Genomic DNA, 140,703 nt, shown 5'->3' with positions numbered 1-140,703 from the left:
AGAGAGAGAGAGATGGAGATGCCACAGCTACTCAGGTGCAGGAGAACACCCCCCGCCCCTTGCAAGCAGGAGTCTGTTCCCCCAGGGCCTCGTGCCCTGTAAATAAAGCCCAAGGGTTGTAAAGCCGGAGAGTCTGGCAAAGGCCCACGCTGCCTTCTTCAGCCCTCAGGGCCTCAGACAGGCAGGCAAACAAACAAGACGCCTGGGGGAGGCCCAAACACCCAGGAGCGAGGGGAAGGCCTCTGGGGGCAGAAACCAAGTGCCGGGTCCCCACAGGGCCGAAATAACTTGCGATTGAGTCAATAAGGCCAACGCGTTGGTCAAGCCAGTGGGGGAGAAACCGAAACCCCAGCCAGATCTATTATTTAGCAGTTTGTCACCAGGCAAAAAATATAAATTACCCCCTCCCCCTAGCCCCAACTGCGGAGTTGTTTGGTGGCAGGAGTCACCTTGGGTCACAGGAGGGCAGCTGGAAGGTGGACTCCTGATGTTGGGGAAAGGGGCAGCCTCTTCCCCACGCCCCCAAAGCCCTACGTCCTTGCAAACAGGGGCTGCAAACACCCCTTCCCTAAATGGGGGTAATGGGATGCCAAGGGTGCCCTTGAAAAATGTTTACGACACAGTCCACACACAAATATTTGCTGAATGCCCACCGTGTACCTCTAAGCCCAGGGCAATGGTGGATTTTTCTCCAGAGGCCGTGAGCTTGCAGATCAGGGCCTCTTCTTGGTGCTGGGGTGCGCCCCATTGCCCTCCAGGTCCCTGGCAGCGCTAGCTACGGAAAGTCGGCTGTTCAGGGTTCAAAAACTAATTGGTAACAGCTCGTGGAGGCCAGGGGACGAGGCAGGGGGGCACGGTATAAATCACAAGCAGCGTAGAGAATTATAAATCTAGTTTCATAGTCCCTCTGGCTTGGCACAGATTAAGTGTGTAAATCAGGCTTCTGTAGTTTTGCTTTCTAGTTCACCCTTCCCCTCACTCCAGACTTGAACCAGAACTTAAAAAAGAAGTTTTGTTGAAGTAAACACAAACAGAAAAGGGCATATGTGATAAGTAGGAAGGAACTTGGAGAATCTTCCCAAAGTGAACACGCCCAGGTAAACAGCACTGAGGTCGGGGAGCAGAAAGCCGCCAGCCCCCAAAAGGCCCCTCGTGCCCCCTTCTCGTAATCACTCCCCAAGGGCATCCCTACCCTGACCTCTTGCACCACAGATAGTTTCTGCTTGGTTTTGAATGCTGCATAAATGAAATCATACAGGACGTCTTCTTCTGCGTCTGGCCTTTTTCACTCAACATCACATCTGCGAGATTCCCCCTGATCGCTGTGTGTGGTTGTCATTTATGGTCCCCACTGCCTAGCATTCCATTGTGTGAACAGACACAGTCCACTCTAGACGGAATTTTGGGCTGTTCCCAGTTAAGAGCTATCACAAAAGCACTGCTACCAAAAACAGGGCTTCTTTTCACAATCGGGCCCCATGGCCTTCTCCCCCCTCCCCCGCCAATGTTTTATTGTAGGATCAGGTCAATGTTTTATTGTAGGAAAATATGTATCATATAAATGTTGCCATTTTAACCATTTTTAAGCGTCTAATTCCTTGGGATTCATTCCAGTCACACTATTGTGCAATCATCACCACTATCTATTTCCAAAACGTTTTTCACCATCCCAAACAGAAATCTGTACCCATTAAACAGTTAATGCTTCATTTCCCTTCCCTCAGGCCCTGGTAACGTCTATTCTACTTTCCATGTGTATGGATTTGCCTATTCTAGGTAACTCACATACGTGGAATGGCATAATATTTGTCCCTTTGTCACTGGCTTCTTTTCACTCTGCAGAATGTTTTTGAGATTCACCCATGTTGTGGCATAAATCAGAATTTCACCTCTTTTGAATGGCCAAACAAGATTCCATTGTATGGAGAGAACATATTTTGTTTATCCATTCATCTGGTGATGGGCACCGGGGTGGCTTCTGCCTTTTCGCTCTAATGAATAACGCTGCAATGAACATTGGCCTACAATGTTGTGTTGGACTCACAGCCTTATGTAGAGAAGGAGACAGGCGCTCACACGTCCTTGGGTAGACTCTCAGGTGAAATGAAGTAGGATTATTATCCCCGGGCTACAGATAAGGAAACTGAGGTTCAGAGAAGTCAAGGATCTTTCCCTTGACTCCAGTCAAGAGGCTGAAATAAGTTGCTGAGGCCTTGACTCAGATCCTGAAATCAGACCTGTGACCCCAAGACCAGGGTTGTTACACACAGAAACACGCACAGCTACACACGTTTCTCTCCTGCCAACTCACTGGTCATAGAAGTTAGTTTTCATTGGTAGCCCAGTTCTTGCTGTAGATCCAAGTAGAAAATCTTTCCCCTGAAGCCACTAAACCCCTAAGAGGGCTTTCTTTTTTTCTTTTTCTTTCTTATTTTTTTTTCCTCCTTCTTTTCTGGCAAACAGCCCAGGGCAAGCGAACAAGAGAATCTTCTTGGCCACCTCCATTCAACCCTTAAACTTTGCACTCCTTTGTTTTTGTTTTTGTTTTTCAGCTACAAGTTTTGTCACACCTCTGCCCTCCTGTCTCCAGGCCCCCTGAATGGCCCAAGGCTACATTTCTAAGTTCCCCTCTTGGTACAAACAACAGAATATCTAAGACCTAATTAGATTTTTATTCAAGGGACATGCAGAGAATCACTTCACTCAAAGTGTAGGCTTCCTCTGCTGAGCCACAGTAAATTTGGTAAAAGATACCTACTACCACAGTAGTGTGTGGGGCTGTCGTTTTGTTCAGGGAAGTGATCAAACAAGTCTGATACAGTCCCTATGCTCAGGGCAGTTCCCTTCCCTTCCTGTCCTCCCCCACCCCCCAACGACTGGCTGGAGGGGGGGGCGGGCAGGACGCAGGTCTACACGTCGAGAGTGGGATTCTGACGGTATAGGATTGCTGCCCAGGGTTCTGGAGAGAGGATGGAGACACCAGAGGGGGCATCCCAGACATGACCTGTCAAAGACCCTTGTCATTTCACCGTGCAGTTGTTGAATGCCTCAGTGCGGGCAGGCACCGAGCTAGGCCTACGCCGCAGGGAGAAGGGAGCCACAGATACCGACAACCCCCAGGGCCTGCCCAAGCCACCCTCGGGCTCTAAAATGAGGCCGACCTGCGCACCAACCCTGTGGCCCGCGAGGCCCGAGTTCCCAGCCCCCTCTGCATGCGGGTAATACTCGCCTCTGCGCTGAACTGGGGCCTCGGGCCTCTCGCAGAGCTTCAGGAGGATCGCGCGATGCGGCCGGCGGGAGGGAGGGGAGGGGGGATCCGAGGCGCGGCCCTGGGGTGCCCGGCCGGGGTCCACCCCCGCTCCTGGCCCCAGGCCTCTCGGACCCCGCGGTCCCTGCGCCGCGCCGGCCTCCCCCTGGCCCACAATGCGCCTTTCAGGAGCCTCCGCCCCCACTGGAAAATCCCGGCGCGGTCTCCGGGCGGCTGCTTCCCTCGAGGTGAGGGATTCCGCGCCCCCGACGAGGTGCAGCGCATCGCGCCCGCAGGCGCCGGGATGAGCCCGGCCTGCCCGCCGCCCAGCCTGCCCGCCGCCCGCCGCCCGGGAGCGCGCAGCCTCTGCCCGCCGGCCCCAGGGGAGCCAGAGCCGAGCGCCTGGGGAAACGCGCTGCCTGCTCCCCAGCCCTGGCCCGTTTGAGAATTACAGTTCTTACAATTTAATCAGACACCTACACATTTATAGGTGTTGCATAAGTGCACGCATTTGGCTCTACCATACATAATACTAAATCCGTTTTGTTTCTGTTCCTTTCTTCTTGAGTCTTGCTTGGGTCCCACACCCCTATCATCTCCACTCCCGAGAAACCCTTATTAAGAACCTAGGATGAACTCCTTTGTATTTTTCTCCATGTTCTTATAAGCATATGCAAATATTTCCTCTGTATTTACATGTATGCAACTGCACATAAGTGGGATCTTGCTAGACATGTTTTGCTAAATCATAGGAACTGTTGTGGTTGTATACCGGTATTATTATTATTATTATTATTACTTATGATAAAGTCCACCCTTATTAATTTAGTAGCCCACCCTCTTGTGACAGGCATCCACTGTGTTTCCAGTTTTTTGCTACCATAAGCAAGGGTGTGATAAATGCCTTGTTACTGGGGGCCTGGGGAGCTCAGTCAGTTAAGCGTCTGACTTCAGCTCACGTCATGATCTCACGGTTCAGGAGTTCCAGCCCGAGTTCGAGCCCCCATTCGGGCTTTGTGCTGACAGCTCAGAGCCTGGAGCCTGCTTCTGGGTTCTGTGTCTCGCTCTCTCTCTGCCCCTCCCCTGCTAGCGTTTTTTCTCTCTCTCTCTCTCTCAAAAATAAATAAACATAAAAAAATTTAAATTAGAAGCCTTGTTACAATGTCTGTTATCTGCCCAGAAGTGGGATTGCTGGGTTAAGGTGTCCCTGGGTTTTATTTTAGAAGGTAGTGCGGATTGCTTTTGCGAAAGGTCTAACACCTTCCCTCCCTGCCAACGGTGATTGAGGATGCCCTTTCCCCGCACCCAGCAGCACACAGCACCAGTGCTTGGTCCCACAGGTGGGACCCCCTGAGGTATCTCCCTGTTACTTTAATTTGTACTTCCCCAACCCCTCATGAACTTGCGCATATTTTCATCTGCTGTGTGGCTACTTGGCTTTGCTCTTCAAGGAACTGCAACCTCCTGACACATCTTTATACGCTTTAAGCACAGAGATCCCTGTTCACCCGGAACGTCTGGAGAAGGAGGTGCTAGGGTGAATGGAATGATCTGGTTCGTAGAGTGCTCCTTCATTTGTCATGCCCAATTATGAGCTTTCAAGCTGAGACCATAAGCAGATCTATGTAGTAATGGGACTGTAACAAATATGAGAAGCATGTGGGGAATGAAAAGCGAGTGGTCACTGGGGTCACTTCCTCGCTGTGCGCTATTGGGTAATCACCTAACTTCTTTGAGTCTCAGTTTGCTCATCCGTGAAACAGGGATAATGATAATAGCGCTGCCTACGTCTTCATGGTTGTTGAAAGCGTGGCAGTAATTTATGTAAAGAACCCAGGCGTAGTTGATGGTCAGTAAGTGGTGGTCAATTATGACAAGCATGGTTTAGGCTTTCCTCTGGTGTGAAGTATGTTTGTGAGAAGCCTAGGGTTAGCCTAAATGTCAATCGGCATTGTATGGGCCTGGGTGAAACACATTATTTAAGTTTCCTGCGGGCCCAGGGATCAGACTCACATAAACTAGGGTTTCGCAACCTCGGCACTATTCATTTTTTGGGCAGGATATTTCTTTGTTGTGGGAGACTGTCCTGTGCTTTGTAGGATGTTTAGCAACATCTCTGGCCTCTACCCACTGGATGTCAATAGCACATCCTGCTTCCCCAGTCATAACAATCAAAAATGTTCCCAGACCTGGCCAAATGTGCCCTGCAGGGTAAAATTGTGTGTGGTGGACAACCACTGATCTAAATCCCCTGGGAGAAATTTCTTGAGGCTTTCCATAGCAAGAGGAGAAGCGCTTCCCTTACCCTTACTCCCTCTCCATGGGGCAGCCCCCCACTTTTCAGCCCCCAGAATTCCCCAAGCAGGGTCTAAGCAGGGTGCATCTGGATGGCGAGAAGCAGATGGTGGGTATCTGTGGATGTCCTTAAAATTCTCAGGCTGGGCACAGGAGAGAATAGGGCACACTGTACTTAACAGGTACCCCAAAGCTGTCTTGTGGGTAGGAGCTACAGTGTCCTACAGACTGACTGGAAGGCTGACTGAGCCCAGATGAAGGCACAGAGTGATGACAAACAAGGTCTGTTTTTTCTTTCACAAGGGGTGCTTCCTTCTCTTCTTCCCCTCCCCTCCCCACCATGATATACACTTGACCCAAAGCTAAGCCAGGGGTTTTCACCAGCCGTGGTTTTCTGGGAACCTCCCTGTGGCTGACCTGAGAATCTATATATTCAGCCCCCTTCACATACGTGCCACTTCTGTTTCAAATAGGATGTTTCATCCTCGCTGCAAACTTTTCATGCCCCCAAACACAATTCCTTATCTTTCCTGCTGATTCGATGCAAGCCCACACATACTTATTGAGTACCATAGCCAAAAGTGCTAGTTCCTTCCTGATGTCAGTCCTTCCCTTCTTCACTAGTAACAGAGTCCTGGGCAACACGCTCAGCTGAAAAAAAAAAAAAAAAAAAAAAAAAAAGCTACTTCCAGGCCTCCCCAGCAGCTTGGTGTAGCCATGTGACTAAGTTTTGGTCAATAAGGCACAAGCAGAGGGTGACAGAGGACTTCCAGGTGGGTGTCTTAAAAGAGTGGGGGTACATATGCCCTTTTTGTCCTCCTCTCCTTTCTCCCTCTCTCTTCCTGGCATTCAGATGAAATGAATGGAACTCCAGTAGCCATTTTGGGCCATGAGGAGAATTTGAGGATGACCAGAGCAGGAAGATAAGAGGAGCCCCTAGCTCCACCGACCGTGAACCTGTGGATGTTTACGTGAGAGAAGAAATCCTTGTGTATTTAAGCCACTATGATTGGCCTTGGTTATCAGGAAACTAAAGTGAGTGGCCTACTGCCCCTCCAAAGCCTATGCATCTGTCTTGTCCATTCTCCAATTTTCTCTGTCATCAGGTCAAATATCTTGGCACCATCACTGGTTCATCATTGATGTCTCTTTCTCCAACCAGTCAGCCACCATGACCTGTCCATTTCCTGCACTTCTCCCTTTTCCTCTTCTTCATTCTCAGCTTGGTGAGGATAGGCAAGATTCAGAGATGTGTGGGTCTAGTGGCTGGGATGTCCAACCAGGCCGGAGATACCACGAGCGGCAGGCATGCCGATGATAATGGTTGTTTGATCACTTAGGACTCTTGTTACCCTGTGTGCCCAGGGCTAGTATAGTGCCTGACACTTAGTAAGCACTAGAAAAATAAGATAAAATAAAATAAAAAATCTGGGGGATTAAGCGATTAGTTAACTTGAGGTACAAACACATACCTGCATAGATATGGCCTCTATTTCTGCCTTTCGTACACATACACATTACCTTTCTTTTACGGACACACCAGGTTACAAAGAAAAGCCTCAAGAGTTTGCTGTTGACTTGAGCCGTGTGTCACTTGTAAGAAGGACAAAATATGTATGCGGTCAGCTGGAAACCCAGGCCTGCTACTAGAAATAAACTAACCCCTTGTTGAAATCACACAGGAAAACTGAAGGGAGGTGGGGAGGCGGGTGGCAAGAAAAATGCCTGAGATCTTACACAGCTTGTGCAAACAGAATGACGGGGCTGGGCAGCCCCAGGAGTCTAGGAATTAATAGCCCCGCCGAGGCTCCGGGGCTCCGGAGATGGAGCTATTTAAAGCCAAGAAATGTCATTTCCACCCACAGAGGCTACCCCAGTTGCATTATCTGGACCCTCTTCAGCCCCGGTGTTCTGGCAGCCTCCGTGGCCTGACCTCCCAGTTGGCGGGACCATGGGGCTTACAGCCAACCTGTCGTCACTGCTCTGTGGGAGTGGGGGCTGACCTTAGCCTCTCCCAGATTCTCCTCCTCCTCGCTGCTCAGGCCCCAGGACAGTTGAGCAGAGACTCAGGGGCCGGGCCACCCCTCTGCAAGGGCAACTAAGAGCACAGGAGCGGCTGCCCACAAAGAGAGGCCAGCCAGCCCAGCAGAGTGGGTCTACGCCTAGTGTAAGGGGTCTGGGGTCTGGAGACAAAGACTTTTGCCCACCAGAATTATATCTTTGTCTTGTTCGGTGACCACGGGCCATTTGCTTACCTACTCTGGGCCCCCATTTCCTCACCCGGACTGAGAAATGAAAGAATTTCCCTCTCCTTGCCATGTTTCTGGGGGAGGCCACAGGAGATCAGAGTAGGAGAAGTCTTTTGAAGCTTTAAGAAGAAAAGCACCAGAGAAATCCAGGTATTACCTGCAGCTCCTTCTCTCCTCCCCTCCAGTCAAAGTAATCCGGGAACAATGCCTGCGGAGGCAAGAAAGCAGGAAGCTCGCGTTTGAAGTCTCAGTGGGCTCCAGACTGTGTGACAGAGCCATCCAGCCCCAAGCTCCCAAGAGCCCAGGTTCATGTTCTTGCTAGTCACCTAAGATGGGAACCTCACATCCTGTCTTCTCTGATCTCTGGTACCTGCTCTGGGCAATGTTCCTGCAGCTTAGAGGACGAGAGGGACTCAGAAACCTGGAGAATATTCCAAGCTGAATCTGCTCACAGGTGTCTGATGCCCAGCCATGGCTGGGTTTGTTTCCTAAAGCTGAGCCCTGGCTAGGGGAAAGCACAGTGGTGCTCAGTGGATTTCTAAGGAAGGTGTAGTGAAATGCGAGGTACACTCCAGCCTCAAGTCTACCCAAGCTCATTGCTGAGCTTGCCCACTGCCACTCCTCAACCTGCAAGAGGGAGCTAGGGTATTGCCTTTTTTTAAAGTTTATTTACTTATTTTTGAGAGACAGAGGGAGCACATGAGGAGGGGAGGCACAGAGAGAGAGAGGGAGAGAGAGAATCCCAAGCAGGCTCCATGCCATCAGCACAGAGCCTGGTGTGGGGCTTGATCCCACAAACCGAACCTTGAGATCATGACCTGAGCCGAAATCAAGAGTCAGTCGCTTAACTGACTGAGCCCCCCAGGTGCCCTCCTTCTCTCCTATGCCCTCTTCTCTTATCAAATCTTGGCATTTGCCTGAAGGTCATGGATATTTCCCCCCATTTCATTTTTTAATTGAAATGTTCTAGACACACTAAAAGGTATGTATTGGTCAATATTCTAGATTATGCTGCAATATCAAACAACCCTGATATCTTAATGGCTTAACATACTTCTGCTCCTGTGTCCTTCAAGGATGAGTCAGGGGCTCTGCTCACTGAAATCACTCAGGGATCCAAGCTGATAAAACAGCCACCATCTCTCGCCTGGGTGGCTCAGTCGGTTAGGCGTCTGACCTCGGCTCAGGTCATGATCTCACGGTTCGTGGGTTCAAGCCCCGCATTGGGCTCTATGCTGACTGCCAGCTCAGAGCCTGGAGGCTGTTTCAGATTCTGTGTGTGTCTCTCTCTCTCTGACCCACCCCTACTCATGCTGTCTCTCTCTATCTCTCAGAAATAAAATAAAATAAAATAAATAAATAAATAAATAAATAAATATATAAAACAGCCACCATCTCAAACACTGCTAGAAGCCAAAGAGAGATCTGGAAGGTCTCAAAAGACAATTTAATGCTCTAGTTGACAAGTCGTTGGCCAGAACTAGTCACAGCGCTTCTTCCGCCAATCACAGGGAACCAGGAAGGGCAATTCTTCTAGCACTTAGAAGGAGAAGGGGCCACAGATGTCTGGGGAACAGCAGTAATAATGACCACGGAATAAAGAATGACAACACCACGTACCCATACCAGCTGACCTAAGAAACATCACTTGGCCAATACTAGTGAGACCCTCTCTGTACCTGACTCAAGTATCTCTCTGCTCCCTGCTCCACTGAGGGGACCATTCTCCTGAATCTGATGTTTATCATTCTCTATAATTTACCATATATTGTTTATATCAATAGATAGTACATATAGAGTAAAGTATATACATATACATATATACATATTACATATACCTTTTGCAGAGGGGTGAACTGAGGGGTCCTAAGCCCCCCTCAGCCCATCCTGGAGCCTAAATTATTAAACCTAATATATAGTATGTTTTGCATTTATTTAAAGATCATGTAAGTGGTATCACACTGTATATATCCATCAGCAACCTTCTTTCTTTCTTCCTTCCTTCCTTCCTTCCTTTTTCTTCCTTCCCTTCCTTCCTTCCTTCCTTCCTTCCTTCCTTCCTTCCTTCCTTCCTTCCTTCCTTCCTTTCTTCCTTCCTTCTTTCTTTCTACTAGACTCCATGCTGGGTACAGAGCCCAATGCTGGGCTTGAATTCATGAACCTGACACCTAGACCTGAGCTGAGATCAAGTGTCAGACACTTAACTGACTGAGCCACCCAGGTGCCCCAGCAACTTTCTTTTTTGATGTACCCCATGTTTTTGAGAATCATCCACATCGATGAGAGATGCTGTGGTTGATTGTGTGGCTCCCACAATGTCCATTGTGGATGGGCATCCAGGTCTCTTCCAGCTTTTCATGATGACATATAGCAGTGCTATCAACATTCCTGTGCACATACAGAGTGAAGACTAGGGAGAGCATCTTCCATTTGGCAAGAGATTGCCAAACAGCTCTCCCACATGGTTGGACCAAGCCACGCTCTGTCAGCCATACATAAAGTTCTGGTCTTCCTCCATCAGCACTTGATACTGAGAAGGCAGAACATCCCACCCATAGTCTTCATGAAATTGAATTCGTTAATCACTCTATAAGTGTTTATCAAATACCAACTATGTGCTAGGCACACAGCCAGAAGTTGAGAATAATGAAGAGGGATAGGACTCGGCCCCTGCCCTCCATAAGCTTGCAATCTGATAGGGAAGACAGATTCACTTATTCAGGAATCATTAGGATAGACTGGACAGCATAAATAGGCAAGTAAAAATTATCCCACCTTGCTACCTATAGGCAACCACTATCTTCTTTTTTAAAGGACACAGTCATGAGTTCAGGGCAAGTCAAAGAAGTTAGTCATGTAAGCAGAAGAACAGGGCTCAGTACCCAAGGAGCAGACACACCTTGAGCCATAGCTCCAGCAAGATGGTTAGAAACCTTGGCCCAGGGACGGTAGCCCATCAGGCAAGAAGACCACTGCCACATGGCTTCTGGAACACGGTGGCTAGGAAGCTCAGAGCAACAGCCATGGTGTGATAAGTCAACCTTGAGTCATAGTGGCCTCGCATTCAGGGTTTTAGGGAGGAAACATCTACTCTCAAGGTGAGTGATTGGCAGGCAGTACTGGGCAGGGAGCTGGTATATGAGGGAAGTGTAATCACCACAGTACTGGTGATGGTAATGGTCATTTTAAGCAATCCTACAAGAGAGGCTGGGTGAGGAATCAAGCTGGTCTGCTTCATTTGGGCCTGAGTCACTAGGTAGGAGGACCAGGTTGGAGGCAAGGCCAGAGAATGCAGAATCATTTCAGCCATGTTGTTTGAGGAGCTATCACAAGTTGATCATCAGGTTTAGAAATGAAGATGACTCTTGGCTATAGTTCTAGGTACAGGTTAACTCAGTAAATCAATCCACAAATGTATATGAATCCAGGTATGAGCAGGATATGACTCTAGACTCTGTATGGAACATAATAACATTTTTATAAAACCATCTTTATTAGGGGTGCCTGGGTGGCTCAATCAGTTAAGCATCCGACTTGAGCTCAGGTCATGATTTCACAGCCTGTGAGATCAAGCCCCGCGTTGTGCTCTGTGCTGACAGCTCAGAGCCTGGAGCCTGCTTCACATTCTGTGTCTTCCTCTCTCTCTGCCCTTTCCTGCTCATCCTCCCTCCATCTCTCTCTCTCTCTCTCTCTCTCAAAAATAAATAAATGAATATCTAAAAATTAAAAAAAAAACCACCTTCATCATGTGCGTTATAGCACATGCAAATAAATGCACCCTTTTTAAGTATACAGTTTGATGAGTTTCAGTACATGCATGCATTTGTGTTCGGACTACCACAATCAAGATACAGAACATTGGTAAGAAGACTTTAAGATCCCTGTCATTTTCCTCATGGAGTCCTTCACTTGCTACAAGATACAGACACTTGAGAAAGATAGTGAAGTATACAAGGCAGCAAAGCATTAAATTCCAATAACTGGCACAGATTATGGGGTTGGGCACCGGAGGGGGCAACCGCTTGGGAGGTGTCTGGTCCTGATGCAAATATACTTGGGGCTAGGGGTTCTCCATCACCCACAGAAGGTCAGGGGACAGACAGGTCCGGCACCACAAGACTTGCTTTTCCCAACATATCTCACCAGCCTGAAATGCCACCATGAGTCACTCCTTTGGTTTGAAACGTTTGGTATTCCTTCTGGAATACCTATACTAAAATGCACAGAAAAGACCTGACAGCCTTTGAGGTGTGTGGAAAGCCAGACCTCCACTGCCATGTAGGATCAGTTTCAGATTTGCTGGCTACCCCTCAGGAGAGGGTAGGGCTGCTCTGCGATGAAAGGAGGAATAGACAAAGCAGCTGCTCGGTGCCCTCCAGTCCCTCCCTTCCTTCCTTCCTTCCTTCCTTCCTTCCTTCCTTCCTTCCTTCCTTCCTTCCTTCCTTCCTCCCTCCCTCCTGCCCTCCCTCCCTTCCTTTCTTTCTTCTTTCCTTCCTTCCTCCCTCCCTCCCTTCCTTCCTTCCTCCCTTGTTCTTTTCTTTTAACATAGTGAGAGAATGGGTCCTTCCTTTGAGACATCTCAAATAACCACATGGAAGCAATCCCCATCTGAAAACTATGGCATTCGTTTTCATCCAGAAAGAGGGGAAATTTTGTCAGGATAATGAGTTCAACAGAGCTTTGGGGAGATGTTCTTTATGGGGGGAGGGGGGAGAACATTCCAAGTCCATGGTCACTGAGAGACAGGGGCAATGGAAGTTAGGACAATAGGTGTCTCCCTCAAGAAAAGAATAGATTGCAGAAGTAGGAGATTGCTGCCTTCAAATCTCTGAAGGCTGTTTGTGAGGCGAGAAGACTGGAATAGATTTATGCGGTCTAGCTGGGAGGAGGGTGGGGAAAGGGGGCAGGTGTTAGTTCAATATGAGAAAGAACTTTCTTAAGGTCAGAGCTATCAGAAGAGGGAACGGGTTTGCCACAGAAAGTAGTGAGATCTCCATCACTAGAGGCATGTAAGCTGAAGTCAGACCCCTTCTGGCAAGAATTCAAGTTTTGAGTGGGTCATTGGATTAAGTCTCTTCCATCACTGAGATTCTCTAATTTGGTCCATGGCCAACCCTTGAGAAACCCCAGTCAAACAAATATTAATGGAGCAGCTGCTTCATATAAGGCGCGATGGGGGAGGAACCAAAGAACAAAAGTTGTGGCCTCTGTCCTCCATGTCATTGGGCAGCTGTTAGAGGCAGGGTGCATTTGGAATCACCAAAGGGATAGAAAACACACACTTCTTAAGTTCAGATGCTGGGGAGGCCCGCCAAGGGTTGGCAAGGGGGTGCAGGGGGGAGCACCAAGGAGGAGGTCAGGTGGCACCAGGCCCGAGGGACACTCCAGAATTCAGATAGGCAGGAAGAGAGGGGAGGGAAGGTGGGCGCACCGGCCAGGAAGCAGGGATAACAGGAGCCAAGCAGGCTGGAGCTCGGGGATGAAGGAATGAGAGACTGAGCAGCAGGAGCTGGGGAGGCCGAGAGGAGAAAATGGACAAGAAACAGGCCCAGGAAGGACCAGGAGCCGCGTGTGGCCCGCAGAGGAGAGGCATGTGGCCTGGGCCCCAGGTGCCCGTTTGGGGTGCACAGGGTGTACTGGGGGGCAGATTTCTCCCCCACTCCCAATCATGCCGCAGACCACCAGGCATCGTGCCCCAGGAATGCCTCTTACCCCGTTCCCGCAACCCCACCATGGCCTCCAGCCCCCTCAGGGCAGTAAGCGCTGGAGAAAGACGGGAAAACCCACAAAAATCTTCCAAATAAGACAAATATGTGGTGCACACAAAAGCCGTGCTGGGTGGGATGAGGTTTCGGTTGCTCCTCAGTGGGGCGGACCCATCAAAAGTGGCTTGTGGCCGCAGAAAAATGCGTCATCTCCCACTCTCGGCGGGGCGCATTGTCTCAGCTACCCCCCAAAAGAGCCCAACGCTGGAGGTTCCACAGTGAGGGAGAGGAGGGAATAGGAGGTCAGTCACTGGCCCCAGGGTCACCCACATGGCCTTGTCCTCTCCCCAGCAGGGGCTCCAGGGGCTTGGGGGGCTGTTTTAAGCTGTCTCATGATTGCTGTTCCTGGCCTTCCTGCCACTGTGATAAGTGTCCAAGACACTGTTGGGATGGGTGGGAGGGTGGCCCATGCAGCCACCTGGTGCCTCATGAGACTTTGTGGGGGGGGTCAAGTGGTGTTCCAAATGGAAAAGTCAGTGGCCTCTGGCAGTGCCTGGGAGGGGAGCAGGGGGTACATGGGGGTGATGGGAGGTGGTGGGGAGAAGCTCTCCCCAGACCTCTGTCTTCCAAGTCACTCCCCACCCCCACACCCCTCCAGGCTCCCAGGCCCCTGGGGTTCACGTTCCATTTCTGCTCCAATTCCATGGTTGTTAGTGGCCATTGTTCCGTAGAGAAAGACAAAAATGTTTTCAGTTTAGAGGCATTGTTTCAGACTTTCTCTCCAAGGGCCAAGGGCCTGGGATGGGAGGCCTCGCCTTGGCAGAGCGGCCCCAGGCAGGGAGCAGTTGCACTTGATGGGGGAGGGGCAGCCTGGGTGGACTCTTCTGTCCGTCTGTCTATCTGTATTGGGCGTGCACAGGGAAAGCCCTGAGGGGGGCAAGAGGGCTTCACCCTTAACACAGCTTTGGTTTTATCCTGCCCTCTGACCCCTCCTGGCCTCCAGACCCATCCTCGCTACTTTAGCTCCTGCGTACTACTTAGGCTCCCCCACTATGAATGACTGAGAAACTTTCTCTCTCTTTCTGGGCCTCATTTCCTCATCTTTAATATGAGAGGTTTTCAAGACTCTTCCTGGGTTAAGCCTTGGCATCAACAACTCAGTCACCTCAGTAGCCTTTCTTTTTCTTCACTCCAAGACCCCAGTGGTCAGAGCTGGCCTAGGGTTTGACTGAGTTGATCGCCACCTGAGCAGTGGGCTTTGAAAAGGAAAGCACCTGCTCCTGCCACCTTAACTATTTTAAAATTTATTTTGTAGTCCGGAATTCCACCATTAGAAATTCATTCCTTTGGAGTATACTTCAAAAGCCATTTGTGATAAAATGGAGAGGATAACCGCTAACACCTTTGAACACTAAGAATAAATCTTTGCTTATATATTTCTCTTCACAATGTTGAAAATGTTTGTAGATATACCATCTCATTTGGGACCACAACAGCCCAGCAATTAGTTGACCATTGGTAGAGGTTATGATTCAAGATAAGAAACTCATCACACAGGTGATCTCCTCCCAGGAATTACCTGCATTTTAACAGAGAACGGGGTGAGGGTAAGAATAATCACGAAGAGGGGCGCCTGGGTGGCTCAGTCGCTTAAGCTGCTGACTTCAGCTCAGGTCATGATCTCACAGTTAGTGGGTTCAGGCCCCGCGTCGGGCTCTGTGCTGACAACTAGGTCAGAGCCTGGAGCCTGTTTCAGATTCTGTGTCTCCCTCTCTCTCTGACCCTCCCCTGCTCACAAGGTCTCTCTCAGGAATAAATAAAACATTTTAAAAAAATTAAAAAAAAAAAAAGAATAATCACGAAGGAATGCCTATCTGGTGGCAGAAATTTCAAGCCCAGCAATTTCAGGCAGAAGCTGTCTAGTCTGGCTGTGAATGAGGATGCCACCCTCAAGTGACCGGTGGGTACAGGCCCACTCAGCTTGGAGCTGGGCTGGGCCTGCTTGGCAACGCCCCTGCCCACCATCATCAAATCAAGTGGTCAGCCCTCAAGGATTCACTGGACCCCTTGTGAGGGCAGATCTGCTTGGGCAGATGTCTGGATTCATAAGAAACAGCCAGAGAACAATATGCAATAATGACTTGAAAAACAGAGAAAGGGAGAGTACCTTCAGAGATGGGTACAAGGGAGCAGAAATCGGGGAGTGCTGTGGCGGGATGAGACCTAGTGTAGAACCTGGAAGGGTACAGAAGGTAACTGCAAGAAGAAAAGGGTGGATGTAGTGGTGGTCTTCTCTATGAAGGGCTACCTGGGCACAAAAGCTCCTCGAAAACTGGCCAGTAGTAATCAGCAGAGACCAACCTTGCAAAGCATTCGGTATCCACGATGAAAAAGAATGATCGTTTATTGGGGTCCTAGATCTTAGATAGTTTCTGCACATTATCTTGCTTGGTCCTTGAACTACTCTAGATTTTATGACCCACGGTTTTGCAGAGAAGCAAGCTAAGGTTCAGAGAGAGCATGGTACCTGCCCGAAGTCATACAGCTGGTAAAAGGCAGAGCTGGCAGTCAAACCCAAGTCAATCCCAGGCCCCAAAGCCTGCCTTCTAACCACTTCTGCAAGGGTGACATCCGTCTGTAATGCCACCTCCTCTTCCCCGACCAGGGCATTCTCGGGGCACAGAGAATATCCTTGTTATTTCCTGCACAGGCCATTCTTGACCATTTATTTTTCATACAACAAGTAGGGATAGGGATTCCTCTCCAGCCCTGGCTTACTGATGATAGCAAGAGGAAGAAAGTGTCTCTCCACTCTAGGGTTCAGCAAACTTTTCTGTAAATATTTTAGGCTTTGTGGGCCATATGGCCTCTGTTGTAACTACTCAACTCTGGGGAAAGCAGCCATAAACATTACATAAATGAATGGGCATGGCTATGTTCCAATAAAACTTTATTTACATACATATCTAATTCATACACTTATCCATCCATTCATCAATTCATCTGATTGCCTATTCATTCAGAATATTTTTGCTGTGCGCCTTCCATGTGTCAGACACTGTTCTAGGTGATGGGGATGCAGTAACTAAGATAACCCCCCCAGTTCCCGCCCTCTTGGGCCTCATTCTTGTACCCTCCTTGGTGACTGATCCCAATGTGTTGTTGTTTTAATTTAAATTCAAGTTAGTTAACATACAGCGTAGTATTGGTTTTAGGAGTAGAATTCAGTGATTCACCACTTACATACAACATCCACTCAATATGTTTAGTAGAGTAGAAACTCCACTGATCGCAGGCTGGGGAGATTCACCATTATTTGATGTGTTTTTAACCTAGAGAAAAAAGGCAAGTCACACTCGAGGATGAAAGGCAGCATGGGATAGTGGGTAAGTGGGGATTCCAGAGCCAAATTGCCACATACTAGGCATGTGTCCTCACACAAGTTGTTTCACCCCTCTGTGCCTCAGTTTCCCCATCTCTACAAGAGGGATGACAGTAGCATCTAACTCCCAGGACTGTCTTGAGAGTCAACTGAGTGAAAATTTATAAAATGCCTACGAGAATGCCAGACTCATAGGAAACACATTATAAGCTTCTGTTAAATACTGGAGATGTCCAAGAGGAAGAAAAAACAATTAGGAATTAGATCACGAGACGGTGCCTACTAATTCCAATTTCACCAGAGGACTATGTTGGACAAACACTTTAATCTTCCTTTGCTCCTATTCCTTCATTTTATTTTTTTAAGTTTATTTATTTATTTTGAGAGAGAGAGATTGAGAGAGAGCGCACGCAGGGTAGGGGCAGAGAGGGGGAATCCCAAGCAGGCTCCACGTGGTCATGGGGCTTGACTCATGAACAGTGAGATCGTGACCTGAGCTGAAATCCAGAGTTGGATGCTTAACTGACTGAGCCACCCAGGCACCCCCTATTTTGTCATTTTAAAGACAATATATATAACGACATAAACTCTCACTGTTTCTTTTGGTCAGGTAGAGAGAGTCGAAATGACTCCCTGATCCCAGATGAAAGAAAAAAAACCCTTTATTTATAAAACAGGAGCTGGGCCAGATATGGCCCTTGAGCTGTAGTTCATTGGTGTGCATAATCAGGGGGAGGAGGTGAGGTTTACCCATGTGGAAGAGTTAAGTTTCAGGATGAGGGTCATGGACGAAGAAGCACCCACTAGGTGGTGTGCATGCCAGGAGTTTGTTGGAGAAAAGCGGGGTTGGGGGGTGTCGAAAGAAGAAAGGCAGGCTGGGGCCCAGTTCTGGAGGGGTTTGAATATCAGGCTGTTTAGACTTTGCTCTCAGGAGCAAAGGTTCACAATGATGTTCCCTGCTCTGGGGTACCATGACAGGTGACATTCATGCACAAGACTTCCTTCCATAAGTATACACCAGAATAGACTATAGCAGAGACACACCAGGTTTTGAGTTCCAAGGAACTCCCTGTGAATGAGTTTACATTTCCAAGTACTGCAGTTACAGAGCCTCACCCCAGCCTTCCCCCCACCCCCATTTCAATGGTTTTTCGAATAGGAAGGGCAGAGAGAGAATCCCAAGTCGCCAGTGTGGAACCCACATGGGGCTCAAACTCACAGAACCATGAGATCATGACCTGAGCCAAAATCAAGTACTGATTCCCCAACCTGCTGAACCACCCAAGCACCCCAACATTTTAATGTTAATTGCTTATTTTCACATACTGTGGACAGAGAAAATGGCTGGTATCTTATGTTGGGGATTTGGGGAATTTGTCGAGGTTTTTTTCTGTGTGAATGCTAAACATGTATTTGGGGGAAAAATGTGTTCTCGGTTTGTATGGTATAACATATATCAGTTACAGCTTGTTAATTGTGTCACTCAAATCCTCCCTTATCCTTATTACGACTTCTGTCTATGTGACCTGTAGATTTCTGAGCTTTATCTAGGGCCAGAGATTTGTCCACTTTTTCCTTGGCTTCTATCAGCGTTTCCTTTATAAATTTTGAAACTGGATTAAGAATCATGGAAGTCATATATCTTTAATAAGATTATATCTTGTATTTGCATATCTCCTTTGTTTCTTTTAGAGTGTTTTGCCTGGGATTCCATATTGTCTGAAGCTAACATACTTGGTTAATTTTTGTTATCATGTGCTTGGTATATTTCCTCCATCTGTTCATATTCAAAATGCTCTTGTTATTTGGTATCACATATATCCGTCAAGAGCATATATCAGGCTTTTGCCTTTAATAGAAGAACTTTTCTCTTTTTTCATGTATTATTTCAATGATTTTTAGACTTAGCCTATCATTTTATTTTATGTCTCCTTTTTAATTTGTTTCTTTATTCTGTCCTTTTGTTAGAGTTTTCTTTGCCACCCCCCGCCCCGCTTTTAGTTCACCCTAAATATCTGGAATTTGATTTTCCAATTACCCATCTTCTGTTGGTCACTCTTATACTTGAATCCATATATCTTTAACTTAGGCTCTTCCATCAACGTCTACTGCTCATCAGGGAACTCTGTCTCCTTTAGCACATTTTAGTGTTTCCCTTCCTCCTTCATTTGTCACCTCCCAAGTTGAGATCATCTGGGTAGATTATGGTTCCATATTGTTGTTTTTATTATTTTTTTTAAGTAACCTATACACCCAAGGTGGGCTTGAACTCAAGACCACGAGATAAAGAGTTACATCCTCCATCAACTGAGCCAGCCAGCCGCCCCCATATTGTTTTAAACATGTTTACATTATGCCTCAGTAATGCCTCAAAACTTTCAGAGTTCACTAAAAGTTTTACTAGTTTCTTCATTCACCATACTTTCAGCAGCCCACGTCTTCCTCTTCCTTGAATTCACTATTTTTTAAATTGAAGCACACCACCTAGGAATTCTATAAAGTATCTGAGGGTGGCAAACTTTCTCCTTGCAAAACAAAAAATGTCTTAATTTTCCCCTTCCTACCTGAATACTTCATTTCCCTTTGGAACTTTGCTGATAGTGTTCCATTGTCTTTTAACATCCAGTCTGATGCCAATTTAATATTATTTTATTGGTGACCTGCTTTTTCTCTCTGTAACTTTCTAGGCCTTTTTTTCTTTATTGTTGTTGTTCTGAAATTTCACTATAACGTCTTGGTGTGGGTCTTTTTTTTCCTGGGAACATTCCATCTAATGGTTAATTTCTTTCTTCAACAACTGGGAACTTTTCTTTGATTAGTTCTTTAATTATTTTCTCTCTTCTATTCTCTAAAGTCCTATCCTTCTGTAATATCTATTTAGACAGATGTCTCTTTCCTTTTTCTCTCAGGCTTTCCATCTTTTTATTATTTTCACTACAGTTAAGACTTCTTCAGCTCAGCTGTCCCTAATAACTAGATCATTAAACTCATCTCAGACCATTTACTGAGTTTGAAAATCTGATAATCAATTTTTAAATTTCTTTTTTTTTTTTAATTTTTCTTAACGTTTTATTTATTTCTAGGAGAGAGAGAGAGAGAGAGAGAGAGAGAGAGACAGCGTGAGCAGGAGAAGGAGTCACAGACTCTGAAACAGGCTCCAGGCTCCGAGCTGGCAGTCAGCACAGAGCCCGACACGGGGCTCGAACCCACAAACCGCGAGATCATGACGTAAGTGAAAGTCGGACGCCCAACCGACTAAGCCACCCAGGCGCCCCTCAATTTTTAAATTTCTAAGAACACTGGTTGAGGGTTTTTTAAAGATTTTATTTTTTTTTTATTTTTTAAAAAATTTTTTTTATGTTTTTTATTTATTTCTAGGAGAGAGAGACAGCGTGAGCAGGGGAGGGTCAGAGAGAGAGGGAGTCACAGACCGAAAGAGGCTCCAGGCTCTGAGCTGGCAGCCAGCACAGAGCCCGACGCGGGGCTCGAACCCACGAACCGTGAGATCATGACCTAAGCGAAAGTCGGACGCTTAACCGACTAAGCCACCCAGGCGCCCCTAAAGATTTTATTTTTAAGTAATCTCTACATCCAATGTGGGGCTCAAACTCACAACCCCAAGATCAAGATCTTGTATGCTCCACTGACTGAGCCAGCCAGGTACCCCTACTGGTTGATTTATTATTATTTGGAATCTCTATAGGATAATGGTTATTCTTCAGTTAAACTGGTTTGTGTTGGGGGTGCCTGGGTGGTTCAGTCACTTGAGCATCTGACTTCAGCAACTTCTGCTCAGGTCATGATCTCACAGTTTGTGGGTTCAAGACCCACACTGAACTCTGCACTGATAGTACAGAGCCTGCCTCAGATTCTCTCTCTCTTCCTCTCTCTCTGCCCCTCCCCCACTTGTGCTGGCACTCTCTCTCTCTCAAAAATAAATAAATAAACTTAAAAAAACTTTTTAAAAATGTTTATTTATTTTTGACAGAGAGAGAGAGAGAGAGAGAGAGAGAGAGAATCTGAAGCAGGCTCCAGACTTCAAGCTATTAGCACAGAGCCTGACGCGGGGCTCGAATCCATGAACCATGACATCATGACCTGAGCTGAAGTCGAACACTTAACCGACTGAGCCACCCAGGTGCCCCAAAATAAACTGTTTTGTGTTATTTGTTCTATTGTCTCCATTTCTTTGGGTGTTTACGCTTCTATATTGTTTAGAGCTACACTATCCAATACAGCAGCTGTTTGCTATTTACATTTAAATTATTAGGGGCATCTGGCTGGCTCAGTTGGAGCATGTGACTCTTAATCTCAGGGTTAGGAGTTCAAGCCCCATATTTGGCATAGAGATTACTTAAAAATAAAATATTTGAAAACACATTTTAACTGATTAAAACAAAATAAAATAAAAAATTCACTTCCTCAGCTGCAACAGCCACATTTCAAGAGCCCAGTAGCCACATGCAGTATATACACATTGGACAACTCAACCATAGTACACTTCCATCATCCCAGAAGGTTCTATTGGGCAGTACTGGCTTAGAGTTTCTCTGAACCATGGTTCTATTTTTCCTTATATCTTCAGTGATTCATGATGTTCGGCTCATCATGGCATTTGAGGATGTCTATTTGCCAGTTTGGGTTCATGGTGGCCCATCCCTGGTTATTGAGGGAGGGTGGGAGATGAGCAGCGGGCTGACAGCTTTTCTCCTAGAAGAGGCTTCTCTGTTTGTGTCTTAGAGTGTCAGAAGCTACTTGCTCTGCCTCCCCAGTGCCAGCACGTTGGAGCAAATCCACTACTGCCAACTGGTCATAAAGCAGCAAGGAACGTGCCTGGGGCCTCCTCTGGTTCTGTTGAGTCTGCTGTCTCAGGCTTAGAGCCCTCAAACCATTCTTCCCTCCACAGCAATCTTCTGCTTCGTAGATTTTAGCCAGTCTGACTGCTTTAGAGCTTTGATGCTATTTGCTCTTCATCTTTCTGGGATCCAGCATTTCTGATTTGCTAATGGTTCTCTCTTGTTTTCTCATGCTGTAATACAGTGAGGATTTTTTTTTTCCTAGAGTTTTTCTGTCAGTTAGTGGATTGGGGCAGGAGAGAAGGTCTTCTGCCAGTTTGACCCAAACTTCAACAACACCTATGTGTAAGCATCGCTCTGCTCCTTGTAGTCATGTTTCATAACTAACATTTCACTACACCTGGTGATTCCCAAGTTTAGACAGGTGCTGGCTGGCTGCACTAGAATCACCTGAGAATCCATGGGCCCTGTTCCTGGGAGCTTTGGATGCACAGCCTGGTTTGGGAATCATCGGCCTACTTAGTGGGATGGGTAGAAAAGAGGCTCAAGGGCTCAAGAAGGACCTCCTCCTTTGCAGGCTAGTTCGTGGCCAATGCCTAAATGCCAAAATCTCTAACAGCCAGATTGCCACTTCCGTGAGTGAATGGGATCCTGGGTGGTGTGGAGATGGAGACACTAAGGGATCTCTTTCTCCTTGGCCTGCAGAACGGAGAGAAGTTGCAAAACCCATTGTGGATAAGTCAAGGACAAGACAGATACAATGAATACAATTGAATGGAAATAGAATGAGTGATTGCTGCAGGCCTCTCTCTCCCTCCCACAGCAATATCAACTCTGCAGACTCCCAAGATCAAAATGGGGCCAGAAAATTCCCCCATCTAGAGGGTTTTTTTTTTTTTTTTAACTTTAATTGCTATCCTGGTGAGGGGCCCACCTCCAGCTTTGAGGAGATATATTCACTGGTTAGATTTACAGTAATGATTATTATTGTTACTGTTAAGAAGAATACACTCATTGTCTCCAGTGAGCTCAGAATGCTGCACAAACATGACCTCATTTCTCCTCTGAACGGGGCAGGTATTGTTAACTTTGTTTTCCAAAAGAAGGACACGGAGGCCCAGCGCAGTCCAATGCCTTGAGCGAGGCCACACATCAAGAAAGGGAGGGAAAATGGAAGCAGGCCCCAGGCCTCTTCCCTTTGCGTCCCTGGGGTCCCTGCACTGGTCTAAGCTCACTCGTCCCATCAGGCCTTTGACTTCTGTTATGGCCACAGAGTTGGTTCCAGGGGTCCGAGGGGATCAGAGCAGTCAGAGTCACCAAGGTTAGAGACCACGAGAGGCATAACCGTTACTTTTTCAAGGCCCAGCCAAGTCCCGACTCCCGGTTCAGCAGTCAAAACCCCGCCTTGTTCGGCTCCCGTTTCACGAGGTTCCGATCTGGCCGGCTTCTCTCCCCACTTCCTCATCAAGGGACTCAAGCTCTTCACCCCCAAATCCACTCAGACCTAAAACCATATTCACACAGCATGTCCTTCTGCCCCATGAGGAGAATCCGCTCTCACATGTCCCCTGGGTCAGTTGTGGCACATTTGGGCCCTTGGGCCTTCTCTGGGCCTTTGTTTCTGTCACCCCCAAGCCCTGCCCCAGAATACATTTTGCCCTTCCTACTCAAGCTTCAGGTCTCAGTGTGCCCAGGAAACCTACTGCCTCCTGAAACTCCTGCCACCCTTATCCATTCATTCCACAGATTGTTATTCAGGACGTATTCTGGAACGTAGGCACCTTGTATGAAGGTGGGAATCCAGTAGTGAACAAGCCAGACAAGGTTTCTGCTCTCACGGAGTTTACATTCTTATGGGAGAGACAGGAAAAACGAAAGTAAGTCATTCAGTAAGTGTCTGGGAACATAGCCCAAATCTATGATGTCTCCCCGTCTTCCACTCTGTCCGAGAAAGAGTCTGGCTTGCCTAGGTATGTCAAAAAAGGTTTCTATGGCCAAAGAGTGATGGCAGACAAGAGCAGAGGGGCTCAAATGAGGCTGGGGAGGGAGGCAAGCCTAGTCTACAAGGGCCTTGAAGCCCACACAAGCAGCCGAATTTCATGCCCAGAGCAATGGGAAGACCTTGCAGGATTTCCACAAGGGAGTGACATGGCTGCGTTTATATTTTATGACGGAGATTCCCCATGGGGCTGGGGTTGGGCAGGTGCCATTTCACCCCCTTCTCTGAAGGGACATTTGGTAATGTCTGGAAACACTTTTGGTTGTCATAACTTGGGAAGGTATGCTACTGGCATCTGGTGAGAAATGGCCAGGGATGCTGCTAAACGTCCTGTGGTGGCCCCCGCACCCCAACACCGATAGTGCTGAGGTGGTGAAACTCTGCTTAAAGATGACTCTGGCTGCCGTGTGAAGGACCAGCTCCTCTACCCGAGCAGCCCCTTTGCCTTTTAACAGGGGTCTTCTGGTGACAATGCCGTCCATAAGCCACAGGGACAACGGGACTGGCTGAGCCGGGGAAGGAGCCCTTCTGAGGCATTACTGTGTGCAGGCCACCTGCTCTGTGGGGGCCGACAAGGGACTGCAGAGACCAGCTCAAACTGTGTCCTCTGCCTCCACGGTCATAGCTGAGATGTCATCACGACAGCCGCTGCGAGCTCAGTGCTCTCCTCCTCTCTGACGTCCCGCATGCCAGGCCTTCACGGGGCTGCCGAGAAGCCAGGCACCGACGGCACGCGATGCCCGGTGCTTACGGGGAGTTGACGGGTATTTGCAGCAGCATGTAAACCTATCATTACGGCCTCACCATGTAAATCAACATAGCCTTGAAGGGCTCTCTTGCCCCAGTCCCCCAACTTGAGGCTGGTTTTAAGATTGAGGACCGACATGATTGAGCTGTGGTGACACTGGGAGGTCTGGAGGAAATGTCTCCAAAGGAGGAGGGGACCAGCTCCTGGGGGTGGGGTGGGGGGGCTGGGGCCGGGGGTGGCCAAACAGATGGTGTGCGTAGGAGAGTTAGTCTTGTGTCTCCGTTACAGACCATTCTTCCACTTCTATGAAGGGTGGGTTTTTTTATTATTAAAAAAAAATGTTTACTTATTTTTTTTGAGAAAGAGGGAGCAAGAGCAGTGGAGAGAGAGGAGAGAGAGAGAGAGAGAGAGAGACAGAGAATCCCAAGCAGGCTTCACACTGACAGTGACATGGGATCAATGAGGGGCTCAATCCCATAAACCGTCAGATCATGACCTGAGCCGAAACCAAGAATCAGACACTTAACCGACTGAGCCACAAAGGCGCCCCTGTGGAGATTTCTTTTTTTACCTTTTTTGGGGGCTGGTGGTGCTGTTTGTGTCATAGAAACTTTGAAGAAAGCTGTAGAAAACCCCTCTCTGGGAAAATGAACCCTGGAGACAAATGTTTATTTATAATTTAGGAGAGTCTCAGATCTCCTTGAAGCCTATCCATGACCTTACAAATGAATTCACACCAACATGTAAATGACTAACAGGGTTCTGTGTTTCTATCTTAATGGGGAATACAGCCCTTACCCCCAAGGAACGGGAGTTCTAACTAGGGGAAACTACTCCATCAGGGGGTTGAGACACATTCTAAAGGGACGGGCAAGCATCTCCTAACTTCTGAAGTCTTCCCACGTCCCCGCTGCACCTACATACAAAACGGGGTTTGGAGGTAGGGAAGCAAAAGAGTGAGGAAAGGCAATAAGGGCTGTGTTTAGGCTAATTTGGAATCAAAAGGCCACCTGAGATTTGACCCAGTGGGGCTTATTGGGACCACAGTACCAGATACTCCTGCTCAGCCCAGAGCATCAGATCTTGTTAATGGGCCAATAAAAATTAGGGGGACAAAGGCCAAGCCCTGGCAGCTCAAATGAATCTCTTCAGCAAGAGGGAGCAATCTCGTAAAGAGTTGTAACTGAGCAAACGGACTCATTGCATTTCATTAACTTTAATAGTGCTTGTTAGGTTGGCTTCCAAGGGCTGTGGGACAGGAGAGAGAAAGCCAGACTCATCATCGGGGACTTGGGAGCGGGCTGGCTCTCGTGGGCGCCCCTGAGGCGCCCAGCGCTGAGCTGGAAGTGGTTGTTCTTGCTACCCCCCCCCCCCCCCCCCCCCCCCCCCCCCCCCCCCCCCCCCCCCCCCCCCCCGCAGGCTCCCCAACCCAGCACGACATCCTGGCTACACAGGCAAGGAGCCCAGGCCTCAAGGACTAATTCTTTCCTGCCAGGGTGGAAAAAGACAGGGACAAAGAGCTTGGGGCACACCATCTCCAGGCTGGGCAGGCCACCTGGCTCTGGGCACCCGCACAGAGGCCCTTTCCAGGGGCAGCAAAAAGCCAGCTCCAGCGTGCACCAAGCCCCCACTACAGGATCCCACCAGCCCAGAGCCTCCTGGGCCCGGGACCATTGTCAATGCCGGCCACGTCCCTGACCTCCTCCTTCTTCTCTAACCCCAGACGTGTACACTGCCAGAAAAATGGAAAACAAACAAACAGGGCCAGCAGAAAACACACCACCAAACAAACCCGCCTCACATTGTCCTCTGTGGTCGGCCAGGGCCTGGAGCCAGAGGCCACTGGCCTGGAAAAGCCCGAACAGCTCACTGCATGCAGCCCCTGAGCAGAGCCTCCTCCCCTCCCCAGTGCAGGTCTGCCTCGCCTCCTCTCCCCCCTCTCTGCTTCCTCCTTTTTCTCTCCTCCTCCATCTTTCTTTCTCTTCTATCCATTCTTCCCCTCCTTTTTACTTCTTTTTGTTCCTTCTCCCCCTTCTCTCTGTTCTCTTTCTGCATCCAGGATGAAATAAACTCACTGAACACTGAAGGAATCCTGCAGTACCTAAAGCCCAGAGTATATAAAACCAAGTCATGATGTGAGCCAGCCATGCGGTTGCCTTGCTTTAAAGCCATCTGGGGTTCCAGACCCACGTACAACCCTTAGCATCAGATGGAAACCGGCTCTTTGTCGTCTGGTCTGCCTTTCAGTTCTTAATACTTGTCCCCTTAAAGACTTGTCTCTAGGGGCGCCTGGGTGGCTCAGTCGGTTGAGTGTCTGACTTTGGCTCAGCTCATGATCTCACAGTTCATGGGTTCGAGTCCTGCATCAGGCTCTGTGCTGACAGCTCAGAGCCTGGAGCCTGCTTCAGATTCTGTGTCTCTCTCTCTCTGCCCCTTCCCCACTCGTGCTCTGTCTCTCTCTATCTCTCAAAAAATAAAAATAAATGTTAAAAAATTAAAAGAAAAGAAAAAAAAAAAGACTTGTCTCTAGTTGAACCACATTATTAATTCCCTGAGACATTCCTGTTCCAAGTCCTTGCTCACCCCATTTCCACCACCTGGAAAGCCCTTACCCTCTTCATGCAACTCCACATAAGGGACTTCTATGTATGCTTTGAGGCCATCTTTAAACCCTCTCTTCTGGGGCAACCCCACGCTTCCAGCTGCAATTCATCTGTCTCCTTTGTGTCCTCATTAGAATTTTATGTTGGCACCTTTGTATTTGGGCATTTACCATGTTCTGCCTTATATTCTAATTATTTAGATGCAAATTTCTCTCTCCCACCTAATTATGAACTTGAAAGGAGAAATTATGTCATCTTCGAATTCCCATATTCTTTAAGTTCCTGGCACATGGTAAGTGCACAAAGAATGTCAGACTCATTAAAAACTGAATCTATGGTTATGAAGAAACACACATACAATTAATTCCACATCTTAACTTGACCATTTGCAAATTTGTTTGAGGCACTGGGTTTCTTGAGTAGGGCTCCCCAGGTCTGATTGCAGGAGTTTGCCGAGGGGTGGAAGGATGGTATGTTAGATGGCTCCACCTACTGGCAAATAGTGGTATTACATCTTGGGTCCGCCAAAGAGAAGCAACACAATTTCTCAATCAATCCCAACAGTATTGGACCAGGGTGTGCAGGGGTGGGTGAGGCAGAAGAGGACTAGAATGAGTTCCTCTCCCTCCTCAGTAGCTTTAGGCTGATCAAGAAAGGAGCATCCCTGAGTCTGGGCCACAGCTTTTTCTCGTCCAGCACACTGCAGCCTCCAGCAGACAAATAATTTTGCAGAGCCAGAGTGAGACACCGGGGAATAACAGCCTGGCTATGATGCCCTTTAGCTTTGCCAACTCAGCTTCGGCAAGATGCCTAGGACAGCCTTCCACCTAAGACAGAGGAAGAGGGGTGGCATGAAGGGAGAGCCTCTTGCCAACCAAGAGAGGCAAACTCCGCATAAGCACACAGGTGGCAAACACTCTGACCCCTTCCTTGCTGCAAGTTTTCAGCTTCTCCTAACAGGATTCTTGGTCCCATAGGAGCCCTTCTCAGAAAATACAATAGAAGCTATTGGGGAACTGAGTTTTTTAAATAGCAGTGTACTTTATGATTTGGTCCATGAATGCCTTGAACTTTGCCCCAATACCTCTACCCATCCTTTCTTTGATCCAGGACACTCAGAGGAATTACACTGTTAGGTGGAGAGGTTCTCCTCTGTTTCTCCATCTTTTCCTCTGGGAGGGAACACAGTGGAGATTTGGGGGAGGAGAGCCACAAGGAAACAGGTCAGGAAAAGCAAAGCTGAGCTGGCCCTCAGCAAAGTTAGGAACTTCATTAGGAGTGACTGACCCTACAGCCCCTCCTCTGCCACACCTTTGTTAAAGTTTCGACTGATAATTAAAGATTTAACATGGCAAAGGCTTAATCTCGTTACTCTGTCTCACAGTGATATTTGTAGTTAGGACCCAAGGGACACAAGGTTTAGCTCAAAGGAGTGATCCTCCTATGATGGGATTTTAAGCACTGGTGGGAAAGATCTTTGATGAGGCAGTGGAAAGACGATGAGGGTTCTGCCTCCTGAGTTGGCTTCCGCAGCGTTCAAATAGAAGTGGCCTGTGGACTGAGCCCCACCCACCTTGGCCCTTGGTCCCCGGCCTTTGGGGAGATCCTGAGCTCTGACTTGGAAAGTTCCAGTTCTGCTTCTTTGTCTTCCAGAATCAGAGTCTCTGGCCAGAGTCACCTCCGGCCCACTGCATCTCTGTGGTTTTTCTTCAGCTTGGAGTGTCCACACTGCCCCTCCATTTAACCCTCTGCCGCCACCAGTCCTGTCAGAACCCAAAGCATCCTCAGGCTGGCGGGAGATAGAGAGACAGGTCAAAGGATGTTCCTTGGATTTCCCTTGAATCTCCTCGGGATTCCCATGAGCTCACCATCCCTTCATTCTTTCATTCACTCAACAGACATTCATTGAGCACAGCTATGTGATCAGGGCTGGGGATAGAGTGGTGACCAATATGGGTCTTGCCCTCAAAGGTTTGGAAGACAAGTGAAAGGAAACAGACCATTACAGTACAGCATGGCCAGGGCCATCCCAGGGGTATTGAGCTCTGAGCCTGCTACAAGGTACATCTAAGCTGGTCTTGAAGGGTCGGGGTGGTTTTCCAGCTGGCAAGAACAAGGTATATGCCAGGCGTGGTGTGGCTTGGGTATAGTAATGGCGAGATCGGAAGCGAAACATAAAATGTCACTGAAGAGAAGGGTCCAGGACTGGCACAGAGGGCCACGTATGCCATACAAAGAGTTTAGAATTTACCCCTGTCAGGCAACCGTCCGCAGGGGACACAGTGAATACTGAGCAGAGGCAGTAGCAATAGGGGTTGACAGGGGGGATGGATTGTAGGAAAGTTTCACAGGATCTGGTGGCCTCTTAGATGCAGAGAGTTTTTTTGGTCTCTGAGAAATCTAGCTGGGATCACTGAGTGAGTTATGGGGTCATTAACCCCAAGGTGGAGGTCACAGGAAAAGGACAGTTCAGGGGAGAGTACTGGGAGGAACTATGAGTTTGGTTGGGTGTCAGCTCAGCTTGAGGTCTTGAGAAATGCCATTGGAAATAGCTATAAGTAGGCAGAAATATAGGACTAGATAGAAAAGAGAAGAACTAGAGATAGAGATCTGAAAATGAGACACTCAGAATGAAAGCTGGAAAAAAGGTGGGGGTTAAGGATGTAGATCTGGGGGTCATCAGCACTTTGGTGGTAGATGGAGTCGTAGTGCCCCACGATTAGACACAGTTGGAGCAAACCACCCACCTGCTTTGTGCTGAGACTTCCAACAACCTGCAAGGTCAGAATTTTATCTTCCTCCTTTGCTGGGTGAGGAAGCCGAAGCTCAGAGATGTGAAGAAACTTGATCAGATTTACCCACTGAGGGGGCTGGGACTTAAACTTAGAACTGTCTGACCACAAAACCAATAATATTCTTTCCACCGCCCTCACTGTCCCTGGGTGAGAGTGCCTAGGGAAGTCATGGAGTGTGAGAAGTGAGAAAATCCAAGCTAGAAACACTTAACAGGCCAGTGGAGGGAGAGCAGCCAGCAGATCTGGGAAAAGAAAGGCTCCAAGAAGGGGGAAGAAAAATGTCCCGAGGCTTCTGATGACGCAGAGAGGTCAGGCTAGATAAGGACTGGCAGGCAGCCCCAGATATAGAGACGTGAACTCACTGGAGACCTAGCGGAGGGGTGTCAGAGGGGCCCTGGGCCAGAGCGCACTAGGGTGAGGGGTGAAGGGAAGCAGTGAAGTGGAGAGCTGGTAAGCTCCTCCTAGAAGTTCAGGAGCCCCGAGGGACAGAGGCAGCAGGGTCTGGGGAAGTTTGTTGTTGCTACTGTAAGATGATGCAGGTTGTGCTCTGTTTACAGGAGAAGGAGCTGAGGTGAGGGATTCAGGAGAAGGAGGCGACAGTTGACAGCTCCAGATCCCTGCAGGGCCAAGACAAGATGAGATCCTTGCACATGTGTGTGGGATTGGCCTTGGCCAAAAGGAGGGACCCCTCTCCCAGCAGTAGAAGGAGAGGGGATTGGGGGACAGGATATTCATGCCAGGTGGCTTCTGGCTTCTCAAAGAAACAGGAGTTGAGGGTACTGATTGGAGAAGTCAGGGGGCTGAGGCTGGCAAAGGGGAAACCGAAGTTTGGAAGAGCAGCTGTGTAGAAAGGGATAGAGCACAAACTCAGGGCAGTTTGGAGACTTGCCTTGTGATGTGGAGGGGTCTGGAACCATGCTTGGTATTGATGCCAATTGGCAGGTTGGATAGTTTTGTTTCCTTCATGGAAGCGGCCAGGGAGCAGGTAGGGAGGAAGCAGGTGGCAAAGTGACTCAGGTGTGGGGGTGGGCAGGGAGGGAGGGCTGGGAGGACACTGGGATGAGGGGCCAAGGAGGCCACCCAAGTGGCCAGAGGAGACACTGGAACAGGTATGGGCAGTTTGGACCAGCTTGGACAAGACTCCCCACCCGAGTCTTGGCAGGGCTGCCAGAAGACCTCCCTTGTAAAGGCAAGACCTTGGAGCCTTGCAGCAAGTTAGTCCTAGAATCCCAGGGCCAGAACACACTTTGAGAGAGCATTACTTCCAATCTTCTGCCTTTATGGCCAAATGGCTCTGGACCCGCCCTGGACGGGTGGGAAACAAGGACTGACCAGGGTCAACGTATCCACTGACATGGCATGATCCCCCCTCCCTCCTTTCTTCCACTTCTTTTGTTGTTGTTCTGAGCACTCTGTATTTTTCTCTGTCAATCATCGATTTTTGTTTATATTTCTATCATATCCATCAATTTCTGTCATCAAGATTCACCTCAAATCTCTCCTCATCCATGAACTCTTCTTGGATGATCAACTTCTGTTTCCTGACTTTAAAAAAAATGTTTATTTATTTATTTTGAGAGAGAGCATGAGCAGGGAAGGGGCAGAGAGACAGAGAAAGAGAGGGAGAGAGAAGCGGGGGAGAGAGAGAGAGAGAGAGAGAAAGAGAGAATCCCAAGCAGGCTATGAGCTGTCAGCACAGAGTCCAATGTGGGGGCTTGATCTCACAAACCATGAGATCATGACCTGAGCCAAAATCAAGAGTCAGGAGCTTAACTGACTGAGCTACCCAGGCGCCCCCACCCTAGAGGGCCTCAGACAGTGTGTACTGGGGGGAGAAGATGAGATAAGGACCATATTCCACTTGATGGAATGACTGATCAAATCATCAGGAAGAGGAAGGGCGAGGATTGGAAGAGGTGGGACTGGCAGGTCTGAGGGTACAGGCTAAGGAGCAGGGATCCAAGAGTCCAAAGTCAGGTGAGACATGGATTCTGCTTCCAGCTTTGCCTCTTACATATGTTGTGTGACCAAGTCATGTGACATCTCATCATCAGACAAATGTAATGGCTAAAGCCTTTTATACTCCTACATGATCCTCCAGAGCAAGATTACTGCCCTATTACCCCTTGTGCGTGAAGGGGCTAGTCTGTGACCCTCAGCTTACCCCAAATGATTAACAGTGGCCAGAATGTGTTAGGTCTCTGTGGATTCAGAGAAGGCAGCACAGAGGAAGGAGGAGGTACACAAGATTCAGAGTCTAGCCTGGGGCCCCAAGTCTTGGCTTTGCCCCTTCTTAGTCATCTGGGCAGGTTGACCTTCTTGAGCCTCAGTTTTCCCATCGACAAAAAGGGCAAAACAATTCTTGCCTGATAAGTGTGTGGTGGAGTGCCTGTTCCAGTGCCTGGCACACATAGAAAGCACTCAGTAAATGGTAGCTATGAGCTCTAATTTGTGTGAGTTCCCGGGCCTTTAACACAGGGTAAGAAGTGCATGGTGGTAGAGAAAGAGATTCTGGAACTACACTATTTGGCAGGTGAGTTTTCTTCTATTCTCCCACTTGAAAGTGCTGCTGACAAGCACAGTGTGTTGGAATGTACGGCATTTCTGGAAACTTCTGCTGGGGGTGGTGAGAATTGAGCCTCATTGGTTGTCCTCACACCCAGCAGCATCAAAGTCAGGCCTGAGACAAAACTGCTTCTTCCCAGGCACTACTATACCTTTACTATCAAACATTGTGGATTTTGTTCCTTCTGAGAAGCAGTAAAATAACAATAGCCACTGCCTACTGAATACCTACTATGTGCGGGCGGGAAAGGGGGGAGCTTCGTTCGTTATTTTATTTAATTTACACCGTAACACTTTGAGGTGGGTGTTTTTATTTCCTTTGTCAGAGGGGAAAACTGAAGCTGATGATGGATAACTTATCTGAGGTCACATAGCTAAAGAGTTAACAGAGCTGAGGGGTGCCTGGGTGGCTTAGTCGGTTAAGCGTCTGACTTTCGCTTAGGTCATGATCTCGTGGTTCGTGGGTTCGAGCCCCGGATTGGGCTCTGTGCTGACTGCCAGCTCAGAGCCTGCAGCCTATTTCAGAGCCTGTGTCTCCCTCTCTCTCTGACCCTCCCCTGCTCGCGCTGTCTCTCTCTCTCTCTCCTAGAAATAAATAAAAATATTTAAAAAAAAAAAAAAAGTTAACAGAGCTGAGATTTGAACCACAGGGTTTCTTTTACTCTTGAGCCCATGTGGTTAGAGGGTGATGCATGCCCCCATTTGAGGTTATGTGTGACCCTACCTGTTTTGTAGATGAGAAAGCTCAAAGAAGTGAAATAACTCAACAAAAATAGATAGATGGCTGGAAAATGGTGGGGCCCAACATTGTCCGTGAGCCATCTAATTCCTACCTGTATGTGTTCTCCATTAGACTACACTGCCTGTCAAGGAGGGTCAGTGGACCCATTTGATAGATTGGGGAAGCTGAGCAGCTGAGAGAGAAAGCAAAGGCTCATGGAAGGAGTCTTGACGGGGCACGGGAAGTCCTTGAGCGTGACGGAGCCCTGGCATAGGTATCCCTAAGTAGGATCAGAACCGAGGTATATATTCTATGGGTTCCCCAGCCCAATCGTCTCCCCAGACATTTGCAGGGGAAATTGGAATGAAATGAAATGTCAGAAGCAATCCTAAAGGACAGTGCAGCCTGGAAGCAAACTGTGGCCTGAGAGAGTATGGGAGGGAACCCAGGGACATTTCACTCCTGCTGGTGAGGGTATGACATATGCTATGGCTTTTGTAATACCTCTTGCAAGAGCCATCTCATTATTCCTTCCTTGTCATCTTCCTGTATCACTAGCCAGTTAGAGGGCAATGGAACCAGCCCCTCAGGTCACAGTGCCCAGTGATATAACCCTTGCTTCTGCTCTTACAGAGTCCTCTGAAAGACTGGGGATGGGCTGCAACCAGCCTGGATGGTGGGAAGCAGAGCACTGCCTCCTCTGCCCAGATGTAGAGGAAGATCATCTGGTCCTAGAGGAGCAAAGGACAAGCTGGCAAAGTGAGAAAAAAAGGAAGCTACAGTAAAAATATTGAAACTCCCAGAGACTTAGCAGCTAAGGTAGGGCAACGTCCACACTCAAGGCACTAGGAAATCATGTTGAATCAGATAGAAGGCCCGAGATAACCTATTAATCTGCCCCTACAGAATCCTTCATGCCCACCTCACCTGCAGTTTAGAGGGTGCGCTGGAGCCCTCCTCCTTAGGGACCCAGAGAAGCTCCCACGAGTGTCCACAGCAAGGCAGAGAGACAAAGCAAGGCACAGTGCAATCTCCCTTCCCTGCCTTGGGGGGCTCCCCAGCTCTCTCCCTGTGCCCCCATGTAGATCAGGCACCATCTGGCAACCTCCAGTTCTTTTTTTTAAACCACTCTCTTGTTTGGGGCAGAGAAGATGGCAAGTTCGCACTTGTCCCCCAGCCCTATACATAATTGGTGGCAGCAGGTAAAGCAGCTTCAAGGGGAGGGGTTTGCCAATGGAATGAAAGAGGGAGGGAGTCTTAGGGTGACAGAGCTGGCAGGGACCGGGGAGATCATTTGACCCAAACTTGTGTGCCCTCCACACCATTCCCATCAGCTGTGTGCTTCCATCCCAAGCATCTTCTCTCATGCTAAGCAGGTATACTCAAGACCTCCTCCCCCAAGCTTCATAATGGCAACTGTCTCCTTTCCACCAAGGAGCTAATCCACCTGCTAGTTTCCCAGAATACACTGAGGCCCATTGAGATATGACTTGCCCAAAAGCAATCTTCATCCCAGGATAGAGTCAGGACAAAAAGCCCAAAGTCTGTGCCCGTTGTCCTACTTTTCTTCTCAATCCCTAGGGAAGGAAGGGTTCAGTTCTTCTCCCTGGGGACTCAGGAGATCTCTGACATATCACACCTGTCACCTAGCTGATGTGGGCTGCCAGTGTCAAGGGTCTAAGAGCTGAGTTATTTTCAGGATGATTCTGGTCATTGTCCCTTCCTCCTGGGTACCCCAAGGGCTTTGTGAGGTTAGTCTGGGTCCCAGGGTCCTCCTCCCTGTAGAAAATAAGTGGGTGGCTTAGTCGGTTGAGAGTCTGACTCTTGATTTCAGCTTAGGTCATGATCCCAGGATCGTGGGATGGGGCCCCACCTTGGGCTCTATGCTGAGCATGAAGCCTGCTTAAGATTCTCTCTCTCTCTCTCTCTCTCTCTCTCCACCTTGGGCTCTATGCTGAGCATGAAGCCTGCTTAAGATTGTCTCCCTCTCCCTCTCTCTCTCTCTTTCTCTCTCTCTCCTTCTGCCCCTCTCCCCTGCTTGCATGCGCTCCCTCTGTCTCTTAAAATAAATGGCTCTGAAGCCTGGATCCTGGCATGGTCTCAGGTTGTCTGAAGCCCCATACTGTAAGAAAGCCTTTACCACCTCTCGAGGGGTTTCCTCTAAGATAAAAGAAAAGAAAATCTATAAATCCATCCAGGAGACAGTGTTCATGGTTTGGAGACACCACTTTTATACACTTTGCCTTTATTTTTTAAAATATCACTTGTTTTTCCTCTGCTACTCCGCAGCTGGAGATATGAAGGGTTAAGAATGGACCAGTTATGGGGCGCCTGGGTGGTTCTGACTCTGGCTTAGGTCATGATAGGATCTCACAGTTGGGGTTGAGTTCAAGCCCCTCTTCCGGCTCTGTGCCTGCAGCTCGGAGCCTGGAGCCTGCTTAGGATTCTGTGTCTCATTCTCTCCCCTCTCTCTGCCCCTCCCCCACTCGTGCTCGGTCTCTCTCTGTGTCTCAAAAATGAATAAGCATTAAAAAAAAAAAAAAAGAATGAACTATTTAGGACCACATCCTGAAGCTGTGAGAGCAGGTTTGGAGAAGTACGTTGAGCAGATCTTTGTGTCTGTAGTTACACACATAGGTATATTCCTGTGGGTCAGCTTTTGCCCCTGTGCTGAGTGTGAGTGTTTTACATGGGAGCCCACTTCTATATGGGTAGGTCTACCTCCAAGGCCTTAACTGCCAGGTAGTCTGCCCTGGAGCTGGCAGTTTTAGCTCAGGAAAAGTCTACTTTCTTCTCCGTCCTCAGTTAAAGTGGACTCAGCACTAAGAATGGGCATTGAGACCGGAGGATGGGGGCTGTGGTGGAGGTAAAGTTGGAAGGGCGTCTTTCGGCCCGAAGTCGGTGCCACTCTCAGTTTTTCGAGGTTTTGTGTGGCTGTGTCTCGCGTGTCGGGCTGCGTCGGCGGGCGTGCCGGAGTGCCAGTGCGATCTCGTCCTCCCCAGCCTCCCCGACACCCCGAGTTCTCTTTGTCTCCTCGTGGAGGTGTGCGTGCAAACCTGCGTTGCACTGCCCTCATCTCGTGCGAGAGCGGGGGCGCACCCTAGCTCCCCCACTCTTTCCGCCGGGGGAGAGGACGAGCGGGAGCCGGGTGCTGTTTGGTCTGGAGCCGAGCGGGGCTTGCATTGATCCATTGATTGTGCGCGGTCTGCGCCTGACCTCCCTGCTCCCGGGGAAGCCGTCTCCATGGAGACCGGGCCCGCTCCCCCAGCGCCGGATTGTAAATTCCTGCAGGCAACGGCCCGGCAGCCTGGGGAGGGGGCCGCCGCGCCCGGGCGCGCAGGGGGAGCGGCCGCTGCGCCGAGGCCCCATTTGAAAGAAAAAAGGGCACGAAAAAGGAGGTGGTGGAGGAGGAGGGGGAGGAGGAAGAAAACGAAAAGGAGCGAGGAGAGGAGGAGAAAGAGGAGGAGGAGGAGAAAGGCGAAGAAAAAGAGACGGAGCCTGAGAGACGGAGAAGGAGCGAGAGAGGAAGAAAGAGAGGCAGAAAGGGCGTGTTTCTGGCGCTGCGTTTCCCCTCCCCTTTCTCAGGTCCCTCGCTCGGGCTCTGCGCGCTCTCCGGCTGCAGCTCTCTCCGGGCGAAGCTGGGAATTGGGTGGGATTATACGGAGCAGCCCCGCCGCCGCCCGTAGCCTAGCCCGGCTTGGAGAGGGCGGGGGTTCCCCTCCGTCATCGGCGCCGGGCGCCCCCAGCCTCTCTCCGCCTCGCTCTCCCCGGCGTCGGGCCGGGGGAAGCCGACAGCATCAGGAGCCTCCCGCCGAGGGCGCCGCGGTCCGCACCCCGCGCCCGCAGCCCCCGGTCCGGCCCCGGCGGGACCCCCCTCCCCTCCCCCCGCCGGCGCGTGGGGGCCCGGCCGGCTTCCGCCCTCCGGGGGCTGCGAGACCGGCCCCGGCCGCCCGGCCCCCGGGAGCTCCAGCCATGGGCTCGGGGCGCGTGCCCGGGCTCTGCCTGCTCGTCCTGCTGGTCCACGCCCGCGCCGCCCAGCACAGCAAAGCCGCGCAAGGTAAGGAAGGAGGGGCGCGCGGCGGCGGGGCTGCCGGGGCTTGCCGGGGCTGCGGGGCCCGAGGGCGGGGGCGCGATTTCCTAGGGGCAGGGCAGGTGCTGGGAAGCGTGCCGCTGTCAGAGCCCAGCACCGTGCCCGCACTCCGTCTGGGGACCTAACCTCTGGGCGCTGCGCCCCGGGCGAAAGGCTGGAGGAGCCAGGAGCGACACGGAGCAGTGAGAAGTTTGGGGGGCCCAGGGCAGAAGTCGCCACGCACCTCAGCATTCTGCCCGACTTCACTGCCACCCCAGCATCTTCGAAAGACTTCCTATCCTCCAAAAGTATGAGAGAGAATCTTCTCTTCCCTCAGACGTTGCCAGAAACTTAAGCTGTGGCCTGGAGAGACGGAAAGAGTGAAACTTTTCAGCCATGCCATGTATTTCTTCCCCTCACCCCCAACCCTCATGCGAAGTCAGACAGAATTTCCAAGTTGTTGTCTTATCAGTAGAAAAATGTTAAAGAAAAATAGGATCTTTTCTGGAAAAAAACAGCTCGTCTCTCACTGGATGGTAGGGGGCTGAAGAAGAGAAGAAAATTTCTGACTGGCTCCCAGCAAGAATGTCGCTTACTGCCTCTTTGGGGGGAAATCTCTTTCGTCTTGCATGGCTTTCATTTCTTATCATAATATTTATTTATTAAGGCCTCGGGTTTCCAATTCCATTTAAATCCAGGTCAGAATTGCATTAAAATAACAAAGTAAAATTCCAGGCCGGGGAGCTCTGACAGATCCCTCTAGGAATTAGAGAGAGAGAGACAGGGAGGCCCTCCGGCCCCCATCCCTGACCCCAGGCTCATTGCCTGGCCAGTCCCAAGGCTTTGCTGGCAGAAACCAGGCTGGTGGGCTACAGTTCTCTTGGGGACAGCCTCCCCTCCCCCTTGACCTCTTGCTGCACCCTTCCCCCATCGTGTCCTCACCCAGGAAGAGATTTATATGGACAAAAAGAAAATTCCTCCTGGCAACGCTTTGCCGAGGAGCATATGATTCTGCCTATTGTCCCAGGGGCTCCTGAAGCCAAGCTGGGGTGTGGAAGTGGCTGAGCCAGAAGGGAAAGTTGAACTTGGGAGTTGAGGAAGCCTAAGTCTCTGGCAGTCAGGTCGCTGTGTCCCGGAGCCTGAGTGCCTGGCTCTTAAGCTGCTCTGTGTACTGGATGGTCTCCCCCTCTATTAAAAGTAAGGTGCCATATGAATGCCACCCTCTTCTCCCAAACACTACCTCTTCAACCACCCCCTTCCTCCTCCAAGCTGTCCTCTAACAGAACCCTGAGTACCAGAGATCCTCAGCTGTCACAGACCAGACCCCACCCCCACCCCTTCCCCCTCAAACTGCCTCTTCTCCCATCCTGCTTCCAGACAGCTCACCACCACTGCCACCCCCAGCCTGGGAGCAGCCCCTCTCCCACTGTGGATTTGCCTGTGTTTTCATAAACAAAGCTGGCTTTTGTAGTGTGTGCTGACTTACTCATAACATGGAATTAGCTAGGGAGTTTAGTCTGAAGGAAGGAACAGATTTCATTCAGTAATCTAGAGACAAGATAAGGGCCTCTTTCAAGTTGGAGCCAGTGTCTGTAGTGGCTGGGGGGTGCTGGGGGTGCTGGGGGCAAAAGGGGGAGCAAAGAGGAGATTTCAGGGGGTTCCCAGGGCTGATGGAGACTCCTAGAAGGGACAGGTGCCAAGGAGAGATCAGCTCATCCTTCAGGGACAGGACTCAGAATCCCTCCAAGGTGCCCTAGGGCTTCCTCTTTCATCAGACACCCTGCTTGGTGCTGTGCAGATATGTGGCCAGGCCAGCGTGGAGGCCCCTGCCCTCAAGGAGCTTACTAAGAGTTTTGTCCACTGCTTATCTCCTCTTCAGGCCACACTCGCTCTGACTGGGCTGCAATTAGCTATGCCTCTTCCTTCTGATCCCTGAGTCTAGCCTGGCATAGAGTCCACGCTTGTCGTTTCAGCTACTTCTGACACTGCTATTCAGGAGATACATCAACCTGGACTGCCAGAGATTGCCTAACAACAGGTCTGTTGGGTTAGAGGGCTGTCTCTGGACCCATATCTGCAGGCCGATGCCACAGGAAGGACAACTACTGACTGGGCAGGGCAGCCTTACCCATAGATGGGAGTGCCGTGGTCATTCCTTGCTCCCAAACATACCACCTAGGTGTCACCGGTGCCAGCAGGTGTGCCCTTAATGCCGCATGGTTTTAAATGAAGCTCTAGTGGGTTTCTTTAGATTACAGAGACTCTTGGCAAATATCTTGTACAGTTATTATACCTCTGGGTGTAGTGTGTGTGTGTGTGTGTGTGTGTGTGTTTATATATATAGTATAGTTATTATACTTCAGTACCTTTTCTCCAGAGATTCCGTCCTCCCAAAGAACCGAAGTGAAAAGGGATGGGGGGAGGAGGGGGAGGGACAAGGAAGGAAGCCCTGAGTATACAGGTGAGTGTGGTGTGGGAGAGAGGGAGGTTCACCACACTCACCCACGGGTGATATAGCTGGGTGTTGGCGTCTACTGTGACCTGGTTTTTAAGCGTGGATACACACACTTTAGTGTCTTTGAGAACCGTGTGTGGATTGAGTGGGTGGGTAAGCTTGTGTGACTAGGAGTGAGTGAGCATGAGGTTACATGGTTTTGAGTGTTTTTCAAGTGCCTGTCTGTGTATTTTAAAGTAGACAGACTGGATAACCAAGATAATTGTTAACTTAAAAGCATTAATTTGCTTTGCTTTTTTTGGGGTGGGGGGACGTATGCAGCAGTGGTAAAAAAGACCTAATCCTTGCTTAGGGCTCAAGTTACAGCTGAATGAAAAGGTCTCCTGGCCTCCCGGGGAAAACTTGTCCCCAGGGCTGGCTCACCAGAGAGCCAGCCTGGCCGTTTAGTTTACCTGGTTGTTTTCTCTTCTCATTAGGGATAAAATTTTGATAAAGTCATGTATTTAGAGTTTCCAAGTAACACCATCCCTGGGACTGAGAGCGTTCATCTGGCAGCAAACAGTGTCTCTCTGTCTCCTTACGTCTCTCCGGGTCTCTGTCTGGGTGTATGTGTGTCTCTCTCTTTCTTTCCCCCACCCCTCTCTTCCTCTTTAATGTGGCTGTTTCCTCTCCTCCCTGCTTCCCTGGGCTCCTGTGGCCAGCTCTTACAGTGAGGGGACTGTTCCTCCTAGCCCCTCCCTCCAAAATATGAAATGAAAACCATAACCGTGTCAGCGGGTGAGGGTGGCCCCGTGGGCAGCGGCTATTGCCCGTGCCCCATCCAGGCCACTCTGGGGAGAGACAGAGAGTCAGTCCCCACTCTTGGAGCCTGATCTTCAATCAGTTGCTTCTAAGCCTGTTGTCCCCCCCCTCCCCACTCCCATTTTTCCAGAAGGGTGGAGAAGGGGGGTGGACCACTTAGAAATTCCTCAGGAATCCCTTTGACCTCTCCTCTCTCAGTGACATGTCTCCCAGGGAGGTGGGGAAAGCCTGGGGCCAGGGAAGAACTTCTCTACTTTTTCCCCTCATCTCTTGGAGTGTCTGCGGGGTGGAATGAGAGAGGGGAGCAGAAGACACGGCGGCCAGAATTACTACAGGCAGAGAAAGAAGAAAGTTATCAGCAACCCCTAAATGAGACTGTTTTCTGAAACTTTCAGGAATCTGAGAGCATGAGAACCGGTTTGGGATGTGAGCGGCTGGGACCTGTTGTAAAAGGAGCCGGGCCTGGGTGTGAGTTTGGGAATGTGAGGTGTGCGTTCACAGGGTTGTGCGAGCGTGCGTGTGCATGACTCAGGGTGTGTGTGTGTGTGTGTGTGTGTGTGTGTGTGTGTGTTTGTGCGTGCGCGCGCAGCACTCCGGTGAGAGGAAAAAGGAAGCGGGGCAGTGTGCGTTTTGTTTTCCTTGGAGAAGTAAAGAAGTGGAATGGCTTGGTCCAGTGCCTTGGATTGAGGGTGGGGGAAGGGAACGGACGGTTTCAGACCCTCTTGAGAAGATGGAGGTGGAGGAGCTCGCTGCCTGAACTCACCCCAGTCCCTGCTGCCGGCTCTGGTCCCCGCGTGTCAGGGTGTGGGCCTCCTTTGACGTCCCATACCCCTAGCACATGACCACTTATAAGAAAGAGTCCCTGTCAGGGCTGGAAACTGCAGAGCTGCTCTGAGCCTGGCAGTGCCCGCAAGAGGCCCAGACCTGGGGACAGCTTCTTCAGGCTCAGTTCTGAGACAGGAGTCTGGAAACAGGGACTGCCGGTCCTTGGTGGGGGGAAAGTGATACAATGGCCAACCCAGGGATGTTTGAGGGGTACAGGAGACAGTCACCTGGGCTAAGAGGGGGTGTAGACCCTCCCCTCTCCCCCATTGGCCCCTCTGTCACCAGACTGGCCACTCTTCTGCCATGCCCACATACTGCCAGCTCCAAATGGCATGTGCTGGGGTGTTTGGTGCCAGCGGGTTTAGGTAGATGCAGAGCCTGAGGGCTGGGTTGAGGAAATTCTCTTCCTTACTTGTAAAATGGACTAGAGTATCAGTAGGGTCCTTTGCAGCTCTGAGATTCTGCACATCTCATTGAGGTCCTTCCTGCTGGAGGCAGAAGACACTAGAGCAAGCCTCGGTCCTGCAGCCAGGCCTCCACGGGCTTCTCACCTGACACTCAGGCCCGCTTTTCCCTGGGCCCTACTCGTCTGCTCCCTGCCCGAGTCTGTCACTTGGCTACTCCTCCCTTCTTACCCCATCCAGATTTCCTGGGGCCACAAGTCCCTGATAGCTCTGTGTCCTTAAGTAGAGTATTTCCCCCTCGAAACAGCCCCTACAAGTGTGTGTGTGTGTGTGTGTGTGTGTGTGAGAGAGAGAGAGAGAGAGAGAGAGAGAGAGAGAGAGAGAGAGAAACAACATTGGGAAGTGGAGCTGAAATGTTTGTATTCTGGGAACTGAATACTATCTGGGCAAGGCCCCCAAGCCCCAGTCCTTGGTCCTACACCATAGATTCTCAGCTCCAACACTAGCCCTCTGTTCTCTGCTCCAGCCTTGAAACTCTCCCCTTTTGAGACCAAGGCACTGTTTTGTAGTTGCCATTGGATGCACGGATTCGGCCCCCTAGGTGAAAAGATGACCCCTAAATAGGGCTTCGTGGCCCTCACTCTTAACCTACGGTTTCCCTGTGGCTGTAACCATAGCCCTAGAGAGCTGTGGGGTTTGGGTTTCGGAGCCCCAGGCTGGGAGCCGTCCACATCTGGTCACTGATGGTGACAAGCTGAGGAAAGACCTGGGCAGGAGCTGCTGGGCTGGAGGGAAGATCCGGAATAAGGAAACAGATCTAAGGAGTCCTTGGGTGAGGGTGGCATGTCGGGATATGTGGACATGGAGGGCCAGGGGGGCTGGAAGAAAGGGGGAGCTTACAGGCTAGACCCTGGGGAGCAAGTTTACAGAGAGGACGTTTTTACAAGTTTCTAATTATATTTATTTGGAGTTTTCCTCTGGCGGTTTGAAGCTGTTAACAGCAGGAACCTGTATCCCTGGTGTTTGTTTTTGTTTCTAACCAGCTGCTTGGCCCAGCATAGTGAATCCAAGGGCAGGAGACACCTGCCCTCTGCCGCACTGCCCACCCCTCCCGTCTGTGCCCACCATGCTGCACTGTCCTCCTTCCCTGCCTACCACTCAGCCCTGCCCTCCCTCCAGCCACCCCCATGGCCAAAGTCTCGGAGCACCCACATTACTGCCGATTTCCTACCAGGAACATCCACATGTCTGTTTCAGGCCATTCCATGGTTATGTATCAGATGCCTGCTTCGTGCTGAACTATGTGCTGAGTTGGGGCCGGGGGAGGGGGAGGGGGAGGACACAATGACTAAGGCATGGATTCCTCCCTTAGGTGTTTACAGATAATAGCGCATAGTGAGCAAGCACTGGACGAGGAGTCAGAAAACCTGCGGTCCGGCTCTGCACAGGCTGTTCGCTCTCTCCCTCTCCAGGCTTGATTCCCTCCCCCCCCACCCACGTAGTATGAGATAGGACCCTTTGAGGACCACGTGAAATAACCTAGGTGAAAGTTCTGCACACCTAATTATGCATCACCTGACATCATCGTTGTTTATGTTATTTTCTCCATCAATTTAGAGAGATCAAACTGATAATCATGAAACTGGAACCTGCCTTTGCCCACCACCTGCCTCCCTGCCCCCCGCCCCCCTCTCTCCACTGTACCATTCCTTCCTCCCTCCCCCTAGGATCCCTACCTACCCAGCCTCTGAAGGCCTCTGACTCAGGGTTGGTTTCATCCGTGGCACTGAAAAGGAGAAAATTATTGTGCATGTGGGGTACATTCAAATGAGCAAGGAGCTAGTTTAGGGATAAGATGGTAGGAACTTCAGAGAGAAACTCATCAAGGCCTCTTGACGGTGATAAGGCTCTCAGGTCAGCCCTGCTCCCCTCCAGTTACCGGGCACCAACTTCTTCTCCTGGCTCTTCAGCTGAGCAGGCTAAGCTTATATAAGAGGAAGAGTACTTTTTTTTTTTTTTTAAATAAAAAGAAGAAAGTGCTCTGTCTTCTCGGGGTCATTTGTGTGGTGTCCTGGACTCTTTCCAGGCCTTTTTTGTCCCTGCCTACACTTTGTCCAGGCTGAGGATGGGCCTGGGCTCCAGTTGAGGTCACAGGGTCTCCACCCAGTTCTGAATCGGGAAGACTGCCTGAGAAGCCATAGCTGGAAGCCAGGCTCCACCGCTTTCCTGAGTCGCCCTTTTGATGTAGAGGTAGGGCATGTGTGCACACATACAGGTACACATGTACAGGCTGCAGGTTAGGGTGTCGTGGACAAAGGTGGTTCTGCTTTGGATGTTACTTAACATGTAGGAAAGTTTAAGAGAACTGACCAAGAGCAGCAACAGTATGCTGCTCTCAAGTGGACCCTGGTGCCCTATCACCAAGAGCTAGTTAGCACTGAGGCTGGAGAACATCTATCAGACAAGGATGCTCTGAAGAGATGCCTGAGCGTCTGAAGACCCCCAGAGCCTATGGATCCCAGATTCATTGGTCCCAGTCTCTTCTGGCCTTTGCATCACCAAATGGATGCCTTTAAGTGGGTATCTTCCTTTCTCTGAGTTTCCTATCCCCTTACCCTTCATTTAAGATAAATTTCCTAGGACTGCCCTCCACCTTGAACAGTTGTGAGGTCACAGAAAAATAAAAAGCTTTTTCCTTGTAGTAACATAGAACAGAGAAGATGCCACCAATATGGACCTCATCCACTCACCCACCAATCCATCCATCTATCCGCCCATACATCCACCCTGCTGTTTTACAAATATTTACTGAATGCCTCCAGTATATTAGTCTGTTTTGTTCACAGCTGGATGCCCAGCTCCGAGCACAGTGTTTGGCGTGTTGCAAATGCTCAATAATTATTTGTTGAATGGCTGAAGGAATATGTTCAACTCTCTTCTAGCAGCCATGTGGCTTTCCAAGATTCAGAAGCCATGGCCTCAGGAAGGCTTCAGGAGGAAGACAGTACATGTGAACTAAATGAAAGTTAAATAATGGTACAAGGCAGCATGGAAGAGGTATCACAAGACAGTGATTGGTCAGGAGATCAGAGAGCCTGCACTAAGTCCAAACACTCTGGGCTAACCTGGCCTGGGCAAGAAGGATGTCACAGTCAGGTGGGCACATTAGGACCCCAGGCAGGCTGCTTTGGACCTTCTCACTGGGCCCAGCCAATCCGCCCATACTGCCGCCAGCTGCTGTGAATGGTGGGGTAACCACTGTGGCCGTGTAAAAATGGGTAGACTCTCCTTGGGAGGGTCTGTTTATCTGCATTCTGCTCATTTCTGTTTGTTGTTATTCTTGAGCTGGACTTGGGCAAAATTTTGAAGTAGGTGAAGTGTTTCCTTGAGGGTCCTCCTGCTTTCCTTTTGGGGTATACTTCCCTATCCTCAGAAGAGAATCTTAGTATGGTCTATGTTCAAATAATCCACCCTTTCTTGTCTGACCTCTCCTTTGTACGCCATCCCCACATCCCACCTGTCCTCCCCATACTGAGCAGAGTTTGCAGAGCACTCTGGTAGGCGCTGAAGCAAATGCAGAAGAAATGTCAGATGGTACCGGGAAAGCTGCTGCGGTTGCGGCCCCGTGCATTCATGCCAGGAGAGGGTGAGGCAGGGAGGTCTTATCTGCAGTATCTCTGCAGTTCAGCTTTTGATCCAGCCCCGTACCTGGGGTGGTGGCAAAGGCACAAATGGATAGCAATCACAAAGGACTGTGGAGGGCAGCTTTTTGGTTACCAAATGGCCTCTTACCTACGTCACCCTCCACCTTGGGCGGCTCCCAGCATGGGTGGGGTAGGCGGCGGAGAAGGTTGCCTTCAGGGCTGTGTCTCCCCAAAGTTTCCTGTACCATCACACGCTCTCTTGGTGCCGCATTTCCCCACACCAGGCCTGAAATGGGGCTTTGATAAGGGGAAGGGAGGAGCAGAGAAGGGTTCAGAAATGATAGGAGAAAGTTGGAGAGAAGGAATAAAAATGGTAGGCCTTTATGGGCACTTACTACATGCCTGCACTGCAGTGCTGAATACTTAGTAAGTATTAACTCATTTGATGTTCACGGCAGCCCCATGAGGAGGCACTATCATTATTGTCGCCATTTACAGAGAAAGGAGCGGGTAAGTTCAGAGGCTGGCCCAGGACCACACAGACAGGGGTGGAGCTGGCATTTGAACTGACACAGCATCACTCCAGAACCCTTTTTCTCAAACATGCTGTTGTCTTGCTTCCCCCAGTGTCTTCCCAGCTTGGGCAAATGATCTAGACACATTATCAGAGTTGGGAAAGGGAGACAGACAGTAGCCCAGCCTCACCCTGGAGATCCTGATGCAGCTGGTCTAGAAGAGTACCTAGTCATCCACATTTTTTTTTTTAAAAGGACCCAGTGTGCAGCCAAGGTCAGGAGTCACCAGTCTAGACCAATCCATGTCCAACTACCATCAACTTGTTTGTCAGGCTAGTAGAAAATACTTGCACCATCAGAGGTGAAATGAGACTATGCCCATGGGTATCGAGGGGATCCCTGCATGGACAAATCATGGGTGGGCAGACATGGTGGAAGGAAGCTCCGAAAGAATGGAGTGGCAAAAGGAGGAGACACTGTATATGATTTGGGGACCTATTTCAGACCTCTATTTTCACCTTGAACTGCTTTGAAAGATTCCATTCAAATGGTTGAAGGGTCCTGTCCTCAATGAGTGACCAGCCAAGTGAGGAAAGCTGAACATGCCTGACGAGAGGGCATTACAGCATTAACAGAGCAACTTAGCAACGGCAGAGAGTGAGCCACAGCAAACAGAGTCTTCTGGGACCTGGAATTCTTTACGAATAGGGCTTACCAGGAAGAGCTTTGGGGAAGGCCATTTTTGAGCCAGATTTGGGAAGCTGGGGGAACAGGGAAGACTGTATCTCCAATGTGAAGAAGGAGATGTGTGTGAATGCTTGGACGGGGGCAGAATGTTTAGATGTTGTAGAGGGAGTAGGTAGGAGATAAAGTCTTCCAGAGCAGAGACTCTTTGCTGGAGAAGGATAAGCACTCTGAGCAGGTAAATGAGGTTGTGGGTAGGATGGTGGGAGAAGCCCAGCTGCTGGAAGGGTCTAAAGGAGCTACTAGAAAGCCTGAGTTTGCTGCCCTCAGCATCAGGGGACTTTGGTACTAGTTAGCACTGAACGGGAGGCAAAGGAAAGAACAGAATGCCCAGAGAGCCTGGTACAGACTCCAGCAAAGCACCCATGGATTTGGAGATAGGCACGTACCTTTGAGATGGCCCCAGAGGGAGAGCTTCCAGATGGGGTTCCAAACTGCCCTGCTGGCTGTGGGGGAAGGGATGGCGAGAGACAGAGAGGGCTCAAAGCAGGACAGACAGGATGATTATTAGCCCCTGGGATTGTCCAGGGCCTCATGCCAGCCTCAAAGACTCACAAGGGTCACCACAAGGAAGGGGCAATCAATCATCCAGCCCCCTCTCCTCCAGGGACCCAACAAGAACATATAAAACCAAGCCTGAGGCCACTCAAACATTGGAATTAGTTAAAAAACAAACAAAAAAAACCTAAACTTTCCCCACCATGGAGGGCATGTATAAATGTGGGGACAGACAGTAAGGACTGGCCCGCCGGATGCCTTGTCTTTCTTTATACGTTTGACCACACTTGAAATTTCCTCTTTCCTCTTCTGTCAGATGCTTATCCAACCTCCAAATCTCTACTTGAATCCCACTTTTCAGCAAGTTTTTTTTGGTCCATTTGGGCCCAGCAATATCCCTTCTTAATTCTGAGAGCAGTGCTTTAACAGGACTTCCTGTGGTGTTGGAAGTGCTGTCCACTGACGGTGGCCACTAGCCACATAATGGCTATTGAGCAGTTGGCCTAAAGCAACTGAGGAACAGAATTTTAAATTAATTTTAATTTAAATAGCCTTATGTGCCTCAGGGCTACTGTCATATGGACAGCACAGTCCTAGAGCATCTCTTGTCAGAACTGGCTTCTCTACATTGGGAACCTGACATTTACAAGCCATGGTATTCAGTACTTTATACAAAATAGCTTTTCAACTATTTGCATACTCTCATGAGGAGTATTATCCCCATTTTGAAGAGAAAGAAATAAGAGACTCACAAAAGCCTCCCTAGAGAGGTAGAGCTGGATTTGAATCTGGGATTGACTGGTTCCAGAGCTTAGGCTCTGTTTATGACAGGACATTTCTTGGTACCATTTATTCTCCATCAGTAGAATCAACTGGTACTCCATGCAGCCTTACTTTCTACAGAGGTCCTTCTTGCCCTCTCTTATGAACTAGTCTTCATGCCCCCCTTCTCTGTTCTTTCATTTTGGGATGAGTTCGCAGGGTGGGCCAGCAGGCAGACACTGTGACTGCAGAGCCTGAGTGAGGTGGAGAGTAAGTGTGAGTTACAGCAGTTAGAATGACCCGGCATGGTAGACAGCAGAGGAGTCAAAGAGTGTTGGAAGGTAGAATGCAGAGCTGAATAGAAGCCCAGAAGACTTGAGGCAGGGTGTTTGGGGGGCACTCTTCCAAATTTCAGTTCTCTTCTTAGCCTCAGGAAGCTTCAGTACTGCCCCTGAAATACTTCTTCAAGTATGAAAACAGAGGAGAGTTAACTGTTTCAAGCTAGGGCTCATGGGTGTCTATAAATTGAGAGTGGTTACTGGTCTGTTCATTCATTCACGTTCAGTAAAAATATATCAGCCACCTTAAGGATTTGGATCCCATAGCTTGGCAGTAAGGCCTGAAAATCTGCATCTTAACAAAAGCCAGGCAAATCTCCACCATCTTGATTTCAACTCCCATTTCTTTATTTGCACATTGCTACTTATACACTTGGGTTTCCCGGTTCACAGCTAGAAGTAATCTCTTCCTCCTCTGATCTTCCTTTTAACCGAGGTGGGTCAGGCCTGGCTGCACATTGGACTCACCTGGGGAGCTTCAGAAAACTACTGAGGGCTAGTTGACCAGAACTTCTGGGGATGTTGCTGGGCATCTCCTAGCGGAGTTAACTCTGATGCTATGTAGCCAGGGTTGAGGACCCTCTCCTCTTATCTCTAATGCCTTTGTGGTACTCAACCCCACCCTGCTTCATGTTACTTGTCTCTCCTTTTGGCTGGGCTGAGTCACTTCTGAGCCTCCACAACCTTCAGTATAGTACCTTTCACAAAAAACACCCTAGAAAACATTTTCAGCTGAATGCAACATTTAGCCATATTTTAGCTCAGCTTTATGCTCACCGTAACATTGCCCCAGAAGTTGAAATCTTTTGCGCAAAGATGATAAATGATTTTCTTTGGCTTCCTTTAACATAGCTCTGTGAGTGGCACCTGGTGTCAGAGTGAGGGCTAGGAGCGATAGGAACACCTCGGGTTAGATGGAGGAGGTCAGGGCGGCAGGCTGATGAGCCTGAGTGAACTGGACAGTCACAGGGCTCCACTTGTCAGGCTTCAGGTCGCTGGTACCGGCCCCTGCCAGGCCCCGGTGGCCCGCTGTTGACAGCACAGGGTCCGAGGGAAATCTTCCACATGGAACTTCTTTCCTCTAAAGATTCTTGGCGCCATGGTGGGCAAGTGGGAGCAGGCCTGGTCTCAAGCAGAACTGTGAGGCAGATGAGGACTTTTCAGGTGGCCTCTTCTCCTTGCTTTCTTCCTCCCTCAATTACCAAGGGCCACTGGACCCTGCCACTTTTCCAGAGGCCCCTGTCCCCAGGCCTCATCTCTTCCCTCTCCCTCTAAGCCTGCTCCAAAGTGAGGTAAACTAATTCACACTAAGTTGAATATTTCTAATCAAGGTAAGTGTGCCACCCAGTCCAAGTGTTTTTTGTTTGTTTTTCAATCAAAGAGGAGTGTTTCAAATGATGGAATTTTAGCTGTCATTGTGGATTAAGTATTTCTGAGGCGAGTGGGGGTTCTTTCTGAATTCCTGAAATTACAGAGTCAGCCCACTCTGAAATCAGAAGGGTGTGGAAGAGCACATGTTTCTGGAGGGGTCCCTGTCTCTGCATTAGAGGAGAAGGGATTTTGCCCTTAGGGAGCCACCTTCAAGACACCACTTGGGATGCACCGATAGAGGGTCTCATGTGCCCCCTCTGACCCTGCCAGATGTGGACGAATGTGTGGAAGGGACCGACAACTGCCACATCGATGCTATCTGCCAGAACACCCCACGGTCGTACAAGTGCATCTGCAAGTCTGGCTACACAGGGGATGGTAAACACTGCAAAGGTGAGGTGGGGAGGGTGCCTGGAGAGGGGCCTGCCTGAGAGGGGAAGTGGGTGCCACTCCCCACAGTTAGCCACACTGTGCAGGATAGCAAGGCCTGCAGTCCCTGCTGGCATGGGGAAGGGGCTTGGGAGGAGCAGCCAGCCACTTTTTCCAGAGAGGGCACCATTTTCTCATTTGCTCTCATTAGCCGAGGCTCTATTGGGAATAGTTCACAGCCTCACAGCTTGGCCAGGTGGGGGATCAGAATCACAGGACTGAGGCCCGAGGCTCCCTGACCTCCATCTTTAGACCCTTACACCCACCATACCCACAAGGATGAGAACAGACTGTTTACCCCAAGGGAAATTCATACTATAAACAAACACCTTCTTCCCCCCTCATAATTAAAGCAATGCAAACTAAAGCAGTTTTGAGATGTTATTTTAAATTTGCAACCTTCAGTGTTGGTAAGACTTCAGTGGACAAGATACACTCATTAATTCTTGGTGACACTATGAATTGAAAAGTGATTTTGTCATACCGAGCAGGAAATTTTAAAAGTATTTATATCCTTTGACCCAGAAATTTTATTCTTAGGAACTTACTCAAAGTTAAGTCAAAGAAAATAATGCACAGGAGATGTCCTTTAATGTATTATTTATGATAGTAAAATAAGTGGAAGATATCTAACAATAGAGAAAGGATTAATAAATTATGATCTAGCAATGCAATGGAATATTCTGCAGTCATGTATGGTGGTACTAGAAAGCCTGGGTGGAGATGTGAAAATGTTTATGACTTAAGTTTAGATGAAAATAGCAAAATGCAAAATGGCTTGCAGGCTATGAAAGTAATTATGTAGACACACAGGGAGAAAGTTATACACACATACATACACACATACACACACACACACACGCACGCACCACAAACCTGAGCACAGGGGTGGACACGCAGGTGGGTCCAGCTGCCTCAGATCCTCTTTGCTCACAGATGTGGATGAGTGTGAACGAGAAGATAATGCAGGTTGCGTGCACGACTGTGTCAACATCCCTGGCAATTACCGGTGCACCTGCTATGATGGATTCCACCTGGCACATGATGGCCACAACTGTCTGGGTGAGCAAGGGAGAGGAGGTGTGGGCAGGGGCTGTCTTGTGGGGGAGGAGGTGTTTTCAGCATTTCACAGTTCCCAGGCAAGAAGAAGGAGGTGATCAGAAGGCTGCATTCTCACAAACTAGAGAACAAGGTCAGTCTCCCCTTTGAGATGGGGCACCGAGGATGAAATAATCCTGCTGCTGGATGAAAATCAGCAAAGGAGATGGTGCTAGCAAGTGCTCCTAGGGCAAGATGACAATAGTGGGTTTAGCCACAGGGGGCAGAGCATGGTGGGAAGGTGATTTGGTTGCACCAGATCCTTGCTCTGCTGCTTACTAGCTGTGGGGCCTTGGGCAAATCAACTCATCTCTGGGAACCTCAGCTTCCTCTTCTCTCAAATGAGGATGGTAATATCCCACTCAAAGGTTCTGGGTGAATCACCATGAGACAACATGTATAAAGAGCCCTGTACAATCCTTAGCACAGGAGGTGTTCAATAAATGGGAGGAATGTTGATGATGATGACGATGACGACGACGATGACGATGACGATGATGCTTCCCTGGCCCTGGGGAGCCTCTGGCCCTTAAAGGCTGGTTTTCTCCCAGCTCATCCTGCAATCTCCAGGCTCACCCTCTCCTCACTTCTTAGGCCTCAATCTGGCCTGATCTTTGTCCCAGTGGCTGGGGTAAAGATAGGAGAATCTCTAGGGCAGTAAACTCAACTTTGGTCTCACATCATTTCGGAAAATTACTGGGACCATGTCAGATTCTTCCCCAAGCAGAAAAACTGAAGCCTGTAGCAGAAAAGGAATTGAGATGTGAAGCCAGGGGTCCTTTTCCAAATTCTTCCTCTCTGCTGTCAAAACAAAAATAGGAGACTGGAAGACTGGAAGACCAGGAAAGGAAGAGAAGTAAGAGGAATGATGCCCAGAAAAGCGGCTAGGCTGCTTCTCCACCTGACCAAGCCAGTGAATTATCTGACGTTCTCTTAGTCTGAGAGCCTCCTTGCTACAGAGCTGCCTCACCCAGTCACATTCCATCTTTGGACCAGGCTTACACGGTTCTACTCCCAAAGCAGACCTCTACATCCTGATCCCTGCCGGGCCCTTCCCCAGCCCTGACCACCTCTTCTACCACTGTAGCTACCAGGAAGGACCTCACTTTTCTGCCCAGTTATTTGTGAGGTCTTCTTTGGGGACTCCTTTGGAAAAAGAAGCTGTGACAATGTGACTAGGACAGTGAGTTTCCTGCAGGACTGGAAACATCAGCTTCTGAGTTCTTTGGTTGCCTTTGACCTTTCTAGGTCCCTGATTCTCACCAAGTCTTATTTCTCTGTGTTTGGGGGGAAACTAGGCAGAGGGATAAGAGAATGAGTAGGCAAGGGAAAGGGTCAGAAGGAGCAGAGGTCTACTCTGCTAACCCTAACGGCAGGGTTGGGGTTCAAAGTCTCAACTCTACCTTTGGCTTTTAGGGGAACCCTAAGTCATCCATGCCCTGGACCTCAGTTTCCGCACTGAGAATTGGAGGAAAGAACTTGGCTAGAGAACAAAAGTCACAAGGTTGGATTAGAAGAGAGCATATGGAAGGATGGAATGTAGGATGGACCACACGGGAAGATGGATGGGGAGAAGTCAGGGGTGTAGTGAGAGAGGGGGAAGGGACAGGAATAAGGCAAAGGAAAGTATACCTCTCAAGCAGGAGCCTGCTGGATCCGTGCCCCTCTGCCCTTGGCCAGAAGGATAAAGGACAGGGTTTTGGGGCTCAGCAGAGAGGATGGGAAGAGAGGAGCAGTTGAGGGCCTCAGGAGCTCAAATTCCAGCTCCTCTGTTTGGAGACCAATCTCTCTGATGCCTCCTGGGCCAAGGAAGACAGAGAAGGGCTATGGACTTGGGAGGGTAGTAGGTAGCACAGAGAGGGAGTCAAGGCATTCAAGTGGGAGCCTCAGAAAAAGCTTGGCTCTCAGACCTGAGGGTGGTGATTTGGGGTGGTGATTAAGGTATGGCCTGGCAGCTCTCCTCCCATCCCTCCCCGCCAAGCTACCAGACTGTTTTGTTAAACCAAAATAGGAGAAAGGCTAGGGACTATGGCAGCAAGCCCAGGCTTGGGGAGGGAGGAGAGGAAGGACGGGGCCGTGGCCTGTCCACAGAAATGGTCCCTGCCCTGGAAGGAGTTGAGGCTTGCTGCCTTTACCCACTGTTGCCCCTCAGACCTCAGTACCATGGCCATAGCTCTCCCTGCACTTGGAGCCAGCTCCCAGGTTCTCATTCCCTGGCTGCCACCAACTGCCCCAGTTCCTCTCCCTGACCAGTCTCCATCCTTATCTTCATCTCTCATGACCCTCATACCCTGGCTCCTTTCCTGATTTCCCCTGGCTTCACACCCAATTCTGACAAGTGAGGGAAAGGGAGGCAAGTCTTCACCTAAGTGAGCCAGGTTCAAATGTCCCCTCTCCACCCGTTTAGCTTCCCAGCTCTGCCCTGTTTAGGTGTCCTTTTCAAGAGTGGAACATTAGCTGATGAGTGGGTGAGAACTTGCTGGCCCAAGACTGGGTGCTGAACTGGAGTGGGGGAGCCTAAGACTGTTTCAGCCCTTGGTGCTGAAGTCTCAGGGCACACTCTGGAGGCTGGCCTGCACCCCATGGCCTCACCAACCACCTATCCTACACAGATGTGGACGAGTGTGCCGAGGGCAATGGTGGCTGTCAGCAGAGCTGTGTCAACATGATGGGCAGCTATGAGTGCCACTGCCGGGAGGGCTTCTTCCTCAGCGACAACCAGCACACCTGCATCCAGCGGCCAGAAGGTCAGCCCGTGACCGTCCCTGTACTCCCAGGCTTCTCTCTCCGCCTGCCGGGGAGCTTTCCCTCCATGCCTCCTGGATCACATCCTCTGTTCTCAACTCCACTAGCTCCATCTTCTCTTGTCCCTCAACCCATCACATCCTAAGGGCTCCATGGATAGATATTGTGCTGGAGCAAAATCTGGGGGAATCCATCTGGGGTTGGGGTTGGTGTGGGACTGAGGTTACTATGGGGCATCCCCTGTGTCCAGACCCAAGGTGGATGTCGTGCCTAACTGTAGATGGCTGGGTTCTAAGCTGCTGTTATCTGATGGTCTCACCAATGCCTTATTCCTTGGACTGGATAGGGAGAGTGAGGCAGGAATAGTGGAATACTGTTGTCTATTTCTGTGATGTTGCCTCCCCTCCAACCCCTGACTATGACATCCCTGAGGGCAAGGACTATGTCTAATTCATCTTTTTATCCCCAGAACCTAATATACTGCTCTGCTTGCAGTGGGAGCTTAATAAATATTTGTTGAATAAAATCTTATAGTAATTAAGGGTACTTGGCTGGCTCAGTTGGTAGAGCATGTGACTCTTGATCACAGGTCATGAGTTGGAGCCCCACATTGAACACAGAGTTTACTTTCAAACAAATCTTATAGTAGTTTCTATAGTAAAAAAAAATCTGTACCAATTTATTCCCACTCACATTGTTACTTCTTCCCAGTTTGACTCAAAGCTGTTTGAGGAAAAAGGTCATGTTTCTTTGTTTTAGAGATTTTATTTTTATTTATTTTTAATTTTTTTAACTTTTTTAAAGTTGTAATGTTTATTTTTGAGAGAGAGAGAGAGAGGGTGAGCAAGCAGGGGAGGGACAAAGAGAGAGGGAGACATAGAATCCAAAGCTGACTCCAGAGGGAGACACAGAATCTGAAGCAGGCTCCAGGCTCTGTGCTGACAGCGCAGAGGCTTGAACCCACGAACTATGAGATCATAACCTGAGACGAAGTCAGTATGCTTAACCGCCTGAGATACCCAGGTGCCCCTTAAGGTTTTTCTTTTTTAAATGGTTTTAAATGTTTATTTCTGAGAGAGAGAGCCAGAGAGAGAGAACATGCACACATAAGAGGGGTAGGGAGAGAGAGAGGGGGGTACAGAGGATCCAAAGCAGACTCTGACAGCAAAGAGCCCAATGTGGGCCTCTAACTCACAACCCCAGGATCAAGAGTCACATGCTCCACTAAGTGGGCCAGCCGGGTACCCCAAGAGATGTTTTTTATTTTTCTGGGTCCTTCCTAAATCCACTAGTATGTAACTATTAGACACTACTTTACGGTTGTCTCAAGGAGAGGGTGCTCATGCAGGGTTTTGGAGGACTGGCTATCACCACCTATACATCACTGAGAACGGCTCCGAGCTCAGCTCATTAGCACCCAGCTCTGGGCAGGACAGGGACCGGTGAGGGCGAGTCTGTCTCCTGTCTGTGTTTGCAGCCCCAGTGGATTCTCTCAATTTCCCAACTACCCCACTAGTTCCTCTTCCACTAGGCATTCGGGGATATAGAGCACTCACCTCCCTCCTCTTCCTTTTTAGAAGGAATGAACTGCATGAACAAGAACCATGGCTGTGCTCACATTTGCCGGGAGACGCCCAAAGGGGGTATTGCCTGTGAATGCCGCCCTGGCTTCGAGCTCACCAAGAACCAACGCGACTGTAAATGTGAGATAACTGGGATGGCAGTGGGGAGAAGGCGCGACGGAGAGGAAGGGTGTAGGGGCTCGGCAGCAAGAGGTGGGAGGAAAAGGGAGCATGGGAGAGGCAACTGGGCATGAAGGCCAGTCTCCAAGTTGTGGGGAACTGTGGTATCCAAGGCGAAGCAAGCTGACAGGCCTCCCGCCCTCTCTGCACAGTGACATGCAACTATGGTAACGGTGGCTGCCAGCACACGTGCGATGACACAGAGCAGGGTCCCCGGTGCGGCTGCCATGTCAAGTTTGTGCTCCATACCGACGGGAAGACATGCATCGGTGGGTGAGGCTGGTGAACTCAAGGCCACCTGTGCTGGGGCTGGGGGCTGGTACCAGGGGAGGGGGAGCGCTTGGGACCCAGGTGCTGGGCACAGAATGACTGGTGAGTGTACTGAAGACCCAGACAAGGCCAGGTCTAGTGGGGAATGATTCTGAAAGATGGCAGGGCTCACCCTCTTCTCCCCGGCCCGTTAGTTGTCCTGCCTCCCTCCCCCTGAAGCCCCGCCATCCTCTGTCTCCAGGAGAAAGTGTTGTCACACTGGGACTAATTAGCAGGGGTGCTTGTTGACCAAGGCTGTGCCTGAGCAGGGGAGGAGAGCTGGGCCAGTGCAGCCGGGCAGCCTGACCAAAGGCCCTGGTTGACTAGTGTGGCAAGATGGGAGCTGTCCCAGCCCACTGTCCCCACTGTGGAACTGAGGGTGGCAGAGAGTGTTCCCTCCTGGAACCAGCCCGGAACTGACAAATGGGGTTTCCTGACTCCAGGTTTCTTTTTCCTGTCTGCGCTGTGTCCCCCTGTCCACTGCCCTCACCCTAGCCCTCGTTTCCTCCCGTCTCCTCCACATTTCAGTGATACTCTCACCTTTGCCTGCAAGCTCTTCACTTCCCCACCAGCTCCAGCCTTCCATTCCTGTCGCCCTGTTCCGGGGCCTTCTTAACACCTGGATCCCTTTGCCTGAATTCCTAACTCTTCCCTCACATACCTTCACGTGCCAGAAAGAAGCTTAATTCCTTAGTTCCTGATGTTTAATTCCTAATGCCTTACACCTTTAGGTGTTTCGTGAAGGGAAATTACTGTGTGCTCAGAGAGTGCTGAGAAAGACGATGGGGACAAGGTGTCCCCTTGGAGAAGGGGGAGGTGAGAGGGAAGAGTTTGGGCAGGGAGAAAGGCTGTGTCTTGAGCCAGGCAGGGGCGAGCCAGGCTGTGGGTGCGGGTATTTACAGATGTTGTTCATCTCATGAGCTACAACATGCTGAGGGTGAGGAGGTGTGAACACAGTCACTCTGTATATTTGTTAGAGATGTGACATTCAGCTTCAGAACCAAACCGTCCCCATCTCACTCCAGAGACCCAACCTGTCTCCGCAGACGGCACTGCCTAAACCCCCAGATATGAGAACAGGGGAGCAGATGCTGCTGCTAAAGGGGTCCTTCAAAGGGGCGCCTGGCTGGTGGCTCAGTCAGTTAAGTGTCCAACTTCAGCTCAGGTCATGATCTCACAGTTCATGGGTTCAAGCCCCACATCGGGGCTAACAGTTACAATGTTAGAACATTTGTGCTAACAGCTCAGAGCCTGGAGCCTGCTTCGGATTCTGTGTCTTGCTCTCTCATTCTGCCCCTCCTCCGCTCATGCTCTCTCTTCTCTCTGTCTCTCTCTCAAAAATAAACAAAAGTAAAAAAAAAAAAAGTTTTCTAGGGGGTCCTTCAAGTTACCTGCTCCAGAGACTTGCACACATGGTTCTAAATTTCTTTAATTAAACTCCCTCCTGCTCCTGAACTAACCCTCTGACGACCCTAGAACATTTTTAGCTCCTCATGTTGCCTTCTCCTGGATGGTTTGTTCCAGCTCCTTTCCATTTTTTTCCTCCTAAACCTAACTCTTCTGCTTCCTAAACCTCTCACCATCCCCTGGACACACTCACACATCCCCCAGAGTCTCCCAAAAGAAACTGCATGCAGTCCCCAAAGAAAAGCTGCATGTGTCAGGACAGAGCTCAGGACCCATGAATGTGGGGCCAGATCCCCGTCTGGGGTCCCCCTGTTCAGATTGTCCTGGGCATGGCTGCTTTTGAAAATACCCCTTGTAAGCTTGAGCTCTTCTCTAATGCAAGATCCATTCTGTCTTCTGGACCATGGACAAATGAAGCAGAAGAGAGCAAAGGAGCAAAGGAAGGCTATGTCCTTCCCAAGTCCCTCTCCCTCTTCTCCAACAGAACTTATTTTGCCTTACCCGAATCTCATATTTCTCCCCAGCCCTGGTAGGAGAAAACATCACTGTTCGGGGCCACCAGAACATTCAGATTTAGTGGGGAGACTGAGAGGACAGTACAGTTTAGCAGAAAGGGTGGGCACCGTTTGGGATTTGGCAGCTTATAAGATTTGAGATTTCATCCCAGCTCTGCCTTTCGCAAAGCTATGTGGTACTGGGCCCATGACTGCCCCTCTCTGAGACTCTGTTTCCCATCAGTCACCTAGTGGGAGCCTGGCTTCTTTGAGCATACCAGGAAGGACGAGGCTGGGGACTGGAGCATAGGAGTTTCAGGGCTCATCATTTGGGGCTAGTGGTTTGGGCCTACAGGGTGGAGGAGGAAGGTGGGGAGGGGGCTGGGGCACAGTGGGCCACAGCGGCTCCTGCCCAGCATCTAAACAGCTTTTTTACAATGTCAAACAGGGGAAAGGCGGCTAGAGCAGCACATCCCCCCTCAGGCCGTTTCTAATGGTAAATATGTCTGCTCTCTCCGCTTGCTCTCACCGGCTTGCTAGGGGAAGGGCTAACCTGCTGGGGCTCCCACTAACCGCATGCCCACTGGGCCCAGCCTGACTGGACTCCAGCCTACCAGTAGGGCTCCCCTGCAGTCTCGGTACTGGGCCTGTTGGGTGACAGGAAACCTGAGTCCCCAAGAGCTGGGCCAGGAGCCTTCGTGTTGTTTTTGTCTTTCTTTGTTCCTGTCACTCTCCTCCTCTCTCCTACCGCCTTCTCCCTCACCCACCTTCTAACACCTCACCCCTTCCCAACCATCTGCCCCTCCCTTCTCTCTGCCTTCTACACAGCAAAAGACCCAGCAGCTCCATCTTACCCATTGTGCCCATAGGTGGCTGAGTTAGGGGTGGGAGAGACTTAGACGCCATCCGTCCTTGAGGCTGCTTCCTTGGGCTCTCCCCGACACCAGCCCACAGCCCAGCATCACTCGCCATGCATCCCACCGCAATGGGTATAGGCATAAAATCTGAATTCAGACTGACTTGAGTTTGAATCTTGCCTCTGCCACTTTCTAACTGTATGACCTCAAGCAAGCCTTCTTCTCTGAGCCTCGGTTTACTCTTCTGTAGACAGGGAGAATAAGAGTTTTCTCCCCTAGGGGCACCTGGGTGGCTCAGTCAGTTATGCTTCCTACTTCAGCTCAGGTCATGATCTCATGGTTCGTGGGTTCGAGCCCCACGTCGGGCTCTGTGCTGACAGCTCAGAGCCTGGAGCCTGTTTCAGATTCTGTGTCTCCCTCTCTCTCTGACCCTCCCCTGCTCATGCTGTCTTTCTCTCTCAGAAATAAATAAAACATAAAAAAAAATTTTAAAAAAAGTTTTTTCCCTCAGGCTTCCTGAGATGATTGAGACAGTGCATGCAGAGCATCTAGTAAATGCCTGGCACAGAGTCAGCACAGATCAAACTGTGGTTTCATACTGCGACATGAAGAGCAAAGGGCTGAGGCTGTGCCATCCTGCCGCCTCAACCCCGCCCTGGCGAATGCTACCCTGCTGGGGGGTGTGGTGGAGGGGCAGCTGTGCCCAGCTTCCAGGCCTGACCTGGGATGGGCGTTGTGCCAGCTCTGCTCCTCCCCTCCTGGGATCTCTCAGAACCTACCTAGTCTTAGCACAGGATCTCTGCTCTCCCCTCCCTGCTCCAGGGCTTGGGGGACCTCTCCTACTAAGAGCACTCTGGGGGGGAATGGCTAGGCCTGGAGCCTGAACTCCACATCCCCTCCCAGGTTTCTCCCAGGGTCTTAGGGCACCTCAGGAGACTAAGGGGAGAATGGCACACAAGAGATCCCACTGTGGCTGCTCCCAGACCTGGGCATTTGAGTAACTGGGGCATGGCCAGGGACCCATAGGCAGGGTTGGGCTTCTTCTAGAACCCTTGCCTTGGCGGTCTCCTTGGTGACAAGGGTTGGACCTGAGTTTTAGGAGTCAAAGATTCAAGAAGATGATAGTACTCTGGTGCTTTTCTCATTCAGTTCCCCAGATTCGGAGAACCACTCTCCTTTCTTCCCTAGGAGAGGACTTGGGATTCTGTCTTTCCCATGGGAGAATTCTAGGCCCCCCAGAAGATGGCCCACACTTCCTCCAGAGTCCCTGGGGGTGAGGAGGCTCAACTCATTCTCCTGAGCTGCAGTTTAAACTTGTTTATGTCCTGCTCTGAATTCAGAAAATAGGGAGAGTGACCTATCATCCATACTCCCTCTATTCTGACCCCCTCAGCAAAGGAGTCTCACCAGTCAAGAGGGGCCAAGCTAGAGACCTAGCTCTGAGGTTTCTAACTCTTTCATCTGCTTTCTTACACCCTGTCTCCTCCTCTGAATTCTTCTTTGGCCCCCTCCCCTACCTACACAATCTCTCCCCGTTAGGAAAGGAAAACAACAACAGAACACCCAGCTTATCTCCATCTGGAACTAAAAGGAGGGTTTGGGAGGAGTTGGAGGTAGCCGGGGAGGGGCTGGGAAATGACCAAATATGTGCCTCTCCTCTGAGGATGAGCAGTCAGGCCTGGAACTGGGATCTTTTTTTTAAGACAGTTGGGCAATCCCTCAGCTGTGTCCACGATCACTAGGTTCACTCTTCCCAAGATTGTCCCACCATGAACCCCCCACCACCAACAACCACCAAAGAGATAGTTGGTGGAAGAAGAGGAAACTTTTATCTGTCCCTTCTTGTTCCCTGGCGGCTGAGAACCACCCTTACTTAGCTCCCATCCCTCCCTGCACCCTCCCCTCTCCACTCCACCCCCTCAGCACATTCCTGCCTGACAGCTCTGGCTTGTACCTGCCTCACTGCTGTCCACCTTGTTTCAATCAAGTAGGGGGCAGGGAAGTGGACTGCTTGGCTGCACTTGTGAGGGGCTGGGGGCTGGGAGCCATGGGAGGAAGGGGGCTGGGAGCCTTCACTGAGTGCTCCTTCTAACGCACAGGGAGGCAGCTGAGGCCTTCCCTTGGGCCTCTGCGCTCTCTACTACCCTCAAGTTTGGGACTCCTCCAAGCCAATAACCCCATCCCCATCCCCCACCTCCCTCCTAAACAGAGACCTGTGCTGTCAACAATGGGGGCTGTGACAGTAAGTGCCACGATGCAGCGACTGGTGTCCACTGCAGCTGCCCTGTGGGCTTCATGCTGCAGCCAGACAGGAAGACGTGCAAAGGTAAGGCTCTGAGAGGACAGAAGCATAGGGGTGAGGGGCGGAGGCTGGGACCAGAGATCCAGTACCATTACAGGACCTCCTCAACCCCTCGGAGGCTATCCTGGTTAGAAAGAACCGGGGCCATGGCTAAGGCTTGTCTCTTGTCCCCCTTTCCCAGCTCAGTTCAAGGGGCACAAAAGTCCCACCGGTCCCTTAGTGCCACCTGCCCGTACCCTACCTTGTTTTCCTTACTCTCACTCCCATCCCCCTCTGGGTCCCTAGCCCTCTTGGTTAATGAACATGTTATTCTCATTTGTCCCTGGGTCTAGAAGGATATTTGAGCCCTGGCTATGTGTGTACAAGGTCACAGATGTGTTCCATAACCTTCGTAACCCACATTCCCCAGACCTTCCCACTGGGAAAGCTATACTGGTCAGAGGGAGAATAGGGTAGCAGTTGGAAGCACTGAGGCTGGAGACTGGCTACCTGGGTTCAGATCCCAGCTCTGCAATCCTGGGCAAGTTACTTAGTGTCTCTGTGCCCCAGTTCCACTACAATAATGCTGCTTGTTATAAGGATTAGATCAGTTATGTAAAGATTATATATTTAGTACTTAGAACAGTACCTGACAAATGGTAAGCATCTGTGTTAACTATCATTATGGTATAATTTCCTATGTTGTCCATCCTATTTCCCCTCCTTTTAATTAGCCAGGTCTGGGAGAAAGGTGGGGTGGGGGAGGAAAAAGGGAGAGCAGCTATACTGAAAATAATGATTCATCAGGTCTGTGTCCCCTGGTCACAAACAAGGAGGACTGGAAAGAGGACAGAGCTCCTTCTTTGTGTCTTCTGGCCCAACAGCTGGCAGAGAGGATGGGGAGCCGGGAGGGCTGGGGCAGCAGGTCAGACAGCCAGAGTTGAGAGGTTTCCTGCTGGGAAGGACTGTTGACAGGTATGCTAAGAGTGAAGTGGAAGACTGCCCTCTCTGCCCCCTCCCCCAAATAGGGGTGGGTAGCCTGGGTCCTGTCTGCCACCAGCTTGGGGAACTTGACCTCAGGAAGGAAGCTGCTCACAGCCCCCCCTCCCTTCCCTTCCTAGTGCTGAAAGCCGCCTCAGGCCTGAGCCTCTCCAGACCTCTCCCAGTCCAGCCCCCTGCCTGGCCCCCTCCCCTCCCCCATCAGCTACCTAGCCTCACTGGCTCTCTCCTAGCTTCTCCTAGCTCCTCGTCTCTGAGGGGCTCCCCTTTGAATCTCCACCTCCCACACCACTGCCCTGTTGCCCACTTCCCAGGGCTCTTATGCTAGGCAGGGGTCGGGGACAGGGAAGGGATAGACCTTATCCACCAGCCTTTTGTGGAACTGCCATCCACAGAGTGAGGGGCAGAAACTAGCCTTGTAGTTCAAATGCCTACCAACTTCCTACTCCAGGCAATCCTCGAAGGCCTGACTCTGCTTCCTATGTGTCCCCTTCTAAGAGGGCTCAGTCCCAGGAAAGAAGGTGTTCCTAATGGCCACAGATCCCATGGCCAGAGAGTGAGAGAGGAGTCAGAAGGGCAGGCCCAGGGCTCTGCTTGATTTTCTATCTCTGGGAGGGAGGGAGGGATGTTGTCTCATTTTTCCCCAGCTTGTGGTATCACCTTTGGTTCTCTCTACTTTATCCTGCTTCCCCAGACATAGATGAGTGCCGCTTGAACAATGGGGGCTGTGACCACATTTGCCGCAACACAGTGGGCAGCTTTGAATGCAGCTGCAAGAAGGGCTATAAGCTTCTCATCAACGAGAGGAACTGCCAGGGTGAGCACTTGGGCCAAGGGGAAAGCCATGGGAGAGGTTCTGGGGCTCGGAGAGCTTCAAGGAGGCCAGAGGGCCAGAGTCTGAGAAAGTCAGTGGACACTGGAGAGCCTCCATGGGCAGGGTCATCCTGCAGATTAGCAAATGTACCCCTTCTTCTTGAATTACCAGCTCAACCTTGCTTTTGGCAAGGAGGGGGGATGGATTTCACCCCCATTCAAATCCTTGGCAGGATCCAACCTGCCTAACCACATGTGGTGGCCCTGATCCATAAGCACCAGATCTCACAGTTCCTGACTCCAAAGACTACAAGTGGAGGGAGCCTGGGGGATGGGCAGGCATTGCGAAATTGCTGGTGCAAATGCTGGACCGTGAGGGAGGGTCAAGGTCCCTCACTTGGGTGTTCACAGGGCTGCAGGCTCAAGTGCCCCAAGACAGATTCAGTGGCTTGAATCCTTATTCTTCCAGATATAGACGAGTGTTCCTTTGATCGAACCTGTGACCACATATGTGTCAACACACCAGGAAGCTTCCAGTGCCTCTGCCATCATGGCTACCTGCTGTATGGTGTCACCCACTGTGGGGGTAAGCCAGCAAATTTAGACCCTCAGCCACCTGGCCCCTCTCACTTCCACACCCTCAGTTGAACGAGTTGCTTGTTGGCTTGTGGTTAGGGGCAGTGTGCCATGTCTGCATCCATCATGATAAATGGGAGAAATTAAGACAGCTAGGAGACTGGGAGATCAGGGAACAGCATCCTGCCTCCAAAATTTCCATCTCGCATCCCATTGCTCCTCTTTGACTCCCACTCCCATCATGAACTGTCAAATTACAGCCCCAGGGGCAGGACGGAATGGAAGGCCTTACAAAGCTTATCAGTTTGGCCCCTTCTCAATAGCTCTGTGACTGGGGACAGAGATAGGGAAGGAGGTCCTAGGCTTGCGCTTTTCCCAAGCCAGTGGTCATCTTGGAGTGCCTGGAACTCTCACCAAAGGTCCTCAGTCACTGCCCACTCCCTGGCTCCTACCCCTGCCCCACCATTGTTGGTGTCTCCCTCCTCCTTCCTCCAGATGTGGACGAGTGCAGCATCAACCAGGGAGGCTGTCGCTTTGGCTGCATCAACACTCCCGGCAGCTACCAGTGTACCTGCCCCGCAGGCCAAGGACGGCTGCACTGGAATGGCAAAGATTGCACAGGTGGGCGGCACCCTCTGCTGGCCAGAGCTGGCATTGCATTTTTGGGGTGTGGGAATTGGGGTCCTTTAAAGTGGGGCGGTCCATGCCGAGGAAGGTGTGAGGTAGTAGGGGAGTAGAATGTGGCCATTTGGGTTAGTGACATGAAGTTTCTCGTGAAGAATCCCTTCATCATTCTCTGTTTACAATTATAGTTCTGTGTGTAGCTAATGCTCTTCCTCCAAATTAGCCAACTGTGGATGAGAGTGGGAGAGGAAGACCCTCTCCTCCTCAGGTCTCTCTCCCCTTCCTAGAGCCGGTCAAATGTCAGAGCAGTCCTGGTGCCTCAAAAGCCATGCTCAGCTGCAACCGGTCTGGCAAGAAGGACACCTGTGCCCTGACCTGCCCCTCCCGGGCCCGGTTTTTGCCAGGTACATAGAGGTGGTTGCTGGAGGGCTGGCAGGGAGGAAACCCGGCTGTTCGGGTAGCTCTTCTGCTTCCCTTGATTACTCCAGCCAGTAGGCGTTGGGGCGGGGGGGCAGGTCAGAGCTGTGACAGCCCCCTTCTCTCAGAGTCTGAGAATGGCTTCACGGTGAGCTGTGGCACCCCCAGCCCCAGGGCCCCTCCAGCCCGAGCTGGCCACACCGGGAACAGCACAAACGCCAACCACTGCCATGGTGAGCACCAGCCCAGAGGCCTTGTCCCCACTTTATTCTCTTGCTAATTAACCCCAATTTCTCTCCATTAATTCTCCTGGTCTTTACTTTTTCCTGGATCCCCTTCCTTGCTCTGTCAATCTCCAGCCCTTTTGCCTTGCTCCCTCTGCCCCCAACATCCAAGTCCCCTGGCTCTCATAATCCTTCTCCAGCCAAGCCCCTGACTTATTGCCCAGCTTCTCAATACCTTCCACAGCAGTTCCCACCCCCACCCCCCCACCCCCCGGGCCCTCAGGCTGTGCTGAGCTTCTGCCATCCCTCTAGAGGCTGCAGTGCTGTCGGTTAAACAGCGGGCCTCCTTCAAGATCAAGGACGCCAAATGTCGTTTGCACCTGCGAAACAAAGGCAAAATGGAGGAGGCCAGCAGAATCCTGGGGCCAGGTCTGGACTGGGGACCCTACTCCAATGGGTTGTCTGGCCACCACACCCCTCCCACCCCTCAGCTCCTCTGCTTAGTGAGATCTCCAAAAACGCAGTGGCATCGTGAACTGTGGACAGAGCAGGGGAAGAAGGACTTGTAGGCATAGGGCTCAAGGAAGAAGTCCCAGGATATCCCTCCACCAAATAATAGGTATCCTACGTTAAAAGTGAACTGAGATAGTTGTGGAGATCTGGTGAGGTCCGCCTGGGCTGGGGTGGGAAAGGGAGAGCTGGGAGCGAGAACCTTCTCTGTTCCCAGGGGGTGCCTCTGGGGTTGACAAGGCCTCTCCCCCAGGTGGTGCCCCCTGCTCTGACTGCCAGGTCACCTTCATCCACCTCAATTGTGACTCCTCTCGGAAGGGCAAGGGCCGGCGGGCCCGGACCCCTCCAGGAAAGGAAGTCACTCGGCTCACCCTGGAACTGGAGGCAGAGGTCAGAGCCGAAGAAACCACAGGTGGGACTGGGAGCACTGCAGGGAGGAGGGGTCAGAGGTGGGGAAGCCACAAGTCTCAGCAGCAAAGGGAAGGGGCAGAGCCTATCCTAAGGGCAGACGGTATCTAACACCAAGCCCAGGAGCCAGTCTCTCTTACCACACGCCTCCTAGCTTCTAGCTTTGCTCCCTGCCCCCTGCTCACAGCCACTTTCTCTTCCTTCCCTGACTCATACCATCATCTACCACCAGCTGCCTGTGGACTGCCCTGCCTCCGACAGCGAATGGAACGGCGGCTGAAAGGATCCCTGAAGATGCTTAGAAAGTCCATCAACCAGGACCGCTTCCTGCTGCGCCTGGCAGGCCTTGATTATGAACTGGCTCACAAGCCGGGCCCAGGAGCTGGGGAGCGAGCTGAGCCAGCGGAGGCCTGTAGGCCTGGGCAGCACCGCGCGGGGGCTAAGTGTGGTAAGGGAGCTTGCTGGGGAGCAGGGGGGCAGGGGAGTGGGGAAGGCCCAACTTGGGCCTGAGCAGGACACTTTACGGCCTCAGTTGTACCTCAAATTGTGAGGCAGCCAAGAGCCTCCTATCATCCTCCTCTCCCTGGTCCCAGGCTGAAATCTAGAGGGATATGATGTCCAGAGCGGCCATCAACCCTCCTTTACGTGGTGGCCCCTGATCTTCCCAAGCAGGATTCTGTCTATTCCCAGACAATGAGATTCTCTTTGAATCTGGGGGAGCGGGAAGGGGAATCCCAGGCCTGGGTGGCGGGAGATGGGGGGGGGTGGCTAGCACGGCCGACTCTCCCTCAGTCAGCTGCCCGCAGGGAACGTATTACCACGGCCAGACGGAGCAGTGTGTGCCATGCCCAGCGGGCACCTTCCAGGAGAGAGAAGGGCAGCTCTCCTGCGACCTTTGCCCTGGGAGTGATGCCCACGGGCCTCTCGGAGCCACCAACGTCTCCACATGTGCAGGTGCCAGGGGAACAAACAATATAGAGTGGGGTAGGGTGGGCACTGGGACGCCCACGGGCATGGGATTTCCCAAGGGCAGGCCCAGGCTCCAGACCACTCTCCTAGTCAACATCCTGTTTATGTGCCTCCCCTGAGACTGGGTGACCCCGTGGGGATGACTAGGACAATCCCCATCAGAGTTGGGCCCTTGATTCATTGCAGGTCAGTGCTCGCCTGGCCAGTACTCTCTTGATGGGTTCAAGCCCTGCCAGCCATGTCCACGTGGCACGTACCAACCTGAAGCTGGACGGACCTTGTGCTTCCCTTGCGGTGGAGGCCTCACCACCAAGCATGAGGGGGCCATCTCCTTCCAAGACTGTGACACCAAAGGTGAATGGGCTATACACTGTGGGGCTCCCTAACTTGAACTGCTTACAAAAAAAATTCTCCAACTCCTCAGAGTGGACCTGAGTATGCTGGCACACCATCGTCACCAAACTAGGAAGGGCCCAGCTGCCTGACCAACCAGACCATCCTGTTGATAGGACGCATGCTGACCCTCCACCAGTCCCGAGTCTAGGAATTAGGGAATAAGTAACAGTCTCACTTAACCCTCTGCTTTGGAGAACTGGTGGCACATTCCCCTCAATACTACCAATGAGTTTCTAGAAGTTTGGCACTACACTCAGTGCCTGAAAGAGAAGGACTGGCATGGTAGCCAACCATCAAGCTGGTTTTTCCCTAGGCCTCAATTCTGGCATGACAAGGAAAGGTTGGGACTCTGGAATGAACTTTGGTGTCTACAGTCTCCTGTGTCCTGCTCATCCCATGCCCCAGAACTCCCACTTGCCTACTGTCTTAACTCCTACCCTTCCCCCTTGCCTGCAGTCCAGTGCTCCCCTGGCCACTACTACAACACCACCAGCCATCGCTGTATCCGCTGTGCTATGGGCTCCTATCAGCCTGACTTCCGTCAGAACTTCTGCACCCGCTGTCCAGGAAACACAAGCACTGACTTTGATGGCTCCACCAGTGTGGCCCAGTGCAAGAGTACGTGGCAGCCAAGCTGTGGAAAAAGGGGTAGAGAGGTCTGGGAACAGCGGGCATGGGAAGAGGTGGGGGTGGGGCAAATAAACCAACAGGGAGCAAGGCTAGGGAGTGGATGGGCAGGAAAGTCCCACCCTACATCTCTCCCAACCCACTCAATCTTAAGACCACTTGCTGGGCTGGGCCTCATGGCACCCTCTCCCTGGAGACAGGTAACGGGGAGACAGAGGGAGGTGAAGTGAGATGAGAAGGTACTAAAAGGACAGGAAGGAAGGTGGACCCAGAACTTGGAGAACAGATGATGAAACAGGAAGGCGGCTGCCTACAGTGTCTGGTTTCCACTTCAAAATGCTTCAAAACCCCTAACTCATTCCCCCACTGACTTCCCTTCTCTTTCTTGCTCTGTCCACCTGGGCTTGGTTACAGATCGCCAGTGTGGTGGGGAGCTGGGTGAGTTCACTGGCTATATCGAGTCCCCCAACTACCCAGGCAACTACCCAGCCGGCGTGGAGTGCGTCTGGAACATCAACCCCCCACCCAAGCGCAAGATCCTTATCGTGGTACCTGAGATCTTCCTGCCATCTGAGGATGAGTGTGGGGACGTCCTCGTCATGAGAAAGAACTGTGGGTGGCTGCAGAGCTGGGCCAGGGAAGGGTAGTTCAAATCTGGTTGGGAGGGAGGGACAGAGAGAGAGAAAACTGGTACAGGAAGAATGAGGGCAGTGAAAAGGGAGGCCTTGGAAGCAGAGAAGCTAACAAAGGAAAACAGCAATGAATGTGCTCTGTGATTGGTGGAGAGCAGAGTTAAGAATGCCAGCATTGGGACTAGAACTCCAAAAGTGTTACATGTGTCACTTTCCTGTTCTAGCATTTTGGCCGTTCCATTCATTATATGTCAAATTTCTTACACTCTGTGAGTGCCTGGATGTGAGAGAGGGGTTGTGGAACAAGTGGAGGGCAGTGGGAGAGGACATGTGTATGTTGGGGGGTGGGGGACGTACATGCATGGGGGAGAGCCTCTGTCAGCATGACTCCTTCCCCGCCTCAGCCCTCCTCCAGGAGAGCTTGGGTAGCCTGCTCTGCTCTTCTCCTGACCTGCTGCTTGCCTTCCCAGCCTCCCCATCCTCCATTACCACCTATGAGACCTGCCAGACCTATGAGCGCCCCATTGCCTTCACGGCCCGCTCTAGGAAGCTCTGGATCAACTTTAAGACCAGTGAGGCCAACAGTGCTCGTGGCTTCCAGATCCCCTATGTTACCTATGATGGTGAGCAAGGGCAGGAATGCCAGGGAGGTGGGTGAGAAAGGGGAGACTCACGAGTCTTGGGAGGGAGCAAGGGGAGCAGGAATTGTTTCTTCCCCTAAACCTCCCCTTGGTTGATTTTGCAGAGGACTATGAGCAGCTAGTAGAAGACATTGTTCGAGATGGCCGGCTCTATGCATCTGAAAACCACCAGGAGATTTTAAAGGCAAGTGAATAATCACAACAAGAACAACAGCCAGCATTTAATGAACATATAAACAATGTGCAGGCGGTATGCTAAGCGCTTACAGGAATATTCTCGTTTGATATACACAAGAGCTCTATGAAATAGGTACTTTCCTCATTCCCACTTTACAGATAAGAAAACTGAGGCACAGAGAGTTACAGAGCTTGCCCAAAGAGTTCAAGCCCATCTGACTGCACTATCTTAAACTGTGGGGGAAGAGAAGGGGAAGATGAGTGAAATGTCCCCTACTTCTTTCGCCAAAAAATATAGGGAAAATGAGGTATAGAAAGATGCTTCTGCTTAAGTCCCTTCCTTCCCTTTCTTCCTCCTCCGTTCCCACAGAAAAGGAGCAGACCTAGAACAGTGTTTCTTAGAGTTCATTCAGTACAACCTGTCACAAAGGAAAAGAAACGAAGAGTGAACTAGACACCTGGGTCTATGGATCCCAGTTTGAGAAAATTGTACTTAGGAAACTACAGTCCTAGCCACAGTATTAACCTTCATAAATGATCAATGCAAGGAAAAGTTTTATCTTTATGACTAATATAATCATTTTTATACTATCATCAAAATAAGAGACACAATGACAAAAATTTCCTAAAACTTACAGGCTACAAAGAAAATAATTTCAGCAATGCTTTTCAAACATTTTTTAAAGCATCTAAACCCTTATTTCACACATGCTGTGGAACTCCAATGCATAAAGTAGTGGAGCTGTTTTGATTGAAGTAGAGATGAGAGGCTGGAAGCCCCACTTCTTATTTTAAAAGTCAGAATACTAACCCAGAAGCCAGATCTGAGTCTCAGTGTACAGTGCCTGGCACCTAGGAGGCTCTCCACACCTCACATTGCTGTTTTAGATGGAATGGTCAGGAAAGGCCTGTGAGAAGAGACCTGCATGAGGTAAAGGGCTACACATTAGAAGATCAGGAAGGAGCATGGAGCAGTGTGGCATGCCCAAGAACCTTGAGAAGGCCAGTGTAGCTCAGCAGAGTAAGAAAGTCAAAGCAGCACTGAGGATGGAGAGCAGGGTACAGATCGTGTTCATCCTACAGACCAGGCAAGGGACTTGGCTTTACTTAGTGAAAACAGAAACCAGAGAAGTGTTTTTGAACAGAGAAAGGAAAAACCAAAACAGATACTCTGGCTGCTGTGGGGGAGAAGAGTCTGTAGAGGGACAAGGGTAGGTAGAAGCATGGAAACCAGTTAGGAGGCTGCTGCTGTAGTCCAAGTGAGAGACATGGCTTGGACAGGGTGGTAGCTATGGAGACTGTGAAAATGGTCAGACCCTGGGTATATTTTGAAGGTAGAATAAACAGGATTTGCTGTGATTGTGGGCAAGAGAGAGGTCCAGGATGACCCCAGGCACTGGGACCTGAGCAATGGAAGGGTGGAGCTGCCAATGACTAGGTTGTAGGATTCTACGGGAGGAACAGATGGTGGGGATGGAAATCCAGAGTTCACCTCTGGGCGTGCCTATTTAGCTTCAAGAGGGGCTGCTTCTGAGTCGAGGCTCGTGTTCCTTTTTCCCACCCCCCAATGCTGAGGCTGACGTTGCCATCTGCCATCCTCTGCAGGACAAGAAGCTCATCAAGGCCTTCTTCGAGGTGCTGGCCCACCCCCAGAACTACTTCAAGTATACAGAAAAACACAAGGAGATGCTGCCAAAGTCCTTCATCAAGCTACTCCGCTCCAAAGTTTCCAGCTTCCTGAGGCCCTACAAATAGTGGCCCTAGGCCCAAGACCCAGGTTTTAAAGCCCCCAGATTCCTTAGCCCTCAGAGCCGGCAGCCCCTACCCTCAGATGAGGAATTCTCTCCTCTCTTTCTTTTTGGAGAAAAAAAAAATCACTATAGACCAAGCAATCTCCCTTTCTGTCTCTCTAGCTTCCTTTCCCTGTCTCTCTCTGCTTCTCTTTCTCCCTCTCTCTCTCTCTTTACTGTGTCCCCTTTTCCTACATGCCCCCTGGAAAAGCCATTAAGTGCTGGCTCTATTCCCCCTGAGGGGTTAAAGGACAGTGTCCCCTTCCCAGCCATACTACCCATTTTACCAGCTCACATCCCTGGCCCCATCAGCTTGGAAGGGTGCTAGAAACCCATGACAGAAGTGGGTCTAGTAGGGAATGAGGAGTGGGAAGAAGAGCTTCTGCCATTATAGGGTTGTGCCTTGCTAGTCAGGAGCCAAATGTCCCCTGGCTGTGCCCCCCAGGGTGATTCTAACAACCCAGGGCTCTGCCAAAGAAGCCTTTGACTTATAGGCTTAATGCCAGCACTGGTCCTCTGGGGCACGTGGTCTGAGCCCTAGACTGCCCACACAGCTGGCTTTTGTGTCTATACAGCTCCTCTCCTTCTTCCCCCATACGTCTGCCTGGGGTTCAGTCCATGAGGGCTTACAAAAGGCCCATACCACTGGGCTAGTGAACACCAGCTGATGGAGGTAAAGCAGCAGGCATAACCATGTTGAATGTGCCGCTGTCACTCCCCAAGAGAAAGACTGTAGCTCTCTGCAGGACAGAAACCAGGTTTTACAGTATCACCAAAAAATGAAGAAAAAAAAAAAAAAAGAAAATGTATCATCTAAAAGACTAGACTACAGAACAATTGGGAAGCCAGCCTCAAACACGAATCCCTTTTCTTTCTTGTCTTCCTGGCCCAGCCATCTCCTCACCCCTACCTAAGTGCTCCCTGGGGGAGCCCTACTCCCATTGCTAAGTGTTGTCCTTAAAGAAATATGGCTGTTGACCAGAAGCCAGCCTGGGCCTTGCCCCAGAGTTATCTTCCCTTGTAGCCCCAAATGGCTTGTGGGCTCCACCAAAGAGGACCCTGCTCTGCAGGCAGCCCAGAGCCACCTACCTCTGGCCCCAGGCTGTGGGCAACAAGAGGAATGTGTGCACACTTGGCGAGCCTTCTGCCCACCCTGTCCACATCTAAGAAGTGCAATCATTTTGAGTCTTCCTATGTTGTCTAGAGGGAGGGGTTTTTGTTTTCTGGTTTTGTTTTTTGTTTTTGTTTCCTTTTCCTTTTAGAACAACCCTATTTATAGCTGCCCAAGAGAGGAGTGTATGTCTGACATGGAAGAAAAAGTTTTGAATCTCATGACACCTTGAGTGCTGGAACGTCTAATCCGTCTCTGCTCCCCGACCAGTGGCCATCCAGACCTCTGGAGCCCTCAGCTGGGGGAACTCAGAGCTGTAGCTCAGAGGCACCTGATGTGTAGGAGAGTAATTCTGGGGACGTGATGGAGCAGGAAGGAGAGGGACCCGTGTTTGCTACACCAATCCCGCCATCCCTATGCTTCTCTATGGATTCACCATGGACCTCATCACTGTAGAGGCCGATGAATTGGTCAGTGTGATTCTCCACCCCCAAGTAGGGAAAGCCTCCATCTTTTCCCTGCCTTCATCCCTGTTTTCCCCTGGTGTGCACATGGAAGAGGATCAGGACAAATCCCCTGGGGATGGGCTGACTCAGGCCCTGAGACAAGAGACCAGCTATGGCTATGGGAACCAAGAATCCAACAGCTATCCAGGCATGAGGTTTGCCTGACCTTGGCCACTCTGTCTACCCTACCTGTTTGCCATTCCCTCTAGGAGTTGACTTCAAGCCTAGCTTTCTCCAATACTGCTTTTCAAAAGGAAGAATCCAGTCCAGGCCCAAGCCCACGTCCTGCACACATTCTCCCCTCATTCCACTGCTGCCTATAAAATTATTTTCCATTTGCTCCTTTTAGTTCCCCCAGAGATATTCAATCAAAGTAGCCCTGTTCAACCAAAGGCTACCAATTAACTCCTAGGGTTCATTTCTAATTGACTGTCCCAGGCTACTGCTCCTCCCAGGAGACGCAACACTAAATAAAGAAGCCTGCACCATCCCCTCACTACCTAATCGGTAGTGTTCACCAGCCAAAGACAGCCTTAGGCAGTAGGTAGCCAATGTCACAGGAGTTCCCCTGACATCCCCTGACGTCCATTAGCCACCGCCATGGCCCTTAGGAGTGGAATATCTAGCTTCCTTTGTCTCTCTGATCAAAGAGTGCTCTGTGAAAGATAAAATGGCTGCTTCCAAGCAAGAAAATGATCATTTAATAGAAGTATCCACACTTCCCAGGAAATACCATGAAAACTGCTTTAATCGGCTCTGACCATCTTAAGTCTCCACCAGGAGCCAGGATAACTTTGTGATTCTCTCCCTACCATTTGGCATCTCTCTTAGAAAGCTAAACAGAGTACTTTCCAATTTATGCATTCAGGGTCTAGCTTCTCCTTGCTCTCTTCCTTTCCTGTCACCCATATGTACTCATAAACTTATTTCCTCCAATAATTTATTCCATGGTTCCTGGGAACTGCAACTGATTTCCACAGTATGGAAAGTATAGACCACTAGGCTTCTTAACTGATGTCAAGACAGATCTTGGCGAGCAGGGAAAGACCTGCTAATGTCCACCATGTTTAATTTAGGTCATCCCAGCTGGGGGTTAACAATCCAGGCAAAGCTGCTGCTGAACCTAGGAAGAAGCCAGTCCTAGGGCATCAAACTAGGGCTTAAGTGGACTGAATGAGGAGTCAACACTCAGGGATTCTCTAGGCCTTTACAGGTCAGACAGAAAAAGAGGTTTTTACTGGTGTGGGGAAGGAAGAAGACGGTGTAAGTGGGAACCCAGCATGAACCAGTCCCGAGGCCTGTCTGCAGGACAGGGTGTTACAGGACCACAGTACTGTGAGGCTACATTTATCTTAGTACAAAACCTGCCCTGCTCTGAGTCTGGGAGTGGGAAGCGATTTCTACAAGGGCTCTGAGCGCCAAGCGATGCACATCAGAAAGGCACTTCAATCCTCAGCAATGCGGCAATCCCTTTTCACTTCTCTGCCTTCCTCTTTCTGTATTATTAGGCCAGGTCCATTCCCTAAACCTGAGGGAACTCTCACAGTCAGGAGAGAACTGACCAGAGCCTGGAGCTGAGCTGAGCTGCCCTGCCCCAGGCCTATAAATCCCCAGAGGCAGACACTGCCCTGACTTCCCTAGGATTGGGTGAGTCTGAGGTAATGGAGGCTCCCATTTGTTGCTGCAAGTTCAGGAATACCGTCCTGGTCTCTGGCCCTAATTAAACTGTTTATATCTGAGTATTCTCCATATGCATGTTTGAGGGGACTCTAGTGGATTGGGTGGTCGTATCTCAAAATGTCAGAAAACAGAGCATTCAAACTTTTGTATTTGCTGCCTAACCTCAATATAACAGGCTCAAACTAGGGGAAGGGAGACAAAGTTTAACTGACCATAAGCAAAGAATAATGTTAATCTGCTTGGCTTCTTTCTAAAGCACAATAAGAAAAGTAGAAGCAAACAGTACAAGAATATCTTTAAATCTGACCTGTCTCAAAGATCACACACCCTGTCCTTGGGCCATTATTTGGACTAGGAACCCTTTAAGAACGTATATGATTAGAGAGAATAGAACCCCCAGTTCTATTATCAGCTTTTCTAGACAACACAAACTGTAGCAGTCTGGACAAACTGAAAACTTTATTCTTCTGTGTGTGTTAAACTGAAGTTTCAGAGAATAATCATTACCATGTGGGAGGCTTCTTTTTAATGCAAAAAAAAATCTCAAAATGTTGTATTTATATCTGCCTTCCATTGCTGCCAATATAGTAAACATCTACACAATCAACAATAAACAGTAAACGATGCAGTTCATAGAGTATTTTGCACTTGGGGAAAAAAATGTATCTGAACTTGTAAAAAGAAATGTTTGGATTTTGTATTGTCTTTTTTTATTATTATTATTATTATTAAAATACTAAATGAAACTCCTCGGCCTGACATCTTTTCCTCTGTCTCCGTAGTTTATCCTAGAGCTGGAAAAAGTTTGAGGAAACAAAGTGACTTCTGGCTTCCAGATAAGACTTTTTAAAAATTTTTCATGGGGCACCTGGGTGGCTCAGTCCGTTGAGCTCCTGTCTCTTGATTTTAACTCAGGTCATGATCTCCTGGTCGTGAGATCAAGCCCCGAGTCAGACTCTGCGCTGAGTGTGGAGCCTGCTTGGTATCCTCTCTCTCCCTTTCTCTCTGCTCCTTCCCATCTTGCATGTACACACACTCTTCCTCTCAAAATAAAAAAATAAACTTAAAAAAATGTTTTTTCATTTATCCATCTTATTCCTAATGATTTTGGAATTTGAAAAGGCTTATCTCTATATTTTTTAAAGGCAGTAGGAGATATTTAGGGTATTGTTTCTTCTCACTATAGTACACTTCTCCAAATCTAGTCAGGCCACAGGCTCCCTAATTAAGATGTCCCACCTGCAGCAAAATGCCGTCACTGAGTCACCCAAGGTTGTTCTTTTTATGCAATACACTCTTGGCCACCAGAGAGAATTTTGAAATATCATTTAGCCGTATCACCATTACCACTACAGACCACAGGAATGCCCAATTTCTTACAAACAGTACCAATTAATAGGCTCAGAGATGATCAATAAAACTTGATTGTTACAATTAATCCCCTGACATGAAATTTTACTGGATGATATAGCAATTTAAGAGAAACAAGGAAAAATCCACCTAATCAAATGTTGGGTTGGACTACTAGAATCCTAAACTTCCCCATGAGCACCTGTAAAGGATAGATGCATTCACTTCACAATTATTGAGCTCCTATTATGTGCCATGCATCAGTTTATCATAGCTTGATAACAATTGCCATGCTCAAAATCTCTACTCCTCAGGGCACCTGGGTGGCTCAGTGGGTTAAGTCTCTGACTTGATTTTGGCTCAGGTCATGATCTCCTGGTTTATGGGTTTGAGCCTCGTGATGGGCTCCATGCCAACAGCGTGGAGCCTGCCTGGAATTCTCTCTGCTTCTCTCTCTCTCTGCCCCTTTTACCTGCTTTGCTCTCTTTAAAAAAAAAAAATCTGTACTCCTCAGGTAAGATTCTGATTACAACTGATCTTTCCACATATATTTCCCAACAGTAGAGAGAATCCAGTCTACCTGGTGGCTAGGAGTGTAAATTAATTCACTGGCATTCTATTTTATACATTAGCTTCCTGTAAGTTTGATTTAGTGTGATAAAACATGAGCACTTTTGTGGGCTGATAAAATCATGTTTCTAGAACTGCAAAGCCAAGGACCAATACTGGGCCATTATGACGATATCAACTTGGGGCCATCCTCTCTGACTTATCTCTTAACCCTCTGTTATTCCAAAAACACCAAGTCTTCCACCTTCTTCCCAGGACATTTATGATGATGTCCCAGATTAATGTATAATCAGGGCCGGTACATATATCAAGCGGTCTTTAAAATGGGCACATGAACATTTTCCAAGGAATGCTTTCCAAGGGTATGTGAAGACCTTCCAAGAGGTACTGGGCAAGAAAATCAATCTGAGGAGCATTTTAAGGAAATAAGTTTCCAGATCCCCAACTTGTATTAGAAATCTCTCCTCCTTCCCCCCAAAATGAATCTGTTTGAGAGCCAGCCCAGCATACTTAATGTACACTCTACATTCCACCTCCTCTTTCAGCACAGTCCTTGTCCTACTTTACAAAAGAAAGGCATATCCCTCACCTACACAGAATCTCCATGCATGGCCCTGGGCAACAGGAGGGAGGGCTTCTTTTTTTTAATCATATAAAAATATTTCTATTATAACCAGTCCTCTTATTTCATCTTATAAAATGTTTACTACTTTCTACCTCCTACTAGCAAAACCAAATTGTTTGTCAGCTGTTCCACCCATTATTTCCTAGCAAATATACTTTTCTTTCTTATTAAATATGTAATAAAAAGTTTATCATGACGTTTAAAAAACTTATTTGGAGTTATTTATGATTTTTAAACATGATTCTTATTTAATTGTTCTCCAAAGCCAAACATCAGAATTCAACACAAGCACTCACCCACATTTGCCACAGGGATAACATGCCTTCTATCCTACTTCTCACTTATTAACTAGTGGATTTAGCTACATATTATATGGCATTATTCCAAATGATATAATGAGAAACAGTACTATCCTGTTTTTACAGTTTTTGTAATGTTAGCATTAGCCCTATATAATTTTAATCATAAATGGTTTTTAGTAATCTATTTTATAAGCTACCATTAATTTATTTCCCAGTGATTTTTATAATATTCTTTAAAGTGAATATTAACATATTTATTTGAACTGAAGAATAGTCAGATTTTTTTCCAAACAGAAAGTCAGTCTGATTTGCCTGATTGGTTTGAAAGACTGGCTTTGCTAATTCCACAAATGGCAGGTGTTTTCCATACCGAAGTGAATCTACACTTCAATATTTTAACAAAAAGATCCTGAAAACATGTTGATGATAAAAGAATTTTATCCAAATTCTGTCAGTAAATAAAAGAGTCTGAAAATCAGTCTCTGATTAACAAGGTACCTCTGAGTGAAGAAGTAACAGACAGCTAATAGTAATTTTTTAAGACTGAAGCTGAGACTAATGACTAGAAAACAATTAATTTTGCAAGTTCAGTGGTTTCCAATTCTTTGCTTTTACTAAAATTAAAGAACTTTTTTTGATAGTACTTGAGAACAGTATTTGGTAATAGGACACTTTGTGATTATTGGCATATAATTTAGAAGTAGTTCAAAGGCTCAATGAATATTACTATAAAAAAATCTCTTCCTTTCACAATTACTACATGCACAAGGTTCCTCAATGCTTAAGTCTAAAAAAAAGGCAGAGAATTGATATTGCACCTTATCTCCTTCTACCATTAGATAATACTCATCCATGAATACCTGAACTAATTGAGAAACACCATATTTTTCATTAAGGGATGCATTCTCTTTTTCTTTTTTTTAAGTTTTTATTTATTCATTTAACTTATCTCTACACCCAGGGCTTGAACTCATGACCCTGAGATCAAGAGTCTCATGCTCTTCCGACTGAGCCAGCCAGGAACCCCAAGGAATGCATTTTCAATAAAAATCGTACTTTTCAGGTTTTATAAGCTATAAATTTATGTAATATATTCATGTTGCTTAATAAATTGTGTACCAGTAATAACTGTAATGACAATTCAATTCAAAAGAAACTTTTTTTTAACAATTAAAGCCTATGGTCACAGGCAATATACTTAAATTTATACTCATTCTTGTTGCAAAGAAGTGTGATAGTGATCAATAATTCTTTAAAACACAAATTGGGGCGCCTGGGTGGCTCAGTCAGTTGAGCATCCGACTTCGGCTCAGGTCATGATCTTACGGTTCGTGGGTTTGAGCCCCGCGTCGGGCTCTGTGCTGACAGCCAGCTCAGAGCCTGGAGCCTGTTTCAGAATCTGTGTCTCCGTCTCTCTCTGACCCTCCCCTGCTCATGCTGTCTCTGTCTCTCTCTCAGAAATAAATAAGACATTAAAAAAATTTTTTTAAGTAAAAAATAAAAAAAATAAATATACTGGGGCACCTGGGTGGATCAGTCAGTTAAACTTCTGACTCTTAATTTTGGCTCAGGTCATGATCTCATGGTTTGTGAGATCAAACCCTGCATCGGGCTCTCTGCATCTGTGCTGACAGCAAGAGCTTACCGGGGGTTCTCTCCCTCTCTCTCTCTCTCTGCTCCTCCCCCATGCTTGTTCTCTCTCTCTCAAAATAAACAAACTTTAAAAAAAACATACAAATATAATTAGGATACAGTTCTGTAATGGGAAGTGAATGGAATTAGGAGTTCAAGAAGAAAGGGAACCATAAAAAATTTTCTGCTAAAGAGCTTGGTTCATATATTTTTAAATAGATGATGGCAGGCAAATACCCAAACATCTAGGGTATTTGGAGTTGCTGGATACAATTAAGAATTGCATAATGGTTTTAGTTTAAAATATCAAAATTTATAATAAGTCAGAAACTATATCCTCTATAGGTACTTATATTTGTGATCGAAAATTTAGATATCAACTTTTTTTAATGTTTTGCATTTATTTTTGAGAGACAGTGCATGAGCAGTGGGGCTGCAGAGTTGGGGGGGACAGAGGATCCAAAGTGGGCTTCCTGCTGACAGCAAAGAGCCCAATGCACAGCTCCCACCTTGCAAGGGTGGGACTCAAAGGCAGAAAACAAGCCGCTAGAAATGACTGTCAAGGTCCACTCCAAAATATATTCCTCGCCAGTTCTCCAAGTATCTGAAATTACCCACCATCAGAATCTGATTCCTTCAAAGTCACACACCAATTTCCCAGTTTTTTGTTCATCGTGTAATAGGAGAGGTGCGTAGCCAATCAAATCAGGATCTGCATGGAGTGTGAGAAAGGACAAACGTATTTTTTCTTACTGAAAAAGGTGGTTGCGGGGGACAAACTAGGACACCCTGAGTTCTATTCCCTACTCAATTTCTAACCAGGAATTTATCCTACAGGACAACGCTCTTTAATCTCTCTGTAGGTATGTAAAAACCTCCACCAGCAAGGAACAGAAAGGGTACCACAGTGGTCAGGCTGTTTGTTTCTATGCCAGGAGGCATAGAAAGGCCAAATTACTAACTATAAGCATGGTCCATCAATTGTCACTCACTGCCCACAGAAACCGACAACCTGTAGAGAACTCTGGCCCCAGTCCCACCCCGGAAGAGGTTGTGTCAAAGCAAGTAAGATAGGGAAGAGGAGATGCCTAAAACTCAAAAGCCTGCTTTCTTGGTTAAGTGCCCCAGGGTAAGAAAGAAACGGTGAGTGCCCCCAAAGGCATCTTTAACGACCAGAGACCCCCCCCAATCCAGTACTTTGTAAATGTTTCTAGTTTATCGGAATGCTTCCTTTCAAAAAACATTTTTCTTAAGTTAAACTTTTTTGGGGTGAGCGGAGGAAGGATACCAAAAAAAAAAAAGCCACACAAGTTAAAGTCTAAAAGCACAGAAAGGGAAAAGTTTCTCACTTCATTCCTCCAGGCACCCAATTCCTCTCCTAAGAAGCAACCTTTGCCGGTTCCTAATATAACTCCTCTCAATTTCTTGTAATGTTTTAGCAAAAGCTCGCTCCCTTTGAATCTTCCCTAGGGTTTCCGCAAGGTCCCGGATCGTAGCCCCTCCCTCGTGGGAGGGGGGATATGGCAAAAAGGGCTTGGCTTAGTTCACCCCGAGGCAAGCCTCCAAGGGGGACTGGCCGGTTTTAAGCCCGAGGGTGGGGCTGACGGGGGAATGAGAGTGAGAGAACCCACGAGGGCCGTCGGGGCGCCCTCCCTGGAGAGGCGCGTACCTCACGGCTCCTCGGTGCCATCCGTTTCCAGAAGGAGCTAGTAATACCTGCAATCGCTTCCTTCAGGGAGCTGGCTCGAAGATCCTAGGCAGTGCCTGCGGACTGCGCACCCTAAAGCGCTTCGGGGCGGTAAGGCGCAGGAGGAAGCCCGGGGGGAGGGGGGCGAGCCCCGAGGAGAAGGGCCGCAGCTTCAGTGCGGGCAGTGGGACCCTCGGGAACTGCGCCCCTCAGAAGTCGACCCTCCCGTCCTCCCCGGCTCCTGAAGCGCCCATATTATGGCCCGCAGGCAGCCGACAAGCCGGCGCGGAGCCTTCGGGGTCGCGGGCGCCTCCCGGCTCCCGCCTCAGGTGCACGAGTCCCTCCGCGGGACAGGTGGCGGCTCCCCATTGCTATAGCGACGACCCGGCTCCCCAGCCGCGCCCAGGCCCTGACCGGGGCGTCGTGACGTCATCACGCCCTCCCCGGGCGCTCGGCCTCGCGGGCCGTGCGTCACCCGGCCGGGGGGCGGGGCGGGGGGTTGAGGGGCACGGTTCCGAGCCCGACCGCCTGGGCTCCAGGGCCCGGGAACCTGGCTAAGTAGGACCGCAGCCGCGGCGACAGGGGGTGCGGGGTGGAGCGTGCCCTGTATTTTTTATACGGGTTCCGGGGCCCGGTAGAGGCGCGCCGAAAGGAGAGGAAAGTGCGGCGGCCCTGGAACCTGGATATCGCGCGAGGCAAGCTGCGCGCGGGCGGGCGGGCTATGGCGCAGGCGGGTTGCGGGGCCGGCGCTGGTGGCAGGGCCCGGTGCATGGCGGTCTGTCGGCGGAGTCGCCCTCGGGGGCTGTCAGGTTGGTGGCTGCGGGAAGAGTGGGTCCACCGTGCCCAGGTGGGAGGCCGGGCGGGCACAGGGCCCCGGGAAGGTCCCGAGCCCGGCGTGCCCACCTTCCTCCGGCCCTAGCCTAGCGTCCGGGCGGCAGGACGGCGACCTGACCCCTCCCCCACCCCGGGTCCCGGCCCCCATCCCTGCCCCTTCTTTTCGCCCTGCGACTCCTCCCCCAAGACTTCTAAACCCCACCCCGTCTCCCAACCCCACGCCCGCTTCCACCTCTGTGACCCTACACCCCACCCACTGACTCTAAAACCTTACCTCCGTTCTTACTCATTGACTCTGCCAACCCAGGAATTTCCCCAGCACTGCCCGGGGACCCACCAACCGAGTGACTCCCTCAGTTCTCATCTAGTGACTCAAGACCCAAGACCCCCAGACCTCTCCTTTGGTGACCCCCCATCCTTCTCAGTGACCCCATTGGTCCGGTAACTCCCACGGTTCTACCATGTGTTCGCCCACAAATTTGGTGACTCTCCTCAAACCTTTCCTTGTAACTCTTGAGCCCTACTCCAATAGTTTCCCACCCAGTCATCTTCTACATAACCTTTGATATCTAATAATCCCATCTTTGCCCTGTAACCTCATGGTCCTCATTCCATACTCCCCCTTCATCTTAAGATCACCCCCACCGACATCTCTCTCTGCACCCTCAGCCCCTCAGTGTCAATCAGCACATGACTTAAAAGTGCCCGAGCACCATGCCAGTGCCCAGGAAGATGTAGGCATGAATATGAAGTACTAATAATAGTTGGAGGCATCAAAGAATTCTGGACTGAGTGTGTGTCCCAGACTCAAGTCCCAAATCTGTCACCTTTGTGTTCTGGAAACCTGGGAGAGGTCCCTTCCTCACTCGGCCTCAGCTTCTCATCTGTATTGTGATAAGGTTGGGTTAAGCGATCTCAGAGTTTCCTTCAACTGTGAAATTCTACAGTTCTCAGTCAAGATAATATTTGTTTGCAATCATTTTTGTACCCTCCCTAGAGGGTACCCTAGAAGTTTACTCTTGGAACCTCACCTCAGGTTCTTTTTGCTTCATGAGCCTTATTCCCTCACTCCCTTGACCCCCTACACTCCTAATAGTCCATACCCATTTCCCTTGCTCAGGCCCCATCAGTTAACATGTTTGTGAAGCCAAGGTCATTGATGTGGTAAGAGGCCTGACTCTAGTCTGACCTGGTTCTTCAGCTGTAGCACCTCAGGCATATCATTTATTTAGCCTCTCAGAACCCTCAGCCTCAACCTCTGCTAAGGGAGGATAATAGTCTTGCCTGAGATGATGCATGCAAAGCACTTGGCACCAGGCCTAGCCCATGGGAGCCCTTAAATCTAAGTGGAGAAGCTCCTATGGGTCTTACTCTGTCCTGGGTGATAGGGATTCAACAGACAACGAAGATGGGGCCTATACCTCACATTACTTTTCTGCCACCAAGCTCTTGGAATCCCCATTCTCTTCTCTCTGCTGTGACCCCCTTCTTCTCTGGTTCTTTACTTTATGTCTCTTTAATTATGATTGGCCAAGCACCTACTGGGTGTCAAGCTTTGTATAAATTAAATTTACCTTTCAACAACCCCAAGAAGTTATTACTATATCCACCACCATTTCCCATTTCTCTTGGTTTGGTTTGGTTGTAAATAAAGAATCAGATAAGTAGCAGAGCCAGTATTTGAGCCCACAGCCTTCAAAATCCACTAGCTTCATTGCCTTTCTTACCCCCAAACCTCCACAGTTTTCCAGGTCACCCTGAGCCTGTTGTTCCTTATTTTCTAATGATTCCTAAGCCCAACATCAGCTCATTCCATGACCTCCCCCCACCCCAAGGTTTCTATTATCCTTTGCTCGTGGCTTAATGACTTCCTCAACCCACTGTTCATGACTTTTCATCCCATGTGCCTGGAGTCCCCTACATCTTAATACCTCTTTTCATCTTTTGTCCAGATATCCTCTCACAGCCCTTACTGCATGAGCTCACTCACCCTAAGGGGTCTGCCACCTCACCTGCTCTCTCCCCCAAACCCTCTCATCCTGTTAGGTCCCTTCCCTCCGGGAATTCATATACTCTAAAACCCGCTGGCCCGGTAGTCCTATAATTTTCTATTTTCAGTCTCTTCTCAGTGTTCTAACTGCCTCCCTTCTGCCATCCTCAGCCACGTCCTGTGACTCAAAGGCTTCATCTAACTAGCCCTTTATCTAGTGAGTTCCTGTACCCAGTTTCAGTGAAATGAGACCCTTCCATCCCAGCATGAACCTATCTTCTTTAACCTATACATCCTCCCATTCTAAGGTCCCCCCTCTTCACGTTCTGTCCAGTATCCCCCTGAGATCCTGCCTCCCATATTCCCACATCCCACGGCATCCTCCTTATTGTTGTCAGTGATCTTTTCAAACCAGAATCTTCCCCGTTTTCCTCTCCCTGCGCCCCTGCCCCTTCTCACAGTGCCTTTTTCCATCCTTCCTCTTCTTTTTCTCCCAGCCATCCTCACCTCCCCTCACCCGTTTTGATAACATTCATTATAAAGCAAACGTCCCTCTCATCCCAACTCCTCCTTTTACACTCTTCTGTGCATCTAATTCCAAGGCCACATAAACGACCCTGCCACTCTCAGCTTTCCTTCCTTCACACACAGCACTGTGCAGCCAAACCTCTCTGGTCCCTTTGGTTTGTCCAAAGAACTACCTTCTTTGGGAACTACTGATCATAGATCACCAAGATCACAGCCCTTTAGGTAGCAAGGAGAGAGCGTGAACTTGGAAATCCTTCTGAATTGATCTAGCTTTGTCTGTACACACTCCCACTATCCTATTTGGTTTCTGAAGCTGCTGGGTGCATATGCCCTCAGGGTAGAATGCTTTGGGTGTTAGCTTCAGCCTGCATTGAATTAGTCCTATTGTTTCCCAAGCTCCCGGAGGACTTTTCAGTGCCCTCCCACCGGAAGACTGGATGGTGAATAGCAAAATGTGACATTAAAGATCACATCCCAAAGTCTGTTCTGTGGGTCACCAAATTCCCAGGTCTCCTACAATATTCTTGTTGGCTATATAACAATAAATAACAGCAGAGGGCAAAACTAGAGTTAAGGAAAGGGTAAACCCTGGGGTCTACAAATGGATTTTTTTTAAGACTTATTTATTTTTGGGAGAGAGAAGGAGAGAGAATGCAAGTGGGGGAGGGGCAGAAAAAGAGGGAGAAGATCCAAAGCAGGCTCTGCACTGACAACAGAGACCTCAGTGCAGAGCTCTAACTCAGGACCCGTAAGATCATGCCCTAAGCCAAAGTCTGAGCCACCCAGGTGCTCCCAAATTGATTTTTAAAAAGAAGCTTTTGCCTTAGGCTTATTTAATGTTTCTTAGGGCACAGGACGTATTCTTCTGCCATGGATCATAGTTATTTGTGTACTTCTCAACCTACTCCCTAGCCCCACTGATTTCCTTGAGAACGGAGGCTGAGTTTTCTTTATCTAATATCATCTTAATCTAGTGCCTGTATTATGAGGTAGTCAGTAATACTGACGGGATTGAATGAACTAGAAATTCTGCATCAGGTACAAACAAGTAAAAACAGTTTGCATCTATGTACATTTTGTAGCCACAACAATCCCCCACCCCAAATCCCTCCAGATGAATATTGGGCAAGTCCCTTGATTTAAACAGTTTGGAATTTAGACACTTCTTTTTTCAGTCATTGGTTGAGAAAGGGAATGGGTGTAAATACTTGTTTCACCGTATGTTTGGTAAGACTAGAGAGATTGGTTGCCACTGTTGATAGAATGCAATGGTTACAAGGCCAAGGTCTGTTATATACAGCCCAGTTTTCAAGAAAACAGCTAGGTGAAATATTTACTGGGGGTTACAAAGACAGTCGGGGCATAGGGGAAACCAGATTGGCAAAATGATGGTAATTGCTGAAGTTGTGGACTTGGGCTCATGGGATACATTACACTATTCTTTCTAGTTTTTTATGTATTTGAAATCCATGATAAAAGTTAAAAAAAAAAAAGCCAGATGGACAAGTGCAAATTTAGCACTGTTCCTTGGAAAACTCCTCAACGCAAATGTTACTGAGTCAGTACTATTATCTAGGTTAAGTAGTATATTTAGTCTAACCTATCCCTGACCTCTTCTGTTTGTAAGATAGCAGGGCATTAAAAAAAACAAAAATTAGCACGCTGCAGAATTTTGTACCTGGTGGTCCAGGAATTGTAACCTGGCAAATGGCACCTATTGCCCCGGACCTGAGAAGGTAAAGGGAGTGAGGGGAGATGAAGGAGAGACCAGAGCTCAACTAGGGTCTTCCTTTTTTGGACTAAGGCCTTCAGATTACTGGGTGATCTTAAAGATAATGGATGTTCATTCATTCACTCACTCATTCATTATTCCACAAATGTTTGGTGCCTAGCTGCCTGAGGCCAGGTACTTTTCTAGTACCTGGAGATAGTGCAGTGAATAAAACAGACATACAATAAACAAATTGCAAGTAAAATTTATGTTGAGATAATTAAGCAGAGAAGGGAGAGAGTTCCTGGAGTCAGTGTGTGAAATTTTAAATAGAGTAGTTAAGGAAGTTCTCACTGAAAAGGTAACATTTGAGCAAAAATCTATAGGAAGTTAAGAGGATGAGTCAAGCATATATCTGGGGGAAACGTGTTCCAGTCAGAGGGAACAGCAAGAGCAAAGGCCCCAGAGCGGGAGTATGCCTTGAATATTGTAAATTCAAGGAACATGAAGACACCAGCCACCATGGCTGCAATAGTGTAAGAGAGGGGAAACAGCAGGAGAGATGTGGGGGTGGGAGTGGATTGGTAGCAGGTCACATTAAGATTGTGCATTGTGAGAGAGGAGCCATTGGAGGGTTCTAAACAGATAGTGATATGATCTGACATCCAGGATCATTCCAGCTGCTTTGTTAAGAATGACCTGTAGAAGGCAAGAGTGGAAGTAGGGAAACCGGTTAGGAGGCTACTGCAAGAGTCCAGGCAAGAGTAGTTGGTGACTTGGACCCAAAGTAAAGCAGTGGAAAAGTGAGAAGTGGTTGGATTCTCACTGGGGGAGGGGGTGGAGAAGCCAACAGGATTTGTTGATGAATTAGATATGGCATGTAAAAGAAATGGAAGTTGAGGATGGCTCTCTCTTTTTTGGCCTGAGCAACTGAAGGATGGAGTTACCATTTACGGAAGTGGGAGAGTAGGAGGAGGGGCAGGTTGTGAGAAGGGATAGATAAGGAATTCACTTTTGAGTGTGTCAAGTTTCAGGTGCTTTTTGGGCATGGAGATGTTGCATAAGCTGCTGGATACATGTTGTTAGACGTGAGTAAATTTCTGCTCTCCTGAGAACTAAAAGAACACTGTTCCTGAGCAAGAGAGAGGTCAGTGCAGTGGAAGAACATTGGCAGTTCAGGAGCGAGGCCTGGCTCTGCCACCTGCTAGCTGCGTGATCCTTTGGAACTTCTCCAGCAGCTCTGGCCTCCGTATCTTCATCTGCAGAATGCCTGCATTAGACAAGAAACAAGCCATCTTCTCAGCCCACACCCATTGTGAGAGTCCACGAATTTGGTAGAGTCAACGAGATAACATATCTGTACATGCTCTAAGGAGCATTTTGAAAACTGCTGAGCCCTATGCCAGCTAGCAGTGTTGGTGGTGAGATTCCAACCTTCCTTCCTTCCATTAAAGGAAGTGCACATGCCAGGCACTCACTAAAGGCCCAGTGAGTGCCTGGCATGTGCTGGGCACAGAGGATACAGTGACAGAGAAGATGCAGCTATGCCCTCGTGAAATGGTAAAGACCAGCTTCCTGGTGCAGCTTCGCTGCTTAGTGCAGAGCAAACAGGCCAGACACCGGTGGTCTGGTGTGACATGAGCCAGGGAAAGCCTGTTCCCGACCTGGGTCTGGGAGAACAGTGAACATGGATGTCAGAGATGAAGCAAGATGATTTTCCAAGTGAGGCAAAGTGGTCATCAGAGCTGGGGCTAGGGCAGGGCTGGGGCAGAGCTGGGGCAGTGGGACTTCCTTCCTTCCCTCCTTCATTCTTTCACTCAATGTTTACTCCTCTGCGGGGATCTTGTCTTAAGGAGCTCATAGTTCTGGAGGAGAGGGTTTCAAATCTGGCCTCGGGAGTTTCAATTAGAATGAATTCCCAGTAAGTGGAGCTGATTTAGGATTCAGATTTGAGTGAAGAGCTCAGTTGTGGACACATTCTTTGTTAGGTGCTGATTACACCAAGTTACAAGCAGTAGAACAGAAAGTAGGAGTGTGTTATTTTCCTCCTAGAAGAGTCAAGTTTAAGGAAAACACATACTGTGGCAGAGTAATCCCTTCACTGCTGTGCCGTGTTTATCCATGTGTCATTTAGATGTCAGTGTTTATATTGTAAGGAGAGTCTCTGACCAGCTAAACAAGAGCACAAGATACAGCCCATCTTCACTGACAGATCACCCACAAAATGTGTTTAGAGTGGATATGTAATCATCATCTTTCATTTAACAGAATGGGGAAATTTTGTCCTGGTGAGTGGAAAAAACCCACTGAGATACAAATCCAAGTACGGCAGAAGCTATTGTCTTTAACCCGTGGCCAAAAATCTACTGACAAAACCTTGGATGCCTCTTGCCCTGGCAGCTCCCGGTCAAGGTAGAGAAATGTATATCAACGTGAGGGTCTCACAGTTGTCTTTGCTCTGCTGGCAGAAGTACAGGGCCTGTTTAGGCTCTTCACAACTTCGAATCAAAAAATATCTGTGATGTCGGACGTGACATTCAGAACCTCATAGCACATTGGATTTTCACCAGCTGTAAGTCAGAGCACTTCTTCTAGTGCCTCTGGGTTAACATTTGCCCCGAACTTGCCCTCAGTAAATGGCTTATCTCCAAGAAGTGCAGATAGAACTTGTTAGCTTGGTGCTGCTTCTCACTGTATTGCTCTTCACTTGTCAGGAGTCCTGCTGCTTTGCGGTAGTTGATAAAGCATGATAAAGTTGATAAAACTGGGTGGGGGGCTCCTTGAGATTGTAGAACTGACCTAAGGCTTAGATGTGGAGGCCAGAATTCTCTCTGAGAAAATCATCCTCTCAACCTAGAAAGTACTGTCTGAAGTCACAGAAGCAGTGAGGGAGAAAGGCAGCCCCTGCCTAGCCACCATGTCAGCTAGACTGACCCTTGTAACCAGGCTGGGGATACAATGTGCTAGAGCCAACCTGTTCTCAGATCCTGTGTAGATTTGCTGTTGCCTCATGCTCAGCTTCCCGTTTCCATATGATCCATGATCTGTGAAGCTAAGTTTTCAGGTTTTTCAGGTTTGGTTTTGCTGCAAAGCTATATAACATAGTCTGTGCTGTCAGTTCTGGACTAGCCATGCCTTGTGAATGGAGAATCGTAGATAATACTGTAGCCAACGAAAGGAATGCAAAGCCTACATCCAGGGGTTTTTGTTGTTGTTTACTTATTTGTATTTGTTTATTTAACATATACTTACATTTGTATATTTAACACTCATGAGGCTTACTTTTTTTTTTTTTTTAATGTTTTATTTATTTCTAGGAGAGAGAGAGGAGACAGCGTGAGCAGGGGAGGGTCAGAGAGAGAGGGAGTCACAGACTGAAACAGGCTCCAGGCTCTGAGCTGGCAGTCAGCACAGAGCCCGACGCTAGGCTCGAACCCACAAACCGCGAGATCATGACCTAAGCAAAAGTTGGACGCTTAACCGACTAAGCCACCCAGGCGCCCCGAGGCTTAGTTTTTTTTTGATATGTAAGTCCAGGAAAAAGTCACCCTTCCGTTGCTGTTCCCTAGTCACTCGGTTATCCTTCCGCAGACAACCCTAGTTAGTAATTTCTGGATTGTCTTCCCACAGATTTTTGTATGCCAGTGGCAGCATACAGAAGGCACTGTTTTATACTTTGCCATTTTTTTTTTAATTTAATATGTCTTGAGGATCTTTGTTGGTTCGTGTGTAAGGACCTTTCTCATTTCTCTGTGTCTACATAGTACAGAAGTCCCATATGGATAGACATGCTGCTTTTAATGTTTTTGTTATTACTGCATATGGGGATGCCATGACGAACCTTAGACCTGTGCCATTTTCCACACATGGTATGTCTATATACATACATGTCATGCATGACCCATCTGCTGGGGCAGATGGTAGGCCCATTTGTACTTTTGAATGATCCTGCCACATTGCCCAACACAGAGCTCGTACCCATATATACTCCACCCCCGTCCCCCAGCCTGTTTCCCCACAGCCTCATGCTCTGAAGAATGTACAGATTCCCCAGATATCACCATAGGGTACTGCATGCAGGCTCCACCAGGACCCTCTTTGCCACAAGACATGCAAAGCACAACACAGCCCAGTGTGAGGAATACTGCATTTAAAAACAACTATTAGACCTCTGGTGGTTAGAAGGAAGGAAAATCCTGAAGGAAGAAGTTCCCTACCTTAGTCCTTAGACTGCATGAATTAAAGGAGGAATAGATGTCTTTTTCTGCAGGACATTGGGAGGGATGAGTTGTAGCTATGATGGGCAGGCTGTGGGAAGAATAACAGGAAACCCCAAGACGGAGGAGCTGGTAACCAGGTAAAGGTGTTTAGTGTCCACCGGAGAAGCACCTCTCTACTCCGTGCTACTATCTTTCCATTCCAGCAGCTTTTTTTTTTGTTTAAGGTTATACCCCATTCATTTCTTTTTGGCCTCTTTTGCTCTCTTCTCACTTGGAGTTAAGGTTTCTTTAGGTTGAAACTGGGTGAATGTTCAACCTATGTCTTGCTTCACTTAGTGTAAGTTTGTTGACTTTCCTCCATTAATCCAGATGGTCTTCATGGTTCTTGTCTAAAAGGCTTGAACAAGCATCTTGTGCAAGTGATGCTGTTTTCTGTGTATTCTTTTTGTGGAATAAATTGTGAAGATGAGGTTCTTAGATCTCAGATCCTGAACCTTTCCTGGTGGGCCTAAGTGTTGATGGTTTACATTATGGTTCACTCTTTGTGCTGTATATTCTATGGGTTTTGACAAATATACAATGTCAGATATTTGTCTACCATTACAGTATCCTACAGAATCATTTCACTGCCTTGTGCTCCATCTGTTCATCCCTCCTCTCTCCCCTTGCATCCCTGACAACCAGTGATACTTTATTGTCTCTATTGTTTTACCTTTTCCAGAAGTTATATAGTTGGAAACATACTGTATGTAGTCTTTTCAGATTGGCTTCTTTCACTTAGCAAAATGCAGTTAAGTTTCCTCCATGTCTTTTCATGACTTAGTAGCTTCTTTCTTTTCTTTTTTTTTTTTTTTTTTTTTTTAAGAGAGAGCAAGTGAGCACAAGTGGGAGAGGGACAGAGAAAGAGGGAGGAAATCTTAAGCAGGCTCCAAGCCCAACACAGAGCCTGACATGGGTCTCCATCTCACAACTGTGAGACCATGACCCGAGCCAAAACCAAGAGTTGGATGCTTAACTGATTGAACTACCTAAGTGCCCCAGTTGTTCATTTCTTTTTATCGCTGAATGATATTCCATTGTCTGGATGTACCACAGTTTGTTTATTGAAGGACATCTTAGTTGCTTCCAGCTTTTGGCAATTATGAATAAAGCTGCTGTAAACATCCATGTGCTAGGTTTCTGTGGATGTTTTCAACTCATTTAGGAGTAGCAATGTTGGATCATTTGGTAAGAAGACTGTTTAATTTTATAAGAAACTGTCTTCCAGAGTACCATTTTGCTGTACCATTTTACATCCCCACCAGCAATGAATAAAAGTTCCCATCCCTCCACATCCTTGCCAGCATTTAGTGTTATTACTGTTTTGGATTCGGGCTATTCTGATAGGTGTGTAGTGGTATCTCACTGTCTGTTGGATATTAATACTTTTACTTTGTTTTATGGTAAGGGAGTAAATATATACAACCATGATTATTCTTTCTTGTATTTAATTACTAATGACAGTGAACCTTTTTTGTATTATTTATTCACTATTAGTGTTTTTGCTTGTGTGAATTCATGTTATAGTCCAATTTGTCCAGTGGGAATTTGATACTATTCTTGGAGGTTTGTATGTGTCTGCATGTGTTTCTTTTCACCCAATTTTTGTGTATTTTGGTAAAATACATGTAATATAAAATTTACCATCTTAATCATTGTTTAGTGTGTATTTAAGTTGCAGGTGTTTTTATATCACGTCTTACGTTTTCTTTCTTCAATATTTTCTCCTAATGTTGATTTTTTTTAACCTAACTCTTCTTTTACCTTGATTTTCTTTTGATTCAGAAGCTAAATGTACCTTCTCTTTCTAGTTGAGATTTGGGTATTGTTCCATTTTGATGAACTGATGGAATAAATTTAACCTTTTTGTCCCAGGGTGATGTTTTTTAAATAACATTATGTACCTAAATAACTATGATGATCCAGTTCCTCCTGATGGCTAATGGCATGTTTCGTTTTCAAATAGCCCTTCTCAAGCCAGCAGTGACCCCAGGCTGCATTCCAGAAACAAGTCAGATGTAACTTGATAATATCTATTAATTTGCATATTGGTATAAAGCACACCCTTAGTATACCCTCTCCAAAATGATTTTATTCTGGACTTTTTTTTTTAATGTTTTATTTATTTCTGAGAGAGAGAGAGACAACGTAAGCAGGGGAGGGTCAGAGAGAAAGGGAGACACAGAGTCTGAAACAGGCTCCAGGCTCTGAGATACCTGTCAGTACAGAGCCCGATGCAGGGCTCGAACCCACGAACTGTGAGATCGTGACCTGAGCCGAAGTCAGTGGCTTAACCACTGAGCCACCCAGGTGCCCCTCTGGACTCTTTTTTTCAGTGGAATAAAATTGGATTTGAAACAGCCACAATTCTGTGTTGGGTGTTTGCAAGCTAAAGTGTTAAAATTCTCCTTAAGCTTATAACTGAAAATTGGGTTTTTAAGTTACCTGTTTTAGTTTAAATGAATTCTGATCTGCAGTAAAGGGGTCTGCATTTTCATTGCCCTTTTAGAATTAAAAAGAATCTATTTTGCTTTATTAGTCTTTTCTGTGACTAATGCCAATCTATAAAATTGTAGTAGCTAAATAGGAACCATCCTAAAAAATGATTTGGGCTTTTAAAGTCGGTGTGCCATTTGCAAAGAGATGTTTAGCTGATGTTTTAAATGTGTGCAAGTTTCTGTTATTAATTTCCTGTTTTCTCTTTAGTCTTTGGAAACCCACAGAACCAAGCCTGTTTCACCAAGGCTTTTGTGTGCGCACTGAACTCTTTTTCTATAATAACAAATACTGAATCATTTTACTACAGCTTTTCCAAATCTGGTTCTAATTTGTTTGCCACTTGACTTGCTGAGCCTCTGTCTCTCCCAACCTAGTGCCACTTTTTCCTCTGAGAACTTTTCTTTATTTCCAAATGCGGAATTTTCTGAGTGAATATTAAGTCTTTTCTTCCCCCCAAAGTTGAACATTGTTCTCTTTCCAAGTAAATATTTTGGTTTTTTTCTTTTTCTTGGCTCTAAATACAGTTGCCCTCTGGGCTGGCTGGAGCAGAGTACAGAAAGCCTTATTTCAGATGTCTGAGGAGTTTGGGTTGCCAGAAAATGATGGAATAGTGAACAGGTGCCTGTAGTCAAGGCGAAGCCTAGCTTGCGTGTGGATCAGATTAGATCTGAACTGTGCCAAAGTAGAGAAACACAAATATGTGGCTACTGTTTAGTTTCCTGTCTTTCATAACCCTTATTTTTCTACTTTGAGTAGATAATTAAAGCACATCTTTTTTCATAGAAAGACCTAAAGATCCAGACGCTTTTCCAAATGTTATCTATTCCAGATAAATTATAATTTATGCTTTTACATTAGGAAACATTTATGTACTATGAAGCCAGAGGGCTATTTCCTACATCAGAGCCAACAATAGGTTAAGTTCTTTTTTTTTTTTTTTTTATGTTTTATTTATTTTTGAGAGAGCACAAGCACCAGGGAGGGGCAGAGAGAGGGCAACAGAGGATCTGAAGCGGGCTCTGCACTGACAGTAGCAAGCCCAACGTGGAGCTGATAGCAGCAAGAACCAATGTGGAGCTTGAACTCACAAACTGTGAGATCATGACCTGAGCTGAAGTCGGACGCTCAACCGACTGAGCCACCCAGGTGCCCCATGTTTATTTTAAAATTCAACAAACAAGCTGGCTGCAAGTTCTGGGAGAGTCCAAAGTACTTCCTTTTCTTTTCTTTAAAAAAATTTTTTTTAAGTTTATTTATTTATTTTGAGAGAGAGAAGTGGGGAGGGGCAAAAGAGATGGAGAGAGAATCCCAAGTGGGCTCTGCACCGTCAGCACAGAGCCCAATGTCAGGCTCGAACTCACAAACCATGAGATCATGATCTGAGCCAAAACCAAGAGTCAGGCACATAACCAAATGAGCCACCCAGGTACCTCAGGAGTACTTCCTTTTCATCCCTACTCTATCATGGCTCTTATCCCCCCGCCCAACCCCCAGTCTGTCTCTCCCTAATACCCATCATAGGTCACTGGGGAGCTGGCAAGCCTTATACCCTACAAGGAGAAAACAGAGCAGCTGCTCCCCCGCCATCCTTTCTCCAAAGGCCACAGGAGTTATGAATCTGAAATGTCAGGTGCAGGCAGGAAATGCCCAGTCACAGCCATCCTGAGACAGTGACAAGCCTTTCTTTGGTTCTGCCAGTATCACTGTTGTTAGTTTAGTACTGGCACAGAAGGATTCAGAGTAGAGCATTGTTTCACAAAGGCAAGGGGAAAAAATGGCAGATGCTTGTACATGCCTGGCAGCCACAAAGCACCTTCTCACCCGCCGTCAGGCTCTGTTGGAAGGCAGCATCAGAGATCAGAAAAAGTTAAAAAGCAAGAGTGGGCTGTTTTAAAGGTTTATATTATGGGCTTAAGGAGGAAAATTGAATATTTAGCCTGCACATGAGAACACGTAAAGGAGTGGAGATTTGTTTTCTTTGAGTACAAGAAGCGTTATTTTGGGAAACGTGGCTACCAGCTATTCCCTTTTTCCATTGTGGTCAGGTCCAGGAGGACTGGGTTCTAGTTATAGTTGGTGAGATGAAAGTTAAACAATCAATAGTCAAGTGTTTTGAGTGTTGACATTGTGTCACACTAGATTAGCAGAAGGAAGAAATGCACCAGATATTGAGAGGTATGGATTCTGGGGCCGGCCAGTCTGGCTTTGAATCCTGGCTTCCGCACTTACTAGCTGTGGGACCTTGGAATAAATTCCTTCTAAGCCTCAGTCACCGCATCCATAAAATGGGGATAATGTACCTATTTCTGTATAAGGATATTTTAAAGATTAAAATAGTTAATATAGGAGCACCTGGGTAGCTCAGTCCAGTTAAGCATCTGACTCCTTATTTCAGCTCAGGTTATGATCTTGTGGTTTATGAGTTCAAACCCCACATTGGGCTCTGTGCTGTAAGCTCAGAGCCTGCTTGGGATTCTCTCTTCTTCTCTGGGCCCTTCCCCTGCTTGTGTGCCCTCGCATTCCCTCCCTCCCTCTCAAAAAACAAAAATTGAGATTAGAAGCCATTTCTGCAGACTTATAGTCCAGAACTTTTTCTTTTTAAAAAAATTTTTTTAATGTTTTATTTATTAGAGAGAGAGAGAGGCAGTGTGAACAGGGGAGGGTCAGAGAGAGAGGGAGACACAGAATGTGAAACAGGCTCCAGGCTCTGAGCTGGCTGTCGGCACAGAGCCCTACACAGGGCTCAAACCCACGAACCGTGAGATCATGACCTGAGCTCGGATGTTTAACCAACTGAGCCACCCAGGTGCCCCACAGTCCAGAGCTTCTCCCACTATTTGGCTACATTTTTAGAAATACCCATTGCTTCAAAAGAATTTCCCTTTGGGTTTCTCTTCCATCCCCTCTGCACAGCCAGTTTTTCTAGGGTACTTCTTATGTGCCAGCACTGTGCTAAATGCTGATATCTGTGACCTTATTTAATCCCTATAGCAACCTGTGAAGAAGGTGCTGTTACTCCCATTTTTTTACAGGTAGCATCTGAAGCTCCTAGAGGTTCAGTTCCTTGCCCAAGGGTACACAGCTTCAAAGAGGCAGAACCTGGGTTAGAGCCCAGGCTAGGCTGTCTGACTCTAGAAGCTGCATTCTTAATCATGCCACGATTTTCCTCAGAAAGTCAATAGAGTACAGATGTGCTAAATTAAACCACCTAGTGCAGCAGCAGCCACAGGAGCCAGCCGAAAAGATTTGAGGCCATTTTGTATTCCCTTCTCAACCTATAATCTGCTTCATTTTCAGACCTAGATCTCGTGTGTCCTTTTTCTGACAGTGCTGTGAACAGAAACAGGGTACCAAAAGAATTTCTCTCCCTGCTTAAGACTCTGAAAGTTGAGGGTCATGGAGCAGACCAAGAGAGGCCAGGACCAGAGCTTGCGATTATCAGGGCCCTGGGCAAGGTTGGGGTCACTGCCAGGATCCTAGTAGACCAGATAAGATGGGTCAGATGTCAGAATTCTCATCAAGACCAGTGGTGCTTTACCTTTAATTCCTCTAAGACTCTCATGACAATCTTAACTCCCCCCCTCTTTTTTATTTTCTCAGAAAAATGGACAAGCTCACATACAAAAAGGGTTTTCAGGTGGCCTGACCTAAAAGCGTCCGGCTACAAATCTCTGTCTTAGGCTACAGAGTTGAGTATTTGGGAGCATACTCTGGAGCCAGATAGCCTGGGTTCAAAGTCCTCTTCTCCCAATTATTACCTGTGCAGCCTTGTGCTGAGTTACTCGGTATCTTAGGCTTCAATTCCCTCAACTATGACGTGAGGATAATAAAACTATTTAAATACAGGATCGTTGTGAGGATTAAATGAGTTACTAGATATAAAATGCCTAGTACACAGTCAGCTCTCCAGCGCTATGTGCTATCACTGCTGGTAGCACCTTGGCCCATTCAGTAAATGTTTATGGATAGTGGGGACACCAAGTCTAAAGAAAAACATCCCAACCAGTGTGTCACAAGTGGGCTATAGTCATATAAAGATATTGACCCGCTCAGCCCTGGAGCCACCAGAGCCCCAGCTGGTTGCTCCTGGCTTCAAGTAGCAGCATCCGCCAAATACAAATATCCTTCTCTTTGGGTGCCCTGACGTGAAAACAGTTTGAGCAGCACCGATTGAGAAGATCAGTTGCCAGGTAGTGAGAACCAAGTAGGCAGTCCAAATCCCAAGTCCAGGGGATTCTGTGGATGGGTGACAATGAGAATCTTCACTGCAAACCCTAGAACAAGGCTGTACAAGTCTGGGCTCTGGCTCAAGTAGGCTGTATGCTCAAGTAGGAAGTCCTGCCAGCAGGACACTCCAACACATCCCTCCCTGCACACAAGGACCCCGTGAATCACTCCACAAGGATTTGTGGAGAGCCCACAGTGAACCAGAAACCAGCCTGGGGCTCACAGTCTTGTGTGGGCAAGCAATGTTAAAGAGGTAGTGATGAGTACCAAAGTAGGCGACTCTATTGGTATGAGTACCAGGAAGAGGCAGCACCCAAGGTTGCAGGGATTTATCATGGCTGGGAGCTGTGCCTACAAGGTGGAGTCCAAGGACCACAGCAGGCTACTCAAGAGCTTGATCAGGGAAGTAGTGCATGTAGACTTGTACTTTTTTTTTTTTTAAGCTTATTTATTTTGAGAGAGGGAGAGAATTCTAAGTAGACTCAGCACTGTCAGCACAGAGGCTGAGGTGGGGCTCGAACTCAAAAACTGTGAGATCATGACCTGAGCTGAAATCAAGAGTAGGATGCTTAATGGACTGAGTCACCCAGGCACCCCTGTACTTTTTTTTAAGGGCACTCTGATATAGTATTACAAAATGAATAGGAAATAGGCAAGAGTTCATTTGAGGACATACATTAGGAGGCTCTTCCAGTGATCAAGATGTGAGCGGTGATACCTGAAATAGGTACATATACTTAAGTTTTGTAAAATTGTTTTTAATTGAGATATAATTGACATAAAACATTAAATTTAAATTTAGGTTGTAAATAATGACTTAATATTTGTATATAGTGTGAAATTATCACCAGAGTTTAGTTAATATCCTTCACCGTACATAATTGCAGACTTTTTTCTTGTGTTGAGAACTTAAGATTTATTCTATTTAATTGTCAAATATGCAATACAATATTATCATTAACTATAGTCAACCATACTGTACATTACATCCCCATTGATTTACTTATTTTATAACTGGAAGTATGTACCTTTTGACTCTCTTTATCCATTTTGCCTACCCCCACCCTTGCCTCTAGCAACCACCAGTCTGTTCACTGTATCTTCTTTGGGTGTTTTGGGTTTGTTTGTTTTATTCCACTTCCTGAGTTAGTTCATATGGTATTTGTCTTTGACTTACTTCACTTAGCATAATACTGTCTAAGCCCGTCCATGTTGTCACAGGTGTCAAGATTTCCTTTTTTATGGCTAAATAATATCCCATTTTATTTTATTGAAAAGTGTTTTAAATGTTTTATTATTTTTTTTTTGAGAGAAACAGCATGAGCAGGGGAGAGCAGAGAGAGAGAGGGAGACACAGAATCCAAAGCCGGCTCCAGGCTCTGAGCTGTCAGCACAGAGCCCGACACGGGGCTCGAACCCACAAACCATGAGATCATGACCTGAGCTGAAGTCGGTTGCTTAACCAACTCAGCCACCCAGGCGCCCCAGTAATATCCCATTTTATATATGCTCCACATTTTTTTTTTTTTATCCATTCATCCACCCATGGACACTTAAGAATTTTCCATGTCTTGGCTATTGTAAAAGGTGCTGAATGGTTTTTATTTGTTTCAAGTTAGTGTTTTTATTTTCTTTGGATAAATAATCCAGAAGTAGAATTGCTGGATCACATGGTAGTTTTATTTTTAATTTTTTGAGGAACCTCCATACAGTTTTCCAATTTACACCAATTCCCACTCCCGCCAACAGTGCACAAGGGCTCTACAAGGATGTTTTCTCCACGTCCTTCCCAGCACTTTTTATTTTGAGTCTTTTTGATAATAGCCATTCTAACAGGAATGAAGTGAGATCTCATTGTGGCTTTAATTTGCATTTCTCTGGTGATTAGGGATGTTGAGCATCTTTTCATGGACTTGTTGGCCATCTGGATGTGTTCTTTGGAAAAATGCCTATTCAGGTCTTCTGCCCTTTCTTAATCAGATTGTTTGGTTTCTTGGTGTTGACTTATGTAAGTTCTTTATTTTGGATATTAACCCCTTATCAGATAATATGATTTGCAAATATTTTCTCCCATTTGGAAGGTTCCCTTTTCATTTTGTTGATCGTTTCCTCTGCTGTGCAGACACTTTTTAGTTTGATACAGTCCCACTTGTTTGTTTTTGCTTTTGTTGCCTTTGCTTTGGGCATCAGACCAAAAAATTAGAACCAAGACCATGTCATGGAGCTTATCATTTGTGTTTTCTTCTAGGAGTTTTATGGTTTCAGGTCTTACATTCAAGTCTTTAATCTATTTTGAGTTAATTTTTGTATATGGTGTCAGATAGTGGTGTGTCGAGACTTTTGAGGGAAAGGGAAGACTGACTCAAGGCTGACCCCACTGATTTTGGGTGGCTGGAGATGGCAGTCCAGGGATAGGTGATCCTCGAAGGGGAACAGTTCTGGGGAGCCCATTGTGAGTTCTGTTGGGGACTTGTTCCGTTAGTGGTGCCTGTGAGATATTCACTGGCGATGGCCAACAAGGCCAGTGGATGCATAGATCTGAGCATGGGAGAGATGTCAGAATATGTAGAGAGAATCAGTAGCCATGGGGTTGGCTACCTGCCTTCAACGGGCCTTCCTCCTAAGGAGAGTGAGTTTAAAGGTGGGTTTTGATTGGGCCCAGGTGGCTCAGTCAGTTAAGTGTCTGACTTTGGCTTAGGTCATGATCTCACAGTTAATTAGTTCAACCAGCCCCACGTTGGGCTCTGCACTGCTGGTGCAGAGCCTACTTGGGATTCTCGCTCTCTCCCCTCTCTCTGCCGCAACCCCACTCACACTTTCCCTCTCTCAAAATAAGTAAACTTCAAAAAAAAAAAAAAAAAGTGGGTTTTACAACCAGTTTGGTGTGCTTCTGTTGTGTGCCCAACTTTAAGAATTCTTAAATAGGAATATTTTGAACCTTCTTCATAAAAAAAACAACACGGTTGTATACTTGGAAGAATTCATCTCTTTTTCTTCTTGGCTGGCCTTATCCCCCCTTTCCTTGTAGATCCTTGTAGCAGGAGGAAGGTATACAACTCATAATGTGACACTCCATTTTCTCAGATTTGTGACCCAGAAGGAAATCTCTGACCTCAGCTCTGGCTCTTGGTGCTGGCCAGAAGCCAACTTCATGTCTGAGTATACGAGTAGCAGTTTGCCATGGAGAGCTTGGGGCTGCAGACGGTGACCCTCAGTGATGGGACGACAGCCTACGTCCAGCAAGCTGTCAAAGGTGAGTATTTCCAGGTACCTCAGAGTCCTGCCCTGTCCCCCAGCTGCTGGAGAGGAGCATCCCCTTCTAAGAGTCTTACCCCCACTCTGTCCTCCCACCTGCATGCCACAACTACTCTACATGAGAGTTTCTTGAGGTGATTGACAAAAAGGAAACTCTTTAAAATAAAGTGCCATCCAGGCAGGCCAGCCTAGGAAATGAGACTAGCCCAGCTGCAGGAACCAGACCTCTGGAAGGCAGAATCCCTTACATGTGGAGAGTGGTTCATAAATACTTCTGGAAATGGATGAACACAGGGCTGGTTAGGACTTCCTGCTCTTCACATAATTTCCTGTCCAGTTTCTCAGTGCTTTCTAGAAGCAGTTTATTTTATTGCAAGCAAGGTTAGACACAGGGGGACACCCAGTCATAGATCTCATGCCTCAGGCCCCTCTCAGGTTGCCAGGAATAAAAATACAGAGTATACCGTTGAATTTGAATTGCAGATAAACAGGGGTGCCTGGATAGCTCAGTCGTTGAGCGTCTGACTTTGGATCAGGTCATTATCTCGTGGGTTACTGAGTTTGAGCACCATGTGGGGCTCTGTGCTGACAGCTCAGAGCCTGGCGCCTGCATCAGATTATGTCTCCCACTCTCTCTGCTCCTCCTCAACTCGCACTCTTTCTTTCCCTCTCTCAAAAATAAATAAAAACATTAAAAAAATAAAATAAAAAATTTGAATTGCAGATAAACTATGAATAATTTGGTAGTACAAGTATGTCCCAAATACTACCTACATGGGATAGATATGTATAAACATGGGACAGAATACTAAAAATAGTAAAATAGGGGCGCCTGGGTGGCTCAATTGGTTAAGCATCCAACTTCAGCTCAGGCCATGATCTCATGGTTAAGGAGTTCAAGCCCCATATCAGGCTCTATGCTATCAGTGCAGAGCCCGCTTTGGATCCTCTGTCCCCCTCCCCTGTTTGTGTGTGTACTCTCTCTCTCTCAAAAATAAATAAATATTTAAAAATAGTAAAATAACACTAAGTACTAAAAAAAGACTTTATTGTTTATCTGAAATTCAGATTCACCTGAAATTTAATTCTCAAGGAACTTAAAATTGAGGTGGACATGGAGTGAGAACTGACTGTCACTGAAGGGCAGGGCCCATGCACACGGTCATGACGGCCTCCTTTCCCACTGGCATTCTCGCGCCCACCAGATGGCCTGCCTGTCCTCCTTGGACAGCACTGGGCAAACATAGCCTCGTTCCTACCCTTTATTTTGCCTCTTCTAGACTTTGTGATTGGGGTGTCTGGGTGGCTCAATCGATTAAGTGTCAGACCCTTGACCTCAACTCAGGTCATGATCTCCTGGTTTGTGAGTTTGAGCCTGACATTGGGCTCTGCTCTAACAGTATGGAGTCTGCTTGGAATTGTCTTGCTCTCTCTCTCCCCCTCCCCCACTTGCCCGCTCTCTCCCTCTTTCTCTATCTCTCTTTCTCTCTGTCCCAAGATAAATTTAGACTCTGTAAGCATCCTCATGAAGGACTGTCATTACAACATCACACTCCTTCATTTCAATACATTGTGAAAGTGTGTTTTAGTTTCCAAGTGTACAGATAAATTGTTAATTTTATTTTAAATTGTCTGCTTCCTGATGACGGCAAAGAGGCCCCTTAATCTCATCAGCAAGCTGTTTCCATATAACAATATGGGGGGAAGGGTTGCCTTCTGGAAAGGTTGTTTGTCAAGAGCTGTCTGTGATGTGTGGGTCTGGTTGGCTTTGTTTTCTGGAAAGTGGAACTTCTCTGTAATACTTTTTTTTTTTTTAAATGTTTATCTATTTTGAAAGAAAGCACAAGCAGAGTAAAGGCAGAGAGACGGTGACAGAGGATCTGAAGTTGCCTCTGTGCTCACAGCAGAGAGTCTGATGCGGGCCTGAAATCACAAACTGTGAAATCGTAACCTGAGCCAAAGGTGGACAGTCAACCAACTGAGCCAACCAGGCACCCCTGGAATACCTTTTTTTTTTAGAGTTTATTTATTTATCTTGAGAGGGAGAGAAAGTGCAAGTGGGGGAGGGGCAGAGAAAGAAGAGAGTGAATCCCAAGCAGGCTCTCTGCTGTCAGTGCAGAGCCCAGTGTGGGGCTCGAACCCACCAACTATGAGATCATGACCTGAGCCAAAGTCGAACGTGCAACAGACTGAGCCACCTAGGTGTGCCTGGAACGCTTTTGAAGCCCAAAACCGTGTGTTTTCAGACTCCCCATCATAGGTGTTGGCCCTCTGCTGCGGTCTCGGTGGGATGGAGGAACTTAGGGAGTTTAGACATGGCCGTGGCTGCTGCACAGACCCAGTTACTCCTCATGCCTTGGTCTTCTGCTGTGAAGTAATGGTCGAGTGAATGAATAAAGAGCAAGTGGCCACACTTGGCCTGAGAAAGCCACCCTCTTTCCTTATGTCCGGGTCTCTCTGCCTCCCCCACGTCCCCATTTATATCTTTCTCCCATCCCTGTTCTCTGGCTCCTGCATGGTGCCGCAGTGTGTGCACACAGACTCACACCCAACAGACTGCACGCTCCTGAGGGCAGAGCTGGCCTTCTGGAGCACACTGTTCTAAAAGGCCTCTCTCTCCCTGGTGAATTCCTCTGAATCTCTCGACCAGGGTGGTTTCATCTTTGTTGGCGGGCAGCTCTTTGTGAGTCCAGCTTAGGCAGCAGGAAGCCCTAAAATTTTATGAGACTCATCTGTAATTAACAGAGGAGTTAAAACGTGATATTCAGGCCCAACACTTTTGATAGTGGAAGAGTTAGCTATGAATAAGAATGCACTGGACCCATTCCAGGCAAACAGGGACATATGGTCACCTCTCCATAATGGGATGTGAGGTGGGATGTGAACTGCTCTTCCCACCTGCCTCTCCCCATTGTTGTCTCTGGTATGACAGGTGATTCCAGGTTGAAACCTTTCCTCAGATAACTCTCCTCAGCCTTTTGTCTCCTGCCTTGAAGCAATAGCCACTGTACTAGCAGAAGTTCTGTGAATGCTCTCAGAACCCCAAGTGCAGTGCCCTTGCCATGACAGATACAGTGTTAAATGCGGGGAAGCCCATGGCTTGCTGGTGGGAGGGAAGTGGGGGATCCCACTCCCTCGCCCTAACTGCCTCTCTGCTACATCTTACCTTTGTGTCTGCCTTACCTTCCTTTGGCTGGCTTGTGGAACTGTCAGTTACTGACCCGAGAAGACCTGGTGTGGAGGCAACTTTGGGGATTCTTCTGAGGGGGGAGGCAGCAGAGAGTTGGGCCAGAAGCAGCTGCCTGGTGCTTTTCCCACATCATAAGAGCTCAAATCCCTAAACCTGAAACTTGGGAAGAAAGGAGTAAACAGACCATTTGGCACAAACTCTTCCCTCTCCCTTCTTCCCTTTCTCACTCCTTTCCCCCTCATCCCCTTGGAAATTCACTGGATGTGAGGAGAGGCCTAATTCTACTCTAAACAGAAGAGTCTGTTGCTCTTAGGGGTTCTCCCCAGTAAGGATCTGAGATAACAAGGGAAGTATCTCAGGAACTCTGGAGTCTTGTTACATTCTATACTGCTTGCTGGTTGCCTTAGGTGAGTCAATTTTTTTTCTTAATTAGAAAATTGAAATGAAAATATCAGAGGTCAGGGCGCCTGGATGACTCAGTCAGTTACCCGTCCAACTCTTGATCTCAGGGTGGTGGGTTCAAGCCCCACATTGGGCTCCACACTGGACGTGAAGCTTACTTGAAAAAAGAAGAAAAAATGTCAGAGGTGAATGAAGGAGACATTCCCCACAGCAGCAGTGGAATAAGACCTAGAGGATATGCAGTAGCATGACAGCTACATTCACATGTAGCTTCCTGTTGCTTGATCTTCTATTCCGTCAAAAATGCAGGTCGGCTTTATGATCATAAAAGTAGGCTTATTGACGGCTGACCACGTTCCAGTCACTTCTGATATTCATTAACTCATTTAACACTTATAGCAACCCAGTAAAGACACAGTTTTTAATCTTCATTTTAAGAGAAGGAAACTAAGGCACAGGGAGGTTAAATAAGCTGTCAGAGAACACACAGCTATTAAGCTATTAAGAGGCAACGCTGAAATTCAAACCTAGGAGGCCTGGACAGTTCCAGAGCTATTTGGTTTTTTTTTTTCTTTATTTTGAGAGAGAGTGTGCACGCACATGTGCATGCCCATGAGCACGCATGAGCGGGGGAGGGGCAGAGAGAGAAAGGGAGAGAGAGCATCCCAAGCAGCCCTCACGTTATCAGTACAGAGTCTCACTCAGGGCTTAAACCCACGAACCACATCATGACCTGAGCCAAAACCAAGAGTCGGATTCTTAACCGACTTAGCCACCCAGGTGGCCCCAGAGCCACTTGCTTTTAACCACTAAGCTATACTGTCTTATTAGAAGGTCTAGTTCTGGGCATGCTGCTACAGTGGGAGACAAGGAATATATTTTGATTTGTTAATCTGAGTGCTGAATTTTTACCTGTTGAGGTCTTTCCAGATTCCAGGGCATTCTTTGTTCTCTAGATCAGCCTCAGCAACTTACTACTAGGTTGGGAGTCCCCACTTCACCAGGCACGGATAGAATAATGAATGAAGTTGCCCCTCCTTGAGTGAGAGGAAAGGATTCTGTTGGGAGCTGTAGGGCTCCTCATGGTGAGATGTCTTCACGTCTAGTACATTTGGGGAGCAGGGCAGGGAGCAGGGGACATGGAACATGTCACCTGTGCTTAGACAGACAGACTGTGCCTCAGACATGCCTCTTCTAGAAGCAGGCAGGTATTCCTCCAGCCTCTTCGGGGCCTGATCTGCTTCTCTCCATTTCCACCTTCACAGGAGAGAAGCTGCTTGAAGGGCAGGTGATCCAGCTCGAGGATGGGACCACCGCATACATTCACCAAGTGACGGTGCAGAAAGGTAAGAGCACCCCAAGGCCCTCCTACCTGATGGAGGGAGGCCAGGCAGCCCCCACTGAAGGACCCGTCCCAGGCACCAAGCTCCAGAGAAAGGCAAGCATTGCTCTCGTTACAGAACCTCTTTCCTTTGAGGATGGACAGCCTGTGCAGCTGGAAGATGGCAGCATGGCCTACATACACCGCACACCCAAAGGTGGGATCACAGTCATCGTGACTGGCAGGAAGGAAGGGAGGCAGAACTTGCAGAGGTCGGGGCATAGACATGGGAACTGTGGTCCCAATCTCACCTGGAATGGCTGGCTCGCCTGCCTTCCCTGGTCCAGACTGTATTAGCGGCTGTTTCTGCCTTTGGGAAACTGAGCCTTGGGGCTCAATAGCATGGGTCTCAATGGCAGCTTTGGCTCTAGCACAGCCACAAAGTGTTAGGGCTTTAAACAGGACCTGAGGACATGATCCAAGACCCAGAATAAAAACTTAACTGACATCTAAGACTAAAGCCTCTTGGGGTGTCTGGGTGGCTCAGCTGGTTAAACAGATAACTTCAGCTCAGGTCATGATCTTGTAGTTTGTGAGATCGAGCCCTGTGTTGGGCTCTGTGCTGACAGCTAGCTCAGAGCCTGGAACCTACTTCCGATTCTGTGTCTCCCTCTTTCTCTGCCCCTCCCCTGCTCACACTCTGTCTCAAAAATAAATAAACATTAAACAATTAAAAAAAAAAAAAAACTGAAGCCTCGAAGGTAATGAGGAATAATGGTTTATTCCTTCCACAAGTAGTTTCTTGAGTAAGTACTACATGCTGGGCATTGTGCTAGGTGTACAGTGTACAAGAGAGGACTAAGGCAGACACAGTCCCTGCTCTTCTAGAGTCTAGTGGAGGAAACAGAAGTGAGACATGCCATCACTGATGACCATGTTGGTCACCCCAAGTGGAGGTCTAGCTCAGGGAGGGCTCCTGTGAGGAAGTAAGGCTTGGGCTGAGGGCTGAAGGGTGGACTTAATTGGGGGAAGAGGGGTGACAGGGAGGGTTCCATACTCCCAAGAGAAGGAAGGAACAGCGTGTGAGGCTCAGAGATGGGAGGAGGAAGAATGTCACGTTTGAAGGAACTGCTAAGGGCCAGAAGGTGGGGTGGGGTGGGATGGGTAAGAGAAGAGGGGCAGGGCCCAGTGCACTGGGGCTTGAGTGTCAAGACAGGGGCTTTGTTGTTGGTCTTTATCCTGAGACCAGTGGGAAGTGGTTGAACCATCAGGTAACATGATCTCATATGTGTCCTGCAGAGATCCCTCTGGATGCTGTGCTGCCTGGAGGGAATTAGGGGAGGTGACGGGCCACCAGTTAGGAGGTTCTCGGGGTCATCTAGGTCAAGATGATGATGGTCCCCTCGGGTCCTCGTGGAGCTTGTGAGTTCCCAGTCAGTGCCCCAAAGGAGATCTTGTCCCCAGGAGAGGTGGCCCCAGAAGGAGAGCCAGCCAGAAGGAATCAGGAAGCTGAGGGACCAGGAGATGCTGAAACCTTCCTTGGTATATGTATCTCTCGTTACTTTAAAGCCAGGGTCCCAGCTGTATCTCTTGCCCTTGTGTGGCATCTAGGCTAACCGCGTGTTCCCTGCAGAGGGCTATGACCCCAGTGCCCTGGAGGCCGTCCAGTTGGAAGACGGCTCCACTGCCTACATTCACCACCCCGTGGCTGTGCCGTCAGACAGCGCCATCCTGGCCGTGCAGACGGAGGTGGGCTTGGAGGACCTGGCCGCAGAGGATGACGAGGGCTTGAGTGCAGACACAGTGGTGGCCCTGGAGCAGTATGCAAGCAAGGTGAGCTCGCAGAGCCCGACACTGCCCGTCCACTCCCTCGGCCCAAACTGCCACCACTCGAGGGGACAAGGGCCATCCTGTGCTTGGGCGTGGCCTGAGCTACTCCCTTTGTCCCTCCGCTCTGCCTCCCCCGACTCCTCTCTCACGGCACTGTCCAGCATATGCATGACGTGGGACCACACAGCTGCTGATGCCCACCCTGGCTTATGATGTCTCTGCAGAGGGAAGGCCTCTGACATCGGTGCCGTCTCTCCGCTGGCAATTTAGATCCTGCTTCACTTTTGCTGTTGTAATAATCCTCTGTGCTAAGAATGCCCTTGCCAGTGACTCTTCTTAGTTTTCCAGGCCACTGAATTCAGATGTTCTTGTGCTTATTTTGTCTCTGCAACTCACTTAGCCACTTGGGAAAATAACCTCAGTAGGCAATGATGAGGCCAGATGGAGCAGAGCACCTGAGCTTCTTGGAACACAAGGCCCACACAGTAGCTTAGTTGCAAGAGAAAAGGATCTTGGCTCTCCTAATGTCACCAGTCTGTGCTCTCTCCGTGGGAGCTAGGGTCCTCCCCATGGGGGAAGAGGGCATAGAGATCTCTGAGCATGCCAAACCGGGGTACAGCCTCTGGTAGAGCCTCAGGGGGGACACAGTGGGGCTCCTTGGAGCACTAGTGTTTCCCAAGGCCCGGGGCGGGTTGTTTTTATGATAAAATTAGGTGGCTGTGTTAGAGGAGAAGAAATTCTCTTGTCTTTTCAAAACGAAACACAAAAGTTTAGAGCAGACCACTTAGGGCTATACCCATTCCTGCCACTGTCCATTGTAGTGTATTTTAGAAGCCATATTTGAGATTTGCTGCTGTTAGAAAGACAGCTGGGCTTTGAGTCATGAGCCCTGAGATCCATGATGGCTCTGCCTCTGCCTAGTCTGACTTGAGCAAGTCATTCCACTCCTAGGCCTCAGCTTGTTCCTCTGAGAGGATGAGACAGAACTAGATGACCTCAGAGGTCACTTCCAACCCTGAATGTCCTTGATTCCCTCAAGAGCAAGTGAGACATGGGAAATCCAAACACTTGAGTGGGTTAGCCCGCCAAGCAGGCCTGGCTGCCTATGACACTCCCCCGCCACTCACCAGCTGTTTAAGTGTCCGTGAAATTTTGTCAGCCGCTTGACCCCCTGATCTGGAGCTGGCTAGACAGACATTGCCATGAATTTGGCCTCACCAATTTGCCCTGTACTCCCCATGACTTCCAGAGTTCTGTTTCAAGAGCTTCTGGGAAGGCCAAAGTGTCCCATAAAGACTAAAGGACACTCCCCACAGGACCTGGCCCAGGAAAGTGGAAGAGCAGTGAGGGTTCCCTGAGGCCCAAGGCTGATGTGAAGCAGTTGGCTTTAGCAATGTTCCCGGCAGACCTGACAGGAAAACACTTGCCCATCAGCCAGGGTTTGTAGTTAGAGCTTAGACTCCTGGTGAGGACCCTCAGGCCCCTGACCTGGGTGCCTCTAGTTTGCTGCTTGTGGTCACCGCACTCTGGTAAGCCCAAGTGGGCTCATCCCCAGAGCAGGCCCCCTTGTGAATGCCCGTTCCGAGCACAGGTTTCCCACCGGGAGGGAGGGGTCTCCTCCCATCAGAGGATAACAGTGTCCAGAGCTGTGACCTCCTAGGTATGTGTGGTCAGAAGTGGGGGCTGCTGGATCTCAGCCTCTCTCAGGGGTGGCCTGAAAGGCCACCTCACCTAGCTATCTAGGGGATGCTCTTTCTTCCATAGCTGTCATGGCCCCTGTGACATTTAGCCCTCCCTCTATTAGAGATGGGTGGTGAATGGCCCTCACCACTTCTCCTCTGGCAGGTTTAACCCTGCTTATAGGGTTGTGAGCCGTCAGCTGGGCCCTGTATCCCACCTCTTCCCTCTCATCATTGAGGAGAGAGAAGACATCTAGGAACCTCAAGATTTTTTTCCCTCAGGTTCTGCATGACAGCCAGGCTCCCCATAACGGCAAAGGACAGCAGGTTGGGGACAGAGCATTCCGCTGTGGCTACAAGGGCTGTGGGCGTCTCTATACTACTGCTCACCACTTAAAGGTAAGGTTGTCACACACAGCTTTCAGCCTTCCTGTGCCAACTAGAACTGTCTCTGCTCTCAAGTTGCTCACTGGCTACTGGAAGGAAGGGATGAGTGTACAGAAATGTCAGCCCAGGGGCCTATGACACACATGTGCAGGAAGGAAGAGAATCAGGGAATGCCCTCTGGAGGAGGTGGCCTCTCAGCTAAAGAGGCAAAGTAAAGGCAGTGGCCAGTACGGATGCTCTGAGCCCTAAAGAAAATTGAAGAGCACCTTCCTACCCTCATCCCTCTGAGTCCCACGGTTGCTTGTCCTCACAGGTGCATGAAAGAGCTCACACTGGTGACCGTCCGTACAGATGTGATTTCCCCAGCTGCGGAAAGGCCTTTGCCACAGGTAACCTACCTGGAAGAAGACTAAAAGTGGACTCCTTCCCATTGAGGACAGAGAGTTCTAGATTCACTTTGGGAATTTCCGGCCTTCCCAGAGAGACTGCTGTCAGAGCACCCTGCCTTGCAGGGCGCTGTCTCTGGAAGAAGCCCGGTTACGGAAGTGAGAGGCGGCATAAGCCAGGCCAGCAAAAGGAGCCTGGGGGCTTGGTAGAGAGACTCCACCTCTTGCTTCAGCTGCGGGGTATTTGGGCCATTGCATCTCTCCGGGCTACATTTCCCCTCTGAAACCTTTAGTCATAGCTCTCAGACCCTTGTTCTAGACTGGTACTCGCTGCCCTGGAGAGGAAAAGTGTGGGCTTTTCCAGCCCCTCTTATGTGCCCAGGCTGGGCTGGGATAGAGGTTGACATAGGCTTCTTGTGCCTGAGAAGGTCTGGAGCAGGCCTTAAGATGGAAAATCCCTGCGGCGCCTGGATGGCTCAGTTGGTTAAGCAGCCAACTTCGACTCAGGTCATGATCTCACAGTTTGTGGGTTTGAGTCCTGCATCGGACTCTGTGCTGACAGCCCAGAGCCTGGAGCCTGCTTCAGATTCTGTCTCCCTCTCTCTCTGTTCCTCCCCCGCTCCTGCTTTGTCTCTCTCTCTCTCAAAATTAACTAAATATTAAAAAAAAAAAAAAAGATGGAGAATCCCTGAATTAGGATAATGAGGGGGTGAGGCCCCACAGAGCACTTTTCTCATCCCTCCCTCCCACATGCGGACAGGATACGGACTGAAGAGCCATGTGCGCACCCACACTGGTGAGAAGCCATATAAGTGCCCAGAGGAGCTGTGCAGCAAAGCCTTCAAGACCTCAGGAGATCTACAGAAGCACGTCCGGACCCACACTGGTAGGCCGGGCCCTGCCCTGTTCATACTTGGACCTGGAGCTCCTCACTCTGGCAGCACCTCCCTTCCTGAGCCAGTCCCCCTCACACACCCCATTTCCACAGGTGAACGCCCGTTCCGGTGCCCCTTCGAGGGCTGTGGCCGCTCCTTTACCACATCAAACATCCGCAAGGTACATGTGCGCACCCACACAGGCGAGCGGCCCTACACCTGCCCCGAGCCCCACTGCGGCCGTGGCTTCACCAGCGCCACCAACTACAAGAATCACGTGCGCATCCACACAGGTGGGCCAGCTGGCATGCGAGAAGCACCCCTTTGGAGGCCCCAGCCCCCTCAGTCGTAGGCTTTCTGACCTGAGCCATGGTCTTGGCTCCTAGCCCAGGGCCCTTCTGCTGGCCCATGGCAGGGAGAGGGGGTTCTGTGGTTCTGGCCATATCTCCAGAGCCACGGTCTCACTGTGAGTGAACGGTTCCTCCCTTTCTGGTTAGGCCCAACCTGCAGCTGGCTCTCAGCTCCCTGCCTGCTCCCCACACCTGAGATCTCGGGAAAGGCCAGGGTCAGGCATGAGGGGGGACAAGCAGAGTGAGATGTCACCCTTAGCGCCTCACCTCCACTGTCCGTATGACTCCTGTGTATCCTCACCCTCCCCAGTGTCACATCCCTCATCCGGCCTTCTGTGTCACCTCTCAGCCACGTCTCCCCTCACTCCCCCATCGCACCTGATAACATCAGTCACCCCCCATCTCCTGCCTCTTCTGTTGACAGCCTTCAACTTTCCAAGCCCCTAGCAGCCCCTGCGAGTCCCTTCACTTGCCCAGCCTTCCCTCATCTCCCCATTTTCTCCCCACCTCATCTCTGGGCTCAGTGGTCCCACACTCCTGTCCCCTCTGTGTTCCACTGGCCATCATCCCCAGCCATGTCTTTTCAGAATCCTGGGTGTCAGTGCCTCTCCCTCCCCCTGGCTCCCGCTCCACCAGCCCTGTCTCCCACCCCCATCCCCTTAGCTTTCCCCTTGCCAGCCCCAGTTCCCACCCCCCTCACAGCTCAGTGTCCCCAGGGGAGAAGCCATACGTTTGCACGGTACCAGGCTGTGGGAAGCGCTTCACCGAGTACTCGAGCCTGTATAAGCACCACGTGGTGCACACACACTGCAAGCCGTACACCTGCAGCACCTGCGGCAAGACCTACCGGCAGACCTCCACCCTGGCCATGCACAAACGCAGCGCCCACGGCGAGCTGGAGGCCACAGAGGAGAGTGAGCAGGCCCTTTATGAGCAACAGCAGCTCGAGGGTGAGGGGCCTGGGCAGGAGGTGAGAGTGGGGACAAGACAGGCCTCCCGTGGCCACCTGGTAGCAGGTGTCAGCCTGGGCTTTCCTCTCCTAGCCGCGTGCGCAGCCGAGGAGAGCCCGCCACCCAAACGACCCCGCATTGCTTACCTTTCGGAGGTGAAAGAAGAGGGTGATGACATCCCAGCCCAAGTGGCCATGGTGACTGAGGAGGACGGGGCCCCCCAGGTGGCTCTGATCACTCAGGACGGTGCCCAGCAGGTACAGGCGTTGGGGTAGGGGTGGGGTGGGCCACTCTGGTTGGTACTCTCTGTCTCTGAGGAGTCTGGAAGTTCTGACAGCCCCACCTCTACCCAGTTTCTCTTTTTAGCCTAGTGATTCTCAGGGAGCTGAGGCTGAGGGTACCCAGTCTTGTAAGGCAGCCCCTTCTCATGCTTTCACCTCAGCCACTGGAACTTCTAGAGCAGTTAGTAGCTTCCCCTTTACCTGAAGGCTGATAGGTCCTGATTGTCTGAGTGAGACACCTGGATGTCCTTCTCAAGAGAGGCATGTTGATGTGGGGGCCAGATCATGGCATGGGGTCTGGAAGCTAGAGTTTCTAGCCAGCAACATAACATGACCCTTGTCAGCACCCTTACCGTCAAGTGCACTCCTGTCTTTGGGAGCTGCACTCCCCACTCATCTTCCTTCCCATCTTCAGGTCAGCCTGTCCCCAGAAGACCTGCAGGCCCTGGGGAGTGCTATCAGCATGGTGACCCAGCACAGCAGCACCACCCTCACCATACCCAGTGAGGACGATGACCTTGCCACCTCTGGCACACACACAGTCACCATGGTCAGCGCTGATGGCACGCAGACGCAGCCCGTATGACCAGGCGGTTTGCTTGGGGTTTCTTGTTCTCTTGTCCTTCCTTCTTGCGGGGTGGTTGTTACAGTGCAGGCTGATCTAGGCTAGCCTTGTTTACTCACCCCACGGCTCCCCTGAACTATCTATCGGCAACTCTTCTTTTGAAAAGCATTTCACTGGGGTCATGAGACAGTTTCTAAACCTTGATCTACCTCTACTTTGCTTTGCTACCATGGGCAAGTCACTTTTCCATGGACCAGTCCATTTTCAAATGACAGGATTAAATTATCTCTGGGCCTTTTACAGCTCTAACCTATGATTCAAAATCCCTAAATTAAGTTGGCTCTAAGTTAGAGAACAATACCATCTCACTAAGCCCTGAGCCCCATGTTAATTAATCTGACCAATAATGGTTGTATCCATCCCCTTCTGGCTTGTTCCTAGCCACCTGGCTCAAAGGGATTTTCATTTGGATTGGGGGAACGGAGAGTAATGTAGGTGGGTTAGGAAAACCTTCTTTTATATTTCAGGTTACAATCATTACCTCTGGGACCGTGGTGGCCGAAGACTCTAGTGTAGCATCCCTTCATCACCAACAGGTGGCACTGCTGGCCACAGCCAATGGAACACACATTGCCGTGCAGGTGGGTGTAGAGGTCCCATACCCTGAGAAAGGAATAGGATGGGATGGAAGTGAATGAGATGGAGATGTTGAAGAGAAGGGCATTCGGCTCAAAGAGAGCTTATTTCAGAAGATAAATCCCTTTCTGCGTACATCTACACACCTGTCTCAGGCTCTTTCTTGACTGAAGCAGAGTGGTGAAGGCCCCTCTGGCCTACAGAATAATTTCAGTGGAAACACGCGTGGTGGTCTAAACCCTTCATCTCTTGGTGTGTCCGTTTCTTCATCAGGAAAATAAGCGGGGCTAAAGTAGATGATGACTAAGGTCCCCTCCATCCTGTCATCCCCTTCTGTGACCAGGGCCAACTCTGACCGTGGACCATTCTGGCCACGCCTGGCCACGCCTAGCCTACTAGGACTCTTTGTCAGTGAACTTCCTGTTAACTGGGGCCCTACTAACTGCTCAGGATGTGGCACTAGATGGATGGAGGGGATTCAGAAAAGTAGACCACGTACTTAATAGCACTAGACTCTAGTGGGAAGTGTCTCACTTTCTCCTTCCTTCTCTACCCCCTTCTCCACAGCTGGAGGAGCAACAGACCTTAGAGGAGGCCATCAGCGTGGCTACCGCTGCCATGCAGCAAGGGGCCGTCACCTTGGAGGCGACAGAGTCCGAGAACGGCTGCTGAGTCCCAGGGGGCTGGGTCCCACACTGTGTTGGAGAAGGTGCCATGCCACACAGGCATCCTTGCTTCCAAGGGCCCAGGCTGTGGCTGACACACAGAAGGTGGCCACACAGGTCTCCAGGGTGAGAAGGAGACAGGAAGACAGCCTCACAGAAGGGTCTGGGGGCCCTGCCCAAGAGGAAGTCCAGACAGCTGGAATCGGGGGAGTGTGTCATCCTCAGGAGCTAAAGAGGACGAGCTGATCACCGGGCTGCACTGGGGCATCCTCCCCTCAGAATCAGCTGGGTGCCACTCTCCTTCCTCCAGAGAGCACCTTTCCTACCCTCAGTCTACTCCCCTTCTCAGGTGGCAATTGGGACTGCTGTGCGGACTGGTCCTATATTCTGACTGGTCACTGCCCACCAGGGGAAGGGGCAGACAGCTCTTCAGCCCAGTAGGGGCAGAGCAGGCCCAGCCCTGCTCCTCCCAGCAATAACCACCTCCCTGAGGCCTGCCAGGATGCCTGGCCACTTGGCAGCAGGGACTTCCTGCCACTGTAGTCAGAATTGCTCAGGGGCCTGTGGCTGGAGAAAAGGTGCCCAGCCCCACCCACCCCCGGCTGCCCCTGTCCTGTCTGTGGCAGAGAGGCAGGGAGTGGCCTTGTACATACTGGGGATTGGGTTTCATTTGTTTGGTTTGGTTTTTTAAAATTCCATTTTGATATTTTTTTTTTCCTGCTCTGGTTGGTGGTGGCAAATGGGTGAATGAGTATTTAATAAAAGTTCCAAGTTTCCACCTGGGTCCCTCCCTCCCTCCTTTCAGCTTTGGGCCCTGGTTCCAGGGCTGGTCAAATCAGGCTCTTAGCCCTGTGTCCCTGGCACAACCCCATTGAGCCTCAGTGCCAGACCGGTGGGCCTGGCCCACCAGGGGCACAGGTGAGAGGAGGCCTGGATGTAGGAAAGAAAAAGCCCTGAGCAGCTGTGAGTGACTTCCTGCCCACAAATGAGCAGGTGGGCTGCTGGCGGCCAAAGAGCACCAGTAGGACCACTGCTGCCAGGCTCTGGTCGGCTCTCCGGCATTAGCATGGCTGACTGGGGGGAGTTCTGGTTTTTTGTACCTTCCCTCGTGTGCTAGAGAGCCCTTCTAGGCCTGACCACCTCCATATCCACACACTGCACGTGGTCAGCTGCTCCAAGTGGGCAAAGCCCCGCATTGGCGTGGGGGTAGGAGGTGCCTTTGCCAAGATGACTCGGCTGCTCTGGTGCTGAAGCCACAGCTCTGGGGATGCCCACCAAGGTGTCTCAGATCGTGCTGTGGAATCCCAAAGCCACTGCTGGCCCCTAGTGAGAAGTGTGTTGATAGACCAGCCCAGCCCTGGTGAGAAGGGAGGGATGCAGGAGAAGAGACCTGATGGAAAGAAGTCTTTGGGTTCACTCCTCCTGCATGGCAGCATCGCAGGGACTGGGGGTGCCTCTTTGCCTCTCTCCACGGTGATGGCTGTGCCCAGGTCCCTTCCTGCCACCTGGGAATGAAACATTCTCCCCCAGCCTAGGAATCCATCCTCTCCTGGGATGCCTAGCAAGCTTGTTTTGACTCTTGCTACTGGCTTTTTGGAAGCAGAGGCACGCCTTCAGGAAGGAGGGGTGGCACTGTTATCTGAGCAGGCTTCTTCAACATCCATGATTGCTTTTCTCGCAGGGAGTGTGTCCCAGCCCCCCCTCCCCCCAACACATACACACATGCAAGGCTCACCCATGTGTGCTTCAGAAATGCTGCAGTCTTCAAGGCCAGTGGGCCCCAGAGTGGGCAGTGCTCTGAGCTGAGGCCTTTGAGAGCCAAAGCACAGAGGATGGGGAGGCAACAAAGTCATGTGCCAAGTCCGCCAAACCTGGAGAGGTGCCCTGGCCCAGTTCCTCCGCCAACTTTGTGTTGTTGCCTTCGTTTTCTTCCTCCTGGGAGGAGCCCCACCACCACAGTGATGTTAGGTGGCCCTAAAAAACATGCTTTATCCAGGACCTGCTCTGCCTCGCATCCATCCCCAGACCTGACAACTCTGTGAGGTTGGGTACTTTTTCTGTTTTACTTTGACGAAGTTGCTCAAGGAGGTTAACTAACTCATCTAAGGCCTCCTGCCTGGTAAGTGTGGAATTGAGACAGGATACCCCCTAACACCACCCTTCTACAGTCAGGGGGACTTGCTTTTGCCCCCTCAGCAAGCTGCCTCTGGGAGCGCAGGAAGCCCCAGAAGGTTCTGGAGCTGAGGAGGCTTCTGAACGGCCTCATGCCCAGGGAGCTGCACTGAACAGAACCAGAGCTCTGGTCTTCCAGGGTCTGGTGCCGAGGTCCCTTGCAGAGAGTGGGGCCCCTGAGCACTGCTAGAGCAGCAGTCTGGGTCCTGCCAGCACGGGAGCCCCATGCGAGCAGGCAGGTGGAGCTCTTGCTCCGCGCCATGGCCCCTCTGCGGTCTCTGCAGCCGTTTGCATTTCCTGAAACCGGATCTCGGTGTCGGAGCCGCCCCCGGGCCGGGCGGGCACCTCAGCCATGGCCCTGCGCAAGGAGCTGCTTAAGTCCATCTGGTACGCTTTCACCGCACTGGACGTGGAGAAGAGCGGCAAGGTCTCCAAGTCCCAGCTCAAGGTGAGGAGCACCCAGGGCCCAGGGGAGGCCGGCAGATATGCCTCATCAGCCCCTGCAGCCCAGGAGCCAGGCATGAAGGCTGTGCTGCTCCCCGGGCACTCAGCCATCCAGAGGCCCAGGCCTGGGAAGGGGGGGCAGTACTGGGTAAGCTGGACAATGGAGCCTGGTAGATGCTGCTGCCCACATTCTGAGGCCCCAGGGAGGTTATATGCAGAGCTTTTGCCCAGAGCCCTGCCCCCCAACTCTCGGGAGGGTGGAGGTGGCATCATTCGGTTTTGAAGGCCAACAGGCCAGGCGATATCCCATACTCCGTGTGTTGAGCACACGTCTCCCCAGAGTGAGGCTTGGGCATGCACCCTACTCCTTCCTGCTGCTTCCTCCTGGCTTTGAAGAGAGACAGTTAACTAGTAGTTGTCAGTCACTTCCTCCCGGAGCAGAGAGAGAGGCTTAAAGAGCCTCTCCCTGTTCCAAACCAGGCCGACTTGGTCACCTTTGGCAGAGAACAGCTCCTCTGAACCCCGTCTCCCAGGTTCAACAGCACTGGCAAGGGGCAAGGACAGAAACGCTGTTCCGCTGCTGCCCAGCTCACCCCCCTCCTCCCACACACCAGGTTGAGAAACTGTTCCCTTGGCGGTGGGACCTTGGGACCTCAGGTAGGGAGGGGGTGGAATCTGAGCCCAGGAAGAGCTCCATCAGTGGTTGTCCTACGTATGGCTCAGTACTTGGTCCTAGACAATTCCTGGGAGACCAAAAAGTTTCTCTCCTTCCTTCCTCTAGTCCTAGCTTAGTGAGGCCTTCTCCACTCTAGGTAGTGGGAAAAGCAAGGCTCTAGACCACTGGAACCAGGGAACACTGGGAGATCTGGGAGATAGGAACAGGGTAAGCCTCAGCTCTCTGTGACCTGTCTTAAGGGATCGTTCATTCAGTTCACATGTTTACTGAGCAACTATGTGCCTGGCATGAAGCTAGGCCCCAAATTTCTGGTGTCCCTCTGGATGCCCCCAAAGGTGAAATGTAGCCTCGAGGAAACCACCATTCTTAATGATTAAGGTCAGAGGTGCCTGAAAACCTGGGAGAGATGAATGGGGCAGGATAGGCACTATGCCCTACCCCCATTCCAACCCCCTACTTTGCTGAACTTTAATGCAATAAACTTGGGTGTCCCAAACGGGTCCTATCCCACAATCTACCCTTTAGCCAGACTTATGAGCATCCAAAAAAATGATTCTTGATTCCCCCAGGAAAGATAGTCCATTACTACCTTTGATCATCCGGGAGGATTCCTCAACAGGCAGGTTCTTCCTTACATTCTATTTAAATCCTTTTATTGCAGATCATGTCACCTTGGGGGGTGGGGGGGGGGAAGCTTCAGTATAGACAGGAGAAAAGTAGATCATCCAAAATCCATTCCTGGATTTTGCCCTACATCCACCTCCCACTCTCTGTAATATTTTATAGAAACAATCTCAACCTCCATAGTTTGTTGTCTCCAAGATACCATTTTCTGCCTCTCCATTACCTATATAGCTCCTATAACCTCTCCAGGCTATCTATGGAAGGTACAGCCTCAGGTGGGTCCCCTTTTCCTGGCCATTAGCCAATAAGGCTTCCTACCTTGACCTTTTCTTGGCCCCTGGCTGGACCAATGCCCACACCCCATCCCCACAGGTTGGGTGTTTGCAGGGAAAGTTATATTAGGAGCTTACACTGTCTGTATCCCATCACAGCTCAGATTGAGCCCACTGCCAGCAGCCTTTGGCCACACAGAATCAAAGGTAGATTTCTCCCACATGCAACAGAAACCGTGTCCACTCGGGGAACCTGTGCTAGTGGTGAGAGCCTTGGGCCGGGTGGTGGGTGGATCACAAGTGGTAAGGCCCACCTCACACAAGAGAAAGATAGGAAAGGCAGGTTTTTTTCCAAGACCGTAGTGGTGGATACTGGAATAGGAGGAAGTAGTGATAGTGTTGGGGGTGGGGATGCCGGAAAGGCAAAGGAGCAATAGGGAAGTGGTCAGAAGCCGGAGGAAGGAGCAGATGAGAGATATACCAGTGGGGCCAACCCCACCCCTGAAAAGACTTGGGAAAGAAGGGAAAAGGTCTTGGAATTAATCTGTCCTCGCTGACACTGTCCCTGACCTTGGGGTCCTCAGTTGGGACCAGGCCAGAGAACTGAACCAGCCCAGCAAGCTGTGCCTGTCTGTGACAGTCACCACTCCCCTGATGTGTGGGAGAAGGGCTGCCACTGGCTGTCAGCAAGCCCTCTGAGAATCACCCAAGGAGTCAGGATTGTTTTCTCTGGAGAAGAGAAGGCTTGGAGGACAGCAGATGAGCCTTCCTCTCTCTGAATTCTTGTAGAAAGTACAATGGCCTTTGTCCAGTTGAGATGATGAAAGAACAATTAGCCGATATGAATGGCACCGCTGCCCAGGATGGACTTAGATTGAGCACAAAATTTCCCAGGAGTTGAGGCCTCCTCTTCCCCAGGGGAGCAGCCTTGGTTCTTAGCCGAGCAGGGGATTAGCTGAGAACTGGGGGCGAGGGCCTGAGACTGGGGATGTGGATGGAGCAGCAAGTCTCTGGCTCGATGAGATCTTAGGAGGCAGCAGGCCTACTCCTTCCTCTTGACCATCAAGAGCTGCAGTCTTCCCCATTTGGCTCTTTTAGGTCTTCCAGGCTTAAGGCTCCGCCTCAGGAGAGGGACAGCAGCCTTCTTCTCTGTGGAGGGGAGGTTAAGCACAACTCCAGGCCAGGAATCTTTTGGCTGGGATCTTCAGCAGTTTTGTCCTGACCCCTACCCGCTGCTGGTCTCCCCAGCCTAGGATGGCAGCCAGCGGGAGGGTGATTTCGTGGTGTGCAGAGCACTTGACCTAGAGCCACATAGGCCTGGACTTCTGCTCCCCAGCTAGGCGGCCTTGGGCAAGTGACCGCCCCATCTCTGAACTTCTAGTTTCCATCTATAACGCCAGTGGGATGAACTGGAAATCTCCAAGCTATCCAGCTAGATTACTAAAATAAAAAGGGTTTTTTTTCCTACTAAAATAAATTTTAGCAATGTGCATCAAGTAGGTGAAATTGATCCTTGATCCAGCCTCCCTTTCCCCTTTGGTGAGCCTGTCTTCCCTTTGCTGCCTGCCCTCAGCCTAGCCTTTTCTTGCTCTCAGCAGGCGCACAACTCATTCAGAGATTCTCACCTTTCTGAAATCCCCAGCGCTCCTCCCTCCTGATAGTAGTTAGACTTTAGTACCTGCTGGTTGAGAAAAATACATTCGGTGACTCTTAAAAGGATCTGTATACTTTAAAAGTATCGCCTAGCACCGAGACACATTTCAAAAACTATAGGCCATCTAGGAAAGAGATTATTATGGATTCCCAAAGCCCTCATATCTGAGTTCCTGAGTGAAGTATGGGAACTGCAAGACCGTGGGCCCTGGCACCTGCCCCATCCCCACACTTGAGATTTTAGGGAACTCACAAGCCCCTAGAGGGGAACCCATTTCCCCACATGCCTTCACAGGAAACAGTGAGTAAATGAAGCCTCTCAAAGGTCAGTGGCTGCCAACTCAGAGGTCAGAGGTTGCCTGGATTGGGGGGACGAGGCTATGAGAGTCCTCAATGAGGGAGCCTGAGTAGCAGTTTGTGAAAACTACAGACGCCTGGACCCCACCCCTGGAAACTCTGAGTCAGTAAGACTGGGCGGGCCCCAGCATATTTCAGTTTCACCAGCTCCCCAGGTGATTCTGGTGCTCAGCCAGAGCTACTGAGAGATGAAGAGTGGGGTTTTAGGGTCAGGCTTCCAGCAAGATGCTTAACCTCTCTGAGCCTTGATTCCCTCATCTGTAAAAGGAGAATAATGAGAGTCCCTGCCTCCAGGGCCGAGGATTGATTGAAATCAGCCCAGTGAGCTCCTGCGCATTCTGGCCTCCGCCCCTGCTGCCCTGCCGCCGTTTCCTTTCCAGCCTGACCCTCCCCTGGTCACACCCTCTCACCACTTCTAGCCCCAACCAGCCCCCAGGCACAGGAAGCCTGGCAGTCTGAGGTCTACCGAGCTCTCTGGGGGAGAGGCTCCGAGTCCTGAGTGTCTGGAGCCTTAATTGCTTCTGGTCCTGACACCTGACAGCTCACAGGGATCGGAGCCTCTGTCCTGGACCCCTCAGATTCTCCTGGCAAAAGATACAGGTGAGGAAGGTATGTCTCAGAGGACAGTGTGGACGAATGACCCGAAGCGAGAAACAGCTCAAAACAACGGTGTTGCTGTGTGGCAGGTTCTATCCTGGGGTGGGAGGGGTTTCGCACGGCATCTCTTTGAACCCTGTTTTTAGACATATGAAAACTGAGGCCCGGTGAGGTTAATTTGCTCAGAGAGATTCAGTCTGTGTCTGACTGACTTTTGTATTTCTCCCACGTCTTCCCATGAAGCATTTAATTTCATTCAACAGATGTTTGCTCTGTGTCTTATGTGCCCAGTCCGGTGATACAGCAGTGAATGAAACACAAATATCCCCCCGTGGTGGTGCTGCCATCCTAGTTAGAGAATACAGATGATAAAATAAGTAAAAATGTATCATGTGATGGACAATGACACATGACATTAAAGAAAGCAGAAATGGGGATGGGGGGGTTGGGGTAGAGGGCATGGGGTTATAGATTTAAATAAAGTGGTCTGGAGAAGGCCCCCTTGAGAGAGTGACATCTCCGCTAAAGACCGGAAGGAGAAGAGAGTATGTGCCATGTCTGGACCTGGAAGAAGGATGTTCTGGGCTGAAGGGATGGCAAGTGCAAAGGCCCTGAGGCAAGTGTGTGCCTGGCCTGAGGATGTCAAGGGGCCAGAGTGGCTGCAAAAAAGTGAGGAAAGCGATGAAGTCAGAGAAGGTGCAACAGGCCAGGTCATGTGGGGCCTGCGGCCTCTGGGAGGTCTTGCAGTTTTACTCTGAGAACAATGGGAAAGCATCAGAGCGTGTAAGTTAGACTTGAGGATTCAGACAAAAACATTTATCGTGTGGGAGACATGGTACTGAGCTCTGGAATTAGGCCTGAGCTTAGAGCCTTGCTGCCCTCAAGGAATGTAGAACACCCAGAAATGCTCACACAAAAAGGGAATAGCAAATGAATGTCATTATAGACCATCTTAATAACAGGGTACACAAATAACAGTGGTTAATGGCACTCTTTGTTTTTTATCTCTATGGTTTTAAACTTTTGTCATAAAAACATATGCTCTTGGTTAAAAAAAAGAACTCAGAGTGTAGAAGAATATAATTTTAAAGGAGATGAAATTTATGCAAGTAAAACATGTTACTGGTTAAAAAAAATTCAAAAGACAAATGTCAAAGATGATGAAAGTTCCTCCCCTCCCCTGGGGAAGGATGGTGAGGTGATAGCTGTTAACAGTCTGCTGAGTCTTCTAGATTTTTCCTATGTACAAATAAACACATTAGGTTGGGCCGTATGAAATTGCTGACATTTTATTGTTTCAACCTATTAACACTGTAATTTGCTATGGTTCAACCTAATCTTTGCACACATTTATTTTACAAACATTCCACTCTACAGCTTGCTTTTTTCACTAGCCAGTGTATTACACACATCTTTCCATGTGTGTTCATAAAAGCATAATAATAAAAATAACACTCAACTTTTTTTTAATGTTTTATTTATTTCTAGGAGAGAGAGAGAGACAGCGTGAGCAGGGGAGGGTCAGAGAGAGAGGGAGTCACAGACTGAAACAGGCTCTGGCAGTCAGCACAGAGCCCGATGCGGGGCTCGAACCCACGAACTGTGAGATCATGACCTAAGCGAAAGTCGGACGCTTAACCACCTAAGCCACCCAGGCGCCCCAATAACACACAACTTTCATTAAACGATGAACTTTGCACCAGGTGCTATGCTAACCTCTTCATTCTAAAAAAAACCTTTGGAAATTTGTTTATGTTAATTTATGTTGAGAGAGATAGTGTGAGTGCAGGAGGGGTTGAGAGAGAGGGAGACAGAGCATCCCAAGGAGGCTCTGTGCTGCCATCACATACCCCAATGCAGGGCTTTAACCCACCAAACCATGAGATCATGACCTGAGCCAAAACCAAGAGTCAGATATTTAACGGACTGAACCACCCAGGCACCCCTGGGAATTTTTTAAATATTTATTTTGTTTTTATTTTTATTTTTTTTAGAGAGAGAGACAGCTTGAGCAGGGGAGGGTCAGAGAGAGAGGGAGATACAGACTCTGAAATAGGCTCCAGGCTCTGAGCTGGCAGTCAGCACAGAGCCTTACGTGGGGCTCGAACCCATGAACTTTGAGATCATGACCTAAGCGAAAGTCGGACGCTTAACTTTCTAAGCCACCCAGGCGCCCCTATTTATTTTATTTTTGAGAGAGAGACAGAGCACAAGCTGGAGAGGGACCGAAAGCAAGAGACAGAGAGAGAGTTTCAAGCAGGGAGCCAGGGCTCCATCTCATGAACTGTGAGCTCATGACCTGACCTGAGCCAAAATTGAGTCGGATGCTTAACCAACTGAGGGCACCCAGGCGCCCCTAAAACACCTTTTGGAGTGGGCCCCCTTATTATTCTCACAGAGGAGATAAGGTCTTAGAGATGTTAAACCACTTGCCCATAAGCACACAAGTGGCAGACGTAAACTCTTTCCAACCACACATAGGTCCACAGCACCGTGTACCTGTCCCCCTACTGAAGGCTCCTAGCTGTTTCCAGTTCCTCATATTATGGACAGTGCTTCAGTGAACATTCTTGTACACGTAGCTCTGTTCCTTTGGGCATCTATAGGTTAGATGATTAGAAATCTGGGGGGCATGCCCAATTTTAAGTTTGATAGGTTCTTGCCCTCCAGAGTGATTAATTCACACCTCAGCAGTAGAGCATTCAATTCCTTATTTCTCCACAGCCTCTTCAGTACCAGATAGTATCAGTCAGAAGATCTATGTAAATATGTGAGATAAAGAAATTGCCCTTTTGGGGCACCTTGGTGGCTCAAGGTGGGTTAAGCGTCCAACCTCGGCTCAGGTCATGATCTCATGGCTAGTGAGTTCAAGCCCGGCACCAGGCTCTGTGTTGACAGCTTGGAGCCTGCTTCGGATTCTGGGTCTCCCTCTCTCTCTGCTCCTCCCCTGCTCGTGCTCTGTCTCTCAAAAATAAATAAACATTAAAAAAAAATTTTTTTTTAACTGCACTTTCCATGCAGGAAGAGAACTAACATTAGCTCTGTGCGGACCTAACTCTGGCACTCTCCATAATCCTTTCCATCCTCACAGCCTCTCCGCGTGACAGTTGTTATCCCATTGTTTTTATACAGTGAAACTGAGGCGTAGAGGGTGAAGGTGTATATGTACCTTCTAGCAGTTTAACAAATTCCATAGAAAGAGTAGACCTCTCTGCACTAGAGAAAGCCCAAATCGTACGGCTGATTTTCATTGGCCCAGGTTTGGTCACGTGCCCTTCCCTCAGCCAGTCACTGTGACTCTGCTGTGCCGCCCCTGCCTCTACGTCAGGACATGGTGCAGGTGGTCAATTACCACAGATGTTGAGGATGGGGGAGAGGTGCTTCTCAAAGAAAAATCAGGGCCCCATTACCAAATAAAGGTGAAGAGGGCAGAGTTCATCAGAAAGAAACGTTAAGATGTCCTCTAGAACAAGAGAAGCAAAACCAAAGATGGCACAGGAGATGGTTTGAAGAGCATGGGAACCGGTTGTGGCGGGGGACAGGGATGGCTGCCCAGAGGGGAAAAGAGAAACACCCTCTTGCTGGGCCTTCCAATTTCCCTCTGCTGAGGCGAGCCTGAGGCCCAGCAGAATACTGGGGGAAAGTGTCAATCCTTTGTTCCCACCTCCTCTCACAAGAGAATAAAGAAGTGAAGACTTGGCAAACGTGTCATCCCTGGGATGTTGCCAGCTCCTGACTCGGGACCTCATCCTAAGTTTAACTGTTGGTGGGTAGAAGCAGCCCTTATATACAGCATTTGTTGACTGCCCTCGGTGTGCAAAAGACGACATAGGGGCTGGGTGGTAGAGATGAACAGAGCATCGTCTCCAGAGTTTGCCTGGAGAAAGAGTCTCAGGGCCAGTATTTTAATAGGGAGGCAGCCTTCAGAGCCAGGGACACCTTGTTCAGGCCCCAGCTCGGCCATTTACTTCTCCAAGGCTTAGCATCTTCATCTGAAAAACAGGGTTAATTATATCTGGGTATCACAGTTGTGGATTTTAGACGTGGGGTATAGAAAGCACCTCCAATAGCAGCTGCCAGGTAGGAGGTGTGCAGTAATGACTATTTTAATCATTCCCTCTGTGATAAGTGCTATCACAGAATTACCCCGAGGTAGTTTTATTCTTTTCTGCTATTGTTCAAACTTCAGCCTCTTTGTTCTTATATCGTGGGTTTGTTAGCCAACCAGTGTTTCCCCTCCACACCACCGTGGCCACCATCCCTTCTAGGCCTTTTCCTCTGCATGTCACAGACTTTTCATGGCCCTTCTTTTAGTGCTCTCCAGCTCCCTTCCATCTTTGAAGGGCGGTGACGGGAACTGCACTTGCCTTTCCCTGAGCTAGGCACACAGCAGCCCGAACACTGAGTCTTTGATGGAAATGATGAGAAATTCAGGGCTTCTGCCCTGGTGTGACAGCCACCTCCCTGCTGATAGCCCAGTGTCCTGGGAAGCACCTGGGCTTTCGGATCTTCAGAGCTGGATTTGAATCCCAGGCTCTTGCTTACTGTGAATCCTTGGGCAAGTTATTGAGTCCCTTGAGCCTCTGTGTCCTTGTCCATAGAAAGAAGACATCCCTACCTAACCTGTAAAATGGGGACATAAACAGTTGTTATGGGGGTTAAATGAATTATGTGTAAAGTACTTCGCCCAGCGCTTAGTGCATAGTAAGGGTATAAGTTTTAGGTTTCTTTGTTTTTTGTTTTTTATTGAAGTATAATCGTCATGTAACATTATATTAGTTTCAGGCATACAACATGATGATGCGATATTTGTATATATTGTGAAATGATGACCACAATGTCTAGTTAACATCTGTCACCATATATACTTACACAACTTTTTTCTTGTAATGAGAATTTTTAAGATCTACTCAGCAACTTTCATATATGCATGAAGTATTATTAACTATAGTCTCCATGTTGTACATAACATCCTCATGACTTATTTTATAACTGGAAGTTGTACATATTGACCCCCTTCACCTACTCCACCCACCTCCCTACCCCTGTCCCTGGCAACCACCAATCTGTTTTCTGTGAGCTTGCAGGGGAGGGACTGTTTGTTTTTTAGATTCCACATATAAGTGAGATCATATGGTATATACTTTTCTCTTATTTCACTTAGCATAGTGCCCTCAAGGTCCACCCATGTTGTCGCAAATGGCAAGATTTCCTTCTTTTTTTTTTTTTTTTTTTTTTACGGCTGAATAGTATTCCATTATCTATAAATACATAAGTTTTAGTTACGATTGAATTGAATCATTGAATGTGCAGAAGACCTAGGTGGGATGGGAATGGGGACAGAGGAAGCAGTTCTCTGGGCCAGTTTTGGTTGGGGCACAGGAAGGCAAACTGCCACTCTGTCTCAGGTGCTGTCCCACAACCTGTACACGGTCCTGCACATCCCCCACGACCCTGTGGCTCTGGAGGAGCACTTCCGAGACGACGATGATGGCCCCGTGTCCAGCCAGGGATACATGCCCTACCTCAACAAGTACATCCTGGACAAGGTGGGGGCTAGCTTGAGGGGGCACCTCTAACCTTTCCCCACTCCCCAGTCTGGCCAGCACCCCAATACACTGCCACCCCAACTCCTCCCACCTATAAACTCCCGCCTCTTTCCCCACTGTCCATCCCTGCCCTTCCATCTCCGCCCTTCACCTTCCAGCCCCCTGCCCTCCCCCTGCCTCCCTTAACTCGCCCTCCATCTCCCTCACCTCTATCCCAGCCTCCACCCTTCCACCCCATGCCTGCCTAGGCTCACCCCCCATTTCCAGCTGTAACCTTTACAGAAAGCTCTCCAGCCTCCCCCAGTGCTGTGCCCCCTGCTCCTCCCAGCTCTCACTCTCTTCTCTTCTTGACTGTCCATCCCCTCCTTGGCCTCCCCTTGTTTCTCCCCTGGGCTGAGGGGCTACAGTTTCTCTGTTGGCAGAGAACTTGGGTGGGTGTGGATTGGTGGTGGGGGCGGGGGGGTGGAACCAGCTAGTTACCTGGTAAGTAGCTCAGGGATTCCTCAAGTTAGAGCCCCAACTTGGCAAGGCAGGGAACATGGGAATAGGTGACCCCAAGAAAGCTGCTAGAGGCTTGTTTGGTGGTAGAGCAGGGATGGGGCGGCCATTTGGACTGACACGCAGGCCTGGTGGCAGGTGGAGGAGGGGGCTTTTGTTAAGGAGCACTTTGATGAGCTGTGTTGGACGCTGACGGCCAAGAAGAACTATCGGGTAGACAGCAACGGGAACAGCATGCTCTCCAATGAGGATGCCTTCCGCCTCTGGTGCCTCTTCAACTTCCTGTCTGAAGACAAGTACCCTCTGATCATGGTTCCTGATGAGGTGAGGGTGATGGCAGCCCCAGGGACTGAATCACTGGGGCCAGGCCTCAGCAAAACCATGAAGGAGGCCAAGTCACCTCTGCAGTTTTCCCACAACCCCTTTCTTCTTGGTCTTCCCATGTTTGCCTGCCTGCCCCCAGCCGTCCCCAGATGCCTAGAATTGCCCGTATCAGAATAATTGTGCCATCCCCCAGGAGAACCAAAACTACACTTCCTTCAAAGCTCTGTTAACCCTCAAAGTAGGAAAATGACCTGTAGATTCTATTTACACAGAGCTGTAAATGCCTGATACCTTACTGGGCATTTAAAAATGAAAACCATTTAAGATCAAATGGCAGGATTTAAGGCACCGTAGCAGTCTGAGAAGGGTACTATATGAGAGGAAGGGAGACTTTTCTGGGATAGTTGTCCAATTACCCCAGGGGGGCAACCAAATCTGGCTCTGGTTCTGATTTTTCCTTTCCTGTCTTCTGTAATATAGGGGACGGCCCAGGGCCGACCCAACTCAGGGCTCCAGAGGGGGTATGCTGGGAGTAGAGGTCCCTACGGCCTCAACGCAAGCCCGCCCCCCCACCCCCCCGCCCAGTTCCCACCTCTCTCCCCCATCCGTTCAGCCTTCTCCTAACCTTTTGGTGGCTGTGAAGATGCCAGGGTCAATTTAGGTCTTAAGGTATAGAGGGGAGGGGTCCTCTATGTTTACAAGTCCTGGCACATCTAACTTCACTCAGATTTATCTCCTTGCTTCTGTGGGAAGGGTGAGGGAGATATCCAGTCCCTGAACTGGTGCCCCCCACCCCACTCCCAGCTGAGACCCAGGAGCCTCCAGAGCAAGAGAGTTTCCTAAGAAGCTGCTGGGGCAAGAAAGGGACATGTGTCTCTGTACACACCTGGTTTGGCATCCTTGTCAGACTCCTGTCAGGGCCAGGTGGCCCCTCATTGGCCAGAAGGCTGCTCGCTGCTGTGATCAACGTGTATGAACAAACTGCAGCAGGATGTACCCCAACCACCACTTCCTGTTCCTCTGTAGCAGGTTTCCTGTCCCTGCCCTGCTTACCCCCACCCCCAATCCCCTTGACATCTATAGGGGAAGGATCCTCTGGGTTGGGGCCTGGGCTTGGAATAAGGACTCAGATGGGATTCAGGAGATCTGAATCGAGTTCTGGCTGCCACCAACTTGCTGTATGATTTAGAACAAGTCACTTCCCCCTTTGGGCCTCGGTGTTGTCATCTGCAAAGTAAGGGTATTGGACGAGAGGGATCCTTGCACCCCCTCTGATGTGTTCTAGGACTTGCTGCCTCTGCCTGGCCCCCAGCCCTTGGCCTTCACCCTGCCCGTAATTTAAAGCATGAAGGAGTGGGACGTGGGACTGGAGGTTCGGGAGGAGAGAGGGATGACTGGATTGAGGTTGGGGCTCCAAGATCCCCTCCCAAATATACCCTGGTTTCCACCAATATTTAGTCCTCTGGCTCCTCACTCCCTGTGCCTGGTCGTCCCGTCTAGGCCCTGTGGAGCCAGAGGGGGGGCCTCCTGGACTGTCGCAGGCAACACTGCCTGGGGCAGCCACCAGGCTTCCCTTCTCCTCCAGGTGGAATACCTACTGAAGAAGGTGCTCAGCAGCATGAGCTTGGAGGTGGGCTTGGGAGAGCTGGAGGAGCTGCTGGCCCAGGAAGCCCAGGCAGCCCAGACCAGCGGAGGGCTCAGCGTCTGGCAGTTCCTGGAGCTCTTCAACTCGGGGCGCTGCCTTCGAGGTGTGGGGCGGGACACTCTCAGCATGGCCATCCACGAGGTCTACCAGGAGCTCATCCAAGATGTCCTGAAGCAGGTCAGGCCAAGCTGGGAACTGGAGGAGGACCCCCAGGTGGGGTGGGGGGTGGGAGGGTGCCAGTGAAGCCTCTGACGTGGCTCTGGCTGGCAGGGCTACCTGTGGAAGCGAGGGCACCTGAGGAGGAACTGGACAGAACGCTGGTTCCAGCTGCAGCCCAGCTGCCTCTGCTATTTTGGGAGCGAAGAGTGCAAGGAGAAACGGGGTACCATCCCACTGGACGCACAGTGCTGCGTGGAGGTGAGGGACACAGGTGAAGGGGTGAGGCATAACTCAGGGCCCAGAGGGGTGCCCACGGGGTGTAAAGGCAAGGGGGTCAGGAGGAGGGAGAACGGAGACAAGCCACAGTGACAAATTTCTGCTTAGATGAATGTAACCCAAATATACCCAGCGACCTCAAGGCCATTCTCATCCATGGCAGCACTTAAGCAAACAAACAAACAAACAAAAAAAAAAAAACCCCAAACTGCAAATACTAAAGTCACTGCTGAGTAATGTGAATTTTGCTAATGGTTTCAGAAGAGAAGGCTTATGTCTCACACTACACAGCCAATCGTTTTAGGAATCCTCTCGCAAAGTGTTTCTGCTTCACCCAACTTCCACTCCCTTTGGCAACTCTAAACCTCCCTCATCTTTCTTTTTTTTATTTTTTTTATTTTTTTAATTTCCATCCAAGTTAGGTAGCATATAGTGCAACAATGATTTCAAGAGTAGATTCCTTAATGCCCCTTACCCATTTAGCCCATCCCCCCTCCCACAATCCTTCAGTAACCCTGTTTGTTCTCCATATTTAAGAATCTCGTATGTTTTTGTCCCCCTCCCTGTTTTTATGTTATTTTTGCTTCCCTTCCTTTATGTTCATCTGTTTTGTATCTCTCTCATCTTTCCCCAGATCTCCCCTTTCCATCTCTTGGCTCTGTCCATTATTATTTTAGAGGCTTAAAACAATTATTTAAATTGCAGTAAAAAAAAGGGGGGGTGGGCATCTGGATGGGTCAGTCGATTGAGTGTCTGACTCTTGATTTCCGCTCAGGTCATGATCTCATGGTTCGTGGGTTCAAGCCCCCAGTTGGGCTCCGTGCTGGCAGTCTAGAGCCTGCTTAGGATTCTCTCTCTCTCTCCCTGTCTCTCTCTCTCTCTCTCTCTCTCTCTGCTTCCCCCTCAAAATAATTAAATAAACTTTAAAAAAGTATAGTAAGGGGCATCTGGGTGGCTCAGCTGGTTGAGCATTTGACTGCAGCACAGGTCATGATCTCAGGGCTTGTGAGTTTGAGCCCTGTGTTGGGCTCTGTGCTGACCTCAGAGCCTGGAGCCTGCTTCGGACTTGGTGTCTCCCTCTCTCTCTGCCCCTCCCCGACTCATGTTTTCTCTCTCTCTCTCACTCTCTTTCTGTCTCACTCTTTCACAAAAATCAGTAAACATTAAGGTTTTTTAAATTGTAGTAAAAATACATATATAATCATGAAATTTGTCATTTTAACCATTTTAAGTGTACAGTTCATAGCATTATGTACAATCACAATGTTGTGTAACCATTACCACTATTTCCAAAACTTTTTCATCATCCCAAACAGAAACTCTCTACCCATTAAGAAAGAACTCATCCGGGGCGCCTGGGTGGCTTAGTCGGTTAAGCGTCTGACTTTCGCTTGGGTCATGGTCTCACGGTTCGTGGGTTCGAGCCCCGCGTCGGGCTCTGTGCTGACTGCCAGCTCAGAGCCTGGAGCCTATTTCGGAGTCTGTGATTCCCTCTCTCTCTGACCCTCCCCTGCTCACGCTGTCTCTCTCTCTCTCCTAGAAATAAATAAAACATTAAAAAAAAAAAAGAAAGAAAGAACTCATCCCTCCCCCTGACCCGCCCCTGCTAACCTCTATTCTACTTTTTGTCTATAAATTTGCCTGCTGTAGGTACCTGGAATCCTATATTGGTACCCTTTGTGACTGGCTTTTTTTACTCAGCGTAATGTTCCAAGGTTCATCCATGCTATGGCATGGGTCAGAACTTCACTCCTTTTTATGGCTGAATAATATTCCATTGTGTAGACAGACCACATTTTGTTTATCTACTCCTTCTTTAACGGACAATGGGTTGTTTCTGTCTTTTTGCTACTATGAATAATGCTGGTTTGGACATCCATGCAGAAGTTTCTGGGTAGGCATATGTTTTCACTCCTCTGGGTACACACTGAGGGGTAGAATTGCTAGATCATATGGTGATGTTATGTTTAATTAAAAAAATTTTTTTTAATGATTTATTTATTTCTGAGAGAGAGAGGCAGTGTGAGCAGGGGAGGGTCAGAGAGAGAGGGAGATACAGAACATGAAGCAGGCTCCAGGCTCTGAGCTGTCGGCACAGGGCCTGACGCAGGGCTCGAACCCACGAACCGTGAGATCATGACCTGAGCCAAAGTTGGACGCTTAACAGACTGAGCCACCCAGGCGCACCCCCTCCACCCCATGTTAACTTTTTAAGGAATAAGAGCACCTGGGTGGCTCAGTTGGAATAGCCAAATTATTTTCCATCGCAGCCATACTATCTTAGATTTTCACCAGCCGCATATGTGGGTTCCCCTTTGTCTACATCCTTCTCATCAACATTTGTTATTTTACATTTTTAAAAATCATTATTATAACCATCCTAGGCTCTACCCATTTTTTGTCACATAAGGAAACAGGTGTTACTGAGGCCAGAGCATAAATCTGGGCAGAAAGCTGAGCCCCTCCCCTCCCCCCCCCACTAACAGGCAGTGTGAATTGGGCACACTCTTGGACCTGTGAGAGCCTCAGTTTCTTTTTCTGTAAAGTGGAGCCAAGAATGCCTGCCTGGCAAGGTGGTTTGGGACACGTGAAAAAATGATGCATATATAACACTAGTACAGTCTCTAGAGCATAAGAAGTTCAATATGTGGTAGCTGTTATTTTCCACTCGAATATAACTTAGGGAAGGCAGGGATTTGGTCTGTTAGGCACACCTCAGTATCCTGAATGCCTGGAACAGTGAGCCGCTGTCAGTAGACACTCCAAAATGTCTGTAGAACGAATGAATGGAGAACTTTCTCAACAGGCAGGGCTATGTGAAAATGAATGATTTGGATAGTGAGGACCCTGTCACAGGAGTTGTTCCAGAAGGATCTGCCAAAGCACTCAGTAATGGACTACATGCTAGGCCCCATGGAGAGATACCAAGATGAAAACAGCCCCACCCTACCTCCAAAGAGCAGGGGCCACAAGAGTTATGCGGACACAAGTACGCCCCTGACTAACCCCCATGCGAAGCCATCTAGGGCCCGGCAGAGTAGAAGCGGTGCCCAGGGTGGGTGGTCAGCAAGGACTGGTAGGGGATGGAGCTGGAGCGTCTATGCGGCTTGTGTGGCCCTGACCCCAGTGAGGCCAGCCTATCTGGGTCCACCTGCCCTTTCCCAGGTGCTGCCCGACCGAGAGGGGAAGCGCTGCATGTTCTGTGTGAAGACGGCCTCCCGCACGTACGAGATGAGCGCCTCAGACACGCGCCAGCGCCAGGAATGGACAGCTGGTGAGTGCTCGCGGGGTGGCTTGGGTCGCGTCCACAGTGAAAAGGGGGATGTGACACTGCCCAGCGGGAGGCCGGAGACTGACTCGAGCAACTCCTAAGGCCCCTTTCGGGAGGCGGACCGCCCCGAGGACCCCGCTGCCCCCGGATGGCCCCCTGCTGACCCCCTCCCTCTCCCGCCGCAGCCATCCAGACCGCGATCCGGCTGCAGGCGGAGGGGAAGACGTCGTTGCACAAGGACCTGAAGCAGAAGCGGCGCGAGCAGCGGGAGCAGCGGGAGCGGCGCCGGGCAGCCAAGGAGGAAGAGCTGCTGCGGCTCCAGCAGCTGCAGGAGGAGAAGGAGCGGAAGCTGCAGGAGCTGGAGCTGCTGCAGGAGGCGCAGCGCCAGGCCGAGCGCCTGTTGCAGGAGGAGGAGGAGCGCCGCCGCAGCCAGCACCGCGAGCTGCAGCAGGCGCTCGAGGGCCAGCTGCGGGAGGCGGAGCAGGTGGGGCCCGCAGCCGGCGGGGGACCGCGAGCGGAGAGATGCCGGGACTTGGCTCAGGAGCGGAGGGCCGGGGGCGGGGCCTGGGCCGGGGGCGGGGCCCGCGGGCTGATGGAGGCGGGGCTTGGAATGAGGGCCTTGGAACGGAGCCCGTGCGCCCTGCTTGGTGCTCTGAAACCGGCGTGTGGGACTCGGCCGGTGCCGGTGGGGGTGCGGGAGGAACCTGGCCTCGGGATGGCTGGAGAAGGCAGATGGGGCGGAGCTGGAGCTGAGTGCTGGAGCTGAGTGCTGTAGGTGTAGAGTGGGGCCTGGTTTGGACACCTTGGCTGGAGGCGGGGCTTGGACAGAGGAGCGGCTAAAGACCCCGCGGTTGGGGATGAGTTTGGACCAACGCTGGACTAGGCTGGACTAGACTCGATCTAAGTTAACAGTGGAACCAGTTCGGGGAACGCAGGGTGGGAGGAAGGAGGGACGAATGCGGAGGCGGACTAGGCATGTAGGTGCAATTAGATACAGGCTTTAAGAGATGTAGAGCTGGAGATAGACACCTGGAATCAATCCACCTCTGCCCCTTAGGAGCCTCATGATCTCAGGCAAGTTAGTTAGCCTCTCCGTGCCTCAATCACTTACCAGTGACATGTTGGTGCTACCAGAACTGTGCTCATAGAGGTATGGTGAGGATCAAGTGAGGAAGCACCTTGTGTTGTTGTAACAATTATTATCATTATAGTCACTCCCTTCTAGCACTAGCCCTAATTATAGTTATAATGCCTAATAGTATAACACATAATACTAATTATTAAGGCTGGTGCTAGGCAGGGGGTGACTTGAGCCCCTTCCTCTCATGTAGCATCTATTCACTGACCATTGTCTGACCTAGTGAGGCTACCGGAAAGGGGTCAGATCAGGAAACCCCAACATGAAGGAGCCCCCCCAGACCCTCACCCGGAGACAGCTGGTTGGGCCAGCCTAGCGGAGGCACGCGTGCGGCCTTCCCTGCCCCGCGCCGGCCCCCGTGCACCTGGCTCTGTGTCCCCGCGCAGGCCCGGGCCTCCATGCAGGCCGAGATGGAACTGAAGAAGGAGGAGGCTGCCCGGCAGCGGCAGCGCATCCAAGAGCTGGAGGAGATGCAGCAGAGGCTTCAGGAGGCCCTGCAACTGGAGGTGAAAGCGCGGCGGGATGAGGAGGCCGTGCGCCTGGCGCAGACCAGGTAGGACCGAGCAGGGCCCCTCCCGGCCCCCCTCCCCGACTCCCCCGCGTCCCGCCGGCCGGGCACCCGCGAGGCGCATGAGCCGTGGAGATGACACCGTGTGCGCCCGGCAGACTGCTGGAGGAGGAGGAGGACAAGCTGAAGCAGCTGCTGCAGCTGAAGGAGGAGCAGGAGCGCTACATCGAGCGCGCGCAGCAGGAGAAGCAAGAGCTGCAGCAGGAGATGGCGCTGCAGAGCCGCTCCCTGCAGCGAGCCCAGCAGCAGCTGGAGGAGGTGCGGCAGAACCGGCAGAGGGCCGACGAGGACGTGGAGGTGAGGCCCGCGGGGGCAGAGGGTGGAGGCTGGCGGGGGGAGCGCCTTAACCTGCAGGATCCCGGGCCTTCGCTGAAACCCCGACTCTGCCCCTTCCTGGCCTTGTGACCTCAGGCCGGTTGCCTGACCTTTCTGAGTTTCAAGTCCTTCTCCCGGGAAAGGGGACGGGTCACAGCGTTGTTAGGAAGACTAAATGAGACGATAGGCGGTGTCTCGTACGTAGCAGGTGCAGAGGGAACATTAGCTGCTGTTTTCACCATGATGACTGATCTGCGCAAAATGTATTCCTCCTACTCTGCCAAGCCCCTACCTTGCTGTCCCTGTAAATTGGCTCTAACCTCCCATGAAGAGGGATTATTATCGTTGTTGTTCTTCTTTTAAAATTTTTGATGTTCTTATTAATATTATTTTATTCGCTTTGTTGGCTGACATGGTCATAGGAAAAAATTTGAACACAGAAATAGGGAACATGGGAAGGGAAAGTTCCTCTGTGATTCCCTCACCCTACAACCACTGCTAATGGCTTGGGTGAGCAGGGGAGCAAGCTTTTACATTAGGTCCTACAGAGGTGGTATGGTGCGGTGGTTTAAAGCTCAACGTCGGTCCCGGGCAAGTCACTTAACCTCTTGACCTTCTTTGTTCACTTCTGCTCTGGAGGTTAACTAAAATAATAAAATACTTGGCACATCTTAGCTGCTTAATGAATGGAAACTATAATCGTGATTGGTTTTGACCCTTTGGGGACCCATGAGACCCCTGAAACCGGGAGCCAACTCTGTCCACATATATAACTCTTTATGAACATGCTGAGTTTTCCTGGGGAGATGATCACTAGCCTTTGTCAGATTCTAAGGGGCCTGCGAACCTGAAAAGGTCAAGGCACCCTGTCTAGGATGGTGTCTCTGACCCACTCCCCACTGGCCCTGTCCCCCCCAAGGCTGCCCAGAAGAAGCTGCGCCAGGCCAGCACCAACGTGAAACACTGGAATGTTCAGATGAATCGGCTCATGCATCCAATTGAGCCCGGAGGTAGGAAGGGGTAGATCCTGGAGTTTTCTCTGGAGTGGGGAGGGGGTGGGGAGGGAGAAAGGGATACTTCCAGATCTACAGAGTCCACAGGAGGTTGAAAGTCAGGAGGTTCTCCTTTACCCCAAGGGCCTGAGGCAAGGCCCCTCAACCCCTCCCCTTTGCACACACCTTTCTCCTTACTCACGTCTGCCTTTTCTCTGCTAGACAAGCGTCCCACCACCAGCAGCTCCTTCACAGGCTTCCAGCCCCTTCCACTTGCCCGACGTGACTCCTCCCTAAAGCGCCTGACCCGCTGGGGATCCCAGGGCAACAGGACCCCCTCACCCAGCAGCAGTGAGCAGCAGCTGAAGTCCCTCAATGGTGGGGAGGAGGCTCCCATCTCGGCTTCCACCCCTCAGGAAGATAAACTGGACCCATCACCGGAAAATTAGCGTCTGCTACCCCCTCCCCACCCCCAACCTCATACCCATGAGAACCTGGCCACAGCTGGCCTGTGGGTGATGCCATTCGCTGCAGAAGAGGGAGCTGAGGACCTGGTGCCAGGAGCCCAGGCCCTCCCACCATGAAACAGTCCAGAATGGAGCCTAGTTTATTTTTGGCACCAGCCCCAGGCCCCTGACCACGGAGGCTGTCTGGTTGTTGATCCTTGAGAACTTGATCCTGTGCCTTAACCCCAAGGACCCCATGCCCTGGGATGGAAAAGAGAGGAAGCAAGCAAGCAAGCCAACGGCATGTGCCCTCAGACTGCCACCAAGCTGTAGAGGCACATTTCTAAATAAAAACTGCCCTTGGAATGAATCCTTGATCAGGTCTGACATCCATCTTCCCTGCCACATCCTCTCTTCCTTCCTCAAGTCCAGGTGTAGGTCTCAGAAGGAGTGAAGTGGAGTGCAGTGGCTAGGAAAGTACACTCTGCCACTTACTAACTGGGCGACCTTGGTCAGGTTTGCTCACCTCCCTGTGTTTCAGTTCCCAAGTTGGTAAAACAGGAATAATAATAATACGCACCTTATAGGGTTGTTGTGATGATTAAGTGCTCGGCACAGGAGCAAGGACTATTATTAGTGTCACCCAAAAGTGTTTATTGAGCATCTATTCTATGCCCCACAACTTCCCTGCTGTTTAATTCTCATGGCAACCCTGAGAGGCGGGTGTTATTATTCTCATTTTACAGCTGGAGACATTGAGGCTCAGAGAGGTCAGGCAACTTGCCCAAAGGCTTCCAAACTTGCTTCTTTTCCCATATTATTGGACTCACTGACCTTGTCATCTAAGACAGAGATCTGGGAATCTAGGATACTCCCTTCCTCTCATCCCCCTCATGCAAAACCATCATGAAATGTGGTCAGCTCTGCTTTATTCTCTCATAGCTGTCAGTCCGCCTCCATGGCCACGGCTGCTGCTGTGGCTAACCTAAGGCCTTTGTCTCCTCCTGCGTGCTCACCTTTGACTCTTTCTCCATCTTGCCCCCTATCTAATCAGTCTCTGAGTCCAACTGATTGGATTTTCTTGATCACTCTGAAACCACCCTCTTGGGGCCATGTCTTATCCAAGGCTACTGCCCTACTCTGGCTCTCCTCCCCTCCCAACTGGACAAGAGCAGTAATGGGTCTCCTTGATAATCCTTTTCCCCATGGCTGCTTGAATGACTTTCTGAAATGCAGATCTGCCCTTGGCTCTTCCCACCCTCTACTTTCAGTGGGAATCCAGGATGACTTGCTCCCTCCTTTTCATCTCCCTCATGCAAACCTCAAGCTCATAGCTAGATTCTCCTTCATTCTCTCATAGCTATCCCTCCCTCTCTGTGGCCATGGCTACTGGCATGGTGGCTAAAGCCTTTGTCTCCTCCTCCTGCGTGCTCACCTTTGACTCCTTCTCCATCTTGCCCATATCTAATCAGTCAAGTCAAGTTCACATTCCCTTATGTGGCACATGAGGCCTGTGCCGACTAGCCCAGGAAAGCCTCCTAGGCCTCTACTTTACAGATCTGCTAACAGCTCCCTCCTTTCTCTTCTTGGGGCCTGCACTCTGGCCATCGTTCCCCCCTTACTTCACATAACAACTTCCATAACTAGATGCATGAGTTCCTTGAGAGCACAGATGTGTCTTCTTCAACTTATGTCCCCGGTGCCTAGTATAGTGCGTGGCTCTTAGCAAGCATGCAACAGTGTTTGTTGAATGATTAAATTCTAAAATGAATGACTGGGTGTCATACAGCTTTCAAAGTGATGAGGTAGCTAAGATTCAAACTGAAGTCCATTCATTTATTCAATGAATTATTCATTAAGCTCCCATAGGCCAGGTATCATGCTAGGTGCTGGCTATACAGCATAGAACCAAACAAGAGAGGGTCCCTGCCCTCCTGTAGCTTAAGTGCTCTCTGAGATCAGAGTTTATATCCTTTGCAGGTACACCAAACTCTATTGCAAGGAACTTCATTATAGTCTATTTAAAGTGCCATGAAACAAAACTACCAGTATAGCATGGTACACATTTCAGGAATGGGAAGTGAGTTTCAATAAGTGCAGTAGAAATTCAGAAGAAAAGGAAGCACTAGGTAGGAACTGGGATTCACAATGGCCCTTAAATTTTTTACTTTTCTTTTTAAGTTTATTTATTTTTGTGAGACAGAGAGTGAGAGCAAGCACACAGGGGAAGGGGAGGGGCAGGGAGAGAGAATCTCTGCTGACAGCGTGGAGCCCCACTCAGGGGCTGTCTCACAAACCTTGAGATCATGACCTGAGATGACCAAGAGTTGGACACTTAACTGACCTGAGACACCCAGACTCCCCAGCCCTTAAAAGTATTAATAAGAAAGGAAGGCAGGAGGGGTGCCTGGGTGGCTCCGTTGGTTGGGCGTCCAACTTCAGCTGAAGTCATAATCTCATGGTTTGTGAGGTGGAGCCCAGCGTCAGGCTCTGCTGACAGCTCGGAGCCTGGAGCCTGCTTCGGATTCTGTGTCTCCTTCTCTTTCTGCCCCTCCCCCACTTGTTCTCTCTCTCTCTCTCTCTCTCTCTCTCTCTCAAAAATAAATAAACATTAGAAAATTTTTTAAAAAAGGAAGGAAAGCAAGAGAACATGGAAACAAGGTAAGTAGAACATCTGTGAGCACAAGAAGTCTGGATTCTGGACATCGGACGGGAGGCTCAATCATCCTTTAATTGGAGTGAGGTGTCTCTAGGGTATAGTGAATTTTAAGAAAACCAACGTGTAGATCCTCAACTTCCAAGTGGTCTCTTTACCAAAACTCCTCCCTCCTTCACAGTGTTGACTTCCCTACTTTCAGTAACAAGGGTCACCACTCACTCACCCACTGTCTTTCAGTGGCGACTCCCCAGAGGGGTAAACGCCCTGGAACCCTGAACAAAGCAACGATTTGCAAAGCTGGTGGTGACTGTGGGTGCTGAGGAAATGAATGGCTCAAAAGCTGGACAACAAATTCTTTTTGTTTTCAAGTCAGGAGGTTTCTAAATCTTTGCTTTCAAAACCTAGAAGGACTTAATTGCATCGTCAGCTGAAAAATCATTAACAATCTCTTTTTATAATAGATCTTTGTGATTTTTTTTTTGAAAACAACTGAGATTTAGATGCCACTGCTCTATTAAAACTCTCAGTTCCCATCTACTTATTAATATGAACAAGGTTTCTCAGCTTAAAAATGAAAACATGGGCCTGGAAGTGATGCTGAATGCAGTATTCCTGCAGTAAGTCATATTCAACTATAAACATACAAACTACCTGGGGGGTGGGGGGGAAGCAGCCCATTTATTCATTAAGAAATACATTTCCGGGGGGCACCTGGGTGGCTCAGTTGGTTAAGCAGTTAAGCATCTCACTTTGGCTCAGGTCGTGATCTCATGGTTTGTGAGTTCCAGCCCCACCTCAGGCTCTGTGCTGACAGCTCGAGCCTGGAGCCTGCTTCGGATTGTATCTTCCTCTCTCTCTGCCCTTCTCCTGCTTGTGCTCTATCTATCTCTCTCTCTCAAAAATAAATGAAACATTAAAAATATTTTTAAAAAGGCAATACATTTCTGGGGCACCTGGATGGCTGAGTCAGTTAAGCACCCTACTTGGGGTCAGGTCATGATCTCATGGTTTGTGGGTTCAAGCTCTGCCTAGTGTGAGTCTGCTCAGAATTCTCTTTCCCTCCTCACTCTGTCCCTCCCCTGCTCATGCCCTCTCTTTCTTATTATTAATAAATAAATAAACTTTAAAAATACATTTCCAATATATTGTTTCTGTTTATGTGTCATATTTATAAAAATCATAATATTTATATTGATTTGATCAATTGGGTATTAATTTTGTAATGGCCACTCAAACCAGAAAAAAATTCCCAATTAGGGTTATAAAACTTTAAACTGTAAAATCTATATAAAACTATAAACTTACATGAACCTAAAATTTTTTTTAATTTTTTTTTAATGTTTTATTTATTTCTAGGAGAGAGAGAGAGAGACAGCGTGAGCAGGGGAGGGTCAGAGAGAGAGGGAGTCACAGACTCTGAAACAGGCTCCAGGCTCTGAGCTGGCAGTCAGCACAGAGCCCGACGCGGGGCTCGAACCCACGAACCGTGAGATCATGACCTAAGGGAAAGTCGGACGCTTAACCGACTAAGCCACCCAGGCGCCCCACATGAACTTAAATTTTTAAGATTTTCAACATATATACATATTTTGGTTGCAGAGATGTATGATACGGTAATCAATAAGAGACTTGTGCAAAAAATATGTTACATTGATCAGATTTTTGAGGGGCAAGTGGAATGGAAATGCAAGTGCAAGGAGAAAAAGAGACAATGTAAAATTTTTTATTGATGAAGAAGAGCTTCTTCACGTATTTTTAAGATGGATTATGGTAAACATCAAATCACTATGGGATTTAGGTCTTATTCAACACATTTAAAAGGGTAATGGGCGCCTGGGTGGCTCAGTCATTAAGCATCTGACTTTGGCTCAGGTCATGATCTCATGGCTCATGTGTTCCAGTCCCATATTGGACAAGCTCGTGCCCGCTCAGGTGAGCTTGAGCCCTGCCTTGGGTGAGCCCTGCTTCTCTCTCTCCCTTCCCCCTCCCGCCTTCATGGGATTCTCTCTCTCTCTCTGCCCCTCACTCATTTGGGTGCTCTGTCTCTGTCTCTCTCTCTCTCTCAAAATAATAATGGATAATAAAGCAGTTTTATATGAAAATGTCAATATTTATAAAATAATAAAACTATCCATTTTCTAAGTTTTAAACTAATGGTGAGAAATATTAGATGTCTCCTTAAAACTGTGCAAGGAGCTGCTCGGTTATATATATATATATGTACATATATATATTCTTTTATAAATATATAAGAATATATATTCGTATATATATGTCTCTATAGAGGAGGAATAGGGAAGCTGCTTGGTTTCATATATATTTCATATGTATATAGATACATGTGTATATATATGCTCTTTTATAAATATATAAAAATACATATTCTTATAAATAAATATATTATTTTAGGAATAGAGAGGCAAAGCAACTTGAAAACTACCACCCGTGACTAGAAAGGTAGAATGAAGCCTAATTACAGACATTCTTGGAAATTAGGTAGAGTTTAGTTTTGAGCTTTCAATCCCTAAACTTTCAGCTTCCTCACCCGTAAATGCGGTCAATTCCAGGCTTTGGAATATTCTATGATCGGCCACAGGGAGGCGTTGATGGTTGAGATACTGCTAGGAAGATCGCCCTGATGCCTGAATGCCATCCATATGGGAACCAGCACAGGAAGCTCTCAGTCTTGAGGGACAAAACTAGGGGGCAGGAGAAGATATCTTCCAGTGTTGTTGTTTTTTTTGTTTTTTTTTTTTTAATTTTATTTTTAAGAGAGTGCAAGTGGGGAAGGGGCAGAGAGAAGGGGACAAAGGAACAGAACGTGAAGCGGGCTCTGCACTAACAGCAGCAAGCCTGACATGGGGCTGGAACTCACGAACCGAGAGATCATGACCTGAGCCAAAGGCAGACGCTCAAGACTGAGCCACCTAGGTGCCCCATATCTTTCAGTCTTTTAATTCCGGGATTAGAAAGTAATTCCTCTGCCCTTTCCAACATCTCCTGGACAAAGGAGAGTGTATCCAATCTCTGATGCCCTCAGAAATAGTCATAAGCTCTGCAGACTATGTGGCAAGCACAGCCACTGTGGC

At 49.3% G+C, this 140,703-nt stretch overlaps 3 protein-coding genes across 12 annotated transcripts; all 3 read left to right on the top strand.

Moving 5' to 3' along the window:
- Positions 1–36,625: 36,625 nt before the first annotated feature.
- SCUBE3 (signal peptide, CUB domain and EGF like domain containing 3) lies at positions 36,626–74,257 on the top strand. 4 transcript variants are annotated; one of them, XM_039241783.1, is made up of 23 exons: positions 36,626–37,162; positions 49,802–49,924; positions 50,897–51,022; positions 53,671–53,805; positions 55,381–55,506; positions 55,698–55,814; positions 58,204–58,251; positions 60,822–60,938; positions 62,587–62,709; positions 63,175–63,291; positions 63,777–63,902; positions 64,193–64,309; positions 64,451–64,555; positions 64,859–64,975; positions 65,310–65,468; positions 65,697–65,912; positions 66,257–66,418; positions 66,620–66,787; positions 67,286–67,447; positions 67,871–68,068; positions 68,559–68,711; positions 68,834–68,913; positions 70,512–74,257. In XM_039241783.1, exons 1-23 carry the CDS (start codon positions 37,078–37,080, stop codon positions 70,659–70,661), a joined length of 3,030 nt encoding a protein of 1,009 aa, XP_039097714.1. In that variant the 5' UTR covers positions 36,626–37,077; the 3' UTR covers positions 70,662–74,257. The 4 variants fall into 4 exon arrangements, with proteins under 4 accessions (XP_039097714.1, XP_039097715.1, XP_039097716.1 ...); XM_039241784.1 differs by lacking the exon at positions 58,204–58,251; XM_039241785.1 differs by lacking the exon at positions 66,257–66,418.
- A 5,859-nt stretch (positions 74,258–80,116) lies between these two features.
- On the top strand, positions 80,117–113,762 carry ZNF76 (zinc finger protein 76). Of its 7 annotated transcripts, none has more exons than XM_039241788.1 (14): positions 80,117–80,270; positions 99,292–99,460; positions 104,320–104,400; positions 104,515–104,592; positions 106,009–106,208; positions 108,167–108,283; positions 108,585–108,660; positions 109,418–109,543; positions 109,646–109,825; positions 110,599–110,832; positions 110,926–111,089; positions 111,529–111,693; positions 112,206–112,319; positions 112,882–113,762. In XM_039241788.1, exons 2-14 carry the CDS (start codon positions 99,388–99,390, stop codon positions 112,984–112,986), a joined length of 1,713 nt encoding a protein of 570 aa, XP_039097719.1. In that variant the 5' UTR covers positions 80,117–80,270; positions 99,292–99,387; the 3' UTR covers positions 112,987–113,762. The 7 variants fall into 7 exon arrangements, with proteins under 7 accessions (XP_039097719.1, XP_039097722.1, XP_039097721.1 ...); XM_039241791.1 differs by lacking the exon at positions 80,117–80,270 and adding an exon at positions 80,687–80,968 and having other exon boundaries at positions 106,096–106,208; XM_039241790.1 differs by lacking the exon at positions 80,117–80,270 and adding an exon at positions 80,687–80,968 and having other exon boundaries at positions 110,599–110,796.
- A 1,712-nt stretch (positions 113,763–115,474) lies between these two features.
- On the top strand, positions 115,475–135,332 carry DEF6 (DEF6 guanine nucleotide exchange factor). Its single transcript, XM_039241861.1, has 11 exons — positions 115,475–115,599; positions 125,183–125,323; positions 125,960–126,145; positions 127,731–127,967; positions 128,061–128,207; positions 131,391–131,499; positions 131,682–131,980; positions 133,021–133,187; positions 133,301–133,499; positions 134,437–134,527; positions 134,732–135,332. Exons 1-11 carry the CDS (start codon positions 115,504–115,506, stop codon positions 134,956–134,958), a joined length of 1,899 nt encoding a protein of 632 aa, XP_039097792.1. The 5' UTR covers positions 115,475–115,503; the 3' UTR covers positions 134,959–135,332.
- Positions 135,333–140,703: the final 5,371 nt, after the last annotated feature.

This window comes from Hyaena hyaena, unplaced genomic scaffold (genome assembly GCF_003009895.1).
Source record: "Hyaena hyaena isolate Hyena2069 unplaced genomic scaffold, ASM300989v1 scaffold_202, whole genome shotgun sequence".
Taxonomy (NCBI): Eukaryota; Metazoa; Chordata; class Mammalia; order Carnivora; family Hyaenidae; genus Hyaena; species Hyaena hyaena.
This window is presented reverse-complemented; position numbering and strand designations above follow the sequence as displayed.

What these genes read in the sequence shown, in the direction of transcription:
- SCUBE3 (XM_039241783.1), top strand. Translation starts at nt 37,078, where the DNA reads ATGGGCTCGGGGCGCGTGCCCGGGCTCTGCCTGCTCGTCCTGCTGGTC. An exon ending in GCACAGCAAAGCCGCGCAAG is followed by an intron (nt 37,163 to 49,801) that starts GTAAGGAAGGAG and finishes TGACCCTGCCAG; the next exon opens with ATGTGGACGAATGTGTGGAA. An exon ending in CCGCGCGGGGGCTAAGTGTG is followed by an intron (nt 65,913 to 66,256) that starts GTAAGGGAGCTT and finishes ACTCTCCCTCAG; the next exon opens with TCAGCTGCCCGCAGGGAACG.
- ZNF76 (XM_039241788.1), top strand. Translation starts at nt 99,388, where the DNA reads ATGGAGAGCTTGGGGCTGCAGACGGTGACCCTCAGTGATGGGACGACA. An exon ending in TGGAGCAGTATGCAAGCAAG is followed by an intron (nt 106,209 to 108,166) that starts GTGAGCTCGCAG and finishes TTTTTCCCTCAG; the next exon opens with GTTCTGCATGACAGCCAGGC. An exon ending in CTACTGCTCACCACTTAAAG is followed by an intron (nt 108,284 to 108,584) that starts GTAAGGTTGTCA and finishes TTGTCCTCACAG; the next exon opens with GTGCATGAAAGAGCTCACAC.
- DEF6 (XM_039241861.1), top strand. Translation starts at nt 115,504, where the DNA reads ATGGCCCTGCGCAAGGAGCTGCTTAAGTCCATCTGGTACGCTTTCACC. An exon ending in TGATCATGGTTCCTGATGAG is followed by an intron (nt 126,146 to 127,730) that starts GTGAGGGTGATG and finishes CTTCTCCTCCAG; the next exon opens with GTGGAATACCTACTGAAGAA. An exon ending in GGGCCGACGAGGACGTGGAG is followed by an intron (nt 133,500 to 134,436) that starts GTGAGGCCCGCG and finishes GTCCCCCCCAAG; the next exon opens with GCTGCCCAGAAGAAGCTGCG.